The sequence below is a fragment of the Nuphar pumila genome, chromosome 17 (assembly GCF_984573655.1).
Source record: "Nuphar pumila chromosome 17, dmNupPumi1.hap1.1, whole genome shotgun sequence".
NCBI lineage: Eukaryota > Viridiplantae > Streptophyta > Magnoliopsida > Nymphaeales > Nymphaeaceae > Nuphar > Nuphar pumila.
This window is the reverse complement of record NC_143265.1, coordinates 67641155-67785333: the sequence shown is the minus strand read 5'-3', so window position 1 is coordinate 67785333 and position 144179 is coordinate 67641155. Positions and strand designations below refer to the sequence as shown.

Genomic DNA, 144179 nt, shown 5'->3' with positions numbered 1-144179 from the left:
ACATATGAGGGAAAGCTCAGGGTCACCCAAGAGCGGATGTAGGGGTGTTACGTATGAGATATTCAAATGAGCTATCTTAGTGAGCGAATGGTACCTTTGAGTGGATGAGGAGGTACTAGACTCAAGCTTAGTGAGGCATCATAATGGATTACCCCGAGTGGAACCTAGGGCTTAGGAGCCCAATGCTTAGTGTATCGAATTTAGAAATGAGCCCGATGTCATAAACACCAAGTAGCCCATTTAAATCTACTTACCTTGAAGAGAGTAGGGGTACACATGACCTGACATACCACGTTGTGTATTTCGGAGAGCAAAACTTTCTCTTGGTTCCCAGTCATCGATTTTATGGAACCAGAATACCAAAAAAGCGTGGGTAAGTAGTCAATCACTCTGCAGAGTAAGAATAAGGATTCCACATGGACCATTGTGAGGTTCTCATAGCCTTAGGCCGCTCCAGTGAGTAGTTTAGTTTAGACTCTTTATATCCTCAGAAAAAATAAGACACACAAATAAATATACCTCCCTTACAATAGATGATTTGAAGTAAAGTCTTGAGAGTGTACCCCTAAGTAAAGAAAGAAGAACAGTGTAATAATGTGTTCGGATGATTCACAACATTATATTTTATTTGGTCTTAATATGGATTCCATGCATATTCGTCGAGTCTTCATGCATTAATTATTTCATCTGGCATAATTGATTTATGTGATCTTGATTATTAATTTCTACAATCATTCTTACATGTGAGTAAGAGAGATTTGTAGATGCTTGTATGCTTATTATGATTCTAGATATTATAATCTTAATTTGTATGTTCTTATGCTATGCAATAATCTGTGTTACGAGTGCTTTGGTTTTTTAAAAAATGCAAGGATTATGTGGTTGATTTCTTGATATATTTATGAGTTGGGATTACCTTACTGCCATTCAACGGCTTGACGCATATTACGCTGAGATAACTAGTGAGACTGGCTTGTGAGGATGAGAGGCTTAAGGTTGCTCTAGATCATCTGATCGATTTTTGAGACTAGTTAAGGATTTGACATTTCTTTAATTAAATGCATAGTTTGATTAAATTGATTCTAGTCTCTCATGTGTGTGTTTGATATTGTAACCCGCCCAATACTTAAATGGGTTTTCAAAAGTGTGTTACAAAAAAAATTCTTACATTTTTTCGGTATAAAAATTGCGGCATTATATACCAAGTGAGAAAGGTTAGAGGCTGTAAATAAAAGATTTGTTTGTGATGATTGGTTGAGTAACAACATACACCCTTTGACTCGGGTTCACCCGTTTCTATACTCACAACTTACAATATGGGTCTACCAAACCCCAGCTTGCCTATAAAAAAAGGTTTAAAAGCTTAAAAGCAACACTATATGGGAAGAGAATGGTGTTGATATAGAGAAGATAACAAATTAGCCTATTGTCCAAAATTTAGAGAAATAGGATATGCATATAACAGTCTTTTCTTTTTCACATCGTTTGATATCTCTACAATGAGCTAGGCCTTCTCTCTGTTTTTTTTTTTTTGAAAGGAAATGAACTAGGCCTTCTCAATCTGTTTAATTTGATATATTTGTCAAACAAGGATTCCGGTGAAACTAAGATGGTCTCCACTTTAATAGTCCTGGTTGGAACCATAGTGACAAAAGTTAAAAAAGATAAAAATCTGAAAAAAACTTGGGAGGTTTTGAAAATTTTCATAAATCTTGCATTTTTTTTCGGCAAAATCTTAGGAATAAATAAATAAATTTATAAGAAAATATAAATAAAACACATTTAAAAATAAAAAACTTGGGGGTTTTCATGATAAATATCTTTTAAAAATATAAATATCATGATATTTGTCACATTTTAAAATCTCACGAGAAATTACCGTTTTAAATTTTCAGGCAATTTCTCGCTGTATATCAGCGAAATTTTTATAAAATCTCACGATATTTGTCAGAGAGGTTGGAACCCCTCTTTCTGTCTAGGCCAGGTTCTTGGTGCACTTGATTATGATATCTTATCATGCTTCCACCATGATCTTAGTATGTATGGATAAGGCAGACACCTTGAGTTGATTTCCTTTATTCTGTAACTCATTCCCAGGTACAAGACACCATGATCTTAGTATTTTTATAAAAATCTGCCTCTTTGCATGTATGAAAACTTCAAATTTTTTTAATTTCGAGAGAAGTCTCTCATAAAATTTAATATATCTTTCCTCTCAAGAAAAAAATCCTGCTCAATTGTGCTAATAAATATTCATATCTTGGTAATGAATAGAATAATAAGTTATAGCATAGGCAGTTAGTGGCTCTACACGAAACACTGACGTTATTTTAAGTAACGCCAGTGAAAATGTTGGTTATACTGACCCTACATATATTGGGCCAACTTAGGAAAATGTTGTTTTAAAAAATATAATAAACTACTAGGGTATCTAAAAAATAAAAATAATGAAATATCGAAAATAGAGGGGATTTTGGAATCTCATGATATCGTGGGGATTTTCCACATTGGAAATATCATCGGTAAGGCATAATATCACCAGATTTTTCAAAACCTCAGTGATATTTGTGAATATGACCACAATCTAAACTGGCTGACTGGGACCCACATTATCTATGTCAGCCTCTGGGCAGACCATGCTTTGAACTTGTGGCTGTAATGGACCAACCATTTGCAACTTTCAAATATAAAAAATCATGATCATGATGGCCGGGATCAAACAGGAGACACTGCAGGGGGTCCGGGCAACTAAGGCCGATGAACGAGCCGAATGAGCTGAGTTTGGGCTCTTCGACGTTCGGCTAGTTAAATCTACATCTCTGCTCAGGCTTAGCTCGTGAGCTAGTCACGAGACGAGCCAAGCCCAAGCTTGTTACTAGCTGGCTCATTTTTTAAACAAATTGTTTTTTAAAGCTTGATAATATATAAAATATATGAATAATATGTATCTACATATATAATATAATCTATAAAATATATAATATAAAAATATATAATATGTAAAACGAGCCTATACGAGCTGAGCTGAGCCGAGCCTGCCATGTTTGTACTCGGCTCATTTACCTAAACAAGATGGCTTGTAACTGAGCTCGCCGGCTCATTTACCTAAACGAGATGGCTTGTAACTGAGGTCGGCGCCGAGCCGAACTGCGAGCTACTCGTCCAGTTTCTCAGCCCTGCTTGTATTGTGACCAAGTCCCAAGTATATCATCGATATTTTGAAATGGAAATATAATAAAAAATATTGCCTGTTTTCATATTCATTATATTTTTGTTTACACTTTTACAAATCTTCTATGTATTTTTTGTATATGCAAATAATTACCTAAGCTACCAACGGGTGCTCCGCGTGATTGGTAGGAGTTGTCAGTGCACGTCTTCTTGTGGTGGGACGTTGCAGGTTCAAAACCTAATAATTGTATGTTGAATAGCTGGTAGGGGTCTGCCTAACCCCAGCTTGTCTTAAAAAAAAATAATTACCCAAAGTTTTATTTAAAAAAAAGAAGAAGCAAAATTCTCAAAACATAGCAAGATTTTCCCCAAATTGAGACTTGTGACGTTTTTCTTTTAACAGCATCACTAGACAAGAAGCAAAGGAAAAAAGATAGAAAATAAAAAGATAGAAACACTCATTGCCTCCTATTCTTAACGGTTAGTTACAGGCACTTCCCCTTTATCATACACAACAACAAAGGGTGACTAAAATAACAAAAACACACTTCAAATCCCATTTACAGACTCGGACCTCGTCAGCATCCTCATCCTCACAAAGCACCTCACCTTCCTCTGCCATCTCCCTCTGATCTTGGCCTTCTTGTCGTCGACACCTCCCTTTTCATCTTCAGGCGTCTCCAAGAGGAAGCTGCTGATCTTCTTCTCCATCCTCGCCACCAATTCATCTTCATCACCAACATCATTCTCACGGCGGCCGCGCAGGACGCTCACCTGCATCGCGATGATAACGGCTCTAACGGCGGCGTCTGCGTCGTCCTTATGCTTGATCAGAATCTCCCCGACCTCCGCCGGCGTCAGCCCGCCGCCGGACTGGATGCATCGGTCGACGACGGGGAAGAGATCGTGGTCAGCCAGCCCAAGGTAGTTGAGCGCCAGCGACCTGAACGCGTGCGGCCCGCACGCGGACAGCAACACGTGCACGTCCATCCGGCCGCACCGCACGAGCGCGGCGTCGACGTTGTCCTTGTGGTTCGTCGTGAACACCACGATCCGCTCCTCCCCGCAGCACGACCACAGCCCGTCGGTGAAGTTCAGCAGTCCCGACAGCGTCACCCGACTCTCTGAGTCCTCCGACTCCGAGCTCGACCTCCTCCCACATCTTCTGCTCTCCATCCGCGGCTTCTTCGCCAGCCGCTCCGTGAGATCGAGGGAGCAGTCTATGTCTTCGATCACAATGAGCGATTTGTTGGTCGTCTGAATGAGCAGCGCTCTCAGCTCGGAGTTGTCCACGACTTTGGTGAGCTCGAGATCGTACACATCGTAGTGCAAGAAGTTCGCCATCGCCGCGATCAAGCTCGATTTTCCGGTCCCCGGTGGGCCGTGAAGCAGGTAACCCCGTTTCCATGGCCGGCCGATTCGCTTATAGAAATCTCTGCTGTTGGTAAACGCTGTGAGATCGGCGATCAACGACTGCTTGAGCTCCGGTTCTAACGCAAGCGTGTCGAACGTAGCGGGGTGGCGGAAGGGAACGGAGGCCCAGCCGAGCTCGCAGGCGGCGTGGCCGTTGTTGGTGTAGAGGCGCCGCTCGCGGGAGACGCGCTCGAACTCCTCGGCTCGAGCGGAGATCTCGGCGAGGTAGTCGGGAAGGACGGACTTGCGGTGGGACTTGGAGAGCTTGAGGCAGAAGCTGCGCTTCTCCTCGAGGGAGTCCTGGACGGTGTCGACGTGGTGGGTCCACCAGAGGCGGTGGCCGCGGAAGGAGTCCTCCAGGGTGTGGTTGGGGGAGACCATGAAGGAGATGGTGCGGGAGGTCTTGGCGCGGGTCAGGGTGACCCTGCGGGAGGAGGAGGCGTTTAGGGTGTTGAGGTACAGGTGGACCTGCCGGTACAGGTCGTTGACGTCCACCCCGTAGTAGCCGTTGAACTCGGGGATCTCGAAGTAGGAGTAGGGGTTGAGGACGTCCTGGAGGGACTCCCACCAGGACTGCAGGAGGGAGAGGAGCTGGGATGGGAGGACGTTCTGGACGACGGTGAGCAGTCCCAGGAACGACCACAGCTGGGCTAACACCTCCATCATTCACCCGATTCTTTCTTTGTCTCTATCTATGCTTTTCTTGCTCTCTTTGTATTCTGTCTCACCCTTCTTAACGCTTCTCCAGTCTGTCGTTTCCCTTTTATTTATTTTGGCATAGCTTACCATACCACCCTTGAGATAGTCGTATATTTCAAAACTGTCACTTTAGTGAACTTTCCTACGATGGTTCCTAACTACTATTTGATTTTGCGGATAAAATTACCAAATTACCTTTCAACAGTTCGACACCCTCGGCTCGGATCAGATTAAGAGGTCCCAATATCAAGTCTAGATCCACTCTGACCAGATTTTTCATAAGAAAAACTATACGAATCCAATTAGAATTACATAAACCAGACCGGAGTTTTTTTTTAAGTAATATTTTTTAAGTTTTCTACCTTGAAAAATTGCAATCTTAATTGGAACCAAATTCGACCCGAGTTTGTTACAACATTTTATAAACCAGACCGGAGTTTTTTTTTTAAGTAATATTTTTTAAGTTTTCTACCTTGAAAAATTGCAATCTTAATTGGAACCAAATTCGACCCGAGTTTGTTACAACATTTTATAAACCATACATGACTCATATAATAACCAGACATCATGGGTCTGACCCGGATAGTCAATTGGGACCCTTTCTTTGTTGCCAAACTCTGACCCTAACGGATTTGGTATGGGTCAGGATCAGGTCATACCCGACCCGTAGTACCCTTATCCATCGGTTGACGGTAAGGTCCTACTGTTTGCACAATAGATTGCGTAATACATATATCTAATGGAAGGTTACGATATCAAAACACCAAGGATTGATGACTTGACGTATCACCTGATCCGTTCTTGCTTAAAGGTGCGTTTGATACACCAGACAAGTAATCCATAACAACTCGTCCTGAACTAGTCTTGGAGTGTTTTGTGCTGACAAATTGAGTTGAGATCACACAAGTCATCCAATTTGTTCGGGAAGGTTGCATTCCGCGTTTGCTTTCACCATGAGGCACACATGGGAAAATGATGCACAGGTGGAACTGTTGTGTCCCTTAAGTCTGTGTTTGACTCACTGGACAGAACCTGTGAGTCGCACCCGACTCACAAGTTCCATCAGAACCTGTGTGCATTTAGATGGGCAAGGATACCTCTGGCATAGACTCCGGTTCCACTCATCCCCCATATTCAAAAGATTAAGTACTTACAAAAGTATGCAAAAATGTTTATTTTTCACCTTGAATGCCTCAATCTGATGGAGGTCAATCTTGTAAATTACTATTTACCTCTTTAATTAGGAGGGGGGAGGGGTGGGAAACTTTTTTCTTGGAATTTGAGGGGAGTGGGGTAGGCTGCTTTTTATGCAAGTAAAGTTTATGTTTGAGGAAGTGGTGGGTGGTTATCAGGGTAAAGTAAAAGGTAAAGCACGAACACACGGCCTTCTTTCTCCCTAGGGTTAGGTCTAATATTGAGCTTTAGGAGGAGGGAGTAACGAGCGTCTCACCCGCACGCTCGCGGCCTAGGCTTTCGCAAGAGCTTTTTCTTCTCTCCCCTCTGGTTTCCTACTTTTCTTTTGTAAATAGACCTTTTCTGAATGGATAACATAGATGTAGCAATCTTTCCTCATTTATTTTTTTGAAAGGTAAGCTGTGTGGTTAGGCAGATCCCCTAACAGTTATTTATACAAGATACCATTGGGATTCGAACTTGCAACGTCCCCACCACAAGGTGATGTACACTAACTAATCCTACCAGACAAGCGGAGACCCCGTTGGCATCTTTACTCTTTTTTGACAATCAACACCACGTTTAGAAGACCCTACCTTTTTTTTATAATGAAACTTTGAATATTAAAAAAGAGAACTCTACTGTTTTTTTTAAAGTAAAACCTTTTTAATCATATATTCAATATTTAACTTTTTTTTTCACTTTTTATGTATTGTTAACTATGGGGTCATGTGTCAAGCTGAAGGCCCAGGTTTGAATCCCTCTGCCACATGAGGCTTAAGAGATATCTGGTAGGAAGAGTTGAAGCAGGTATGCTCTGTGGTTGAGAGGGGTACCTCAAGGGTTTTACCAACCAGAAGCCAAATAATATAAGCTTAGATTATAGGAAGAGACCGAATTAGTCACGAAGATATGCACTCATCTTTATTTTCATACCCAAATGTCAGTTTTTTCTTACATTGCAGGTTGTTTTAATAATAGGGTGCTCCCGGAGTACCTACTCCCACTTAATAGAAGCTTTAGCTTTTTTTGTTGATCAGACCCTATAGATATGATCTATAAACATTATTTAGTAAAAAAATAAGTTTTGGATCATGTGATTAAAACCTACATGTATGTTTTTTAAGACCTTTAAAAAATCAACGTCTCACAATGTATCAAAATTTTATGACTTGAAAAATCCTATTTTTTATGTCAAAAAAAACATGATCCAAAGCACGAGTCCTATCAAATAAACTATGTTGAGTATCCAGAAGGTTTAATTGAGAAGATAAAACCAACAATGATGATTTCTAGTATGTGGGAGTAGAGCACCCTACCATTACTCTTTAATGAATATGAGTATTTTAGTTGTTGGAATCTGATTTATCAGAATTTTTTGGCGATTAAAAAATGGAACACTGTAAGAATATAATGCCTGTCAAATTAGAGTGCACATAAGTACCATATTTTCATGTGTTGTCGTCTGATGTTGATTGGAATCACTAAGGCTTTTCGTTGATTTGCTATATATATATATATAACTTCACCGTAATGTTATACATCTCATTCTTGGGAATATGATGGTGAGCAAGAATCTCTTCGTATTTTTTAAAAAATCTGATTTTTATTGCGAAACTACAAAAGTGTAACATATATAAATATAAACAATATAAAGATACTGGAAAAATGCTTTATCACGCTAATATCACGATAAAAACATAATATTTGTTAAATAAGTCAAATTGTTTTAGGTACTTTGTCAACCTTTAAAAATATTGCGATAAAATCATGTATTTAATATCGGTGATATTGGTGACATGACTTTACCATCATCAATATTGTTCAGGATTTCACATGGCATGGGTCTGAGTCCTCTTTAGGTTATTATTTTACGAATACATTTTTCACCGTACAAGTGAAAAATCGAACGTTCTCTCTCGCTCACAATTTCTTCTCAAAAGGCTCAAAATTATGGACCCATTGCTTCACTTTTGGCAAAGCAGTCTGCAGGAGTCACATCAAGAGCAAAAGCTAAAGGGTCTCGTAGTGTTTTACAACCACCTTCTGTTTGTTTTTTTGTTGAATTTTTTGCGACTTTTTTAAACGGACCAAATGTGGAGTGTGACTTGAGGGTTGGAGGTCAGCCTTATGAAAGGCTACATGTCACACTGATACGACCAAAGAGACACGGGATATTTCATCCTTGTATATTTTTTCATTAGGGATAATACTAAGAGGATACGACACGAATAAGTTGAAGTATCATCCATTCCAACTAAAGTCTGTCCACACGTTGGAGGAATGTCAAATCTAAGCATGGGAAGCAAGAGGAATAGATTCTTCTTACATAATTTCTTTGTAACTTCAGTGTTTAGAGCTTAAAAGTATCCTTCTCCTCCCTCTTTTTGGAAGGAACACAATATTAGGCTTGTTTTAATGTGTGGATAAATAGTCAATGATTATTTATAACAATTATTTATCCAAACAAATCTAAGATAAATAGAAAAGGGGATCCCATGAGTGCCTAAGTGTGAGCTGCTGTGGGCCTTGTGCATGTGCTGCCATGCTATTGACTAGCGTCACATTGCCGATCATCTAACCACTCATATCCCTAGTTTCTTATTTCCTATTTTGGGATAAGCAATGCAAAAATGAAAGAGAGAATTACAATCACTTCTTTGTAAGTATAAACCTATTTTAAGTTGCGAGTCAAAGTCAAGTATTGAATTTATCATGTAATTAAGAGTTGTAAGTAGTTTTGTCAATGTGTGGTGAGTAAAGATTTTATGAGCAAAATTGGCATTTGCATAATGTAATATAGGCATCTTATGCATAAAGAAAGTTTTAATGTAAAGTTATTGTTTAGGTTATCTATGGGCATAATAGGTAAAACTCAAGTCGGATGAGATATGCCAAGTGTAGAGCTATTGAGACAACATGTGAAGAGTCTAGCTGAAAATTATATGACATGCATGCGGTGGTCATAGTGGTGCATGTCATCATTAGTCATTAAGATAAAAATTCTTAGTTAGAAATATGTCTCATGAAAGAGAGGCCAAAAGGTGTGAGATGTATAGAAAGGGCTTCAACTCTATATGTATCTATACTCTATATATTTGGAAGACTAGTGAAAAGTATTATCCAATAAATTCATGTTTTGAAGTGTTTATCAGTCATGAGCCTTTTTGTGTGAGAATAAAAGCCAAACAATTATTTTTTCTTTCATTTGAGTCGCTTGTGTGGCCGTGCATGCCGAAAGCAGAAGAAACAATTCCTAAAAATTATTTCTTCCACCATCCAAACGCCCTTTAACAAAATCTACCATTTGACAAGAGCATATTACATTGTATATCAATTTCCACCACACATCTCACTTGGGAGTGGGTCCCACATTTCTTCATCAAGTTATATGTACAGTGATTGATTAAATATAACAAAAAAAATCTGTTATATACAATATGACCTGATTTGCTCTCTCACTTCATTGGCAGTGAAATGCTGGACTTTTAAGGCAAGCAGGGGCAGGTCACAAGAGTGAAAATTTGGTGTTTTACACCAATCATCAGTTCTAACTTGCAAAGACTGAAAATAAGGGGCAAGCTAACAAACATTGGATTTGTCATAAAAAAAATAAGAAGTTCTGTTAGAAAAGTTTTAAAATATAAAAAAAAATTTAGTTTTGTTTCCCACCAAAAGTGCTTTGAAAATGTTTAGTCTCATATCTAAGAGAGAAAAGTTTTTCAAGTGGTTTAAATAGAGGGTTTGTTATTTATTCTTTACTTTGGTAAGCCTTGAGTCTTTAGGTGGCTTGCGGACGTTGCTGCACATCGTGTAGCAATGGATGCGCCGTTCGTGTGCGCGTGTGTGCATTTGGGGTGCTTAAGGCGCAATGTGGCATTTTGATGGCGCACTTTGCAATTTGCACGCTCGCAACAGTGCGAGGTGCATATAAGGCGCAAATGTCCATTTTGTTTTTTCGATTTTGAGATGCCTGATAGTTTGAAAGGTTTTAATTACATTTATATTAAGTTTATGGTGCATTGTGGCTGTTTAACGGTTTTGAAGGCCTTTAATCTACAATTAAAGGTGGGTGATCGTTCAAGGTTCTTTTTAAATTGTCAAATTTATGGCATTTAATCTCATTTATCGCAAAACGTTTTGGCCTTACTAGAAGTCTATAAATTTATTCATTTTCTCTTTTTTTGAGATACGAATTTCTGACTCTCCAGTTTTCACCTTTCTTTATTCCTAATTTGGCTTGCAGATTTCAAGTGTGGGGAGAGGTCATCTGTTCTTGCAAAGCAGTAACTATCTGAGGTTCAAGTTTAGTTGCATCCTACCAACTCAATCGCAACAAACCTTTTTTTTTCGCATCTTCAAAATTCTCGGAGTGAGGCGATTGAAATTCTAAAGATAGCGATCTTAAGATAGTGTCTCTATAATTGAGCTCTACATTTCCTTGAATCCTTTTTATCACCTGTTTGCACTGACAAGTTCATGACTCCAATCTTTCAACGAGAAATAAACGGACAATTTTTTTTTTTGTTATTGGAACATATGAAATAATGAAATTGTTCCATATGCCACGTGATGCCAAACGTACCTTTACCTTCCTTTTCCCTTTCCCCAGGCCTTGCTATTTTTAATCAAACCGATTCAATTGTACTTAAATATCAGCATCTTTCCTGTTAAAAAACTATAGAAATATTATAGTTTATGTGGTGCTTGAAAGAATCCAAGAATAAAGTGCCAAGCCCAACCTAGAGACGTATGCATGAAGATAATGAAGATTATATTCGGTTCGGCAACACAAATACAATGTCCATTCTACGGGCAAGGCCAATGTTGTCAGTATCGGTATCCGCTCAGAATCGTTGGGCCACCGATTCAGGTGTATCGGCCTACTAAGCTGAATCGTTCTGTATCGGGCCCAAAAATAAACATGTGTTAAAACTATTAAAATAATTTTAAAAAATAGTTTTTGGTAATTTTTTTTATATTTATTAAAAAACAGCCAATTCAGGCCTGCAGCGTATCGAAATCCTGCCGATTCAGGCCAGATCTTTGGTGATTTGCCATATCACCCAACGGGATCGGTGTGATTTGACATATCTAGAGTACTTTTAGCTATTTTTGGCATGTGTGTAGCAGCTTGACAAACATCGCAATATTTATGAAAATATCATGAAAATACCGTGATAAATTATTTAAAAGTTAAAAAAAACATAAAATATTGTGTTCTAAATGCAACATTTATGTTTTAACTGTTATTTTTTGCAAAAAAAATCATTATTTTTAAATATTTTTTATTTGCATTTATTAATAAATTTTATTTTTAAAATTTTAAATTGTTTATTATTACCAATATTTTTGCCAAAAACATGCTTTTTTTATTTAAAGGACATAACACGATACAAGGCACATTAGTACAATAATAAATATATTTAAATTAACGGAATGTCACAAAATTATTTTTAATAAAAAATCATTGACCTCATATTATATTATTCTAAAATTTGCAAAGTCGTGCACCTCAAATAGGAATATAAACGGTTTGGATTCCAATAAGCTAAATACATGGGAGACTCCCATCTGGATCGGGTTGGAGCAGCCAAAAAACACCCCTAATATTGGATCTGACCCATTTGCATCTCTAGCCTCAAACTCAATATTGAATCACTATTGGGGCCCAAGTTTTTGGAACTTTTGAAGTAGTTAAGTGCCCGTCCAAAGCTAGCACTTAGAAGTAGAACTGATGCTAGTGAGTCAACAGGTTGGACTCTCGCTAAAATGGATGAATCCAAACTCAGATCCGACTAGGTGATGCAGGTATCGGATCTAGATTTGTGTCTGATGGGTTTTTTCATAAGAAAAACCATACCCAGATCTGACAAGAATTACTTATAGCAGACCCGGTACATACCTGATAAAACAATATTTTTTAAAGTTTTTTACATTGAAAATTTGTTGATCTCAATCGGAACTCAGGCCAGACCCAGATTAGGTATAAATTTTAATAAACCATACCCAACCCATTTAATAATCAGACTTTATGAGTTCAACACTAATAGTTAGACCCCCTTTGAAACCAAACCTTGATCCTATAGGATTCAGTACGGGTCAGATAATGAGGTCATACCGGTTCCATTGACACCCCTATTGATTACTAAGGGCATGTTTGAGCAAACGAGTCCTTGGGTCCTATAGTTCATAAACTACGTCACTTTTCGCGTAATGTCCAAACACAATGTTAGTTCCAAACCATTGCTTTTGAGAAACCGAAATTTCAAAACTCACACTTTTCCAACTTAGGATGCTCTCATACCCTAACATTATTTAATTTTCCTAAAGTAAAAAAGAAGAAGAAGGAAAGTGATCAATTCGATGATATATATATATATATATATATATATATATATATATATATATATATATATATATATATATGAGAAGGACTTTACCTATACTTTGTGCTGACAAATGGAGGGCTTGTTTTAACTTTTACGAAATTACAAAGATTATCCTTTTTAGGACCATCCTCTACTTAAAGACATTGCACTACTTTTATGAAAAAGACAAAGAGATGAGATTGGGTGATCATAGCCCTCATCTTCTCTTGGAATGAGCCAAGAATCACTTGGGTTCCACTCATCGCCTAAGCCAGACCCATCTTCATAACCCTCTTAAATCTTATGATGCAAGCTGTTTTAATCAAACACGACCTTATAGATGGATTCAGCATGGTTGATTTAATAAGAACCCACTTTTAGATTATATTTTTTGATGAAAAAATGTGTTTTTAAATCATAATTTTTTAATGTTTTGTCAATCATTGATTTTTTGATCACTAAAAATCCTGCACGCAAATTGGATTTTGGTGATTTAAATATTGATCTTCGCTAAATGAATGATTTAGATCCCATCTATGGAACCCAAGATCAAAACAACTTGCATCAATGAAATATCAAGGAGCTGTATGAAGATAGGGATGGCTTTGAGGAAGAAAACCGACTTGGCAAAAGAATTGAAGCCAGTTTGCAGCACTATGCACCTGAGCTAGAACCCAACTCCGAATTTGAATTTGATTGGTATACACTCTATGCATCCGAGCCAGAATCCAACTCTGAATCCGATTATCTTACATCTTATCGACCTGAGTCCGACCCATTTACATCACTAGTGGGTAGAGCCATCAATGGGTTGGTTCAAGGCCAGGTCAAGGTTGACCTGAACATGTTCATATAACTAATAACCGGGTCCAGATTCAGGTTAGAGTTTTGTCGGATCACGAAAATAGAATTCCAAACCCAGACCCACATAATTTTAAAAATATATTTTTTATTAAAAAGATATATAAAATACTCAGATGGGTTAGGTACCACGCAAATACTCGGCTCAGGTACCTGTTGAAAATCATGACCCAAACCTGACCCGCATGTTGCACAGGTCGGGTTCGAGTCGACCCAAATATTATTGGGGTTGGCACTTTCATGTCCATACCTGGGAATTTGGGTTGGAGTTGGGTCAGGTACCCGAATCAAACTGAACCCGTTGACAGGAGGGGAAATAGTGGTACTTGGTTGCCATTTATTCCCTTTGTCACGTAAATCTCCTTTACCAGTGACTAAAAGTGCAATTTCTGGCGCTCCTGTGTCACGTTATCTATTCTCACGCTTTATTAAGACAGTAAAAAAGAGGGAAAGATTCTTTTATTCTTTTCCTTTATAATGGAATATTTTTCTCTTTGCTTTCCGAAAATTAAAACTTTAAATTCAAAGGCTTTTAATAAAATCTTGGTTTTTCAGTAAAGAAATTTCCTGCCGTTTGCGTTCTAAGATTCTCATTTCCCCGTCTATGGAAATAAGAGTCACCAAATCTCAGGGTGGGCTTAGGTAGGCAGCTCATGGGTACCCGGCCTGGTTTGGGGTATGGAGAGTGGATCAGGTCAGGGTGCCCCCCAAATTAGTTTCACTCATCCCCAAATTAAGTCATTCCGGTCTTCATACCCCTCGTTTGGATTTCATTGAAACAAGTTGTTTTGATCAGATCAAACACCGAAGATGTGATCTAGACCATTCATTTAGTGAAGATCGACATTTAAATCACTAAAATCTTACGTGTGTGCAAGATTTTTTGGCGATTCAAAAATCAATGGTTGAGAAAACACAAAATTTTGTGAATTATAAATCACATTTTTTGATGAAAAATAAAATCCAAGGGTTAATTCTTATTAAATCAACCAGGTTGAATCCACATGTACGATTAGATTTGACCAAAACAACTTGCATAATAAGATTTAAGAGAGTTATGAAGATGGGGGATGACATAGGGGATGGTGTTCATCCATGTCATGAGTGGAATCAATCTTTGATGAGACTCACAATTATTATTATTATTATTATTATTATTATTATTATTATTATTATTATTATTATTGTAGTTGTTGATGGGTTAAATGAACTGTATTTAAATCATCCTAAATGAATGTGAGACCGAGGACAAAGCAAGTCATGGATCCATGGTCGTCTCAATAGTAGGTTATAAGAGGTAGGTATGTCTAGAAGGTGGAACAAGGTTTGATGAGATATCAGACAAATCTTCATATATATTATTATTGTCCTCAAAGTTATAGTGACATTTTCATCATAACTACTGATTTGAATACAATGATCTTTGAGTTCTAATGTAATTATTAGATTTTGAGTAATTAAGTAGGAACAAATGTTCAACCCTCCACCACCATCCACAAAGCAATTGAGGACAGAGAAGCCTTTTATTTGGACAATGACGTGCCATGCCTTGGTGTGAGGGTAGAAAGGGTTTGGCGAGTCATCTTCTTAGAAAGTGATGGGCACGACTTGGGACACCACCCTGATCACTTCTAATATGGTGAAAGGCATTCTTTTTGTTGGATAGTACTTTGTTTGGTTGATTCAAAGATTTTTTCTGTAAACTTATTCAAGTACAACACATTCACTTCCTTTGAATTTTCTGCTTTTTCTTGTGTGGCTTGTCCCACCTTGACAACTAGATTGGTGGTTCATTTAGGAACTGGTTGGTACTGATTTTTGGCTTCCTTATTAACAAAAACTTGGGAGATCACCATAATGTGTGACCGCTTGTGGCGCAAGGACTGTTGTAACTGTTAAGTTTTTAAAAATCAAGTTGCCTAGGTCTTCTTGAGCGCTGTATGGATCTATGATGTTACTCCAAATGAGATTTAATAGGTAAAGACTTTCTTCTTACCATACCTTTCACAATATACCTGAGTTATGACTCCTGGTACGTGCGAGCAAGATTATAGTTTCCTTGGTCTACCACTAATATAATCGAGTTGATGACTTCTGGTACTAGTGGGCCATCCGAAGATCCAAAATATGGGACAAGATGAGAGGTTTTGAAAAACTAGGTAGAAAACAATGACTCTACAATCAAAGTCGGAAGAAAAGCAAAGCAAACTTGTATTTTTCTAATGTTAAAATAAGTAAATAAACAGTAAGTCTACCTAAGGTATCTACCTATAAAGCAAAAAAATTTAAATACTTAAATATACTAAGTTTTTAAAGAAACATTTTTTCACGAGAAACTAAACTTCTAAATGGGAATATTGGATCCAAAGAGAAACCTTTAGTTAAAAGGCTTATTCAGATCCAAATGCAGACCACAAGCATATAAATACATGAAATAGGTAGTCGGTAATGGAATCGTGGGATTTTGGGACCCGAAAATGCATATTCAATCCAAAAGAGGGGTTTTTACCAGATTTTTCAAAAATTTAACATCTATTACAAAATTTGCCATTGATTTTGGACTCTGAAAAGAAAGATTCTAGAAAAACAAAGAAAAAATGGAGAAACTATACAAAAATTGCTTTCTAACAACACCTGATTCACTGAAAAATAGTAAATAGGCATTGAGATACAACCTCAACAATATTCCTAAAACAGAAGAAAAATAGACTATTTTTTAGACATATTATGCTATAAAACTAGAGGAAAAAAGCAAAAAAAGAAAGAAAGATCGAGAAGTTAACTTTGTAACGGTGTCAAGTTCACATTGATCGGATGAGCGGTTAGGGAGAAACGACCCTTGAAAGACAGATTGTTCGACTATTACAATATGTCAGACAAATTTTTGTTCTGATTTTGGAACTCTGAAACAAGGACCCTAGAATGGTTTTCAGTTCTCACAAAAAATAAGTAACTTCTGTATTTGTGTCTCAACTTTTTAACGAATTCAAACCAAAGGTTTTTGATATTGCATTGCTAGGATACAAATCTAGGGGTAAAGATTATTCTACAAAAAATAGATAGAAAATAACTATTTTTTTTATGTTTCTATGCATTTTTGGAGACCTTAGAGTCAAAATTTGAACTCGCACCAAAGATGAGAATGATAGAGCCAATTTTCTATTTTTCAATGAGCCCTAAAATGTTAAAAAATGACCGATAGACTCTATCAACAAGATAGGGTCAAATAGGACAAAACATATAAAATAGGATTTTAGATCCGAGGTGGATCCAATATCCAAAAAATAAAAATAAAAGCAAAGTACTAACCTCGTAGCTTCGATTTTCCCAAAATGACAAATTCGTAGTCTAGATGAACTGTCCCACCGTGATCATCATTCTGTGGATCTCCAAATTTTTTAAAATAAAAAGGGTGTTTCATGAGAAATTTTTAAAAAATTGTCTAAAAACTAGATCTAAATTTAAGAGTTACGAGGTCTGTTATGCAAGGTTGTGTGACTTTTTTCCTCCATTGAGCAGAGATCGACCACAGAAAGAGCTTGAAATCCTTATACACAGATCCTAAAAAAAGCAAGCTAAGTGGCGTGAGCCACCAAGACTCGGGGAAAAGACAAAATAAACAAAATTTACCAACATTAGGGAATTCAATACTTATAAAAATATAATAAAATATATAAAAAATAAATCAAATTTTACCTTAGGCTTAGGTAGCTCTTTCTACATTGTAGATGAGCACGAACAACACTTTGGCTAGGTCCGAGCTCCAAAATAGGTGAGATAAGAGATCTGGGTTCTAAGCTATGCTAGGTAGGTTAGGTTGTGCTGAAATTTTGCAGAGTAAGGGTGCAGCTTATACTCGAATACCAAATACGAGAATAGGGGTGGCCTCCTATTTGTAGTTTTTTGAGAAGATTCAGATACATTTCCCACATATCCAGAATTTGTCTTTCTAGATTCGACCCATATTGGGATGAACGCTTGCTATTGAGCGATTTTTGAATGACAGTTTGCGATTCGTCCAAAGTGAGTTTCCTTAGATATAAGGGTGGATTTTTGTAAAGAGATTTTGAACTTGAAATATTCTATTTCGAGTTTGAAAGGAGGGTAGGAAGGATCATGTCGATGAAGCATTTTTTTTTAAATGGACCAGAAATGCTGACGACAATCCTTTGACGACACTTGGCTGACGACAAACAACAAGTGTTGTTAGCAAAAAAAACTAATGACATTTCATGGGGTTGGCTAGCTCTTGATGATAAACACAAAAAGGTTAACTATTGAAGACAGTCAGGACCCTGAAAAAGAAAGATTCTAGAAAAACAATGAAAAACCAAAGAAACTATATAAAAATAACTTTCTAACGACACTTAATTCACTGAAAAATGATAAATGGGTACTGAGATATAACCCCGACAACATTCCAGTTTGATAGATATGAGTTGATACTATTTTGGTTCCCTCAACACTAATTGCCATCCTATATGGTATAACAACCTCTTCATGCACCTAGCATTGTATCAACATCTTTCATATCATATATTCAACTATGGTTGTGCAAGAGGCAAGAAATTTTAGTGCAAGTGGTTCACCTTTCCAACTGGTTATAAACAAGAAACACATGTTCTATGTGTGCTCACTTTAGCTTGTATAAGTGAGTGTATCTATATGATCCTTTCCAAGATGGAAAACATAACCTCATAGGTGCAAATCAACCTTATCCCTTCCTGGCAGTGGGCATGCTTAAGTCCTAAATTATGCCCTTTAATAGAATCCAAAGGGTTGATTTCCCTTTTTTTTTGTGATAATGGGGTTATGTTGGCCTTGTGATATAAAGTTTTGGTATGTTCTCATCATAATACTTGTTGCAAAATTGAAACTTCTTTGCAGTAGTCGGTGGGATCAAAGCTTGGAGGCATGCAACAATGATGCTTTCTTAAAAGCAAAAATTTCTCTATCGAGCTTGAATCCAAGTGCAGAAGGGTTCACTACAAGAAAAACACTAATTAGCGACGAAAATTTGGGATGAAAAAAATCCATCAAAAATTTGCGATGGATTAGCGATAGAAGTATATTCGTCACTAAAATATCACTTATTTGTGAAATTAGCGACGAAAAACATTCTGTCGGTAATCCATTGCTAATTAGCAACAGATTAGCGATGGAATTTATTCCATCTCGATATTCGTCACAACTTAGCGATGGATCAGCGACAGAACTATTTTGTCGCTACCTCGTTGCCAAATAGCGATGTCCTAGAGACGGAATTTGTCCGTCGCTAATTTCCCCATAAATTCCTAATTTAAACCCCTTTCTTTTCCTTTTTTGTTTCGTCTCCGCCGCCTGTCACCCACCGCATTTTTTCTCTATCGCCCCCCGGTCTGCCCCCCGGTCTGCCGCCTGTCGCCCCCCGGCCCGCTGCCTGCCGCCTCTCGGTTGTCGCTTGCTGCCTGCCGTCGCTCATCGCCCGACGTCTGTCGATTAATGCCCGACGGCAGTCGCCTAACCCCCTTCGGTTCAGGTAACCCCCCGACTCCCCTGTCCATTTCCTTTTTTTGCCGACAATTTCATTTTTCGACAGGGAGAGGCCGAACCTCTCTGTCTCCTTGTCTTACGGGATGTGAGGAAGGGGCTCGGCCCCCTCCCTATGCTTTTTTTGCGAGGGAGAGGCCGAGCCCCCTCCCTGTCTTAGGGGATGCACGGGAGGGGCTCGACCCCCTCCCTTTTTTTTTCCAAGGGAGGGGTCGGGCCCCCTCCCTGTTTTGTTTTTTGCCAAGGAGGAGCTCAGCCCCCTCCCTGTCTTACGGAATGGTCGGGAGAGGCTCGGCCCCCTTCCTCTTTTTTTTCTGCCAGGGAGGGGCCGAGCCCTCTCCCTCTTTTTTTTTATTCGCCAGGGAGGGGTTGAGCCCCCTCCCTGTCATACGGGATGCGAGGGTGGGGCTCGACCCCCTCCCCTATTTTTTTTTTCGCCATGGAGGGGCCGATCCCTCTCCCTTTTTTTTTTCCGGCCCCTGGCTTACGGGATGAGAGGGAGGGGCCGAGCCCCCTTCCTTTTATTTTTGCTAGGTAGGGGGCGAGCCCCCTGCCTGTCTCTCTGTCTTACAGGATGAGAGGGAGGGGCCGAGCCCCCTTCCTTTTTTTTCACCAGGGAGGGGCTGCACCCCCTCCCTTTCTTACATGATGCGAGGGAGGGACTCTGACCCCTCCCTGTTTCCTTTTTCGCCAGATACGGGTCGAGTGTCTTCCTTGTATTGTTTTGTATATTTGTGCTTCGCAGGTACGTTGCTGAGCTAATTGTGTGATGCTTAGTACTAAGCATCACATGTGGCTAAAAATGCAATGCAAAGAGAAATAAGAAAAAATGCAAAGGCAAAAGGAATTCAAATCGGGTAAATACCCGTGGTGAGTAAGTGATGCAAACACATCATATGTTATTTAATTTATTGGATGAAACACTTTTCTGTTTACACACTCACTTAGTTGTGGATATCTAGGACTGCTTTGATCGAGTTTGGAGATCATGCTGAGCATGATTTTAATGTATGAGAATAAAAGTGTTCTTTTTTTTTAGTACAGATTCCATGCTCGGCATGGTAGTAGTTAGCGGGATATTGGAGTGTGTTTGTTGCAGGTACATGTTTGACATATATTTTGATATGAATGTATTGTAATGTTTGATGTGTCTATATCCATGCTTGCATGAAGTTATTTTCCATTTGATTATGCCTTTCATGTGAAATTGTGTCATGAAAACATGTTTCAAATGAATGTATCATTTTATGAAATATGATTTCATATTTCTAAATATCCTCGTGATGTGTATAAATATGATGTGATGGTGTTACACACGAAAATTTATGCATTAATTGAAACAAAAAATTGCTCACAAACAATCACCAAACAAGAATTAATAGATAAATTAGATATTTTTTTCATCATAACATTATTAAGATTCTCTTTTAACTGGTGATGATTATATTTGTAACATTATAGGACAAAATGACTGCAAACTTTGAATGGATGTACCATATGATAGTTGATAATGAGGTGTCGCATGAATATATGGATGGTGTTGACAAATTTATTGAATTCGCAATGGCAAGTGTCAGTATAGTGGATCCCATCGGTCAGATCAGATGCCCATACACGATGTGTAAGAACAATTGATTTGTAGAACCTCATGGCATTAGACATCACCTATACAGGAAGGGTTTTGTTAGTGGTTATAAGAATTGGATGCTTGATAGTGAAGAATTTTAGAATAATTTTGACACACGGGTGGATATGGTGTACGATAAACTATATATGGATTTGATATTTGATGCCGCAAGACCAGAAATAGGTTCTGCTATGGGACATAGTGATGCACCAACTGGGGTAGAGGAAGAAGCAAGAAACGATGCAGCTAGTAGATTTTATGACTTACTTAGAGATGCTGATGAGCCATTGTGGAATGGTTGCGAGAGTCACACTATCTTGTTTGCAGTTCTTCAACTACTGAATTTGAAGTTAGAGTATAATTTGAGTCAATCATGTTTTGACCGTTTGTACTCTATTGTGAAGAGTATGTTGCCCAAAGATGAGAAATTGCCACAAAATCTTTACCATGCAAAGGTTATGGTCAATACACTAGGTATGTGGTATCAAAAGATAGATGCTTATCCAAATCACTGCATGTTATATTTCAAAGATCAAGAAAATAGCAGATCATGTCCATCATGTGAACATCCTCGATTCAAGCCAAAGACAAGAGAAAATGGTAACACAAGGTCAAAAAAAGTGTCATATAAGTCACTCCGCTACTTCCTTCTCACCCCTAGATTGCAATGACTGTATATGTCTTCGAGGACAGCTAAACAAATGATATGGCATGTAAATAAAGTTTGATATGATGAAGACAAGATCACACATCCTGTTGGCGCAGAAGCTTGGAGGCACTTTGATCGTACTCATCAAAACTTCACAATGAAAGTGAGAAATGTTAGGCTAGGTTTATGTACAGATGAATTTAATCCATTTGGGGGTAGATCAACCCCATACTCGTGTTGGCCGGTATTTGTCACCTCATACAACCTTCCTCCAAGCTTGTGTATGAAGTGTCAAAATCTTTTCTTGTCTCTATTGATCCCTGGTCCGACTTCTCTGGGCCAAAATCTTGATGTATATTTAAGGCCATTAATTGATTAACTGAAAATATTGTGAGATGACAATGTTCTCACTTATGATGCCCACAAAAAACAAAACTTCAATTTGAAGGTTGTTGTTCTATGGACAATTAGTGACTTCCCTGCATATGGTATGCCATCTGGTTGGAGCATATATGGGAGGTTGGCATGTTCGTACTGCATGGAGGATACAAAATCTTTTAGATTGACGCATGGAACAAAGTCGTGATGGTTTGATTGCCACCGTCGATTTCTACCCAACGATCATCCGTTCTGACGACAAAAAAATGTGTTTTAAGCAGACACAACTGAAATGGAAGGTCCACCCACAAGGTTGTCGGGCATAGGGATTTTAAAAAGATTATGATACTTTCCATGTGGACTGACAGATGCTCGTAGGCCAACACCCTTCTTTGGATTTGGGAAAGATCACAATTGGACAAAGAAATCTATATTTTGGGAACTACCATATTGGTCGACCTTATTGATACGACATAATTTGGATGTCATGCATGTGGAGAAAAATGTGTTTGATAATGTATTCAATACAGTAATGAATGTGAAAGGAAAAATGAAGGATAATTTGAAGGCTCGTATGGATTTAAAAGTAATATGTAAAAGACCAAAATTGGAACTCAAAGAGTACAATGGCAAAGTACTGAAACCAAAAGCAAGGTACGTGCTTGGACCATATCAAGTAAAGCTGGTATCTCAATGGTTGAGACAATTGAGATTTCAAGATGGATACGTTTCTAACATTGCTCGGGCTGTGAAGGTAAATGAGAGATAGTTATATGGGTTGAAGAAGCATGATTGTCATGTCATTATGCAACGGTTGATACCCCTAGCATTCCATGATATGTTAGACAAACCTATATGAGGGGTATTGTCCGAGTTGAGTAGATTTTTTAGAACATTGTGTACATCAGAAGTCGTAGTATTTGAGGTAAAGAATCTCGATGATTCAGTCGTCACTACTATTTGTTAGCTAGAGAAGCTTTTCCAGCAGCATTTTTTGATGTTATGGAACATGTGATCATACATTTTCCATATGAACTTAGAGTTGGTGGACCTGTGCAATATCGGTGGATGTACCCATTTGAAATGTATATATTTTTTTTATATTTTTCTTTTCAATGCTATTGAGAAATTTATTATAATCCGAGATGTATATTGTTGACAGATGTATGTTTGACCTCAAAAAAAAAAGGTTCGAAATAAAGCAAGAGTAGAGGGATCTAATTGTGATGCATACACTTTAGAAGAAATTTCAAATTTCTTATCTATGTACTTTGAACCCCACATTGTAACACGTTACACGTGCCCACCTCGTAATGATGATGAAGAGCAATTTACTGTAACTGAAAAATTGTCTATATTTCAACCATTGGGCATGCATTTGGTAGTTGTCGGTCAAGACTCTTGGAAGATCGAGAGCAAAACGCAACACAAATCTATATTCTTTTTAATTGCTCAGCAATTGACCCATACATCGAGTAAGTATACTTAATATGTAACACTAAGTTCTATACGTGCGTACATGGTTCGGTAATATAAGTATTTGTTAAGTGCAAACGATTTAATCTAGAGTTGCGAAGAAAACTTCCATATCTCACTAATGCAGAAGTACAGAAAGAATGTGAAAATAAGTTTGTGGCATGGTTAAAAGAGTTGGTAAGGATGATGGTATACATTTTTTCCATGTAAACAACAATAAGATACTTAATTGGTCACAATCATTGTTTATGCTTGTAGGTTCGTCATGGTGATGTTAAAGATCAATGAATATGCGATTTACAAAATGGTCCGGCCAAAGTTGTGCAATGTTAGAATGGGTCGTAAATGGTTATCAATTCCATACAAAAGACTACGGTGTCAACAAGTCAACAATGAATAGTGGCGTGTGCGTCAAGGGTAGCAACTACGGTGAAAATGAACATGACTACTATAATGTTATAGAAGAAATAATGGAGTTGACTTGCTTAGGTACAAATAATAGTGTAACTTTATTCAAGTGTCATTGGTTTGATCCCACAACAACAAGAGTCGACAAAACCTCAGGCATTGTGGAGGTGAATCATAAATCAAGGTTTGAAACATATGAACCATTCATATTAGCCTTGCAAGCTCAACAAGTTTACTATACTTCATATCCGAGTACAAGAAAGTCAGATAGAAATGAATGGTGGGCAGTTTTAAGGTGAAGTCTAAACTATACCCCGAGTATGATCAGTTACAGAAAGACAAGATTGTTGAAGATGGTGATTACTATCAATCAGATGATATGTATGACTTCTCTTATGGCCACGATATCACACATGGTATGCATGTCATATTTCTATTGTCTGATGGCACATGCATGAAAGAATGTGATCCAAATGATATACCAAGTGGATGAGTGCTTGATGAAGAAGAAGAAAAAGATGACGAAGAGGAGGAGGAGGAAAAAGAAGGATATGAAAGTCAAACAAGTGATGAGAAAACATTCTCGAACTAAAGAAATACATCTTGTAATACGTACCTGTATTTGATCTGAATGATTAGAATGATTTGAATGTATTGAAATGTATTTCAATGATTTGAAGGTATTGTAATGTTTAAATGTATTGCATGAACTTATTTTCGATTTGATTATGTATCTTTGATAGGTATAGAGTTATGATTTGAATGTATTGTAACATGTTAGAATTATTTGAATATATTGCAATATTTGAATGTCTTGCATGAAGTTTTTTTCGATTTGTGTATCCATGAAGATATAGAGTTGTGTAATTGATCCAATTATATTGCAAGTTAAGGATAAGTTATCCATGATTAGCAAGTGATTTCATATCTTATTTTTTAATGTATTGCAATATTTGATATGAATGATTTGGATAATTTGAATATATTGAAATGATTTGAATGTATTGCATGACATTTTTTATTTGTTAGAATATGGTTCGTGGAGGTCACAGTCATCGAACACCCAGTGGTAGCCAATCTCAGCATTAATCTTCACGGGATGCTTCGATAGGTATATTATTTAAATAATTGTATACTTGATTAGTTTAAATGTGCAATGTGTAAATTTTTAACTCATTGTTCTGTAGGTGATGTTTCTCCTACACATGACCCACCTACACCAGCTACGCATACACATCACGTGACAATGCAGATGCAGGGTCTTCTCAGTGTGACACACGACGACTAATTCAAATAGTGTATATCGATAGTCGACTATAAGTATTTCATTGTTACTTGTCCAATACTTATCTTATAAATAGTGTATATCGACAGTCAATTATTAATGTGTATCAATTCATGTGCAGTGCAAGGTTTGAGCAGCAAGAAGTAATACAAGAAATTAGGAAGTCACTACTGCAACATCTTTCAGGACTGGTAGCACAATGGAAAGAGTACCCGACGGAGGTGTTGGACAGATTAATGTCCTCATTCATGGTATGCAACCGTTTATCATAACTAATGTGTTTCATATTTATGTGTGTTAACTTTTTAAAAGTATTTATAGGCTTTTCATCGCTTCGCGATTGCGAACAAGGAGAAAGATGCGAAGGTAGTGTGGCAGAAGGTGACTGCCAATCGATTTGTCGACATGCTGCACAATATGAAGATTGTAGCAAAAAAAGTAGCCGGTGGGATAGATGATCCACTGCAGTGGAAGGGCCATGAGCCTTCTACTATCAGGAGAGATTATTGGGAGGGCGTGTGCGACAAGTGGGTGAGTAATGAATTTCGAAACCGCTCAGCAAAGGCTGCACAAAACTGAGCAAAGATGCCTGATGCCCATCTACATACAGGTGGATCTAGGACTTTTGGGAGCCACTAGAAGAAAATGGTAACTCATCAATATATATATATATATAGTCAAATTTATAAGTATTTATGTATACTTATTAATCAATTTTTTTATCATTTAACATTGCAAGAAGCAGAAAAAAGAGACATTGTGCCTTACAAGGATGTGTTTGTTGAAACACATAAACGTAAGAGCACGAGAGATTTTGTATCAGAGAAGGCGAGAGTGACATCGGTATGTATTTATTGTATTAATAAACATTGTAATATACAAGTTACTATGAATTATGTTATCATAAATATTATAATTTTTAATTATTAATTTATATTCTAATCATTACTTTGTAGGAGTCATACGAGCAACAAATGGTACAACGATATGGCAATGACTCCACTCAGCATCCGCCTTTTAATCCTTCAGCATGGGTGACTGCAACTAGTGAACCCAAAAAGGATCGTGTGTTCGGGTTTGGGAGTAACATGAACACCACACCAGTCGTTGCCTCCTACAGCCACGACTCTCAGAGTTCTCCCGCCAGCATCAACTCCCAACGTCCGATTGACCCTGCTATGTCTTGGGATGATGTCTATTAGCGTCTTGAGAATAAAATACAATACTTTTTAAATGAAGTCATTCCCAACATTGTCCGTAATGAGTTGTGAAACCTTTTTCAGAACAGGAGAACTTCGTCTGCATTTAACATGAGCTTCAGTGCCCGTCAAGTATAAAGATTCATGTCATTTGTTTCATGTCGTTAGATTTCAAGCTAGTATATGCATGATTGAATATATATGCATGATTGCCTCACTATGAATTTTTTTGACACCTTATAACACATATATGCATGATTGATTCACTATACAATTTTTATGACACCCTTATAACACATATATGCATGATTAAATCACTATGAAAGTTTTTTTACAACCTTACAACACATATATGCATGAATTCATCACTATAAAATTTTCTTAATGCCTTATAACACATATATGCATGATTTAATCACTATAAAAGTTTTTTGACAATCTTAGAATATATACAAGTATGTTTTCATCACTATGACAACCTTAGAACACATATGAGCTCGATATTAGCATATATGATAGTTTTTTAATGCCTTATAACACATGTATGCATGATTGAATCACTATAAATTTTTTTGACTGCTTTAGAACATGATACACATGATTGAATCACATATAAAGTTTTTTGACTGCCTTAGAACACATATGAGCATGATTGAATCACTATAAGGTTTTTTGGCTGTTTTAGAACATGATATGCATGATTGAATCACATATAAAGTTTTTTGACTGCCTTAGAACAATTATGAGCATGATTGAATCACTATGAAAGTTTTTTGACTGCCTTCTAACACATATGAGCATGATATTAGCATATATGAAAGTTTTTTGACAACCTTAGAACACATATATGCATGATTGAATTGATATGAAAGTTTTTTAACAACCTTAGAACACATATATGCATGATTGAATCACTATGAAAGTTTTCTGACATCCTTAGAACACATACAAGCATGCTTTCATCACTATGAAATTGTTTTACTGCCATAGAACACACATATGCATGATTGAATTACTATAAAATTTTTCTTAGAACACATTTATCCATGATTAAATCGAAATAAAAGTTTTTTGACTGCTGTAGAACACATATGAGCATGATTGAATCACTATGAACGTTTGTTGGCAACATTAGAACACATATAAGCATGATTTCATCACTATGAAAGTTTTTTGACTGTCTTGTAACATATATATGCATGATTGTGATACACAACACATTTATTTGACAACCTTATAAACTATATATGCATGCGTGAATCACTGTGAAATTCTTTGACAAACTTAGAACACATATCTGTATGATTGAGTCACTATACATTTTTTTTCCAGTCTTAGAACACATCTTTGAATTTTGTTAATGTCCTTCAGTTTATTGCTATTCTCTGTGTCATTCAGCCATTTACTTTATTACATTAGATTAGGTGCATTACATACAATTTATTTTATTATATTTTGTTTATAAATACTAACATTTTTGTTCTCTTGTAGGATGCTGGAGATGATCAACGTAGAGAAGCTGATGGAAGGATGGAGGGAGGGGCAGATCGACAAAATGAAGAGGATGATGCCCAAAATCTTGGCGAGGATTAGATTCATTTGTTTAATTTGTTTGACGTACTTGTAACTAATTATAGCTTGGCAAGGACTGTATTTGGTCGTTAAAGTTTGCTTAACTTAGAACTTGTGTTAAATTTGTTTCACCTGTATATGTATTTTTTATGTGTATTTTATTTTTTATAAGCGGGTTATATGAATTGTATAACGAGAAATTTTTCTCGAGTTTCAGAAAATTTCAATTTTTTTTTTTTAAATTAGCGACGAATATTATCCATCGCTACTCCGTCGCCAATTTGAAGCAGTCATCGATTTGCGATAGATATGTATCCCTCTTTAAATAGTAGTGACGGATTAAATTCCGTCGCAAAACCAAATCAGTCTCTATTTAGCGATAAATTAACGACGGGCATGATATGCGGGTTAATCCGTCACTACTTAGCGACAGATAAATTCTGCCGCAGTTTAGCGACTAGGGTTATGTGACGGACGCTATCCATCGCTAATCCGTCGTTAACGTCTTTAGCAACGGATTTGCGATGGCTTAGCGACGGCTGACGCCCATCGCTAATATGCAATTTTCTTGTAGTGGTTAAAGATAACCTCGCTTCTGTGATATAACCAAGCCTGCACCTCACGTGCAATACTAGCCTTCTTGTGGCACTAAGTAGGCTAATCACCACAACACAACTATTCTGAACAGCTTCTCAAGAAATAACACATAGAGAGAGAGAGAGCACATAAAAAAGAAACTCACAGATGGATGACCTATGTTAGTTCGGTTTATATAGACCTCAATATGCATGGGTGTATAAAATGCCATTATGGATCAAACGAATAGCATGCATCCATTAAGGCTTAAACGACCACCCATAATGGGCCTGCCTGTGCCCACTAACGTCCTTGGACACGTTGAGGTTAGCGGTTAAGGCTAGGTGTCGTCCCCTCAGTTAGGTCACAAATAACCTATGACTACCTTGGTCAACCACCAAAACGATTAAGAAAAAATAAAGGCTTATTAAATGATTTTATGAGGTACAAATTTGTCCAAAATAAGTGATAAAAAATTAGGTCAAAGTCAAACTAAGAATTCAAGTCTAATGTCCAATGTTTAAATTTTAAAGTTTGATTGACAAACCTCTTGATGACCTTGCCTTCTAAGCCAACTCTTCACATTTTAAAGTCAAAGTGTTTTTCAAAGATATTCATTGTGAAACTAAATACTTTAATAAAATAAGTTTTTTCCTCCAAATGCATTCTAAAAAACCAAGCAAAGAAAAGGTTATTTTGCCAAAGACCTTAATTAAAAAATGGCATAATTTTGAGCCAAATAATAACACTACTTGATGAAACTATTGAGCTAATTCTATATTAAAAAAAAGAATAGTTTTCTTGTGAAGGAAATTTGCAAGTCCCTCTGATATATTAATATCCTCTGATATACGATGTATTTAAATGTAATGCTTCAGTCATAGAATGTGTAGAAATACAGTATTAACAATATTTTGAAACAACAAATTTCCAGTTCACTATGCGGCAACTTTATGCAAATTGCTGAGCAAGCAATCTGATTAGGCCAGGAGCATTTCTAGCATTTTTTGCCCTACATAATACCCATCAATACAAAAAATTGATTCATGCTTTAAAGCAAATCTTAGAAGGTGCTAGTTCGAAGCCTACCTGGTGGGACTTCTTCAAGTAAAGGCTACCTTGCCAAGGATTCAAACCTGATGATGATCGTGGCAGTAAAAACAATAGTCCTGAAAGTCGAGGAAACATGAAAAAGTATAAATAAACACAAAAGGCAACCGAGTTAAGAAAATTGTAAGAGAAAAACAATCCTTAGCTCGAGCGATCCTTCCTTAATTAAGTCCTTACTACCATTCAAAGATTTGCTTTCCCTACCTGCTAGCGAGATTCTTATATTGCATTCTTCAACATCACAAATAAAGGAAGAAATTAGTATGTACTCTTTTTTTTTTTTGGAAGCAAATTAGCAAATTTTTTGCCATGATCATAGAGCAAAAGGATGCCAAATACCTGATTATCCATCAACCACATCATAAAAATCAATCATAAAATTTACCCATCAACCAAAACATAAACCAGATTCGAAACATACATAGCAAAAGAATACCAAATACATGACAAAAAAATCAACCATCAAGCAATGCATAAATATCCATAATCCAAAAATTAACCATCAAATAATAAACCCGATTCCATCAATGATCAAACATACAGAGTTACATAACAAAACTTACCTGGTAAAAAATTACCCATCAACCAAGAATGAAAATCAATGATTAAAAATTATCCATCAATGTCAAACAAGCACAGTTTACACACACAGCAAAGGAATGTCCCACACTTGATTCCATGCATCAAAAGTAACTGGAGCCCAAACAACTTTGAACGCCAGAGAGAAGGTAGAAGAGCATCAAACAGAAGAGAGAGAGCGAGGGTGCGTCCACTTCGTCGTTGGCTGGCTTCCTAAACTCACCTACAGCACTGCTCTTTCATACCCTTTTTTTTTAACTTGTGTTATGTGAGTGGTCGAGTCATATTGGATGTGGGAGTCAACTTTGGTTCACATGAGTTTTACATAAAGAAATTAACCACCCCGAGGATCAGAGACCTAGCTGCGCTGGCTCTGCCTGACATACTTACGAGCACTGTCCTGGCAGCGTAAAACTTCGTTGGCTTACCCGTTACCTTCAGGGACTCACCACACTTCAGCTTGCGCAATGAGTGACACCCATGGGATTTGAATCTAGACCGCCAGCCTAGCGTCCCAGGCCCCATCCCACTACGCCAAACCCCTTTGGGGCGGTTCACATATGAGTTAAATGACCTTTTCATCGATTCATGATGGTTCGTGACGGGGTAATTAATTACCTCTTAAAATAAAAAATTTAAAACAAATTCATAAAAGACATGCAGGCCACACTGCATGGCTTTGTCAATTTAAAAATATTAAAACGTAGAAATAATTTTCTCCCCTGATGCAGTCCTTCCTTTATAAGAAGTATAGATAACCTAGTTGGAGTTTGTCATGTGCTTTCAGTTACCTCACTCAGTTATTTGAAAATTAGAATTCCATTATTCGTGCCTTTCTCTGGTCTGATTCCAATTCCCAACATCACATTTATCTAGATAATGGATTGGGATCAAGTTTGTAAATCGGTTACTGAGGGTGGCTTTGGTCTTAGAAAGTTTCAAGAGCTCAATTTGGCCCTCCTGTGGCATCCAAAATTAGGGGTGGCAATAGGGTCGGGTTGGCATGTCAGCATACCTCAACCCGAACCCGACCCGTTTATTAAACGGGTCGGCTGTGGCAAACACGAACCCGACCCGTTTAATAAACGGGTAACCCGACACGACCCGCCAACCCATTTAATAAATGGGTTGGGTCGGGTAAACGGGTTTTCAGGTTCGCGGGTAAGGTTGGCGGGTCGGGTTGACGGGTCAGGTTGGCGGGTAAGGTTGGCGGGTAAGGTTGGCGGGTCGGGTTGACGGGTCAGGTTGGCGGGTTGGCAGACGAGTTGGCGGGTCGGCAGGTCGGGTTGGCGGGTTGGCATACCCCTAACACGAACCCAACCCGTTTAATAAACGGGTTAGGCAGGTCGACCCATTTATTAAACGGGTTCATTTTTTCCAAACCCGAACCCGCCTAAGAGGCGGGTTGGAGGGTCGTGTCAGGTTTTGCCACCCCTATCCAAAATTAGTAAAATCCTTAGACCCATTTTATTTGTTCCAATTATTTTTAATTTTATATGGTTCAAGTAGAAATCAATACATGGGGTCTTGGGATTTGCTAAGCATGCTAGCAGCCTTCTCTATAGTTGATGAAGGAGCCTTGTGACAATTAGGTAATGGCAGCTGCATAGAATTTTGGTTCGACCCTTAGATTGGACATCATTCACTAATCAATTTCCTAAAAGGGTCTTTAACTAAGGAAATTTATAAAGCCTTTAGGCATCTTACAATTTATGATATTTTTTTTTTCATACTCATCAAAACATAGGATTGTTGGTTGCTTCATATGTCACGTGGGTTCATTAGTGTGGGTGAAACACCATATTCTGTGAGCAGCAATCACATTAAGTCTAGCTCTTCACAATAAGTTGCTTACCCAACAACACCCACATTGATTTGACATACAATTGGCAAGTTAGTATGCAGAGTTACAAAAGAAACTATCACCCAGATTGTCATTCACTGTAACGGATCTAGAATAGAGTTGGCTTGCTTTTAGGTATCAGAATGATACCACATTCTAACTTGGTAAATGGTCTTCATTGTTGGGGCACTGTCCCTTTCTCAAACAAGTATGTTAAAATTAGTTGGCTTCTCTATTATAAGAAGGTAGTTCGATATGTTTGAAAAACAGGTAATTCTATCATTTTTAGAGGAAGCCCTCTCTCTCTTAACCACTTGATTACTGATATTTCGAATAAATAAAAACGATCATATTACCTATTTTAAATAAATCCAATAATGTTTTCAAGTTGGCGTGGTTATATGCTGTCAGGTGGACTCCCCCTCCTTTGCAATGGATCAAACTTTCTGTCTCCAGTCGATGCAATCAGTAGTGGGCAGCTGGCTATTAGAGATCATTCAAGCAAGTTTTTGAAGCTTGGCTAGCTTGTTCAATGTACTGTGGTGGAAGGAAATTCTCTCTGAATGTTATAGTTGAATAATCTAAGGAAGGTATTGCGGAAGCCGTTTCCCTGGCATTAGAGGGAGTGATCCTAATGAGCTAGTTCATCCTAATGTTTTGAATTTCTTCTTGCAGTTTTGTAGATTTTGGCGTCCTTGGGTTCCTAAGGAACATAGCAGTGGACCAGGGGCAGGCGCGGGGGACAAGGTCTCCACCCCTGCCCCGTCTCAAACTCCTGCCATCCATCCAGGGGCGTAGCTAGGATTCATCTGAGGGGGGGGGCAAACACGGGTGTAGCCAAAGAATATATATTTGTGTGATAGTCGGGGGTTCGGGGGCAGCGCCCCCGAAAAATTTTTTTTGAGATAAAATAAAAATGGCTACAATTATTAATAAAAATCTATTTCATATGGACAAATCAAACTATTTGCTGTAGTCAAAGCTGGGCTAAAAAATGGATAAAAATCTATTTCATATGGAATCAGGGCAGGGCTAGGACCGGGCTTTTAAAAAAAAAAAAATTAACTGTTTGGGGAGGCAGGACTGGGATACAGCCCAGTCCTGCCCCCCCTAGCTACGCCCCTGCATCCATCCCCATACGGGTTTTGATTTTAACCTCCATCCCCGCCTCCATTCCAGTTTCATGTCCTCCATTCTCGGTCCAAACAAGGTGAGGCGGGGCGGGGCTTTGTTTTCCCTCGGTCCACTGCCATCGCTAAAAAAAGATTGGAGATGGGGCAAGGCAGGGATCAGGAGCAGACGGGGCGAGGCAGGGAAAGTGTAAGTTCATCCCCGCCTCCATCCCTATACGGGTTTTGATATTAACCTCCATCGCTGCCTCCATCCTTATTTCATGTCCTCTATCCCCGGTCCAAACGGGGTGAGGCGGGGCAGGGCCCCGTTTCCCAAGGTCCACTGTCATCTCTATTCTGTATTTTATTTAGGGAAACTTGGAGTTGATTATTTTAGGATAGATAAACCACCAGACTGGTTTCCTTAGCTTTTTAATATGTAAGTTGCATAGCCTTGTATTTTGGCAGGGGTCTGCCTAGCCCCAGCTTCTAATAAAAAAGGAAAAATAAAATAAAATAAAATAAAAAGACACTTGTGCACCATTTTATGATGGCAATTCAACTTACAGCAACACAAGTGTTATTGCTAAAAATTTCATATAATTCTTAAGATGCAAATAATGGGTTTTTAAATTTATCTTGTTATTTTTCTGTTGAGACAAGTCGATATCAAGAAATCTGAATCATTTATTTTGATTAATCATGCAAACCTGGAGCATGTTATAAATAAGTAGCATGCACAATCACAATTTCAAAATTTCCTTTTGCTGGTTTCAACGATGGAATATAAATACTTCTTAAATCTCCATGTTCAAACCAATAAGAGAAATGAAAATCAAAATAAATAAATGTTCTTGTAGAGGTCAAGATTCGTTAAAGACATTTTGTTTATTTACATTGAATTATAGTTTGGATTTTCATTAAACATGAAAAAAGGAAACGAACTCCAAGATTTGAGCACAAAGAAAAACACAAAAAATGGATGAAGTATACCATAAAAAAACACATGAAATATGTTAAGCAACTTGCAAATTTAGACAACATGAAGGTATCTCATTCCTAGATGACCAACTTTTTGATAAACCAACTCTAATGCGGTGATTGCAGTGCTGCAAGCAAGGTGGTTCACCCAATGCTCATTCAAGCTATCACCCTTCTACTGGTTTGATCTATCTTCACTTCTTGATCAATGAGGTTGTTCTGTTCTACACAATCAAAACCTAATTTCTTTTCACGACCTGCCCGTGGACGTGAAAAGAACAGGTGCAATATGATTGCACAAATATTTGTGCATTAATCACATGATCACCCTTCATCTTAGGGACAGGGCCTGTCTGTTGCGGGGTCCAAGGCCATGGAGGGCAATCAGGTGCTTAATGCACAGATTTTGTACCATGTGATTGCACCCGATCCGGACGCCTTCTCGGAATCGGGTCAACCAGTACGGGCAGCTCCTGCCCGCCTCCCTATAAATTCGGAGCCAAATTCCACCGATCACCCCCACCTCTCTCTCTCTCTCTCTCATGGCGGAGAAGCATTTCAAGTACGTAATCCTTGGGGGAGGAGTCGCCGCGGTATCACGCTCTCCTTCATTTTTTTTTATGTTGTAACGTAATTTTTATGAGAATTAGTGGTTGATTTTAGTTTTTTTTTATCATTTATGGAGTTGCTTTTGATGTTGGACGATAATCGAATGGAATTAGGGCAGAACTATGACTCAGTGATTGCTTGATCTTATAACTGTTGTTATCTTTTCAGATCTTGATTTTGTTTTAGTAATGGTGGTCCATTTTCTAGTTCCTCTGATCATTAATGGACTAATTGTGGTTTGTAATGTTTTTGCTTTTGATGTTGGACGATAATCGAATGGAATTAGGGCAGAACTATGACTCAGTGATTGCTTGATCTTATAACTGTTGTTATCTTTTCAGATCTTGATTTTGTTTTAGTAATGGTGGTCCATTTTCTAGTTCCTCTGATCATTAATGGACTAATTGTGGTTTGTACTGTTTTCTGCGGATTGAAATTAGCTCCAACCTAAGCGTTTCTAGTTTGCTTAGCCGAGTGATCTGAAAGATTTTTTGTCTTTTTCTTTGTTAATTGTTTTTGAAAGGTGCGATGGTGATACTGAATTTTGCTCTGGAGTGAATCGTGATCATCACAGTGGTGTTGTTGCTGACACAAAACTTGCAAGTCCTTAAAGTTTGTAGAGAACTTTTGAAAATTCATACTACATCAACAACGACGATATTGTTATTGTTGGTGTGATTGTTAAAGGTTTGATGTGCATTAACGCATTATAATCAAACGATATGATTGCATCTTTAAAACTCAGGTCTAGCTGTCTTTTATCTGAAGCATATTAAAGATAATGGTCAAAGACCTGCTGCCACGGTTATGTGGGAAAGTTTATTTGAACGCAATTTCTTTCAATGATAACTAGAAATAAGCTTTAGCAGTCCCAGTCATAAGGCAACATTTTAGATAACCTATTGTTTGCCCCCATATTGGATATCAGTTAATATTGGTTCTGTATCATATTATGATGGCAGTTTGAAGGATATAACTGTTTAAGGGCAATCCAGAAACGTGAATTTTCAAATGCACAATTAAAACTAGCCTATATACTCTAAACATCCATATTGTTTTTGTGACTTTATTTTGCTGGAGACCTTTATTTTTTGTTTCCCGTGTAGCCCACAAGATATGAATAAATGGGTCTCAATTGTATTAACTCCCAAATATCAGGAGACTAGTAATTTGGTGGTTTCAGATATTACATTTGCCTCTTTGTGACTCTAATCCGGTGTTATTGTATTCTGATCTTTTAGACTTGAACGCCTAGAACATTTTTCTTTTTTGGATGAAAAGGAACATGTTCATAGAGAATTATTAAAGCTGGGTATATTTTTCATGTTGATTAAAGTTGTTTTTTCCATGCTTTCAGGGATATGCTGCCAGGGAATTTGCAAAATTTGGTCTTCAGGCTGGTGAACTAGCAATCATATCCAAAGAGGCAGTATGTGTTACTCTCTTTTCTTTTTTCATTTCATAAAGATGCCCTATCTGCTAAAAGTTTATTGTATATTCTTCAGATGGAATGATGTATTGCTTGAGATGATACTTTCTTTGAAAAGAATAGTGTGATATTATCCTGTTTAGTTTTTTCATGGAAGTTGACTCTCTCTCTCTTGTGGTTCATTAAAAATTATTTAAAGTTTAAACCGAAGGGAATGGAGACAAAAGAACAAATAAACTTAAGGATTGAGACATCTTTCATGTGTTCCACAGAATGAGTCTGGATTTCCAAGACAATTTTCTTGTGGTGTCTGGCATTGGTTAAGCTGTCATCAGTTGTGTCTCTAGTAAATGTAACTGGTACTGCATTAAAAACTGATTTATAAAATTGTGGTGAATGTCTCATATATTGAAGGCTTTATAGGTAATATAGCTTCTTTGTTTGGCAAATGGATCACGTGAAGGAGTTATCCTTAATCAAAACACATTATAGAAAGCAAACGGCATCACTGAAATCCGTAACTTTCTTTTTTCCCTCTTATATATGATCTATGCCATTATAACGTGAAAATTTGTGTTTCTAAAACCTTCTGCTGGGTGGTATCAATGGCAGTTCTTTTTTCGTAATAAAATCTTCATATACATGTACTCTTTTGCAGCAAGGGTGGAATCTTGGAAAAAATGATTTTAGTTGTTACAAACTTGTGCTTTTCTGTCCCTCATATTGGTTGCTGATTGAATCTTATGGAAGTACAATTGGAGAATACTAATTTTAGAACTTGCAATTGACTATTAATAAAAGAGTCGTTCCTGGTAGGAATTTAAGTGAGTTCTGTTGCTATTCTGCAAAGGTATGCCTGTTTTCCTGTGATTTGGTGTGTAGACTGCAGATTAGTTTTTATCTTTTCATTCCAGCTTGCTCGATCTGTTGAGGAACCCTTGAGGCATAATATACTTGATTCAAGTCGTGTATTTCTTCCAGTGTAAAAATTTATTTTTGGAGTGAAGTTAGTATCTAATTTTCCTTGCAGGTGGCTCCTTATGAGCGCCCAGCTCTTAGCAAAGGATATCTCTTTCCTGAAGGTATCCGCCTTTTGGAATCGTTTTGCTTTTCTGTGCTGTAGATTTTAAAGCTTGATGGCTATTACACTGATCGATTGATTCCTCTTTAGTATTTCAATTGTTGGAGGGATGACAGTCGCTTTATTTTTCCTTTTTAAGAATGTGCACATCTTGAGCCTATATCATGTAGACATGAACTGGAGTATCTTTCGAATATTCAGTAGCAGCTTCCCTGGTAACCTTTGTAAATACATACGCACATGCATAAGGCATGTAAGGTTTATGTAATGCTGTACTTATTAGTTTTCAAGACACAGGCAAAATGAATCTAATATCAAAGTCAAACACAATGACTGTTAATAAATATAGGTTTTGACTGCAAATGCATGTGAATGCTGCATATGTAGGTCCCTTTTTTTAAAATTACCCATGTCTTATTGTGCATATGTAATTTTAGTCCATGTGATATTTTTCAGAATGTACTGTAATTCATCATGTGGTAGGCATGTAGTACTCCTTGCCATGATAATATATGGGGAACTTGAACACATGATGCATTAAGGCCACTTTTTTGCTTGGTTGTGAAGCATGGGATCTTTGTATAACGTCAGACCTAATATCTTTATGGATGGATTTATTTGAAATTGTGATTTGTTCTTAGTAAAGTTGCACACACTATTAATGATACTTCTTTTTTCCTAGTCTGTTCCAATTCTTGCCATGTTATAAATGATATGATCATGTCAAAGAACATGGAGAGTGTAACTGATGTTTTCAGGATCAGCTGGGCTTCTGGTTAAGCAGGTTACTCCTGTTCATATTGTACAGTTTGGTGTGTTCACATTCACATACACACCCTTCATAGACTTGAAAGCTTCTTTTTATAAAAGCTATTTCATTGAAATAATACTTTTCATTTTGTTTTCTGGATGTCAATTTTCTGTCTAAGGATTTCCTAGCCACCATTAGTGTCTGTCTTTGAAGTCCGAGATTGTCAAGATGCATGTTGACCCATAATATTCCAAGTAGAGCCAATATGTTCTATGGTTTTTTGTAGTGTTGCATGAAGGCATTACAGAAGATATGCTGCAGTAACTGATCATATTTTCTAGAGCATGATCGTGTTAAAGTCTTTTCTCTTGCCAACATCTCTTGAATGTGGTGGTATCCCTACCTTCACTTTTAAATCAACTCTGTTATAACCTGCCTTCATGAGGTTTTGTGTCCCATGATGGGGCTTACTGATTGAGGCTTTATCATCTCTGTTGAGTTATGGAAATTGGCCAGTTTCAAGATATTTAGCTTAGGATGGGTTTCTTCATAATTCAAAGAGTTGATTTTTGGTGAAACTTTTCATGGTTTTCAAGTTTTTCTTTGGATCTCTTGAGTGAATAGCAGAGAATGTCTAACGAAGTCAAAATTCTCATATGTTTGATGTAGTAATTATCTAGTTGCATTGATGACATGCCTTTATGCATCAATTGTCCTGGGGATTTGAGGTCAACCATTTTAAAATCTTAGGTTACCAATATCTTTTCTCTATTTCACATGTTTGATTGGTCAAACTTCTCATCTTTTTCCTTTTTTCTCTCTTGGCATTTAAAAAAAGAATTTGATTGCATCTATTGTTTCTTGAAATGCCAGTTGTGATAAACTGGGATTCTTAACCAGAATATCTGCAGAGAAGAAGAGAGAAGACGATATGTGTGTGGGGATGCAATCTCACATGATTCCCAGTATGGGGATCATGCCTTTCTTCTTTTCAATTTATATTAAACATAAATTGATGTTACTGTTAAAATACATGTAATCTATATATATATATAGTTTAATATACCCAATAGGGGTATTTTAGTCATTTCACAAGTACCCGATAGGGGTACTTGTTATTTTCCCCTTTTTTTTGTATTTATTTTGCACTTTCTTTTTTTTCTTTTAGTTTTTTACCCACATAAGGGGCCCCACCATTGAGTCGATGGGGCCCCCAACGGTCACATTTGTGACCGTTGGGGGCTCCCAACGACTCCATGGGGAGCCCCCTTTGTGGCACTTTTTTTAGGCCATAAGGCCACCCCTCACTCCCTTTCTTTTTGTATATATAGGGGTGCCCCTGTTACAATGTAAAACTGTACATATATATATAATAATAATATTATTATTATTATTATATTATTATATATATAAATATATTTTTAATTTTTTTTTTTTGTATTTTTTCCTTTATTTTTATTTTTTGTCTTTATGTCATCTAGTTCAGTTTGAACTAGAATGACTGTTGCTAGTCAAGTCCTGTCCAGACTTGACTAGCAATAGAGCTGTTGGACTGTGTCCAACAGCTCTATTGAGTCCTCTTTCAGCTGCGTATATAAAGGGGTGCAGCCCCTCTTGTATTTTATTCCAATGCTTCTTAAGCAATTGTTTTTTCATATCAATAACGAATACATTTTTATTTTTATTTTGTTTCCAGTTATAACCTTTTTAAGGGTTATGCTTTAGTGTCATTCTTGACACTTGCCCTTGTGAATCTAAGCTCGTGTTTCGAAGATCCCCATTTCATTTCATGGTATCAGAGCCACGGAAGTACTAAATCTTGAGGAAAAGTTGCATCAGTTTCCATGCCCATTTGCAAAAGTGTTCGCCACTTGAAGAGAAGTGCTTTATCACTTCATTGGAGAAGATTTCACATCTTGTTGTATTGTTTTTTTTTTCTTTTTCATTTTCCTTCTTGTTTCTCTTCTATCCCTATTCTTTCTCTCCTTGTAATCGATGGATGACAATGATAAAGTTGTTAAAATATAGTTTGCGTATGGATCTGGATCCAGATCCATACGCATGACATGTTAAATGAAACACATGCTCAATATAGCTTCATTAATGGCATCCTTGTAATATCTCTGATATTACAAGGCTCATTGTATACCTGTTTTATTTTATAAAGCCTAGGGTTTGGAGGTCGAGCCTAAGTGTGCCGCCCCAGCCAATTGTGCATCTCCTCTCTCTTTCTCTCTCTCTCTCTCTCTCTCTCTACTTTCATGTGCAAGCTGAACCATACATATGAAATTTAATATGGTATCAGAGCCAGGTTGCGGAATCCTATTAGAGGCCGTGTTCAGCGAGATCTGAAGAAACAAGTTTTGACTCGTCTTCCTTTTTTTTATTCTCCTATCCCAATCTTTCTATGCAACTCGTTTCTTATTCTCCTCTCTGAGTAGCAGCCGATTTTTTTTTTATTCTCCTCTCTGATTGCAGCCTGTTTGATTCATTTTTCTTTTGGTTGTAGTCACCATTTTTTATTCTGCTAGTTCTTGATTCTTAACGTGATATCCATCCCATCGTCAGCTACTCATAAACAGGTTCGTCTGCTATTTTTTTTATTCTCGTTCGACGACTGTCAGTCATCAACGACTGCAGCCATCGACGACTGTCAGTCATCGCTCTTTGATTTCCACTCTTAACGTCTGTCAGTTTTTATTTATTCTTTGATTCCAGAAATTTTTCCACAATCTCTTTGATTTCCACTTCTAACGTCTGTCAGTTTTTATTCATTCTTTGATTCTAGAAAATTTTCCTTTCCTTTATTGCTATTTTAGTGTCCCCTGTGCAACGCCTATAGGCAGATTGTAACAGTTACAATATCGATTCTGAATCTGCAAAAAAAAAAAGGTTATTTCCAGATATCGGTAGCACATGTACATGTCTTGTTGAAGTTCTCCTGATTAATTAAGTGATCTCAAGCCTGTTTGTTTCTTTCCATTCGTTTTGTTTGCTTATTCATTGTCCCATTGATATGGATTACTCATCGTCATCCGGTCCCTCTGCAAATTTCTTGAGTCAGCTCGTTACAGAAAAACTTACTCATTCTAATTTTTTGACTTGGAAGAGGCAAATCCTTCCTTTTATACGGAGTCAGGATCTCGATGAACATCTGGATGTTTTAGTTCCTATACCACCACGACTTATTTTGCAGGAAACCAAGGATGAGAAGGGTGACACAATTACCATTTCTATTAAGAATCCAGAGTATACAGCTTGGAGGAAGCGGGATCAGTCTTTGGTTGCTTATATTACGTCAACACTCTCTCAAGAAGTGTTGGTTACTCTTTCAGATGATTGCACTGCGGCGAAACTGTGGAGTAAGCTGTCTCAGACATATTCTCAGATATCAGAAGCCCGAGTTATGTAATTAAAAAATGAATTTCAAAGTTTGAAGAAAGGCTCCATGACAGTCATGGAATACATAGGCCGCTTGAAGAGTATTACTGATCAATTGGCGGTTATTGGAAGTGCTATTGCAGATAAAGATAAAGTTCAACAACTTCTCAATGGATTGGGTCTTGATTTTGACATGTTTACCACAACTTTATCATGCCTTCCGCAGTTGCCCACTTTTGATGACCTTCAAGCGAAACTTCTCCAGCACGAGATAAGTATGAAACAAAGGACAGAAGGAAATAAATCAGCTCGTCCTCATTCAGTTTTGGCCATGGACACTTCTGTAGGTTTTGGACGAGGGAATGGAGGGCATCAAGGAGGCAGAGGCCGCGGATGTTTTGGGCAGGGAGGACGTGGTATCTTGCCTAAACCTAATATTTCAGGGGCTTTTAATACAAGGAATCAGAGGAGAGTGCCCACTTGTTTCTTATATAACAAAAGAGGACATGTGAAAGCTGATTGTTGGTTTAATCTACAGAATAGAGGAAAAATAAATAAAATTGAAAATAAATTAGCTACTACTGTGGACACAAAAGTGCCATCCACAGATGTGCAACAACTTTTGTTATCAGCATTGTCACAGATGACGATCAAGCAAAATGAACAAGGCGAATGGTATGTTGATTCAGGTGCCGCCACACATGTTACGGGTAATGCGGGTAAGTTATCTCACTTATTGCCTTATTTTGAAAAAGGTAGTATAGTTACGGGAGATGAAACTTATCACTCTATTAGTCATACTGGCAGTGCACATATCCCTATGTCAAAGTCCTCACTTCACTTGTCCAATGTCTTTCTTGCTCCTAATATTAAAAAGAACATTGTTTATGTAGCTAAACTTGTTGACGATATAAATTCTTCTGTTGAATTTACTCCTTCTATTTATGTTAAGGATCTACGAACGAAGGAGACGTTCGCTAAGGGGGAGCGACAAGGAAACATGTACGTCTTCAAGGAGATTCCTCCAGTGTCTTCGTCTTCAGTCCTAGTTCTCCAGATGAAGTCGTCCAAGCATTCTTCAGTGTCTTCGCCTTCAGAGTCTTTGTTTTCCCCTTCATTGGAAGTTTTTAATTCATCTCATTGTAATAAGCCAGATATTTGGCATAGTCGTTTGGGACATTGTAGTCGGGGTTTCGTTGAAAATCTTGTATCTGATGGTCTCCTTCCAGAGTCTAGTCTATGTTCATTTTTTGATAATAATAATAAATGTTCTTCATGTGAACTCTGCAAAAGTCATGTTCTTCCTTTTCATATTATAAATAAAATAGCTTCAAAGCCATTTGAGATTATTTGTTCCGATGTTTGAGGACCCACACCTATTCCTTCTCTTTCTGGCAGTCGTTACTATGTTATCTTTATTGATTCTTATTCCCGTTATACTTGGATATATTTCTTAAAACATAAGCATGAAGTTTTTCAAATATTTCGGGAATTCCATTCGATGGTCAAAACAAAGTTTGCTTGTGATATTGTGCATTTACAATGTGATGGTGGAGGAGAGTATTCATCGAACAAGTTTATTGCCTTTCTTCGGGATAAAGGAATAAGTCGTCAGGTTTCTTGCCCTCATACTCCTCATCAAAATGGGGTTGCGGAGAAGAAATACAGGCATATTGTCGAGAGTACGATGAGCATGTTACATGATAGCAATGTGCCCGTTAGTCTCTGGACAGAAGTTTTTCACACATCTGTTCATATCACAAATCGTCTTCCTATGCCACTTTTGGATCGAAAATCTCCCTATTATACTTTATTTGGGCAACATCCCTCTTACGATGAGCTGCGTGTTTTTGGTTGTGTATGTTATGTACATATTGATTTATCTCTGCGAAATAAGTTTCAGGACAAGGCTGTCAAGTGCAGATTTGTTGGGTATGCAGATGAATACAAAGGTTATCGATGCTATGACCCTACTACAAAACGTATTAGGACCTCCAGAAATGTTGTCTTTGACGAACGAAATTTTCAGGTCAATGACTCTGCAGCGTTGCCATCTCGAGAATTAGAAGTATATGATCCATGGATGAGCGCAAATCTTTTTGCTAATACAGGAGAAACATGTCAGACAAATTGTCCTTCCTTCGGCTTGAGTAGAGAGTTGAATGACCCACAGATGCATGTTGAATTATCTCCAGTTGAGTCTCCAGTTGAGCCACCCCCAGTAGAACGCTTCTCTGGACAAATATACACTAGACAGGACAAAAATACAGAGCCGAGGAATGTGGAAAGCATCGCCAATGATCCGGCTCAAAGGCCGTCACACATTAAGCATCCTATTCAACGATGGGTGAGTTATGAGACATTCTCCCTTGATTTCCAGTTGTTTATGTCTCAGCTCACAAAACAGGATGAACCCACTTGTTTTAATCATGCTCTTCAATCCCGTCATTGGACTGAAGCTATGAATGAAGAAATTGAAGCTCTTCATGAATGCCAGACTTGGGAAATAGTCCCTCGGCCAGAAGGAAAGAATCTAGTTGGCTCAAAATGGGTTTATAAAACAAAGTATAAGCCTGAAGGAAGTATTGACAGATATAAGGCACAACTTGTTGTTCGAGGATTCACACAACAATATGGTGAAGACTACGATGAAACTTTTAGTCCGGTAGTCAAAATGGGTACTATTCGTGTCATCATATCCCTAGCAGTCGATCGAGGTTGGAGCCTTAGCCAGATGGATGTTAAAAATGCATTTTTGCATGGAACTTTAAAGGAAGAAGTGTATATGGAGCAACCTCCTGGTTATGCCGAGAAGGATCCTACTGCCTGGGTGTGCAAACTAAGGAAATCTCTGTATGGGTTGAAACAGGTGTCCCGTTCCTGGTTTGAAAGTTTCTCTATGCAAATTCAGAGTTATGGTTTTAGAAGATGCTCTCTGGATCACTCACTCTTTATTTACCAAAAGGCAGACATTGTTATACTTGAGGGAGGGTGTTAAAATATAGTTTGCGTATGGGTCTGGATCCAGATCCATACGCATGGCATGTTAAATGAAACACATGCTCAATATAGTTTCATTAATGGCATCCTTGTAATATCTTTGATATTACAAGGCTCATTGTATACCTGTTTTATTTTATAAAGCCTAGGGTTTGGAGGTCGAGCCTAAGTGTGCCGCCCCAGCCGATTGTACATCTCCTCTCTCTCTCTACTTTCCTGTGCAAGCTGAACCATATATACGAAATTTAATAAAAGTCACCATCATGCCTATGAAACTAAGCGATACAAACTATGTAACATGGACTTCAATCATGAGGCACCATATATGGGGAAAAGGCCTATGGGGGATTGTAGATGGTTCCGATTCGGAATCTAAGCTATCTCTTACTAAAAAGGAGGGAGATAAAGAGGTCCCTCTATCGGAAGAATAGAAAATCAAGGCTATTGCCTCATACGAGAAGAAATTGAAAGAATGGAGAATATCTCATGCGAAGATAATGTCATGGCTTATCAATAGCGTTGACATTAAAAAATGCTAAAGTCTTGCCAAATTTGATCATGCCGATAAGGCATGAGAATACCTTAAGAATATGTATTCCCTTAAGGATATTGCACACGTGTGCAACCTCTAAGAAAAAGTTTGAATGATAACACAAGGAGACAAAACTATTCGTGAATATTACAATGGGTTGTCCGAACTTTGGGAAGAACTTTCCCTTTTAGAACCAAAGTGGCATTGTGCCGAAGACATCGAGCTTCGTCAGAAACAACTCGATGCTGAACTTTTTTACCAGTTTATCACTATATTGAGGCCGGAATTGGAAACCACTAAATCAGCCCTACTTCACCGGGGAAAAATTCCTTCTATTGTTGAAACTATTGAAGAGTTAACAATGGAAGAAAATCGTCTCCAGAAAGGTTCTTTAAAAATTGAAGATGATTTCGTTTTAGCCGTGTCTAGACCAGGGAATCATGTTCGATCATATAGGCCTCCTCACTTTAACCGACAAACTGGTGACTATGATAAGAAGAAAGTTATTTGTAATCACTGTCATGAACCGGGACACTACAGGCCACAATGTCCCAAACTTAAGGAGCTGAGAGAAAAAAGAGTTGCAATTGTTGGATCGGAGCCTAAAGATCAGGATGCACTAGTTTCCCTGGCCCAACTAATGGAGATTCTTCAGCTTCTCATCAAAGGTGCCTCTTCCTCATCTGAAGCTTCAACCGACGCAACAACTTCATCTTTTTCTGATCTAGGTAAAATTTCTTGGCTCCTTGACTCTGGTGCATCTTTTCATATGACCCCAAATAATCAAAGTCTATCCAAATGTGTTAAAAATAAAACAAGTGTGTCAAAGGTCTTTACTGTTGATGGGACTTCTCTTGAAATAGAAGGAATAAGAAATTTTGAAAAAATTTATAAAACAAAGAAATTTTCTATTCCAGAAATTAGACATGTTCCCAAATTAAATTTAAATCTTTTATCTGTATCTCAAATTTCTGATTATGGGTGTAATATTTCATTTTCTTTTCATGGTTGTTGGGTACAGGATCGCCGGTCAGGCAAGCTGATTGGGGAAGACCATAGAGAAGGAGGACTCTATTACATAAATTTTTTGGAAATGCCAAAGAAAGCTTTTTGTTATAATATTCAAAAAATAGAGTTGGAACTGTGGCATAAGAGACTTGGTCACCCACATATAGCCAAAATCCAACATTTTCCAAATCTAGGGAAATTTTGTAACTCTGAATCATTTGATTGTAAAGATTGTATTCTTGGCAAAATGAAAAGATTACCATTTCAGAACAGAACCTTTTTCTCTTCAAGACCACTTGAATTAATACACTCGGATGTTTGGGGTCCTGCACCAGTAATTTCTAAAGGAAGATTTGTTTACTATGTTATTTTTGTCGATGATTTCTCCCGACATACGTGGATGTACTTTCTCAAACATAAGTCTGAAGTATTTTCATACTTTCAAACTTTTCACAATATGGTTAAAAACAAGTTTCAAAATGATATTACTATTTTTCGCACAGATTCAGGGGAAGAGTTTTTATCCACATATTTTCAAAATTATCTTAAATTCCATGGCATCACACATCAAAGATCTTGTCCTTATACACCTCAACAAAATGGACTGGCAGAACGAAAACATCGCCGTATTATAGAATTCACTAGGACTTTATTTATAGCAAATCAAGTCCCGAAAGACTTTTGGGCAGAAGCTGCCTTAACTGCCACCTATCTCATTAATAGGATGCCATCTTCTTCGTTACAAAATATCACTCCCATTGAAAAACTTATGAACATTTCTCCAGACTACTCTAGACTAAGAATATTTGGGTGCAAATGTTTCTTATTTACTGACAAAAATTCTAAACTTTCCCCTCGTGCGATTCTCTGTGCCTTTTTAGGATATGCTGAAAAACAGAAAGGTTATAGATGTTTTGACTTCAAAAACAATAGACTATATATGTCTAGAAATGTTTCCTTTCTTGAAAAAGAGGGCTTTGATTTTAGAAAATTAAAAGACGTCACTGAGTACTCCTTTTTGCTAGATCTAATATCAACATCTGATGAATATGACCTTGACTGTAACTTTGATGATGATCAAAGAATTATTGATCTTAATGTTGAAAATGAAGAAGTTCATAGAGATACTAGTATTCAATATTCCAGGCGACAAGAGTCTAATCCTCCATGTGCACTTGAAAAATATTCTAACATTCCAACTAGACAATCAACCCGAGTCTCGAGGCCTCCAGGAAAGTTTGTATCATACGAGTCTTTCTCACCCACATATAGGGCAGTTATTGCATTAATTCACTCATATGAAGAACCATCCACATATTTTCAAGCAAAAAATGATATCAAATGGATAGAAGCCATGAAAGCTGAATTAGATGCACTTGAAAAGGCTTCTACATGGAATATTCAAGATCTTCCTCCAGGGAAGAAAACTATAGGATGTCGATGGGTTTATAAAATTAAAACAAAGAGTGGTGGTACTCTTGAAAGATATAAAACCCGTTTAGTAGCCAAAGGTTATGCCCAAGAATATGAGATTGATTATGAAGAAACCTTTGCTCCAGTGGCTCGTATGACAACTGTCCGAACCTTAATTGCCTTAGCTTCTATAAAAAAATGGTCTATTTTTCAAATGGATGTCAAAAATGCTTTTTTAAATGGAAAGCTAGTTGAAGAAGTATACATGGAACCCCCTTCTGATTTAAGTATTCCTAAGGGTAAAGTCCTTCGCTTAGAAAAAGCTCTTTATGGACTTAAACAAGCACCAAAAGCTTGGTATGATAGGTTTAGTCGTGTTATGATTGATATTGGTTTTCAATTCTGTTTAACTCACACTGCTTTGTTTATTAAGAATTCTGATGCATGGATCATTGTGCTTCTTCTCTACGTGGATGATATGATCATCACCGGAAGTGATAAACAGGGAGTTGAAACAATCAAAACACTTCTTAAATCTCATTTTGAAATGACTGATTTGGGCTTGTTGAGATATTTTTTAGGCATTGAAGTTGCTTATTCTCCTAGAGGATATTTATTATCTCAGACTAAATTTGCTTTTGATATTGTTTTCAGGTCTGATATTACTGATGATAAGAAAGTTGACACTCCAGAAGTTAATGTTAAAATGAAGATTGATGATGAAGAACTTCTTGCAGACCCTACTCCTTACAGACAACTTGTCGGGGTACTTTCTTATCTATCCATGACCAGACTAGATATAACACATGCTGGTCACACAACAAGTCAATTTCAACATGCTCCTACTTCTGTTCATATGGGAGCAGTCATGCGTATTATCAGATACATCAAGTCCTCTCTTTCACGAGGACTTTTCTTATCTTCCTCCCATTCTTTTGATTTAATTGCATATATTGATGTTGATTGGGGAGGTGATCCCAATAACAGACACTCAACCACTGACTTTTGTGTCTTTTTAGGGGAATCATTGATCTCGTGGAGGTGTAAAAAGCAGCAGAAGTATCTCTCTCATCCACCGAAACTGAATACAGTGCCATGACAACCACGACCATGGAAGTAGTTTGGCTCCGACGACTGCTTGCTGACATGGGAGCTGAAACAACAAAGGCTTCACAAATGTGTTGTGACAACAAAAGTGCAATCTACATTGCCAGTAACAGAACATTCCACGAACGCACTAAATACATCGAAATGGATTGTCACTACGTCAGAGAGGAATATCTACACGGGATAATTGATCTGCCATATGTCACTTCAGAATATCAGTTAGCAGACTTCTTTACAAAGTCTCTCACTGCTCCCCGATTTCACTTTCTCTTAGACAAACTTTCACTTATTGTACCGTAAGTTTGAGGGAGAGTGTTAAAATATAAAACTGTATATATATATATATAATATTATTATATATATATAAATATATTTTTTATTTTTTTCTTTTCTGTATTTTTTTTCCTTTATTTTTATTTTTTGTCTTTATGTCATCTAGTTCAGTTTGAACTAGAATGACTGTTGCTAGTCAAGTCCTGTCCAGACTTGACTAGCAATAGAGCTGTTGGACTGACATAACTGTGTCTAAATAGAGCTGTTGGACTGTGTCCAACAACTCTATTGAGTCCTCTTTCAGCTGTGTATATAAAGGGGTGCAACCCCTCTTGTATTTTATTCCAATGCTTCTTAAGCAATTGGTTTTTCATATCAATAAAGAATACATTTTTATTTTTATTTTGTTTCCAGTTGTACCCTTTTTAAGGGTTATGCTTTAGTGTCATTCTTGACACTTGCCCTTGTGAATCTAAGCTCGTGTTTCGAAGATCCCCATTTCATTTCACCCCCCTCTTGTTTACTTCACTCTTGAGAGCTCTCTCTCTTTTCAATAAGAGACATTTATATTTTTATGTTGTGTTGTCCCTTTGTGGATTTGGGTGTCATCTCTTTTGTTTGTCCATTGGTGGATATTGTAAGTGCTTATAGCACTCTTTGTTTTTCCGCATATCTCATTACATGGTATCAGAGCCTTGTGTATGCTCTTAATTCTTAATATAGCTAGTTGAGTAGTTATATATTGTTTATTTTGTATCTCTTTGTTTGTCTTCTTGTGAGAGATTAAATGAAAGGGGAACAAAAGATTGATATCTCCTTCAAGCTTAATGGCTCCAACTATATGATGTGGGCCGCCGCCATGGAGAACAACCTCAAGGGTAAAAAGCTTTGGGGATACATTATGGGCACCATTCCGGAACCACAAATCCAACTCACCAAGATGGATGTTGATCAAGAAAAAACTCTTGAAGGAAATGCCCGCATGAAGGCCATTGAAGATCACCAATCTAAAGTGGAAGATTGGGAAAGTAAGCATGCCAAGATTCTTGCTTGGTTCATGAACAATGTGGAGCTCAAAATTTGCGCCAACATTGCTAAATTTCGGATGGCTAATGAAGCATGGTTCTTTATGAAAGGTATGTTTACTCAAAAAGACCTTGCTCGTCAATTCTTCTTCCAAGAAAAAATCCGGACTATCAAGCAAGGAGAAATGAGTGTGAGAGATTACTTTAGCACTCTTGGACCCTTATGGGATGAACTATCTTTCCTAGAACCAAAGTGGGTTTCTAGTGTAGATGTGAAACTAAGAAAAGAACAAATGAAAAAAGAACACTTTTTTCAATTTCTACATGGCTTAGGTCCGAATATGAACAAGTTAGATCTTCCCTTCTTCATAGATCTAAGCCTCTTCCCTTGGAAGATGCCATAGCCGAAATATGCCAAGAAGAAACTCGTCTTGGCATGATTAAAGGAGGAGATGACGTTTTGACTGTATCTAAACCCGACAACCATGTGAAAGCCTATAAGCCTCCACACTTTGGGAGGCAAAATAACTATAATGACAACTATAGAAAAGCCATTTGCCATCATTGCCAAGAACCGGGTCATATAAGACCTAATTGCCCCAAGTTGAATGAAACACCTAAAAATAAGGTTGCCTCCATTGAAGAAGCTACTCAAAAGGAGGAAACTATCAAAGGGAATGAGTCTTTTTCTCTTGCTCAACTATCGGAAGCACTACAAATTCTACTCAAATCACCATCAACCTCGGGTGCCACCATAGCTTCTTCCTCTTCTCCAGGTATGTCTTCTTGGATCCTTGATTCTGGGGCTTCCTTTCATATGACCCCTCTTGAAAATGGGCTTTCCGATTTGTGTAATAACTCTAAAAACTCCTATGTTTCAAATGCGGATGGTACATCTTTACAAGTAAAAAGTTTTGAAACTTTAAATTTTTTCAAAGATTTCTTTGTGCCAAACGTAAGAGTAGTACCTCAACTTAATTTAAATCTCCTCTTTATTGCTCAAATATGTGATCATGGATGTGAAATTTCCTTCTCAACTAAGGATTGCTCTATACAGGATCTCCGGTACAGGAAGCAGATTGGGCAAGGCCATAGGAGGGGAGATCTCTATTACATGAGCAACTTGAAACTTCCCACTAACTCTTTTTGTAACCATGTCCAAGATAAAAATATTGAAACTTGGCATCAAAGACTTGGACATCCAAGTGTACTCCTTTCCTTTTAGAAAAAAATTTTGTAACGAGAAACATTTTGTTTGCAAGAATTGTATTTTTGGCAAAATGAAATCCACTCCTTTTCCAAATCAAATTTTGTGTTCAAAAGACCTTTTGAGTTAGTCCATTCGGACGTTTGGGGCCCTTCTCCGGTCATGTCTAAAAGAGGATACTCCTATTATGTTACTTTCATTGATGACTACACTAGATATGTGTGGATCTACTTTCTCAATTTAAAATCCGAAGTCTTTGACTTTTTCAAGAAATTTCATATGATAGTCAAAAATCAATTTTCAAGTAATATCTTTACTCTTAGATCCGATTCGGGTGGAGAGTATCTATCACATGAATTTCAAAATTATTTAGAAATAAATGGAATTTGTCATAAAAAATCGTGTCCTAGGACTCCTCAAAAAAATGGTTTAGCCGAAAGAAAGTATAGACACATCTTGGAAACCACTGGGACACTTCTTATCTCCAAAGAAATTCCAAAAAGTTTTTGGGCGGAAGCCGCCTTAACCTTAACTTGATAAATAGAATGATATCTTCATCCTTACAAAATACATCTCCATATGAAAAACTATTTGAAAGAACACCCGATTTCAATAGATTAAGAATTTTTAGGTGTAAATGTTTTGTCCTTACACGTAAAAGAGACAAATTATCTCCTAAAGCTATTGAATGTATTTTCTTAGGATATGGAGAAAATCAAAAGGGTTTTAGATGTTTTGACCTTAAAAATAACAAACTCTATGTATCCAAAGATGTAACCTTCTTGGAAAATGAAAATGGTTTTGAGAAAATTAAAGATATTGACGAAAGCGAATATGCTTTCTTATTTGACCTTCTCTCTCACGAAGATGAGACTCCTCAAGAAGAGGAAATCTCTAATGAGTTGTTGAATGATCTTGAGGATATTCCTCTTAACAATGTTGAACATGAAAGTGACAGACCAATCAAAACCTATGTTAGGCGTGGTCAACAAGCTCAAATGAGTGCCTTACAAAAATACTCTCAAGGTTCCAACACAGAAGAAACCTCTTTAAGGAGATCCGACCGAATCTCCAATCCTTCTAATAGGTTTGTTTCCTATGAGTCTCTAACTGCAAGGTACATGAACCTTCACACTATAATGAAGCCAAAAACATTCCTCTGAAGCCATGAACTTAGAACTTAATGCCCTTGAAAAGGAAAAAACTTGGAAAATAACTTCATTACCCACTGGAAAGAGATCGATTGGATGTAGATGGGTCTTCAAAATTAAAACTAAAAGTGATGATTTATTAGAACGCTATAAAACCCAATTAGTAGCAAAATGATACGCTCAAGAATACAACATAGACTATGAAGAAACTTTCGCACCTGTAGCTAGGATGACTAGTGTTAGGACTCTTATCGCCGTTGCGTCAGGTAAAAAATGGCCTATCTATCAATTAGATGTTAAGAATGCATTTCTAAATGGTGAATTAAATGAAGATGTTTACATGGATCCTCCACCAGGAGTATGTATTGGGAAAAATAAAATTCTCAAACTTAAAAAGGCATTATATGGTTTAAAGCAAGCCCCAAAGGCTTGGCATGATAGATTTAGCAATGTAATGACAAGTTTGAATTTTCGTTCATGCTATATTGACACTGCTTTGTTTGTGAAAAGTGCAAGGTCTTTAGTAGTTATTCTACTACTTTATATTGATGATATGATCATCACTGGAAGTGATGAGCAATGAATTAATGATATTAAAAAAGTTTTAAAAGAAAATTTTGACATGTCTGACCTTGGCTTCTTAAGATATTTTTTAGGAATTGAAGTAGCGTACTCTCCTCGATGGTACATTCTCTCTCAGATGAAACTTGCTGCTGCCATTTGTTCCAAGTCTGGTGTTTCCAATGATAAGAAGACAGAAACCCCTGAAGTCATCAATGCAAAGTTAAGGTTGGAAGATGGAACACTCCTCGAGGATCCTACTCCCTACCGTCAACTTGTTGGGTCTCTAACCTACTTATCCATCACTCGGCCAGACATAGCTCATGTTGTCCACTCAGTCAGTCAGTTTCAACATGCATCTACAACCGTGCACATAAGTGCGGTCTTAAGGATCGTCAGATACATCAAAAACACCATAACTAAGGGAGTTTTTCTTTCCTCCTCTTCATCACTTAATTTAATTGTTTATACAGATGTTGATTGGGGAGGAAATCCCAATGACAGAGTCTCAACTACGGGTTTTTGTGTTTTCTTAGCTGACTCTATGATTTCTTGGAGATGCAAGAAGCAGCACAAAGTATCATTGTCCTCAACAGAAGCGGAATATCGTGCTATGGCTACTACAACTATGGAGCTTGTATGGCTAAGAAGTCTCCTCAGTGATATGGGCATTGTCATCTCTACCGCTTCGAAGATGTGTTGTGACGACAAAAGCGCAATCTATATCGCAAGCAATCACACCTTCCATGAGCGTACTAAGCACATCGAGATGGACTGCCATTACGTGCATGATGAATACCTAAGAGGAATCATATCACTACCTTACATCACATCCGAGTATCAGTTGACAAACTTCTTCACTAAAGCCCTTGTCGCTCCTCGTTTTATGTTTCTCCTTAACAAGCTTTCGGTTATATCCCCGTAAAGCTTGAGGGAGGGTGTTAAAATACATGTAATTTATATATATATTTTTATATATATAGTTTAATATACCCAATAGGGGTATTTTAGTCATTTCACAAGTACCCGATAGGGGTACTTGTTATTTCCCCCTTTTTTTGTATTTATTTTGCACTTTCTTTTTTTTCTTTTTTTCTTTTAGTTTTTTACCCACATAAGGGGCCCCACCATTGAGTCGATGGGGCCCCCAACAGTCACATTTGTGATCGTTGGGGGCTCCCAACGACTCCATGGGGAGCCCTCTTTGTGGCACTTTTTTTTAGGCCATAAGGCCACCCCTCACTCCCTTTCTTTTTGTATATATAGGGGTGTCCCCCTCTTGTTTACTTCACTCTTGAGAGCTCTCTCTCTTTTCAATAAGAGACATTTATATTTTTATGTTGTGTTGTCTCTTTATGGATTTGGGTGTCATCTCTTTTGTTTGTCCATTGGTGGACATTGTAAGTGCTTATAGCACTTTTTATTTTTCCGCATATCTCATTACAATTACATGACATAAATAACCCTATTAGTAACAAACAAAATATACAACAATAAGGGGCAATATAGGTAACAGGAACATAACAAAATACAATGGACCCAACACATGGAGATCCGATATCCATGGCCATATATCTGACTCAGATATGGACACGTCTCAATACCCTCCCTCAATTTGTATATGGTCTTTCACCATGGACAACTTAGACTTCAAAAACCAAAATCTTTGTTTGATTTTCCATTCCAACAATTTTGGCCTCCAACTCTTCATCTTTAATTTTTCTTCTAATAAAATGTCGATCAATCTCTATATGTTTTGTTTTTTCATGATGAATTGGATTAAGAGATATCTTGATCGCCCCTTAATTGTCACAAAGAAATACAAACTTGGGGATAACCTCTCCTAAATCATTCAGAAGATGTCTAATCCACGTTATTTCAGTTGTTACAACAACCATATAATGATATTCAACTTCAATACTTGATTTGGCCAGTGCCTTTTGTTTCCTACTACTATAGGAAATTAAATTCTCCCCAACAAAAATACAATATCCTTATACTGACCTTCTTTCATATGGATCTTCTGCCCAGTCTGCATCTGAATAAGCCAAAATTGTCAAAACATCTTTTCCACTTGACCTCCTTTTGTATAGTAAACCATCCCCTATAGTCCATTTCAGATATCTCAGAATACTTTTTATAGCTTTCATGTGTGTGGTTCTGGACTCATGCATGAACTGTGTCACTTGATTAACAATGAAAACAATATCAGGTTGAGTGAAAGTAAGATACTGTAACATACCCACTATACTTCTGAACTGAGTTGGATCCTCATATATATCTTCATAGCTTGTACTAAGTCTTTGATGAATGGGACTAGGAGTTAACACTGGCTTACAATATTTCATTCTCATTTTGGTGAGCAGATCAATTGTGTACTTATGCTGAGTCAACACACAAGGTTGTCATGTTTTTTGTCTAATTCCACACCAAGAAAATACCTCAGTTCCTCGAGATCATTCATTTAAATTTTTCTACCCAACGATTCTTTCACATCAACAATATGCTGATCAAATTTTTTGATAATAATTATATCATCCATATAAACAAGAATTAAGTTAATGAAGTCATCTCCTTTGTAAATAAACAATTAATAATCCAATAGAGAGTGATAAAAGCGATACCTCTGAATTTCTAAGGAAAAACTTTCAATCCAAGACCGTGAAGCTTGTTTCATGTCATATATTGCTCTCTTCAATCTGCACACATGAGTTTTCAGATCATTCTCATTATAACCTGGCAGCTGCTCCATGTATAACTCTTGCTTCAAATCCCCACGCATGAATGCATTCTTGACATGTAACTGACTTAACCTCCAACCATGATCTACTGTCAATGACAAGATAATACGTATTGTTCTCATCTTTACAATAGGGCTGAACGTCTCTTCATAATCTTGGCCATATTCTTGTGTAAACCCCTTCACAACTAGACTTGTTTTATATCTCTTAATGTTACCATCATGTTTATATTTTATCTTATAAACCCATTTTGATCCAACTATATTCTTGTTAGGTCTCTTGACCAAGGTTGTATATATCGTATCGTAATTCGTATCATTCAGGGCCAAAATAAGCTACTTATCATAAAAAATCATAAAATTTGAAAAAAAAAGCTTAGAAATCCTAAAAAATCATAAAAAATAACAAAAATTCCAAAAAGTCATAACACACAAACAATGATAAATGCACAAAATGCAACCTTAAAATCACATGTGAAGCATTTATGTCTCAATGATCTACATAACACATTGTCAATCATCAAATCTCACAAGAACAATGCAAAACAATAATATATTTAAGAACAAGATTCATGAAAAAGCAAAAAAAAAAAACCAAGTTTACGAATACTTAACAATTATAAATTACAATACATAACCAAGTTTTAAGAAGTATACCATCAATAATCGTTATCATCATTATCTTCTTCTTTTTCTTCATCTTCATCTTCTTCTTCTCCTCTATCCATTGTCCTGGAGATTTGAGGCCAACCATTTTAAAATCTTAGGTTGTCAATAGATGGATTGAGGCTATGAATGAAAAATGAAGGCCTTACATGAATGCCATATGATACGATATGGGCATGTATCGTACGATACAAATGATATGGATACGATACATACTCATATTGCGATAGTAACGATATATATTGCTCTTGACTACTTTCCAAGTATGACATTCATGTAAGGCCTCTATTTCTTCATTCATAGCCTCAATCCATCTATTGGCAACCTAAGATTTTAAAATGGTTGGTTTCAAATCCCCAAGATAATTGATGCATAAAGACATGTCATCAATGCAACTAGATAATTACTACATCCAACCAGATAAAACATTTTCAAAACAAATTAAATACTTCATACTTATGCTTCATAAAAAAGATCCAAGTATAATGAGAATGATCATCCACAAAGATAACATAATATTGACTACCAGAATAAGAAACACTTGAAGCAGGACACTATACATCAGAATGAACAATCTCAAAAGGTTTCAAAGCTCTTTTATTATATAAACTGAAAGGAAGAATATGACTCTTATAAACTTGACAACTTGGACAAATATGATCATTAGTTTTCTAACTCAAAATAGACTTAGGTAACAAATCAATAGAGATCAGTCTCTCAACAAAAACATGACTACAATGACGTAATCGACTATGCAAACATCTAGCTTATCAGACTTGGATAAGCTAAAAACACATGTAGGAGATGACATTATGAGCTTTGAACTTGACTCTGATCAAGAACGAACAACTAATGGATCTTCCTTGAAGATATACATATTCCCACATCACTCCCCTTCAGCGAACATCTTCTTCGTTCGAATGTCCTTGATATACACAGAAGAGAAAGTAAATTCAATGTAAGAATTAATATCAACAAGTTTAGATACAAACACTATATTTTTTTTGATATTAAGAGCACAAAGAACATTAGACAGATGAATGGAATGACATTTAGACAAAGGGATGGACACACTTTCAGAGTGAGTTATGGGGTGATATATACCATCTCCAGTAATGATATTGCTTCTACCGAAATATAGAACCAATTTAGAAATCTTACTCACATCATGACTTACTGCACCCAAATCGATGTACCATACTCCTTGGTCCCTGCTAACGCCACCAACAAAAGTTCTTTATTTGGCCCATTTTATGAAGTGCTACCTTGCCTTTTGTTTTGACCTTGATTACTATGCTGCCATTTGTTCCGCACCTGTGCATTATATCTGAGATCATCTTTGTACCAGCAGTTGGCCTTCACATGTCCTGAATTCTTGCATATATAACAGCTGGGAATATTTCCTCTAGTATTATTGTTCGCAAGAGGAGCTATGTTTGTAACGCCCCGAAATTTAAACGCAGATTTTTGAGGATTTTTTTTTTGAAGCGGAAACAACAAATGATTCCAGGGTTAAGCATTTCAGAACGATACAGGAAGGTAAAAGCAAACCACACCATTTATTTTTATTTCAATAATAATAGAATCCAACATCAGAGTTTTCACATTATGAATCTCAAACTAAAATTTCCAATATGAAAGAAAGTAGGATCGTCAGGGAACAAATAGATCAAGTCTTGGTCAGTGCCTCATCCCGTTTCGCTCATAGAGCTACTCTGTGCCTGAAAATGATAAAAGTTATAGGAATTAGACTACTACGTCTAAGTAGGAAAACTGTAATTATTCTTGCAAGTAGATCACGTGTCAGGTGTGTGATGTGGGTGTCGTGTTTGATTTCCATTCTATACATAAACACATAAAGAAGTCGATGCAACAACATTAACAAACATATATCTAAGTAGAGGAATAGATTATGCAACAGTTATAGTTAAGCACGTAAAGCATTTTATGCAGCTACAACAATTAAGTAAGGTATTAAGCAATTAAAGCATATTTTGTAACAGAACTAACAGTAACATGCATAACATCTATATAACATCCACAATACGAATTCAATTATCTCATATCTGCACAGTTTAGGATGTCGTTTCATCATAAGCACCGAGCACGCTGAAAGAATATGCAAATGTCTCTTTAATGACTCCAACACAGTGATACCTAACTGTTCTAGTTGATGTTTATCTTTTCTTATCCTGCGGGTACACACGGGCCAAGGCAACAATCACAGAAGAGAACGTTCGGGGGTATATTATTCAAAGTTGTTTTATTAACCCGAGCATTCTAACTGTTACTGAAATCCTAAGGGAGCGGCCAGTGACCGAGAGAAACTCCCAAAGGCAAAAACCAAAACAGGATGCATCCCTAACTTCTGCAGAAGAACAAAGAACTACCACTTAGGACCTATTGGTAGTCCGGGTCCCCCAACTCCGAGGATTGGGACCAACGAGTCGCTTTACGCTCGAACAATAAACACATGTCCCCGAAGTTTTGTACCACCTACCCTCTCCAAGGTAAGCCCGAAACTGAGTGAGTTAATCTTTTCATTTAATTTATTTCCTGAAGTACAGGGCATTTCCCAAACTTCCTCGTACTACCATAGCAGTAGAATTCCCAACCTTAGTCAATTTACCCAAGGTATAGAACTGTCCCAATCCTTTGTCATATTGATTGCATAACCCACCCAAAGTGCTCCAGTGCCTTTAAACCAGTCAAGCACGAATGTTAGTATTTATGTGGGTATTAACCTTTTCAACTTGAGTGCCAAGGTGAAACCTTCAAGTACCGGGCTTGGTGATTCACGTGCCAGCCTAAAACCATAACAATTAGACATAAGGGAAAATTACTCTTATTCATCTATCACTACCATGGTTTTCTTAAACAAAAAAAGTGGTTACAACTTTCTTTGACATGAATCATCATTAACTTAGCTCGGCCCTTTATAAGGATCAATGGTGATAAAATTTACTAAAATGATAATTGGCACATTCACAAACCCACTATTGATAGTTCATTAATAGTAACTTAAGATTTTTATGCACACTGTTTACAAAATGTTAAAGGGGAAGTAGGCATCTCCTAAAGATCTTGAAATATTTACAATTGTCGAAACTAGCATACGTAGTGTTTATATCCAACATACCAAAGACATAACCTTTTTATGTGTATCACAATACAGGCCGAAAATAATAAAACTGTAAGCCCATTCTACCTATTTCAGTTATACATCCCAGGAAATTCAATGTACCAGAGAAGTGACGACTAGGTATCACTAGATCACTCAGTCATTAAAATGTATTTTTACCGAATAATTAAGTATAGCATAGCATGCTGAGTTACGCAAGAAAACAATAAAACCAACTAGACTTTGTTCAGCCATATGAACCAAGTATTATTTAACATTTCAGTTCAACTAAAATACAGCCTGTACAATAACTATCTGTTCAGTCATTTACTGTACCTTATAGACTAAATAAGTATCCAATAACATGTCGTGTTACGTAGGAAAACAAAGAAGGAACCTATTCCATACAACCACATGCACCAAAACTGTTAATAATTTAGCTACCCTACAGCCTATACAACAAGCAATTCGATTTAGCTTTGAGAAGAACTTCACACAAGAACTGTACAATAGTACGATATGCCATAAACCCTGAATTTACCCTGTCTTTATAAGAATAAGTGCCTGATTTAGTGAAACGTCTGCTGCCCGAGGTACACCACAACATAATATCAGGAAAATGACAAAAAGAATCTTGCAATATTGTGTTTCATACAACTAATTGAGTGCAATATTATATGCAGGGATTTGGAATTTATGAAATACATTCAGGATGCTAATATATTTACTAAGACAAGAAAAATGTTCACACCACACTCCGAAAACCACAGGTAAACAACAACCTACCCCGAATCTTGATGGACGATGCCGAAACATTTAAAACACAGAATCATACTTTAGTTTAAGATATCACATAAACTACTTTTGGTACAACCCCCACACGCACCACGCTCGATCCCCCCCCCCCAAAAAATCTAAAACCCCCAAATTGTAAATTTGGGGTTTTCGGTTTGGGGTTGACAGACAACCTCAACATTGGAGATTTTCCCCCTTGCAAATCGACCGATTTGGGTTTTGGACAACCCACACCCCACCAAGCCCATGATCGACCTGAAAAAAGTTTACAGAAACCCTACCATTATCCGGTGAGGGTGTTGCGGCATCCACGAGGGGAGATCGGTCGGCGTCGGTGCACTGTTGCCACTCACGCAAATCCGAGTATGAAGACCGAAAGAGGGTGAGACGAGATGCAGAAGAGAGAGAGAGAAAGAAAGAGAGAATGGGATAGAGAGAGAGAGAGGTTCGGGGGTGCCCTTTTGTAGGAGGGTGGCCACCCGAAAAGGAAGGAAGCTCCTCCTCCCGGCGGCTGCGATCTCCCCCAACTCCCATACTCCTTGCGTGTTAGGGTTCCATTGAACCCTAACAGGTGATTTATCGGGGGAGGGGTTTCCCCCCCCCCCCCCCCCCCATTGTATTTCTTTTTATCGGGCAACCCATATCGGGTTGCCCCTCCTTTTTAACCCTTTTCCTGTTTCCCTTTTTACAGGGTGTGGGTCGGGTCCGGGTCCGACCCGCGACCCGCACTCGGGATCCAACCACGTGTTGGATCCGGGTCTTATTTAAAAAAAATATGGATTCATAATTGGATCCAAAACCCCACTTATATATTTATTTTATTTTTTTTTCTTATTTACGTATTTTAATATTTAAATATGTTTATCTTGTATAATAGGTGTCACATAGATATGGGTTCTGGATCCGAAACTTGGATCCGTGCCCAGATCCGCCCATTTTACTCCTAAAATACCAAAATTTTTAAATGTAAATATTGCGGTTTTTACAATGTTAGTTGTGGGCAGCAATCCGCGTCCACCCTGGTTAACTCAACAACCACGTTCCCCTCGGCCTTGTCCACAACCTGCATAAGTACTAGTAACCAATATTTCATGAGCATCTGAATTTCCTCTTTCAGCTTTATTAGATGATCCTTTGAGGGACATCTCATACTGCAATAACTTGGCCTTCAAATCATTGAATGTTGATAGAGTGGACGAATACTGTAGTGTGGCAGAAAGAACATGATACTTTGGGCCTAAACCACATAATGCCTGCTGAATTTTGTCTCTATCCAAAACTTCATGCCCAACCAAGGCCAACTGGTCAGTGATTGTCTTAATCTTGTTAAAGTAGTCTAGGATTGATAAAGAAGGCTCTTTCTTAAGCATCTGGAATTCCCTCTTCAAATATATTATCCTGGCTTCTGAGATTTAATAAGAGGTCTGAACCACCCTATTCCATAATTCTATAGCAGTGCAATCATCCAAAACACCAATCAGAACCTCCTCTGATAACATTGTTGTAATATAGGCCACCAAAGCTTGATCGTGCTTCATCCAAGCAACAAATTCAGGATTTCTGATGTTCCTCGTTGTTGTGACAACCGCTTTGTCATCCTTGTCCTCCTGCATGATAAATTATGGCAGGATGGAAATTGATCCATCCAAGTGACCAGCAAGATCATGACTCCTAATAAAATGAAGGATCTGCACTTCGAACCAACGAACCAAGCCAATCTTCAAGAGAGCAATACACGATCACACAAATACTTGAATGTGAATCACCAATGAGCAAGCAAGCTTGAATTGCAGCCACCAACAAGAGTGTGAGAAGAACACGATCTCAGAAACCAACAAACAATACCGTCTTCAAGTTCCAAGAATACGTAGCTTTGATACTATGTGAAGAACCAAGGAGCCTTCGATCATAAGCAAAAATCTACCCAAAACCAAAAGTGGACAAGCACAAAAGTGGTCTTTGTGAACACACTCACAAATCCCACAAAAGAGATACACACAAAGAAGGCTCAAATATTAAAAAATAATGTTTTAGTGATCACGTAAAATGCAAGAAGCATTACTAAGAATGAGGGGGTTCACCCCCTTTTATATACACAATTGAGAGCCCAAAAGAGTCGTTGGAGCTAGTCCAATGACTCTATTTGTAGCCGTTGGACTAGCTCCAATGGCTAGTCAAAGATTAGTCAACTCTATGTTGACTTGTCAAAAGAGCAAAAAATAAATACAAAATCAAAAGAAAAAGTTACAAAAATATATATACATATATAATACATACACATATGTATATACTTATACAATACATATACATACATAGGTTTGTATACATATAGATGCATATATACATCGTATGTATATACAATTTAACAGCAGTTACAAAGAGAAAATCAGTGGATGATCTATGTTTTTTTTATTGCAGATCACCAAGAACAACAATATAATATGTTATGTAAACAACTATGAATCGACCCAAACTATTTTCAACAGAGATTCGATAACATGCCCATGAATATCAAGGGTACCAAGAACAAAGCACGTGTGGTATAAATCAGAAAAATATAGGAACGAAGAAGACAATAGAATCAACAATATTTAAGGCAAAGACAATATAGTAGGGAGAGATAATATAGAACCAGAACTAGCAATATAACCAGGTATTAAAAGAGACGATATAGGAAAGCAAGACATCGATAGAATAAACAGCACGATCGGAACCTTTCAAATAACCAAACGACAAGTTTTTCATATATAAAAAATAAAGAAGTGTAAAAGTATCTCCAACAAGATACTACGAACAATATTAAAATATTCTTGAAAATAAATGCGTATACAAACGCCCAACAAGAACACTTGAAACACTTGTGCACACAATGCACAACACAAACTCACAAATGCACAAATACGAACCCAAAAGTCATAAGTTCCACTAACACAAGCTTGGGCTATAATCCCAAAGCCTTGAAAAATACAATGGAGGAGAGCCCTTTATATAGGCTTGGAGAGACCCTTGGAGGGGCTCCCACATAGTCGTTGGAGCCCCTTCAACGGTTACAAATGTGACTGTTGGAGGGGCTCAATGACTAGTGGTGGGCCCCCCAAGGTACAAAGTACAAAGGGTGTAAAAAAGAAAAAAGAGAAAAATAAAAAAGGGAAAAAAATATAATACATATTCAAGAAATGAATATGCGCAAAAATGAGAAAAAGACTAAACTACCCCTATGACTAAATAATAGAAATATATATTATATATATATATAATAAGTAGATACATATATATTAATATATGTATATGTATTACCTTATATATATATAACATTACATGATTTGATCACATAATTTAACACCTCCCCTCAAACTTAGGGCAGGATGACCGAAAGTTTGCTAAGAAGGAAGTTGAAGCGCGCAGCACACAAAGCTTTAGTGAAGAAATCCACCAACTGATATTCTGATGTGACATATGGAAGGTCAATGACTCCTTTGAAATACACCTCACGAACATAATGACAATCCATTTCTATGTGTTTGGTCCGCTCATGGAAAGTGTGATTCTTAGCAATATAAATCGCACTTTTGTTGTCAGAGCATAGCTTGGTGGCCCTTCTATTGTGATCCCCATATCTTCCAGCAACTGATGGATCCGTACAATTTCCATAGCAGTAGTCGCCATGGCATGATATTCGGCTTCAGTTGATGATAGAAACACCTTTTACTTCTTCTTACATCTCTATGAAATCAACGAATCTCCTAAGAACACACAAAAACCAGTGGTAGAGTGACGGTTATTTGGGTCACCTCCCCAATCAGAGTCAGTATATGCAATTAATTTTAAATCATAGGAAGAGGACAAGAAAACTCCCTTATTTAGAGTGCCCTTTATGTATCTTACGACTCGTAAGATAGCATTCATGTGAACGGAGGTTGGTGCATGCTGAAACTGGCTTGCCGTATGAATTGCATGTGAGATATCTGGTCTTGTAATACTCAAATACATCAATGATCCTACAAGCTGCCTGTAGGGAGTAGGATCGGAGAGGAGAACACCATCATCAATCTTCATTTTAGCTCCTACTATAGCAGGAGTTCCACAAACCTTATTATCAGTAATACCTGACCTGTCAATAATCTCGGATGCAAGCTTAGTTTGAGACAAAAAATACCCTCTATAAGAGTAAGCTACTTCTATACCCAAAAAATAAGTTAGAAAATCCAAGTCAGACAACTTAAATTTATCTTTTAAAATTTATTTTATGCTTTTAACCCCTTTAGAATCACTTCTGGTTATAAGTATATCATCCATATATAGAAGTAAACTAACAATCCCTGTATTAGATTTCTTAACAAATAACGCAGTATCAGTAAAGCTAGATGAAAAACCATTTTCTATCATTACAGAGTTAAACCTATCGTACCAAGCCTTAGGGGCTTGTTTTAAGTCATAAAGGGCTTTCCTAAGGCGAAACACCTTCCCTTTGGGAGTCTTCATTACAGGTGGAGCATCCATGTAAACCTCTTCATTCAAATCATCATTCAGAAATGCATTCTTAACATCCATTTGATAGATGTTTCATTTGTTGATAGAAGCAACAAAGATGAGACATCAGACAGTTACCATTCGAGCAACGGGCGCAAAAGTTTCTTCATAGTCAATCCCATACTCTTGACTATACCTTTTAGCAACTAATCGAGCTTTGTATCTCTCCAGAGCTCTATCGCTCTTAGTCTTAACCTTAAATACCCAACGACAGCCTATGGTTTTCTTTCCAATAGGTAGAGTCTGAAATTCCCATGTCTCTGCTTTCCTAAGAGCAGTGAGTTCATTTTGCATAGCTTCTTTCCATTCTATACATTTTTTAGCTTCCTCAAAATTCCTTGGTTCAAAGTAGGAGTGAATAGCGCTAAGACAAGCCCTATATCTGGGTGAAAAAGAATCAAATGAGACAAACCTAGAGGGTACTCTTCTACTTCTCTCAGTTCTTCGTAGATCATCATTTGTTGAACTAAAACTACTAGGTTTACTGTATTTTTCAATAGCACTCCTGAAATGACTTCTATCCCTATGGATATATGTTATAGGTTCTCTTAAATCTTCTTTATTACTATGTTGAGGTACCAAGGGAAGAGGAGGGGAACTATCTTCATTTTCATTGATGTCATTAGGAGTAAAACCAGCATCACTATCCTCATTATCATCATCTTGAGCTAACATTTCAAATAAGAAAGAATAATCCATGTTATCTTCATAGGATTCACCTTTTTCAAAACCATTAACATTTTCCAGAAAACTCACATTTCTGGAGACATACAACTTATCATTCTTGATATCATAACAATGAAACCCCTTATGGGTTTCGGAATATCCAAGAAAAGCATAAAGAATCGCTTTAGGTGAGAGCTTATCGTTCTTATCAGTAAGAACAAAACATTTACAACCAAATAATCTTAATCGACTATAGTCAGGTTCTTTAGTATAGAGTTTTTCAAAAGACGAGATATTGTTCAAGTTTTTAGAGGGTAGCCGATTTATCAAATAAACAGATGCAAGAGCAGCTTCAGCCCAAAAAACTTTTGAGATGTTTTGAGAGACCAACAAAGTTCGGGTTGTCTCTATTATATGTCTATGCTTCCTTTCGGCTAACCCGTTTTGTTGAGGGGTTTTTGGACAAGATCTTTGGTGGAGAATCCCATAATTTTCAAGGTAGTTTTTGAAATCCTTTGAAAGGTATTCTCCACCTGAGTCAATTCTAAAAATTTTGAGATTCCCATTAAACTGATTCTTAATCATCATATGATAGGTTTTAAAAGTTGAAAAAACTTCATATTTGTGTTTAAGAAAATAAATCCAACAATATCTCATATAATCGTCAACAAAAATAACATAATAAGCAAATCCACCTTTTGATAAAACTGCTGCCGGACCCCATACATCAGAATGGACAATTTCAAACGGTCTAGTTGTAAACATAGATCTTTGAAAGAAAGGTAATTTTTTCATTTTCCCAAGTATATAATCATTACAAGTGAAATCACTTTTGCATAAACTTTTGACAAAAGGCAAATGGAAAATTTTTACAATATTTGGATGTCCAAGTCTTTTGTGCCATACATTAATATCTTTTTGGACAACATTACAAAAATGATTCTTTGGAACTTGCAGAGAATCGACATAGTAAAGATCACCCTTCCTAGAGCCTTCCACGATCAATCTCTCGGACTGGCGATCCTGTATCCAACATTTGTTAGATGAGAATTTTATATCGCACCCATGATTCGAGAGTTGAGAAACAAAAAGTAAATTTAAGTTTAATTTGGGTATAAATCTAATTTTTGGAATAAAGAATCATTGTTTTTCAAAGTTACCCATTCCTTTTACTTCAAGAGACGTTCCATCCGCGGTTAAAACAAATGATGGAAGGAGATTTTTTGTATACTCGAAAAAAGAATTAAAACTTGGAGTCATATGAAAGGAAGCACCTGAATCCAAAAGCCAAGAAGTCTTATTGGGGGGAGAGGAGGTTGACATGGCCCCACCAGAAGTGGCTCCTTTTAGAAGGGGTTAAAGAGCATCTACGATTTGTTGAAGAGAGAGAGCTTCATTTGAAGATGATGGGCCTTCTTGAGATGAAGTGGCCATGGCAAGAAGCTTTTTTAACTTTGGACACATGGGTTTGATGTGCTTCGGTTCCTTACAAAAGTAGCAAGTAAGCTTGCTATAGTCCCTCCTTCCTCCTTATCCACTTGGATTTTGGTTTTTGAAATGAGGAGGCTTGTATGTCTTTAAGTTGTTTCCCGGTAGTGAAACGGCATTTACACCTTCATTATCTTTATTATTTGAAGGTGTGGCTAATACACTTGGGGTATTCTTGCTTGTACTCATCCGAGTTTCTTCCCCACTTAACTTAGTTAATACATCTTCAAGAGGGGGAGAAGAAAAAGTGAATAAAAGAGAAGATCAAATTTGTTCGAATTCGGGCCTAAGCCCATTCAAAAAATTAAAAAATCTATCTTCTTCCAATTGTTTGTGACGAAACTCTATGGCTTCACCACTCCATTTGGGTTCGAGCATAGCAAGCTCATCCCAAATACAAGAGAGCTCGTCAAAGTACTCTCTAATAGATATTTCTCCTTGTTGAAGCGTTAGCGCCCTCTTTTGGAGATAGTATTTATGGGATAAATCCCTAGAGGAATACATCTTCTCAAGATATTCCCATGCTTGAGAAGCCTTCTTGAGCTTTATGATATTTGCATTGATTCTCGTTTCTACGGATGAAAATATCCAAGAGAGGATTTTAAAATTCTTCATTTCCCATTCTTCATGCTTTTTCGTATAGTCTTCAAGGGCCTTGGTTCTTTCATCTCATTCAAGAATCTTTATCTCTCCTCCTTCTATTAAAGTTATCTTGGGTTCCGGTTCGGGAATCGAGCCTTGGACTTAGCCCCAAAGCCCTTTTCCTTTGATGTGAGCTTCCATGTTACCGGCCTAAACATGATAGTTGGACCCATTGAGTTTGAACCCAAGAGAGAAATGGGAGTCTTTTTCACCCATTAGAGAGGAGAGATTATGAAAAACAATACGTACCTCAAAGGCTTTTCAACTCTTTCTTGACACAAGGGGCTTCTAAAATATTGCCCGAAGGAGATGATCCACTCCAAACTCCAATAGCTTGAAGGCACGTTTTTTGAGGCACTTCAAAAGAGAAGAAACACACGATCCTCCTTCTTCAAACAAGGCTCTGATACCATGTAAAAGTATCTCCAACAAGATACTACGAACAATATTACAATATTCTTGAAAATAAATGCGTATACAAATGCCCAACATGAACACTTGAAACACTTGTGCACACAATGCACAAATACGAACCCAAAAGTCGTAAGTTCCACTAATACAAGCTTGGGCTATAATCCCAAAGCCTTGAAAAATACAATGGAGGAGAGCCCTTTATATAGGGCTTGGAGAGACCCTTGGAGGGGCTCCCACATAGTCGTTGGAGCCCCTCCAACGGTCACAAATGTGACCGTTGGAGGGGCCCAACGACTAGTGGTGGCCCCCCAAGGTACAAAGTACAAAGGGTACAAAAAAGAAAAAAGAGAAAAATAAAAAAGCGAAAAAAATACAGTACATATTCAAGAAATGAATATGCGCAAAAATGAGAAAAAGACTAAACTACTCCTATGGCTAAATAATAGAAATATATATTTATATATATATAATAAGTAGATACATATACATATATATTAATATATGTATATGTATTACCTTACATATATATTAATATATGTATATGTATTACCTTATATATATATATATATATATATATATATATATATATATATATATATATATATATATATATATATATAACGTTACATGATTTGATTACATAATTTAACAGTAAGATGTCAAAATAGGGGCCAGAATAAATGGAAATAGAAGGAAGAGAACCAGCAACAAGTTTCTTGGGAAGAAAGATTAGAAGAAAAGAGGAAGAAGAATACCTTGAAGAGGAGAATATGGATCTCAATGGTCACGCAGATTTAGCAGTACTGATCCCTCATCATGGCCTTTTTTGATACCATGATAAACAGGGATTCTTAACCAGAATATCTGCTGAGAAGAAGAGAGAAGACGATATGTGTGGGGTTGCAATCTCCCAAGATTCCCAGTATGGGGTTCGTTCCCTTCTTTTCAATTTATATTAAACATAAACTGACGTTACATGACAAAAATACCCCTGTTAGTAACAAACAAAATACACAACAATAAAGGGCAGTATAGGTAACAGGAACATAACAAAAATATAATGGACTCAACACATGGTCTATGACTCAGATCTGAACATGTCTCAATAAGTTGTTAATGTGATTTCCTTTTTATTTTTCACTGTGTATGATTGCCTTTTTATTTATCACTGTGTATCAAAGCTAAGCTATCTTTTATGTTGATAGGTTGAAAATTAATAAAAAGGTTTCTAGCTTTCCTTTATTCCCTGAGACTGATACATGATATACTATTACAATATGCATCTATTGCCAGTTTACCCATTTAGCATTTTAGCAAGTTATTGCAGTACATTGTATGGTTCTGTCATGCGCTTCTTGACATTTCATGTTCTGCATAGAGACATGAATTTCAGGTAATGGTATAAATGCATGTACTAATTGTTTCTTCTCATTGTCAGGGGCTGCTAGACTCCCAGGGTTTCATGTATGTGTTGGGAGTGGAGGTGAAAGATTACTGCCAGAATGGTACACAGAGAAAGGTTGTGAACGCCATCTGCATGTTTATAATTGAATTAATTCCTTTGTCATGTACAGATGACAAATTATGCATAATGTCTAGTGAGACCAAAATCTTTTGTTGGAATCATAAAAAAGAGCTTCACAATTCTCTAGAATTAGGGATGTCAATGAATCATATTTTGTCCGATATCCAACCAAATTTGTTTCTGTTTAGATGCATTTGATAAGCCAAAACCATATCAGATTATAATTGGATGCATATATGATTTTGATTTTTTACTATCAAAACCAACAGATATCCAAATTTGATGGATATCTGAATCCATTTACATGTAAAAAAGTGGATCTGATATGCACTTTTCACCATCCGAATCCAGATTCGAATTTGAATCCATTTAGCCAACATTTGATTAGTCAAATATGGTATTGGCCTTATCTGATCCAAATCCGAAACATTTACATCCCTATCTAGAATTGACTGAACAAAATTTCCTTTTTGTTATGTTGCAACCAAGCTACTTATTTATGGTATATTGTTTTGTTGTTTACTTGTGTCAAATTTGAACCATGTAATATCTTCGAGTATTAGTTTGGTCTAGAAACATCTGAATTTTTCTAATGGTTTTTTTATATGGATACAGGTATTGAGCTCATTCTTAGCACTGAAATTGTGAAAGTGGACCTTGCTTCCAAGATCCTGATAAGTGCAGCGGGAATAACTTTCAAGTATGACATATTGCTCATTGCAACTGGTTCCACGGTATGCATGCGCAAAAGGGATTTTCTAGGGAGAAATATCTTTACTTTTGTGTTGGAACATACTCTCATTTTTCCTGTATAATATTGCCCGATTTCATTGGTCCATTAGCTTTATGGTGTTTGTGGCCTATGTTATTATGGTCTTTGAATTGCAGAAAGTATTGAAGAAATTAAAATTAAGCAAGATGTATAGAAGCAATGCCTGGGGAGATGGTGCTGACCCCTTCGTCCCAGGTTCGACTCCCACTGGTTGTGCGGGTACTTTTAACTGGTGGGATCTGTAAGGGTTTTGGTGTCAGTGACCCCACCCAGAGTTTACCTCATAGCGGGGTGGGCCCATTAAGTGACCCGGTTCTCGGTGAGGATTCCTCGTCAAGAAAAAGAAAATGTATAGAAGCAAACACATTGTTCCTTTTTGCTAGGAGGCTTATGTTTCATTACTCTTTTGACACTAAGTGGTTTTCTTATGTTAAGGTTACAACAAGTTCGTCTTCCAAAATATCTTTTAACCACTTATAACCGCCTATTATTCTCACCATCGAGTCACCGACTCACTTCTCCTTCACTTTTAAGATAAAGGAATTAAGATCACGACCAGAGTGAAGGAAGTGTTATATATATATATTTGTAATTTCGATGTATTGCCTGATAGGGGTATTTTGGTCTTTTCACTTATACAATAAGTTATTTATTAAAAACAACTTATTTTTCTTTTCATTTTTATTTTTCTTTTTTATCTTTTTATTTCTCCTTTTTGAGGTACCTTGGGGACCCCACCATTGGAGTCGTTGAGGCCCCCAATGGTCATAAATATGACCATTGGGAGCACCCCAACGACTCCAAGTGTGGGGAGCTCCCAAGGGCATTATCCCTTTGTGGATTTGTGTCCATTGTTGGACTTGTAAGTGTTCTACACTCGATATTTGTATTTCTACTTACTTCATTACATGGTATCAAAGCCATTTGGGTTCTCTTGATTTTGGAAGCCTCTCTTGTGATATTTAAATATCATGACAAAGGTACTATCATCCTCCTTGTCTCAATCTATCTCTTATCATCATGTAGCATGAATCAAGGGTGAAGCTCTTCTTAAGCTTAATGGATCAAACTACTTGATGTGGGCATTGACTATGGAGAATCACCTTAGGGGAAATAAGCTTTGGGGCTTTGTGATGGAAACTTCTCTTGAACCATCATTGAAGCTCACCAAAATCGAAGGTGTTGAAAAAGCTCTCATTGGAGAGGATCGCCTTAAAGCCATTCATGATCATCAAGTAAATGTAGAAGATTGGGAAAGTAACCACGCTAAGATTTTGGCGTGGTTTATGAACAATGTTGACATAAGAATTTGTGCCAACATTGCTAAGTTTAGAAGAGCCAATGAAGCTTGGTTCTTCCTTAAGGGTATGTATACCCAAAAGGATCTTGCTAGACAATATTTTTGTCAAGATAAAATTAGATCCACTAAGCAAGGGGACATGTGTGTCCATGATTATTTTAGTACTTTGTTCCTTCTTTGGGATGAATTAGCTCTTTTTGAGCCTAAATGAGTGGCTCTCGAAGACATTGAAACGAGAAAAAAGCAAATTGAAAAAGAGCACTTTTTTTAATTCCTTCTTGGTCTAAGACCGAAATTTGAACAAGTGAGGACATCTCTTCTTCATAGAAGCAAAGCTATGCCTATTGAAGATGCTCTTACCGAAGTATGCCAAGAAGAAACCCGTCTTGGCATGACTCAAAAGAGTGATGATATTTTGGTCGTTATTAGGCCGGGTTCCAATGTAAAAACTTATAAGTCACCTCACTTTGCCAAAACTAATAACTATAAAAATGGACCCAACTATAATAGTGGTTATAGGAACAGTGTTACTTGCCATTATTGTAATGAACCGGGACATATTAGACCGGTATGTCCTAAGCTTAAGGGTAAAGTTGCTTCCATTGGTGAAATCACACTTAAGAAAGAAGAAACAAGAAAAAATGGAGATATTAAAGATACACTTAATCAAATATCAGAGGTACCTCAACAACTTCTCAAATCATCTTCAACTTTGGGTGTTGCCATTGCATCGTCCTCATCTCCTCCGAGTATGTGGATTCTTGACTCGGGTGCCTCTTTTCATATGACACCTCATAAGAATGTTATTTCTAAAGTTTATTCTAATTCTTTCTCATCTTATGTTTGCTGATTGAACTTCTTTGAAAATAGAATTGAAACACTTGTTTCCAAACATTCTCAAAATTTTTTAGTTCCAAAAATAAATTTAAATCTCTTTTCCGTCTGTCAATTTTTTGATCATGGTTGCAAAATCTCTTTTTCACCTAAAAATTGCACTGTGTAGGATCTCTAGTCAGGAAAGCTGATTGGGCAAGGCCATCGGAGAGACGATCTTTATTTTATGGATTTTGTCTTTTTCATCCAAGTCATTTTGTAATTTTGTAAATGTCAAAAGTATTGATGTTTGTCATAAGAGACTTGTCCACCCTAGCTTTTCAAAGATGTCTCTTTTCTCCTTTTTGGGAAATATATGTAATGAAAAAGACATAGCTTGTAAAGATTGCATTTTTGGAAAAATGAAAGCAATTCCCTTTTCCTAAAGAACTTTTGTGTCTACACGGCCTTTTGAATTAGTACATTCGGATGTATGAGGTCCTTCACCTGTCATATCAAAATGAGGTTACTCATATTATGCAATTTTCGTTGATGATTTCACTAGGTATACATGGATTTATTTTCTAAATCATAAATCCGATGTGTTCTTTTTCTTTAAAGAATTCCATATAATGATTCAAAATCAATTCTTAAGCAATCTTTCTATTCTAAGAACGGATTTGGGAGGAGAATATATGTCTAATGATTTTCAAAACTACTTAAAACAAAATGAAATTTGTCATCAAAGGTCTTATCCTAGAACTCTACAAAAAAATGGTTTAGCGGAGAGAAAACATAGACATATAATAGAAACTAGTAGGACTCTATTAATTTCCAAGAATATTTCAAAAACTTGTTGAGCCGAAGCCGTTCTAACTTCAACTTAATTAATATAACTCCTTCAATCTAATTAAACAATGTTTCTCCATTTGAAAAACTTTTTAAAATGACTATGGATTTTAAAAGGCTAAGAATCTTTGGTTATAGGTGTTATGTTCTTACTCATAAAAATGATAAACTTTCTTCAAAAGCCATTGAGTGTGTTTTCTTGGGCTATGGAGAAAATAAAAAAAGATACCGATGCTTTGATCCAATAAATAACAAACTTTATATTTCAAAGGATGTTTCTTTTATTGAAAATGAAAATAGGTTTGAGAGTAAAGAATCAAGAGAAAACATTGATTATTCATTTCTATTTGATTTATTACTAAGAAATGATATGTTTAACTCTATTGAGGTTTTTGAATCCTTTGACAATGGTTCTAATAATGAACATTCTCTTGATAATAATGATAGTAATCAACATGAGAATTTGAATGAACATATATCAAGTAATACACATGTGTATACTAGACGGGGAGAAGGTAATCAACCGTGTGCTCTTGACAAATTCTCTCAAAACATACCTTTATAAGAATCCCAACCTAGAAAATCAAATCATATTTCTAATGCACCAAGTAGATTTGTATCCTATGAATCTTTCTGTCCAAATTTTAGAGCATGTTTAATAACCCTTCACTCGTACTATGAACCATCTCATTATAATGATGCCAAACAATATTCTCATTGTAATGAAGCTATAAAATTTAAACTTAATGCTCTTGAGAAAGCCAACACATGGGAAATTGTTAATCCTCCTCTAGGTAAGAAACCTATAGGATGTAGATGGGTGTTTAAAGTAAAAACCAAAAGTGATGGGTCGTTAGAAAGATATAAAGCAAGGTTAGTTGTCAAAGGGTATGCTCAAGAATATGAAATAGATTATGATGAAACCTTTGCCCCGGTTGCTCGAATGACAAGTGTTCAAGCTCTTATTGCCATTGCGTCTATTAAACAATGACTTATTTATCAATTAGATGTTAAAAATGCTTTTTTGAATGACGATCTTGGTAAGAAAGTTTACATAGAACCCCCTATTAGGGTGAATTTAAATGAAAAAGTTTCAAAATTAAAAAAGACATTGTATGATCTTAAACAATCTCTTAAGGCTTGGTATGACAAATTCAGTAATGTGTTAATTAATTTGGGATTTATCTTTTGCTATACTGACACTGCTCTCTTTGTTAATAAAACATGTGACACTATTGTGAATATCTTTCTATATGTTGATGATACGATCATCATAGGAAACAACAAAGGAGTAATTGAAATTAAAACAATTTTAAAGAAAACTTTTGATATGTCTGACTTGGGTTTCTTGAGATATTTTTTAGGCATTGAAGTGACCTACTCACATAGAGGATACATTCTCTATCAAATGAAATTAGTTGTTGATATTTGTGCTAAGTCGGAGATCTCAGATGAAAAGAAGGTGGAGACTCCAGAAGTTATAAATGCAAAATTAAGACTTGAAAATGGTGTTCTACTTGAAGATCCTACTCCATATCGTCAATTAATTGGATATCTTACTTATCTCTTCATCACCCGACCGGATATTGCTCATGCTGTTCATGCGACAAGCCAGTTTTAGCATGCTCCTACCACTGTTTACATGACAGTAGTAATGAGAATTGTGCGATATATTAAAAACACTATTTCAAAAGGGCTTTTCTTATCCTCTTCATCATCTTTTGATTTAACTGCTTATACTGGTGCTGATTGGGGAGGTAATCCCAATGATAGAATCTTAACTACTAGTTTTTGTATTTTTTTAGGAGATTAGCTAATTTCTTGAAGGTGCAAGAAACAACAAAAGGTATCTTTATCATCAACTGGAGTCGAATATCGTGTCATGGCTACTACAACAATGGAGATTGTGTGGCTTAAAAGTCTTCTCAGTGATATGTGTATCATTATCTTAACTCCATCGAAGATGTGTTGTGACAATAAAAGTGCAATCTACAATACAAGCAATCAATGTAATGAAGTATGCAAAAATCTAATACAAGAATGTTAATGCATTCACAATGTCCAATAATGGACAAACACAGGCACAAGAGAGATAGTAAAGAAGTCCACTAAGAGACAATACAAAAAGCCTTTAAAAGGCTACACACATAAGAGCTTTATTGAATGAGAGCTCATCAACTTAAGAATACAAGGGGAAAACACCCCTATTTGTACATAAAGAGAGTGCGGAAAAAGAGAGCCATTGGGGGCTCCCACATGTTATTGTTGGGAGTCTTGGGACCCACCAACGGTCATATTTATGATCGTTGGGGGGATCCCAACAACTGTAACGTGGGACCCCCAATGCATATTAAAAAATAAAAATAAAAGAAAAGAAAAAATAAACTACCTATTAAAATAGTTATTTCTAGAAACAACTATATAAAATAACCAAAATACCCCTATCGGGTATTTTATATATATATATATATATATATATATATATATATTTTAACACCCCCCTGAACTTTACTGGAGATAACCGAAAGTTTGCTAAGAAGAAAAATAAAAAGGGGAGCAGGAAGAGCTTTAGTAAAGAAGTTCGCCAACTGATACTCTGATATGACATATGACAGGGTAACCGTTCCTCTTAGATATTCATCACGTACATAGTGACAGTCCATCTCTATATGTTTGGTGCGCTTATGGGAGGTGTGATTGTTGGCAATATAAATTGTACTTTTGTTATCGCAGCAAAGCTTCGAAGGACCGGAGATGTCTACTCCCATATCTTTGAGAAGACTTTGTAACCAAATGAATTCTATAGTGGTAGTTGTCATAGCCCGATATTCAGCTTCAGTAGAGGATAGAGAGACTTTTTGCTGCTTCTTGCATTTTTCGGCAATCAGAGAATCTTCTAAAAAGACAAAAAAAACCAGTAATTGAGATTCTATCATTAAGGTTTCCTCCGCAATCGGCATTAGTATAAGCAAGTAAATTTAGTAAAGAGGATGAGAATATAAATAGCCCTTTAGTGATGATATTCTTGAGGTATCTGACGATTCTTAGCACAACACTCATGTGGACAGTTGTAGGAGCATGCAGAAACTGGCTAGCAGAGTGAACAACATGAGCAATATCTGGTCTGGTAATGGTTTGATAGGTGAGAGATCCAATGAGTTGTCTGTAGGGTGTGGAATCTTCTAGAAGAGTCCCATCCTCCAGTTTTAATTTAACATTGATCACTTCAGGAGTTTTCACTTTCTTATCATCTGAAATTCCAGATTTAGTATATATATTTACAACAAGTTTCATTTGAGAAAGTATATATTCACGGGGAGAGTATGCAACTTCAATTCCTAAAAAATATCTTAAGAATCCTAAGTTAGACATATCAAAATTATCTTTTAACATATTTTTAACATTACGAACACCAATTTGATCATTTCCTGTTATAATCATGTCATCTACATAGAGCAGAAGAATAACAATACTAGTTCCTGCATTTTTCACAAAGAGAGCAGTGTCAGTATAACATGAACGAAAGCCCAAACTAGTCATGACCAGAGTTACCAGTCGAGGAAGCGGAAGCGGGAAGCGGGAAGCGATACGGGAAGCGGGAGCGGGAAACAAGGCACTTTCAAAAATTTAGGAAGCGGGGAAGCGTGGGACTACTTAGACGAAAATTACGAATCGTCTCGGAAGCGAGGGGGAAGCGAAAAAATGAAAAAAATGGCGAAGCGAGGGAGAAGCGCGTTTCTCATAAAAGGGAAACACACTTCCCATAAAAGGGAAGCACACTTTCCAAAAAAGGGGGACGCTTCCCCCATGCATTTCGAAAGCGCGACGTTTCGCGCTTCTGAAGCGCGTATCGAGGAAGCGCGCTTCCCCATACGCCTAGGCGCTTCTGGTAACTCTGGTCATGACATCACTCAATCTATCATACCAAGCCTTGGGAGCCTGCTTAAGACCATATAATGCTTTTAGAAGTTTAAGAGTTTTTCCTTGCTCAATGTTAAATCCTAACGTAGGATCCATATAGACTTTTTCATTTCGGTTTTCATTAGGAAAAGCATTTTTAACATCCAATTGATATATAGGCCATTTTTTAGTTGATGTTACAACTATTAAGGTCTTAACTTTTAAAATGTGTATATATAATATATATATATATATATATATATATATATCTAATTTTCATTTTTTATGTTTATCTAAATACCCGATAGGGGTATTTTGGCAAATTACTCTGTACTTTTTGTTTTTAGGATTTTATTTTTTCTTTCTTTTTTATCTTTTTCTTTTTTTCTTTTTTGTATTATTGTAATTGGACCACAAAGGGGCCCCACCCATCTAGTCGTTAGGGCCCCAACGGTCACATTTATGACCGTTGGGGCTCCCAACGACTAGAAGGGAGCCCCTTGTGGTTCCTTTTGTAATTACATGGGTTTTTCAACCCACTTATCTCTCTTCTTGAATAATATTTTTGCCTTTTAGGCACTTTACCGCTTAGTGGGTTATTTATGCACTTTATGTGCTTGTGTTTTTGACTCGTTGCTTGACTCTTTTAAAGAGTTCTTTGTATTCTTGGTGCTTTCGCTATTTTCATTACATGGTATCAGATCCATTGGATTTTCAATATTCTTGAAAGATCTTTATAGCTCTTCATATTCTATCTTTTCCGTCATCAATGGAGCATGAATCAAGAGTTGAGCTCTCCTTTAAACTCAATGGTGCAAACTATCTTATGTGGGCATCGACTATGAAAATCATCTAAGAGGTAAGAAGTTGTGGGGCTTTGTGATGAACTGTAACGTCCCGAAATTTTTAACCCAAATTTATGTGATTTTTTTTTTCAGTGGAAAGAAGAACCAATATAGGGTTAAACATTTGTTAAAATATATGTAATATATATTTATATTTATATATATCTATCTATATATAAATATATTTAACAGTCACTACCCGATAAGGGGTAGTTTTGTAATCTCGCCCAATAGGGGCATTTTAGACTTTTCCTTTTCTTCATTTTCCCTTTTTCCTTTTTCTATTTTTTCCTTATTTCTTTTTTTCTTTTTTGTTTCTTTTTGTGCATTTAATGCACAGCCATTGGGGGCCCCAACAAAGAGTCGTTGGGCCCCCAACGGTCACAATTGTGACCGTTGGGAGCCCAACGACTCCTTGTTGGGACTCCCAATGGTCCCTCTCTCTTGCTTTTCTCTAACTCTCCCTCACTCCTCTCTTGCCTATAAATAAGTGGGGTCTCCCCCTTTGTAATGCGTGGCTTCTTCAAGCCCTTTAGTGCATTTATAAGATTTTATGCTTTCTAGCCATTATTGGCTTTTGTGTATGTCCTCTTTTGGACTTGTTCTTTGATTTCTATGTGTGAATGTCCATTGTAGGACATACATTTCTTTTCCGCATATTTCATTACATGGTATCAGAGCCTTGGTTGTGCTCTTGATTCATATAGCTAGTTGTCTTGTTTTCTCTCTCTCTTTGTTTGTCCTCCATTCTTGATTATATAATGGAAGGAGAACAAAAGATTGATCTCTCATTCAAGCTTAATGGTACTAACTACATGATGTGGGCCGCCGCCATGGAGAACAACCTCAAAGGTAAAAAGCTTTGGGGATATGTTATGGGCACCATTAGGGAACCTCAACTTCAACTTACAAAAATTGATGGTGATCAAGAAAAAGCTCTAGAAGGAAATGCTCACATGAAGGCTATTGAAGATCACCAATCCAAGGTAGAAGATTGGGAAAGTAAGCATGCAAAAATTCTTGCATGGTTCATGAACAACGTGGAGCTAAAGATTTGCGCCAACATTGCTAAATTCCGCCTAGCAAATGAAGCATGGTTCTTTATGAAAGGTATGTATACCCAAAAAGACCTTGCTCGTCATTTTTTTATCCAAGAAAAAATCCGTACCATTAAGCAAGGTGAAGTGAGTGTAAGAGATTTACTATAGCACTCTTGGACCTTTATGGGATGAGCTATCCCTTCTTGAACCCAAATGGCTATCAAGTGAAGATGTGAAAATGAGAAGAGAACAAATGGAGAAAGAACACTTTTTCCAATTTTTACATGGGCTTAGGCCCGAATATGAACAAATTAGGTCCTCCCTTCTTCATAGATCAAAACCGCTTCCATTGGAAGATGCCATAGCCGAAATATGCCAAGAAGAAATGCGTCTTGGCATGATTAAAGGAGGAGATGAAGTTCTTGCCGTGTCTAAACCCGGCAATCATATGAAAGCTTATAAGCCTCCACACTTTGGGAGGCAAAATAACTATAATGGCAATTATAGGAAAGCCATTTGCCATCATTGTCAAGAACCAGGTCATATAAGACCTAATTGTCCAAAGATAAATGAACCTCCAAAAGGTAAAGTTGCTATTATTGAAGAAATCCCACAAAAGGAGGAGCCAATGAAAGGGAAATAGTCATTTTCCCTTGCTCAACTATCCGAAGCACTTCAAATTCTACTCAAATCGCCATCAACTTCGGGAGCCGCCATTGCCTCTTCTTCTCCTCCAGGTACGCCTTCTTGGATTCTTGATTCTGGAGCATCTTTTCATATGACCCCTATTGAAAATGGACTATCCAATGTATGTAGCAACTCCAAAAATTCTTTTGTTTCCACCGCCGATGGTACCGCTTTACAAGTTAAAAGTTTTTGAACCTTAGACTTTTCAAAAGATTTTTTTGTACCAAATGTAAGAGTAGTACCTCAACTTAATTTAAATCTTTTATCTGTCTCTCAAATATGTGATCATGGATGTGAAATCTCCTTCTCAACCAAGGATTGCTCTATACAGGATCTCCAGTCCGGGAAGCGGATTGGGCAAGGCCATAGGAGGGGAGATCTCTACTACATGAACAATTTGAAACTTCCCACTAAATCATTTTGTAATCATATCCAAGATAAAATTAGGTTAGCCACTTGGAACATAGGGTCTTTAACTGGTAAGTTGGTAGAGTTAGTAGATGTTATGTGTAGGAGAAAGATTGATATTTTATGTCTTCAAGAGACCAAATGGGTAGGTGAGAAAGCTAAAGTGATAGAACCTTGGGGATATAAGATTTGGTATACAGGAATAAATAGGAATAGGAATGGAGTAGGGATTGCTATGAGTCGTCAGTTTATAGATAATGTAGTTGAGGTCCGTAGGAAGGGTGATAGAATTTTACTTATTAAATTAGTATTAGGTACGGATATTATTAATATTATTAGTGTTTATGCACCTCAAGTAGGTTTAGATGATTCCATTAAGCATCAATTTTGGGAAGATTTAGATGGAGTAGTACAAGAGACATCTTATGGAGAAAAGCTTTTCATCGGCGGTGACCTTAATGGACATGTAGGCATTAGTAGGGATGGATTTGAGAATATCCATGGAGGCTATGGTATAGGAGAAAGAAATGAAAGTGGAGAAAGGATTTTAGATTTTTGTTTGTCCTATGATATGATCTTAGCAAACACTTGGTTTAGGAAGAGGGAGTCTCACCTAGTAACATTTAAAAGTGGGGTTAATACGAGTCAGATAGATTTTTTCCTACTTAGAAAGAGAGATAGGGGTTGTTGCATCGATTGTAAGGTTATACCAGGAGAAAGTGTAGCTACACAACATAGAGTCTTAATTTTAGATCTTAGAATTAGACAATGCCGCAAAAGGGATAGACATAGGATAGATCCTAGAATTAAGTGGTGGGCACTGAAAGGAGCTAAACAAGGAATGTTTGTAGAGCAGGTAGTTAAGGAAGTTGATTGGTGTCTCGAGGAGGATTCAGAATCAATGTGGAATAAGATAGCGGGTGGTATGAGAAAAGTAGCTAAGGAGGTATTGGGTGAGTCTAAAGGCGGTGCACTACTAGGTAAGGATACATCATGGTGGAACGAGGATGTCAAATTAGCTATTAAGGTTAAAAGAGAGTGTTATAGAAATCTAAGTAAGAGTCGTGATAATGAGAATTTGGAGAAGTATATGATAGCAAAGAAGGAAGCTAAAAAAGTTGTTCGAAACGCGAGGGCTAAGGTATATAAGGAGGTTTATGACAAGTTGGATACCAAAGAAGGCGAGAAGGATATTTATAGGCTTGCAAAGATGAGAGATAGGAAATCGAAGGATTTGGGTATGGTTAGATGTATCAAAGATGAAACACAAAGGGTTTTAGTCAAAGATGAGGAGATTAAGGAGAGATGGAAAGATTATTTTGATAAGCTATTTAATGATAGTCATGCTCAAGATCTTGGAGACTTCTCCATTCCTTTTCATGAGATAAATCGTGACTTCATGCGCAAGATTCAAAAGAAAGAAATTGCAGAGGCTTTGAAGAAAATGAAATCAAGAAGGGCAGTTGGCTCAGATGGTATACCTATCGAGGCTTGGAAATGCTTGGGAGAGAAAGGTTTAGAATGGTTGACAAATCTTTTTAACTTGATTTGGCGAACAAATAAGATGCCTAATGAGTGGAGGAAGAGTACTTTGGTGCCTTTATATAAGAATAAGGGTGATATACAAGATTGCACAAACTATCGTGGTATAAAACTCATGAGTCATACTATGAAACTTTGGGAGAGGGTGATTGAGTCTAGGTTGAGGAAGGTTGTCATGATATCGGAGAATCAATTTGGTTTTATGCCTGGAAGATCAACTATGGAAGCTATACATCTTCTTAGACAACTTATTGAAAGATATAGAGAGAGGAACAAAGATTTGCATATGGTTTTTATTGATTTATCGAAGGCATACGATAGAGTACCTAGGGACGTTCTCTGGTGGACAATGATGAAGAAAGGTGTTTCTCTCAAGTACATTAGTATAATTAAAGATATGTATGAAGGAGTAGTAACCAATGTCCGCACTTGTGGAGGGGTGACAACCAATTTTCCGATAACGGTTGGGTTACATCAAGGATCTGGTTTAAGCCCTTTCCTATTTGCGATAGTGATGGATGAGCTTACGAGATCAATTCAAGAAAATGTACCGTGGTGTATGTTGTTTGCTGATGATATTGTTTTGATTGATGAGTCTAGAGCTGGGGTTAATGCTAAGTTAGAATTATGGAGACAGACATTGGAAGCTAGAGGTTTTAAGTTGAGTAAGAGTAAGACTGAATATATGGAATGTCGGTTTAGTAAGCAACGAAGTAGTGATGGGAGTGTAGTGAAGCTTGGTGAGCAAGATATACCGGTGAATGATTATTTCAAATATTTGGGATCCATCATTCAAAAGTATGGAGAAATTGATGGAGATGTAAATCATAGGATAAAGGTTGGGTGGATGAAATGGAAAAGTGCTACTGGAGTGTTGTGCGATCGTAGAATGCCATTGCGGTTGAAGGGAAAGTTTTATAGGACGACTATTAGACCCGCTTTACTATATGGTACAGAATGTTGGGCTGCCAAGAGACATCATATTCAAAAAATGAGTGTAGCTGAGATGCGGATGCTTAGATGGATGTGTGGAAATACAATAAAAGATAAGATTCGGAACGAAGAGATACGTAAGAAGGTAGGTGTTGCACCCATTGAAAATAAGATGCGAGAGAATCGTTTACGGTGGTTTGGACATATTCGGCGAAGGCCTAATGATGCTCCAGTTAGAAGGTTGGAGAAATGGGAAAATATATTAGTTAAAAGAGGTCGGGGTAGGCCTAGGAAGACTTGGATGGAGATGATAGGAAAGGATATGAATGCTTTGAACCTCACCGAGGACATGGCGTTGGATAGAAATGATTGGAGGAAAAGGATTCATGTGGAAGACCCAAAATGAATTTCTTTTTTGGTTCATATCGCTGCCCCAATTGTTTTGAGATGAAGGCGTAGTTGTTGTTGTTGTTGTTGTATCCAAGATAAAAATATAGAAACTTGGCATCAAAGACTTGGACATCCCAGCTTCTCAAAAATGTACTCCTTTCCTTTTGGAAAGAAATTTTGTAATGAGAAACATTTTGTTTGCAAGAGTTGTATTTTTGGAAAAATGAAATCTACCCCCTTTCCAAAGAGAACATTTGTGTCCAAAAGACCCTTTGAATTAGTTCATTCGGATGTTTGGGGTCCTTCTCCGGTCATATCAAAAGGAGGATACTCATATTATGTTACTTTCATTGATGATTTCACTCGATATGTGTGGATCTATTTTCTCAATCTAAAATCCGAAGTTTTTAATTTCTTTAAAAAATTTCATATGATTGTCAAGAATCAATTTTCAACTAATATCTCTATTCTTCGATTCGATTCCGGTGGAGAATATATGTCAAATGAATTTCAAGAATATTTGGAAACCAATGAAATTTGTCATCAAAGGTCATGTCCTAGGACTCCCCAACAAAACGGTCTAGCCGAGAGAAAGCATAAACACATCTTGGAAACCACTAGGACTCTTCTCATCTCCAAAGAAATTCCAAAATGTTATTGGGCCGAAGCCGCCTTAACCTCCACTTATTTGATAAATAGAATGATATCCTCATCCCTACAAAGTATATCTCCATATGAAAAACTTTTTGAAAGAACACCCGACTTTAATAGATTAAGAATTTTTGGGTGTAAGTGTTTTGTCCTTACACATAAAAGAGATAAGTTATCTCCCAAAGCTATCGAATGTGTGTTCTTAGGATACAGAGAGAATTAAAAAGGTTTTAGGTGCTTCGATCCCAAAAGTAACAAACTATATGTATCCAAAGATGTTACCTTTTTAGAAAATGAGAACGGCTTTGAGAAAAATAAAGATATTGATGAAAGCGAATATGCTTTCTTATTTGATTTTCTTTCTCAAGAAGATGTGACTCCTCACGTAGAGGATGTTCCTAATGATTTAGAGGATACTCCTCTTAGTAATGTTGAAAATGGAATTAATGATTTTGAAAATAGGTCAATTCAAACCTATACAAGGTGTGGTCAAGAAACTCCCATAAGCGCTTTAGAAAAATATTCTCAAAGTTCCAACATAGAAGAAACCTCTTTAAGGAGATTTAGCCGAATCTCCAATCCTCCTAATAGGTTTGTTTCCTATGAGTCCCTAACACCTAAATATAGGGCATGCCTAATTGCATTACACTCTTATCATGAACCATCACACTATAATGAAGCCAAAAACATTCCTCAATGGGTTGAAGCCATGAAACTAGAACTTAGTGCTCTTGAAAAGGCTAAAACTTGGGAAATAACTTCATTACCCACGGGAAAGAAGTCTATTGGATGTAGATGGGTCTTTAAAATTAAAACTAAAAGTGATGGGTCATTAGAACGTTATAAAGCTAGGTTGGTAGCCAAAGGATATGCTCAAGAGTACGGAGTATACTATGAAGAAACCTTCGCTCCCGTAGCTAGAATGACTAGTGTTAGGACTCTTATTGCGGTTGCATCTGTTAAAAAATGGCCTATCTATTAATTGGATGTTAAGAACGCATTTCTTAATGGTGAACTAAGTGAAGAGGTCTACATGGATCCTCCACCAGGAGTATCTATTGGTGAAAACAAAATTCTTAAACTAAAAAAGGCACTTTATGGGTTAAAACAAGTTTCAAAGGCTTGGCATGATAGATTTAACAATGTAATTACTAGCCTAAATTTTCGTTCATGTTATACTGACACTGCGTTATTTGTGAAAAGTGCAGGGTCCTTTGTAGTTATTCTACTACTATATGTTGATGATATGATCATCACTGAAAGTGATGAGCAAGGAATCCATGATATTAAGAAAATTTTAAAAGAACATTTTGACATGTCTGACCTTGGTTTCTTAAGATATTTTTTAGGTATTGAAGTTGCATATTCACCCCGAGGGTATATTCTATCACAAATGAAACTTGCTGCTGACATTTGTTCTAAGTTTGGAATTTCGGATGATAAGAAGACAGAAACCTCTAAGGTTATCAATGAAAGCTAAGGCTGGAAGATGGGACACTTCTTGAGAATCCTACTCCCTATCGTCAACTCGTTGGGTCTTTGACATACTTATCCATCACTCGGCCAGACATAGCTCATGCAGTTCACTCCGTCAGTCAGTTTCAACATGCACCTACAACTGTGCACATGAGTGCAGTCTTAAGGATTGTCAGATACATTAAAAACACCATAACTAAGGGAGTTTTTCTTTCCTCCTCATCATCCCTTGATTTAATTGCTTATACAAATGCTGATTCGGGAGGAAATCCCAATGATAGAGTCTCAACCACTGGTTTTTGTATTTTCTTAGGTGACTATGATTTCTTGGAGATGCAAGAAGCAGCATAAAGTATCATTGTCCTCAACTGAAGCGAAATATCGAGCAATGGCCACTACAACCATGGAGCTTGTGTGGCTTAGAAGTCTCCTCTGTGATATGGGCATCATCATCTCAATTCCTTCGAAGATGTGTTGCGATAACAAGAGTGCTATCTATATTGCAAGCAACCACACCTTCCATGAGCGTACTAAACACATTGAGATGGATTGGCGGACTTCTTCACCAAAGCTCTTGCTGCTCCTCGTTTCATGTTTCTTCTCAACCAGCTTTCCGTTGTATCCCCGTAAAGCTTGAGGGAGGGTGTTAAAATATATGTAATATATATATATATATATATTTATATATATATATATATCTATATATATAAATATATTTAACAGTCACTACCCGATAAGGGGTAGTTTTGTAATCTCACCCAATAGGGGCATTTTAGACTTTTCCTTTTCTTCATTTCCCCTTTTTCCTTTTTCTATTTTTTCCTTATTTCTTTTTTTATTTTTTGTTTCTTTTTGTGCATTTAATGCACAACCATTGGGGGCCCCAACAAAGAGTCGTTGGGCCCCCAACGGTCACAATTGTGACCATTGGGAGCCCAACGACTCCTTGTTGGGACTCCCAATGGTCCCTCTCTCTTGCTTTCCTCTAACTCTCCCTCACTCCTCTCTTGCCTATAAATAAGTGGGGTCTCCCCCTTTGTAATGAGTGGCTTCTTCAAGCCCTTTAGTGCATTTATAAGATTTTATGCTTTCTAGCCATTATTGGCTTTTGTGTATGTCCTCTTTTGGACTTGTTCTTTGATTTCTATGTGTGAATGTCCATTGTAGGACATACATTTCTTTTCCGCATATTTCATTACAACATTTTGGAACATTACATTTGAGAGAAAACTCAACACAGGTATTTCATTTCATTATTATATGAACATTTAAATTACCATAAACCCAACGAATCACTGAAACAGTAAATCAACAATCTCGATCCAATGCCTCATTCCGCAACCGCTCATAAGTCTACTCGTTTACCTGAAAATGGTAAAAATTATAGGAATTAGACTACCACGTCTAAGTAGGAAAAGTGTAACTTTTAATGCAGGTATGTCATGAATCTAGCAGGTGATGTGGGTGTCAAAGGTGATTCTCAACATATGTCTAAACAAGTAAGCAGTTTATGCAACAGAAGCCAACATTCGTATTCATGAGTATGTGAACAATTATACAACAACCATAACTGAGCAGGTAAAGCATATTGTGCAGCATTAATAAGCAAGAGAGGTAAGATATGCAACATAACATTAATAAGTGAGATGTGTATTGCAACAATCATAACATTAACATGTACAACTCTCAGATAATTGTTCAACTACCTCGTATCTACACATTTCATAATTTTATATCATCACAAGCTCAGAATATAAAACATGTTAAAGAACATAAACACATATCTCCAGTATTTCCACTCATTGTGTTACCTAACTGCTCTAAAATTGTGTTTAAATTATCTTACCCCGTGGGTACACACAGGCACAGGTGACCATCTTAGAAGAGAACGTTCGGGGGTATATTTTTCCAGGTATTTTATTAACCCGAACATTCTAACGGAGACTGAATCCCCAAGGGAGCGACCAATAGCCGAGAGAATCTCCAAGGGCTCAACTCAAAACAAGATGCATCCCTAACTTCTGCAGAAGACATAAAACTACCACCTAGGACACATAGGTAGTCCTGGTGCCTAACTCCGAGGACGGGGACCAACGAGCCGCTTCACGCTCGCAACATAACACAAGTCCTCAAAGTTTTATACCACGTACCCTTTCCAAGGTAAGCCTAAAAAACTGATTACATTAGTTAATCATTTTCCCGAAGTTCAGGACATTTCCCAACTTCCTTCTACTGCCATAGCACACAAACTCATAGCCAAATACCCACATCGGGTAACTCATTCATATTGCCCTCTTAGGCAAAACACATATCCATATATCACTAAATACACCATCATATGTGTGAAACCAATATAACAATCCCATTCCTCAACACAAGTACCAAGTTGCATATAAGCAATTCAAATTATATATTTTCCATTCATAATGAACCAAAGAAAAGCAATTCCCATAATCTAAATATATGCAACAAATAGTTTCAATACACAACATCTCTTTGATATGTCACACTCTTTTTCTATGAAAAGAGAGAGAATTTATCATAAGAATTGGAAACTATCATTGAATATTAGAACATTTGCAGCTTAATAGGCAGAAGCGAATATGCAACTAAATAGGCATTTGAGCATTAAAACTTTGAAACTAATCTTCCGAATGTACGACTTATCATGCATTTGAAACAGTAAGGCATATACATCATAACAGGCAACTAACTTGACATTTGAAAATATGAAATGCATGCAGCTTCATAAGAAATCAAGGATCATTAAAATAAGTATATAGATCATGGGTATCTACATATCACGAATATTTCTATAGCATAAGCTAGCGGCATTTCATACGTATGAACCCAACACAGAGTACCATACATGGTATTACATCAAACCCCATCACAGCATTTCCAGCTAGCCGCTTTCAGGAACAATTTAGAAGATTAAGAAATAACATCAAACTTATTATGTTTACTAAATAACAATAGAAATATTCGGTTAATCAATCAATAAAGCACACAATGCTAAGACATGGTTTACTTATATATTTTTCCACATGAAATCAGGGGCCCAAAACAGAACCAAGACACACAGCTTTGTAGATGATATAGAATCCAATGCAGGAATCAAGAAAAACCAATCGGCTCAAGAAGATAAATATGATCCAGGAAACAAATCTGATCAAGAAAACCCATAGGATCACGAAACAAATCTGATCAAGACAATAAATATGATCAAGGAAACAAATTGGATCAAGAAAACCCATATGATCCCATTATCTGAAGTAATCCATTCAGACAGACAAGAAAACAATAAATAATTTTTATGTTCCAAGCACACTATTCACTGTGGGTGGAGTAGCTTGGTGTAACACCTGTACATAGAAAGTTCCAAGAGCCAAAAACCTCATTGAGCCTGCCACTATGAGCACGACTTCACCAAATCTTGTTATTCAGAAGGATTTGCCACCACCGCCGAAGGGTTGTGCTTTTTTGGTGGAGGGGGCAAATGTTAGATGGTCAGGAGGAAGGAAAGTTAGGAGAGAGGGAAGGGAGAAAAAAACACAAGTCAAGAGGGAGGAAAGAAGGTCGAGAGAGGAGAAGATCAAGTAGCGGAGAGAGGCAGGGTGGAATGGACGTGATTGTAGATTATTTTTTGTTTTGAACATAAAAATGACATCTAGCCAGATTTGCATGTGTGAGTGAGTGATGTCTCACCGATGGTCATGATTCGTTGAATCCAACAGCTGTAAACTTCATATAATTGTAGCCCTCATATATTGAATGAGGGGATTCATTCCCTCGTAAAGACCCCTAAAACAACATTTAAAGAGGGTAGTAAGGCAACCAAAGTTATTAGGGGTCACAACTATTTTTCTATTTAATAGGCCCGTAGTTAACATGCATGTAAGTAGTGTTATGCAACAAGCCTCAGCTCAGGCCTGTTTATTTAGTAATTGACCTTGGCCCAATGTTATTTGTAAGCTGGAGCACAAACGAGAGAGAGAGAGAGAGAGAGAGAGAGAGAGAGAGAGAGAGAGAGAGAGAGAGAGAGAGAGAGAGAGAGAGAGAGAGATGTCTGCACTGTAAGAATGGCTTTTTTTTGCATAAATCATAGGCCCTGATTTATTGAGCGCTTCAATCACCTACTTATGTGTCGTAATTGAATGATCCAAAAATCAATTCCTACTAAGCAAACCATACGCGTCACATTTCTGATGTCAAACTAAAAAAAACATGATCACAAAATGTTTTCATTATGGTCTCTTTTCTTCTGACAAAAAATTGTTATTTTCCTTTTTTTTATTCTTATTCTCTCTTTGCTTTACTCATATACCATGAAATGGATTTTTCTGCATCTTCCTCTCTTTCTACCAACTTCTTGAATCAACTTGCCTCTGAAAAACTTACCAACACCAATTTTCTTACCTCGTAGAGATAAATCATTCCCTTTATTTGCAGCAAAGATCTTTCGGGTTACCTGGATGAATCGGTCTCGATTCCACCAGAATTTATAGTGCAGGAAAAGAATGATGATAAAGGGGATGTTATGACTACTCATGTTCGAAATCCAGATTTCATCTCTTGGATGAAGCGGGACCAGACACTCATGGCATATGTCACATCTACTCTATCTCAGGAAGTTTTGATTAGCATTCCCGATGACTGCATGGCTATGGAGCTTTCGGGTAAGTTGGTTCAAACATATTCTCAGATTTCAGAAGCAAGAGTTATATTTTTAAAAAAGGAATTCTAGAATCTCAAAAAGGGTTCCATGACCATAATGGAATATTTGAACAAAATGAAGCAAATCACTAACCAACTTGCTATTGTTGGCTATGAAGTCCCAGAAAAGGATAAAGTGCAACAAGTACTTAATGGATTAGGATCGGAGTATAATGTTGTCTACACTACATTGTCATGTTTTCCTGAGTTGCCCAACTTTGAAGCGCTTGGAGCGTCGAGAGGGAATTTACCTACTGTGGACAACCATAATGTTTTCCTATGCGAGGAGTAAAAGGTTGTGGATGTGTAGGGAACCAGGGAGACTGAGGTATTCTTTCACTCCCAAATACTCCACCATTGGTAAATCAGAATAGAAGAATTCCAACAGGCTATGCATGCAAAAATCCAGGTCATGTGAAAAAGGATTGCTGGCTTAAGGATGATCCTAGATATAATCTAGAAGCCAAAGTTCAAGGGAAGTCATCAGACAGATTAGGTGGATCAGGACCAGGTTAAGAGGCTCAGGCACCTATGGACAAACAACTCTTGTTGGCAACCCTTGTAGGATTCAATTTGAAGCAGAATGATCAAGGAATTTGGTATGTGCACTCAGGGGTAGCCAATCATATCACCAAGGATGAAGGTAAATTCCCAAACTTGATCCCTTATTTTGGAAAAGATAGTCATCACCTAAGATGGTACTCGACACCCCATCCCTGGCACTGAAAAAGTCTCTATTCCCATGTTTAATTTTAATCTTTAGTTGTCAAATGTATTCTTTGTTTCCAACATTAAAAAAAATCTTGTTTCTGTTTCTAAATTAGTTGATGATACCAATTCGTGTGTTATTTTTACTTCTGTTTATGTGAAGGATCTTCATATGAAGAGGACGTGCGCTGAAGGTCAAAGACAAGGAAATATGTACCTCTTCAAATAAGACCCATCCATTGAAATCAAGAATAAATCTATCAAGAAGTCCAAGAGTCATTCTTCATCTCTATATCTTGTCAATGAGTCAGAGTCGAATAAGTCAAGTATTTGGCATAGTCGTTTTGTGCATTGTAATGAAGCTTTCATTGGGAAGCTCAATCCTAGTAACTTAATTTTAGTTTCCAATACAAACTAAGAGTTGGAGAGTCATGTTTGTCCCAGTTGTCAAGTGTCTAAGAGTCATGTATTGACTTTTATACCTAGTAATAAAAGAACTTCTAAACTATTTGAAATCGTTCATTCTGATGTGTGGGGGACCTGCTCCCAATTCCTCTTCTTTTGGGAGTCGATTTTATGTGATCTTTGTTGATAATTATTCCCAGTACACTTGAATATTTTATGAAACATAAGCATGGAGTTTTTAATATTGTTAAAATTTTTCATGCTAAGATTCACAATCAATTTTCCATGTTTATCATAAATTTTCAGTGTGATGGTGGGGGTGAATACTCTTCGAATGACTTTATTAAATATTTCAAGATAAATGTGATCAATCGAAGAGTGTCTTGTTCCCGAACACCTCAGCAAATTGGACTTGCTAAGAGAAAACATAGACACATAGTTGATAGCGCTTTAGCTATGATGCATGAGGGATGCATTCCCACACATTTATGGGCAGAAGCTTTCCACATTGTTGTTTATGTCATTAATATGCTTCCCATGAAAGTGATTCAAGATAAATCACCATATTATGAACTTTTTGAAAAACATCCTGATTCTAATTTTCTGAAGGCTTAAGAATGTGTTTTCTATGTTCATATTGATGCATCATTAACAAATAAGTTTGATAAGAAAGCATATCTTTGTAAATTTGTTGGTTATGCTAATGATTACAAAGGGTACCGATGTTATGACATTAAGAACTGATGCATTCGAATATCAAGAAATGTAGTCTTTGATGAAAAGAAATTTTAGCACAAAGACATCACACATGGAGAAACACAAACACCCGAGTCTTATCAGCCCTGAATGAGTGAAGATTTATTTCCAACAGAAGATGATTTAGTTCAAGAACATGTGAATGAGAATGGATGTGAAGATAAAGTCTATGAGCAGCAACAATGTGACAGCTTAAATGATTGGTAGCATACAACACCAACTGCAGATTTGGTACCACAATCTGGCAGATTTAAAGGTGTGATATACAGCCACATAAATAAAGATATATCTAATGTGAATTCATTGCAGCAAAGTGCAGTCAACCAAACTGATCAAGTGCAGCAAGATACAATTATCCATATTGATCAAGTGCAGCAAGATATAGCTAGCCATATTGATCATGTGTCTCTAAATATAAGATCTGGACAAGTCAGACACCCAGTGGAGAGATGAATAAGCTATGAAAATTTCAGCACAGATCATCAATTATTTCTAACTGCTGTCTCAAAACAAGAACTCAAAACATACAATCATGCATCGAAGTCAAATCGATGAATTGAAGCTATGAATGAAGAGACGAAGGCACTATATGAGTGTCAAATATGGGAGATTGTTCGGAGACCTTTTGATAAAAATGTTGTGGGGTCAAAGTGGGTATATAAAATTAAATATAAACCAAATGACAGTGTAGAGAACCAGTCATGTAGAGGCATATATTAGGATACATGTCCAAAGAACCAGTCATCTCTTTTCTTATAACAAAGACTATCTCCAAGTGTACCTTTGAGATAGTCTTTGTTATAAGAAAAGATGAGAATGAAGATGTGCTTACTGTGATGGCCTTCTTTGATGCGGATTGGGCAGATGATCCTGATGAACGAAGGTCAATTTCAAGATATAGTGTTTTCATTGGAAGAAACTTAGTCTCATGGAGCAGTAAGAAACAAAAGGCGGTCACTCGCTCTAGTATAAAGGCCGAATATAGAGCCATGACTGCAGCATTTTCAGAAGTGACATGGATTAGATATTTGTTGAGCGAAGTGGATTAGAAAATATCATGTTCGGTGTTGTTCTATGACAATCAAAGTGCAATTAAAATTTCTCTCAATCCAATTCAGCATGGAAGAACAAAGCATATTGAAATGGATCAACACTTTATCCGGAAGAAGATAGAGAATGGTGAAATTGAAGCTAGATTTATTGGAACAGAACAAGAGGCTGAGCAAACATCATTTTTTGTTTTTAAAAGGCAAGTTGTCCATGATTTTGACCATGTACAACTTGAGGGAGGCTATTGGGACGTGATATGTGTTATGGATTCAGATCTGGATCCATATTAGATCTAGATTCATTGTAAAAGACGTTATGAGTTATTGTATCTTATCCGTCCATTTTACCCCCATTATATGTTTTGTTGTATATTAAAGATTGGGGGCAGTATTGTACATTTGCATTTGTAATCAGTTATAGATTCTTAATAATAAAAGAAATAAACCCCACATGTCCTAGCATTGACGTTTTGGGGGTATTAGCAGCAGCCTCTCTTCTCTCTATTCTTCTCTTCCTCTCGGTTTCTCGGTGGATGATCTCTGATTTACATGAGCAACTGAAAACATAAGATTCTTTTTCTCTTTTATCATCCAGGTTTGGTTGGTGCAAACAACCTTGTTTTCATGCTATGGAATGGTGATCAGGACATCATGTCCATCTTGTACTTCCCAATTGTCACTTTTTGTATCTTGCTTTCAGGGAATAATCAAAGTACGTAGACTATCCATCTATAGTTCAGGACTTCAGGATACATTTTAAACCATGTACGTATTTGATTTGTCGATTTTTTGCTGTTTTCATTTAAACTTATAGGAAACATAATATAGAAGTCTGTCCAAGTCTGGGAAATTGACTAGAATACTAGTGGATATTCTTTTTGTGCTTCACAACATCATAGGTTCAGTGATAATAGTAAGAGATGGTCACATCTAGGTAACTGACACTTCTGTCATGGTTTTGGATGAAAATGCTCTCAGACATGCTTTCAATTACTGCCACTACCCAGATGCTCGAGTTGCATCTTGTATCTAGACATTATAATGAGAGGAGTTCTTTCAGAAAAGTTATTTAACCTCTATTAGTGATTATACCTGCACAACACAAAATTGAGAACAGCGCTACTCTTTGCATGCCAAAATTGGACAAGGGAAAGATGGTTTTCTCCTTGAGGCTTCAGATCCACTTCTTGATGTGCCAAAGAATGTTCCAGATGTGCATTGGGCATAAAAGTGTATGGAGACCTGCAATTAATACACCAAATTTGAAGGCCAAGTCAGTAAGATCAACCAACTTTTCAGTTGAACGGGAATGCTTTCTTGACATTGTTGAGAGATTACGAGTTTTCATGTCAGAATATTGCTAACTTCTATATGTTTTATCTGCACATACTGTTTTTCAGAGATTGTGAGTTTTCATGTTGGAATTACCAAACTTTATTTGTTTTATTTGCACATTGTTACCAAGTATTGCTCTATGCGATAGTTGCATAAATTTGTAAGAGTTTTTATAGTTCATTTTCTGTTCTTGACTCTGCTACATTTGTTTAAATATTTTCATCAACTGATGTCGATTTTTGTTGACCATTTCACAGGTTATTAGGTTATCTGATTTTGGTGTTCAAGGTGCGGATGCTAAACATATCTTCTATTTGCGAGAAATTAATGATGCTGATAAGCTTGTGGAAGCAATTCAAGCAAAGAAAGGTGGAAAGGCTGTGATTGTTGGTGGTGGATACATTGGTCTCGAGTTGGGTGCAGCGATGGAAATTAATAATTATGATGTAACAATGGTCTATCCTGAGCCATGGTGTAGTAAGTATTGGTCTTCTGAAATAACAGTGTGGTTTTTATGCTTGACTGATTAGTATGCTATCCAATTGTTGTAAAACAACATATTTTACAAAGAAGTGTACACACATTGTGAAATAAAAATAGTTATTGCAAAAAAGATGGTTACAACTGCTGTTACAATTCGCTGAGAACATTTTTTCAGTTAAAGTAGTTAAAGGTTCATTCATTACATTTCAAAATGAATCAGAAAAATTATTTCTGCTGATACTAGCTATATATAGATGCACTTTATAAACTGCTGATTTACTAGCAGCCATCATTTTCCTTTACTAGCAATGTAGTAGTAGTATAGAAGAACACCAAATGCCTTATGTTCCTTGTTGAGTAGTCAACCTTGCTTATCCCTTTCTCTTAATGTTTTAAGACTGATAAAGCAGACTCTCTTGTTCTGCAGTGCCTCGCCTTTTTACTGCAGGAATAGCAGCTTTCTATGAGGGTTACTATACAAAGAAAGGAATTAAGATAGTTAAAGGGACAGTAGCAGTTGGATTTGACGCAGACGCAAATGGAGAGGTAAGTTCTTTTCTCATATCCTTTTTAACGGACTAAACCTTGAATCCTTAACGCCTAGCATTTTTTATGCTTAAGTGTTGAGTTTTCCTTTTCCAGGTAAAGTCTGTAAATCTTAAGGACGGAAGGGTGTTGGATGCAGATATTGTTATTGTTGGTGTTGGAGGCAGGCCGCTTACAGCATTATTTAAGGGTCAAGTAGAAGAGGAGAAAGGTGGAATCAAGGTAATTTTGGGTTCCTAATGTTCAACCTGATTTTCTGTGTTCTTTGTCACATCCCCATTACAAGTTGAGTGTTCTTTGTGTAAGAAAATAGAATCCTCAAACAAACTTCAAATGCTTCTTCACGAATAAGCTCTCTCAAGAACCATAAAGGTTCATACACAAAGTAAACACTTAAGAACCACTAGGGTTCACACACAAAATACTCAAAAGAGAGATTCACAATGAAAAAGTGAAGAATATATTTCATTCAAGTGGGACAAAACCCACACAAAAAGCATATAATACAATGGGGTAACACCCCATATTTATACATGAAATGAGATGGCAAGGGAGAGTTGTTGGACACTCCAACCTCTCTAAATAGAGCCGTTGGAGTGTCCAACGACTCTATGTAGCTTTTGCTTTTTGACTTAGTGTAACGCCCCAAAATTTCGACTTGTGATTTCAAAAACCTTATCGAAAAACCTTTCAAAGATTTAAAGTTTTAACTAAGACAATAGATTAAAAATCTGCAGTTTATTACAAAATGAGCATTTTGTTCCAAAGTTTAAATAAATCTAAAGAAAACTCCAAAAGACCCAGAGCCAAGCCGCCAGCAGAAAGAAGATAAATCTTGATCCATGTTGCACCACACCATCGGCCGCCAGTGAAGTCCTACTCCTCACCTGCCCATGAAATGGGTCAGTTTCATAACAAACCAGTAGGTGCACGAACAGATAAGTAGAATGAAAATAAAACAGGACATTCATGAGAGAAACAATTTATTATATTAAAACAACAAATACAATTGTAATGTATTCTAACAAGTGTAACACATGCAAAGAGCTATTGTTTGAAGTAATACACAGAGTGTTACTCAATCATCTACAACTATTTAAAAGATATTCTTTAAGTTCTGATATTAACTGGCTTGTGGGTACGCATAGACGCGAAACGTAGAAACAACCGAGACCGATTCGGGGGTTTATTATGTCAGGTGTTTTCATTAACCCGGATGGCTGACTGAGTCCGCTCCTAAGGGGACGGTCAGTGACCAAGAGAGTAAATCCCCAAAGGCATTCGTGGCCCATGGATGCATCCAACTTCTGCTGAAGTACCTAGGAGTTACCACCTAGGATAATTTATGGTAATCCCAATTCCCCTAACTCCGATGACTGGGGAAACCGAGTCTTTTGCCCGTGGGGTGGTGGTTAACAACCTGTCCATCGGAGTTTTTGTACCATCCATCCTCTCCCTTGATGAACCGTGAAGGTCGAATGAGTACGACGGGAGTTTCTTAGCCGCCGCCTCATCCTACATGCTGTGGTCTATTAGACCCACTCGAGCATCTTGCCTGTGAAGGCGAATGGTCACCATTTATGTGATCTCAGCATTGTGCTAAATGCACGCATCGAGGTTGCTACAACCTCATCATCACACCATCGTAACCCACATGGGACGTACTTGTCCAAAAGTACGATCGTACCTTCCTAGAGGTACAACTACGATGAGAGGGCAACATAATGTTTTATGATTCTTTTGGTTCATACATGACATGTATTGCTCTTTGAGCAAATGGGCCTGTGGAGGCCGGTATTATCTCATGGATATCAATAAGGAGTTGCTTAATCACTTTGAGGTACTCAATGACCTCCCGTACTATTTGTATCATACTTGTCTTCAGGTCTAATTACGAAAGTAAATTTGTGGGTTCTCGATAAATAACCCATCACAAGGTTTTATAAATGTCTGTATTATACTTGGCATGCTCGAATACTAAGAATCAAGAAGTCGCATACAAGATTCATCAGGAAATAACCAATAAGGCATCTATAGTAACTTATAACAGTGAGCAAGGCGAAAATACAGTAATAAGGTCTTTTTAGCAATGAGTCTACTCGTAGAGCTCACAATAAGCATGTAATTTCAAAAGAATACGGATGCAGAAACACAACACAGACCATCACTAGTTAGGAAATTCTACGAGTGAGAATGCATGCCAAATAAACTATTCTATCACAGAATCCTCATAATTTTATTTCATTCTTACAAACCCTTCGTGCGACTTTCCCCTACCTCGGGATGTCGTGCAGTTGCGTGCGTCTACGCGTGTAGATGATACGAGGCTCAGTCCGCGGAGCCAGAGCGGGGTTCGATACGATGTCTGCAAAAAATGTGAGTATTCAATTATGATAATTTAATTTAATGGTGCGACGAGAGCAAGGGTAGGATTAGGTGACCGGGGATTTCGGCCCCTTCCGGACTGAACACAAATGGCAGGGCCCTCGGCCCCTGCCTGACGAAATAGTGAATGGCAGGGGCCTCGACCTCTGCTTGACAAACTAGTGAATGGCAGGGGCCTCGGCCCCTGTCAGACAAAAGTAGCGAATGGTAGGGGCCTCGGTCCCTGCCTGACAAAATAGCTAATGGCAGGGGCCTCGGCCCCTGCCTGACAAAATAGCTAATGGCAGGGGCCTCGGCCCCTGCCTGACAAAGAAGCGAAGGGCAGGGGCCTCTGCCCCTGCCACAAAAAGGTCACGCATGGCAGGGGCCTCGGCCCCTACCTGATGAACAGGGAATGGCAGGGCCTCGGCCTCTGCCTGGCACCAAAAAGAATGGCAAGGGCCTTGGCCCTTGCCTGACGAAAATGGGGAAATGGCAGGGGCCCCAACCCCTGCCTGACGAAAAGGGGGAATGGCAGGGGCCCCAGCCCCTGCATGACAAATTAAGGGACGGCAGGGGCCTCAGCCCCTGCCAGAAGCACCTACAAATGGCAGGGGCCTCGACCCCTGCCTGGCAAAATCACGGAGCCGCAGAGGGGGTGTCCGGCCCCCTGCGTGCCGAGGATCAAGAGCAGCAGGGAGGATATTCTCTGCCCTCCCAGAAGCCAAGAGGTGGCAGGGGCGAGCCCCTGCCTGCCGGGAAATAGGAAACGGCAGGGGCATTGCCCCTGCCTTCCGGAGATCGAGAGGCGGCAGGGGGCTAACCCCTGCCAGCGAGAGAGAGATCGGGACAGGGGTGACAGGGGGCAACCGACCTCCTGTCGGATTCCCTATCACCCACAGAGGTGAGGGAGTGTCGCAGGGGCCATTGGTCCCCTGCCTGCACTCCGGCGCACCCCCAGAGGGAAGAGGGGACGACAGGAGCCTTGCAGGCCACCTGTCAGCCCTCCGATAAGTACAGGAGAGACGGGAGGGCGCGGCAGGGGCCGTGCGCCGCCTGTCGGCCTCCCGACGAGGTGACAGAGAGGGGGGTGAGGAAGAGAAGAGGGAGGAGAAAAGGGTGGAAAATGGCGTACCTGGGAGGCGGTGGCCGGCATCGGCGGCGTGCGCAACAGGGGAGGAGACCGGCGCGATGGGGGGGGGGGGGGCGAGGGCTGCGAGAGGGAGGCGTGACTCCCCTCGCCCTCCAACGTTCCTCTTAAAGGCACAGGGGGGGCAACGAATGGGTAAACCCTTGGTGGGTTTCCCTAATCCGCCTGCAAGCGAAGGGGAGGAGGTGCGGCGCTCAGGAATGCTCGGGTTACTTAAAACCCTAATGAAGAAGGGGCCCGGGTCCAAAACAATTTTTTTTTTTGAAATGTGGGTTTTACACTTAGTCAAAAAGCAAAAGGTCTATGCTATGTCCAAAACTGAATAATAAACTAAAAGTAAAAAATCTAACTAACCTATGCTATTGTAACTAAATTGAAAAAAAAAGATTACATATTATGGGATATTTACATATGAGATTACAATTTTTAACACTCCCTCTCAAACTTACGGTTGAACAACCGAAAGTTTGTCCAAGAGAAAGTAAAATCGAGAAGTAGCGAGTGGTTTGGTAAAGAAATCTGCCAGTTGAAATTCTGAGGAGACATACGAAAGATCACTGGTGCCTTGTAGGAATTCCTCACGTACATAGTGGCAGTCCATTTCGATATGCTTGGTTCGTTCGTGGAATGTCTGATTGCTGGCAATGTAAATGAAACTTTTGTTGTCACAACATAGTCGTGATGCACTTGTACTTGTAACACCCATATCATGAAGTAGTCGTCTCAACCAGACCACTTCCATGGTGGTGGTAGCCATGGCTCTGTACTCGACTTCAGTAGACGAAAGAGAGACCTTCTGTTGCTTCTTACACCTCCATGAAATCAATGACTCTTCAAGGAACACACACAGTCCAGTAGTTGAGTGTCGATCATTTGGGTCTCCTCTCCAATCTGCATCAGTATAAGCAGTTAATTCGAGTGTGGAAGAAGCAGACAAAAACAATCCTCTAAAAATAAAAGTTTTAATATATCTAATAATGCGTAACACAACTCCCATATGAACAGAAGTGGGAGCATGCTGGAATTGACTTGCTATGTGAACCATGGTTTTAAAACCCGTGACTCGACTCGTTCTTTAGTGACTCGTGACTCAGCGGGTCAACTCGGTGACTCAGACCGGGTTTTGTTAACTTTTGATTTTAAAAGAAAAATAATATATAAATGATCATTTAAACATATAAAGGTTTGTAGAATGACTTAATTACTAGTTTAATTGATTAATAAGTCAAATAACATCAAGTAAAACTATATCTAACTTATAATTACTCATCTAATAGCAAGAAATCGAACAACCAAACAAAAAAATAATTTAATATTTCAATAGAAACAAGCCCTAAAGTAAAGTTAAGTTAAAAACTTACAAGAATACCAGTAAAAACTAAAGTAAAGATAACCATACTTGAGCAATCTGCAAGAGGTAACCCAAAATCCCACGTAGGGTCCTTTCCTTTAGTGAATGTTGTTGGAGTCCTTGAAGATTCTTCTTGTGACATTTCTTTGATGATTTGATAAATCTAGAACTGTTAAATTTGAAAAGTTAAAAACATAGATACAGTTAGTAGAAAGTAATTAGTGAAAGAACTAAAAAAATGCCATGATTATGGATCAGTCCAGACTCCAAACCTATCAAAGAAAATTAGTGAAATGTACCCTGAAATCGATTGAGGTTCGGTCCACATGAATCCTCAAATCGATTGAGGTTCAGTCCACCTGAACCTTGCAAGCAGATTTACAAGTGGGTCAAAACTGCACCTGATCCCAAAAATCGATGCACACATAAAACTATACATGGTACATAATGATAATGCACACAAACTGAACATTGTATATGCTCATCAGCATAAGCAAGTTATCATTTTTGTTTTACTATTAACACTAGCATGATCAACAAAAAAAAAAAACCCATTAGTGCATGCTTCGTTGCAAAAAAAAAAAATTATACAAGCAGAACCCAAAATCGAAACCAAATCAGAATCCTAAAAACCTGTACCTGTTACCCAAAATCGAAAATCGTGATACATTAAAAAATACAGCCAAAATAATTCTGAATCGAATTGCACAGGATTGGTTTAAATCGTCTATTTGAAAAAAATGCTTTTTGAAGAAATTCAGAAAACATACAAATTTAAAAAAATTATATGTACAGGCCGATTCAGCTACATTCCCAAATTTCATAGGAGCCCAAATCAACCCTTGCACCAAATAAAAAGGGGTTGATTCAAAAGTAACAAGGTCAACATCTCTTTCTGTCAAAGATTTATTTGGATTCTAGTGTTCCAAAATTTCTATTGATTGCTATTTGTGCCAACAGAAATATCGTTTACATACAAAGCGTGTTCCAAGTACATCTATTCCGATGAGCAATGCTCAATTAACACAATTTGTTGTGGTGGGTGGTATCTGGGTTCCTCCAGAGTACACTGCAGTAGCAACTTCTAGCCAAGCCGCACCGGCAGCTATCTACACACCCTCATCAACAACTGCTTCACCATCAATAACAACAACAACATCGATTCCGACATTAACGTCTAAGCCAAAGAAACAAACACAACAACCATCTCCAGATGGGCCCTTGCCATCAGATAGAAGGGGTGGTGATAAAAGTGGAAGCAAGGAAGAACACAACATTTGTGAGGAAGCAAGTTCCTCAGCCACTTCTTCCTCCCGCACTACCACCTCCCCTGCTCTGTAAACTACTTATGTACATATTTACCCTATTTGATACACCCAGATAGGTAAATATGGGGTTACAGTGGCCTTTATGTTTCTTTAACCAATATACAACATACATACCTTCACAAATCTCGCCGGAAATTCTCGCAGTGGCGGAAAGAAACACAAAAGGGGAAAAAATTGAAAAAACATACGTGGTGGCGTCGGAAAATCTCGCTGATGCACTGTTTTTGCTGGAGAAGATGCGTCGGAGCTGCTGTTCACCGCCGATGTGCCTTCGTCGGAGTGACCGTTCGCGCTGGAAATACAAAACGCAAAAAAAAAACACGATGGTTGTTTACACTGGAGTTACTGTTCACGCCGAAAACTCCTTTCCGACATCGCTATTCACGTCGGATGGCTGGAGCTGCAGCCACACCGCACCTTCTCGGCTTCTCCTCTCTTCCGTCGAGGGTTGAACATTGAAGACCTTAGGGTTTTCGTTAAAAACTTAAAAGGTAAAGAACCATCGTGTTTTTTTTTTGCAAAAGTTCCATTACAACGAACCGTCACGATTCTTTTTGAATCGTGACTCGCCCCGAGTCACACGAGTCCAAGCGATCCCTCCAGCGAGTTTTGTCAACCGAAAGTGAGCAGCACTCGCCTGAGTCCAACAAGACTCGTGACTCGGCCGAGTCAAGCTCGAGTCATAGCCGAGTCTTGGCAAACCGAGTTTGCCTTGCCGAGTTGACTCGCTGGAGGGCCGAGCCGAGTCGAGTCATCGAGTTGACTCGGCGAGTTTTAAAACCTTGGTGTGAACAACATATGCAATGTCGGGTCTTGTGATGGAGAGGTAAGACAACACCCCCAATAAGTTGTCTATAAGGTGTTGGGTTCTCAAGAGTTTTCCCATCGTCAATTTTCATTTTGATGTTCACAACTTCAGGAGTATCAACATGTTTGTCATCTGTGATTCTTGATCTGTCAATAATATCAAGAGCAAATTTAGATTGAGTTAGTAAATAACCTCTAAGAGAATAAGTTACTTCAATACCAAGAAATTTTTAAAAAAAACCTAAATCACTCATTTCAAAGTTGTTTTTGAGAATTTTTTTGATATTGTCAACTCCCTGTTTATCACTTCCTGTGATGATCATGTCGTCCACATAGAGAAGAAGAATGATGATCCCTGCGTTAGATTTCTTAATAAACAAAGCTACGTTAGTAAAACAAAATTGAAAGCCAAAATCAAGCATAACCTTACTGAATTTATCATACCAGGCCTTTGGGGCTTGCTTAAGACCATATAATGCTTTATGTAATCGAAGAGCTTTTCCTTGAGGAACTTAAATGCCAGGAGGTGGTTCCATATAAACCTCTTCGGCTAGACTTCTATTGAGAAATGCATTCTTGACATCCATTTGAAAGATATGTCATTTATTTATGGAGGCAAGGGCTATTAGAGTTCTTACGATGGTCATTCTAGCAACTGGTGCAAAGGTTTCTTCGTAGTCTATTCCATATTCTTGTGAATAGCCTTTGGTGACTAGTCGGGCTTTAAAACGTTCAAGAGTGCCATCACTCTTAGTTTTAACTTTGTAGACCCATCGACATCCTATGGGCTTTTTCCCAGCTGGAATATCTTGAATAGTCTATGTGTTTGCCTTTTTCAAGGCATTTAACTCGGTTGTCATAACTTCGACCCATTTTGAATGTTCTTTTGTTGTATTATAGTTTGAAGGTTCTATATAGGAGTGCAATAGGGCAATATATGCTTGATGTTTTGGTGAAAAAGATTCATAGGATACAAATTTTTTGGGCACTCTTGATACCCTAGATGATTTTCTGGTTTTTATTTGATTCTGTGCTTTAATATATTTTTCTAGAGCATAAGGTTGCTCTAGATTTTCTCTCCTGAAGTATTGAATGCAATCTGGATGGGATGTTTCAACATTGATTATACTATTTTGACCTTCTTGATCAACTTCTTCTTCATTAATTTTCGAAACTAAGTCCAACAAGGAGTATTCATCAACCTCTCTAGGTTTTTTAGTTTCAAAGAAACTTTCGTTTTCTAAGAAAGATACATTTTGTGACACATATAACTTCCTAGTTCTGAGATCAAGGCATCTATAGCCTTTCTGATTGCTTGCATAACCAAGGAATGCACAAGGAATGGCTCGAGGGGAAAGCTTGTCATTTTTGTTGGAGAAAATAAAACATTTGCAACTAAATACTCTTAATCGCGAATAATCTAGAGTTTGTTTAAAAAGTTTTTCAACAGGTGATACATTTTTTAACAAAGATGATGGCATTCTATTAATGAGATATACTGCGGTTAGTGTAGCTTCGGCCCAAAATTTTTTAGGAACTTGATGAGTAATGAGCAGAGTTCTTGTTGTTTCTATAATGTGTCTATGTTTTCGTTCTGCTAAACCATTTTGCTGTGGAGTATATGGGCATGACTTTTGATGTAAAATTTCATGTAGATTTAAATAATCGCTAAATTCTTTTGATAGATACTCTCCCCCTGAATCAGTGCGAAATATAGAGATATCATTCTTAAATTGGTTTTTAACTAGTTTATGAAATATTTAAAAATGTAAAAATACTTCGGATTTATGTTTAAGAAAATAAATCCAGGTATGTCTTGTAAAATCATCTACAAAAATGACATAGTATGAAAACCCTCATTCTGATATGACAAGTGCAGGACCCCATACATCCGAATGTACTAACTCAAGAGGTCGAGAAGAGATAAAATTTCTTTTTTGAAAGGGTAATCTCTTCATTTTTTCAAGAATACATTTTTCATATTTAGATGTCTCAGAATTACAAAAGTTTTCCATATTTGGAAAAACCTGAATTTTGGATATGTTAGGATGACCAAGTCTCTTGTGCCATAAATCCAAGTCCATTTTTTGAACATTACAACAAAACATATTCTTGGGAATTTCTAAAAAATCCATGTAGTATAGGCCTCCTTCTTTATAGCCTTCCCCAATCAGCTTCCCTGACTGGTGATCCTGCACTTGGCAATCACGAGAAGAGAAGGAAACGTTATATCCATGGTCAGATAATTGAGAAACGGATAAGAGATTGAGGTTCAATTTTGGAATATATCTAATTTGAGGAATATGAAACCCTTTTAAGTTTTGAGAAGTTTTTTCAAAATTTCCTATTGCTTTAATTTCTAGTGATGTTCTATCAACAGTAAAAACATTGGACCCATTTGAATTACAACATTCGGATAACATTTCGATATTTGAAGTCATATGAAAAGAAGCACCTGAGTAAAGAAGCCATAGAGTTTTACCTGGATCGGAAGTGCTAACTGAAGAGACTGCAACTCCCGTAGATAAAGATGCTCTCTTAAGTAGAGGTCCAAGAGCTTCCACCAATTGTGTCAGAGACATGCTTCCATTGAAAGATTCGCTTGATTCTTGTGGTGGTCCGACGGTGGCGACCTTTTTCTTATAGGGATTTCTTAATTTTGGGCAATGGGTTTTTATATGTCCGGCAATAGTAGCAAATGATTTTTCTTCTTTCAAAATCATTTCCTTGTTTTTCATCATTTCCTTGTAAGTCCTAACATGGTTTTCTGGTTTCGAGACGGCTAGAACTGAGTCGTCATCATTCTTGGAGATCCTACTTTTGAGTCTATTTTCTTCCATACTTAAACTCCTCTATTGTGTATTCTATTAAAGGCACTTTTCCACGATGAAGCATAATAGACTTAGTGGATTCAAATTCCGATCTTAATCCACTAATGAAATGAAAAAAGTACTCTGCATTGATTTGATTTTGGCGGAGTTCAATATCTTGTGGACAATGCCACTTTGGTTCAAGAAAAGCTAATTCTTCTCACAATTCCGACAAGCCATTGTAATACTCCCTAATGCTCTTGTCTCTTTGAACCATATTTCTTACTTTGGTTTGAAGATTGCACACATGTGCAATATCTTTAAGAGAATACATTTTCTTAAGATAGTCCCAAGCTTCATTTGCATGCTCAAAGTTTGCTAAATTTGAGCATTTGTTTATATCAACACTCAAAATAAGCCAAAACATGATCTTGGCATGTCCCATACGCCATTCTTTCCACTTTTTCTCGTACGTAGATATGACCTTAATTCTTTCTACCTCCGTGAGAGGTATTTTCTTTTCTTCTTCATCTTTTGTAAGAATTGGAGTAGGTTCCTCATTGGTTCCATCTACTAATCCCCATAAATCCTTGCCACATATAAAATGCTTCATAATCGAAGCCTATGTGACAGTTGAAATCATTTAGTTTGATGGGCTTAATAGTGACATTATCATTGTCATTCATTTTACAATATTTGGGAAAAGAGATAAGAGAAAAGGAAAGCTAAATAGAAGAATACTCTACCACAAATGCTGAATACGAATATCCTTCAAGCTTTTTACGCCTCCACACGATCACCACTTGTAAGAACCTCGTGTGGCATGTTTTCCAATGCACGAAAAGACTTATCTTGATTGCTTGAACTTTGCTCTGATACCATGTAAGAAAATAGAATCCTCAAAAAAACTTCAAATGCTTCTTCACGAATAAGCTCTCTCAAGAACCATAAAGGTTCATACACAAAGTAAACACTTAAGAACCACTAGGGTTCACACACAAAATACTCAAAAGAGATATTCACAATGAAAAAGTGAAGAATATATTTCATTCAAGTGGGACAAAACCCACACAAAAAGCATATAATACAATGGGGTAACACCCCATCTTTATACATGAAATGAGATGGCAAGGGAGAGTTGTTGGACACTCCAACCTCTCTAAATAGAGCCGTTCTCCAACGACTCTATGTAGCTTTTGCTTTTTGACTTAGTCAAAAAGCAAAAGGGCTATGCTATGTCCAAAACTGAAAAAATAATAGCTTTTGCTTTTTGACTTAGTCAAAAAGCAAAAGGTCTATGCTATGTCCAAAACTGAAAAATAAACTAAAAGTAAAAAATCTAACTAACCTATGCTATTGTAACTAAACTGAAAAAAAAAGATTACATATTATGGGATATTTACATATGAGATTCTCTATGAGATTACAATTTTTAACACTTTGCACAGGTGCTGCATATCTAACATCCGTTACCATCAGCATATGATCATCATCCCTGCCATTCATATCTTTATACAATTGGAAACCATCATACTTTTTTTTTAATCATCATATGGTTATCAGTCATTATTATGCCCTCTCATCACGATGTTAGTTACCCATCTCACTGCCATGATTATCATTATCAGACCACCTTCAGATGCTATTTTCTGACATTGTCATCACAATCATGGATTTATTATTGATCAAAATGTGTTCATTATCATCTTCAGCATCATATATTGTAGGGAGGTATGTTCAGTTTTTTATGAAGCTTTTATTTTCATACGATTAGATAAAGCCTTTGTGTTTGCATGTCTGCACATAAAAGCTCTCACATATACTTGCTTAGAAGTTGTCCAAATGAGTGTACTGTTGACAGGTTCAGCATGGTTATGGGTATACAAGGACAAATGGCAGTACTACCAACACATTGAGGCCATGTTGTTGGTAGCACAAATATTGATATCGGCTATATCTCGGCGATGCTATTTCTCGTGATATTATAGGTTTGGTGATAAATCTCGGAAAAATCTCGGGGCTTAAATATATATATATATATATAATAACAAAAATAAGTAAGAAAATATCATGTTTAGATATTAAAATACACATATAATAAAAGAATTAAAAAATACAAAATAAAGAAGAAAAAGACATTTAAGATGGAGAAAATAAATTTAAACAGTAACAATATTTGATAATATCGCGATATTATCATGAGAATATCTCCATATTCTCATAATAATATTGCGATATTATCAAATTGGCAATACTTTTAAAATATCATGATATTTTTCCTATAATATTGTTTGCTGAAAATACAACGATAATATCACAATATTTTGAAAATATCACTGATATCCGTGACTATGTCTTAACTTTTCTGGTATAATTTGATCAACAGACGGATGCTTTCTTTCGGACTAGTGTACCTGGTGTTTATGCCATAGGAGATGTAGCGACTTTTCCATTGAAGTTGTTTAAGGAAATGAGAAGAGTGGAGCATGTCGATCATGCTAGGAAATCTGCAGAGCAGGCTGTGAAGGTAAATTTTTTTCCTATTATTGCTTCTATATATACATGGGCTCTTTTATGGTGATACTGTACCACCATGGATTATGATGGTACATAGGACTGCGTAATGAGCTGAGCTAGCTTGAGCTCGGCTTGAACTCGTCCAAAAAACTAAATGAGTCAAGCTTGAACACTGGCACAGGCTTGATATAGATAAAAGAGCCAAGCTTGAACAGGTAAGCGGGCTTGATTAAGCTCGATTAACCCAATTAGGCTCGGTTCATAAAGTATATGATACCTCAGATTTGATATATGTAGCATTTTTGTTGGAAAACTATCAAAGAAAGGAATCTTATTGAAACGGGTAAAACATTGGGCATTTATAGAGCAGTGCTGAGATCGAATCCCAGCATTGTTCTGTTGTTTTCAGAACTTTTTGAAAAAGTGAAAGCGTTCAGCTCAAGCCAAGCCATGCTTGAGCTTGGCCTGAGCCAAGCACGAACAAAGATTTTTCAAACTCAGCTCGAGCTCGAGCCGAGCTTAAACAGTTATTTTTTTATGATCCGAGTTCGAAGCAGCCCAAGCTCGAACCCGGCTTGTGTGCAGACCTAATGGTACACACTTAATTTATATAGATCTAAGCTCCAAAAGCAAAATAACCATTGGATCATGTTTAGCATGTTCTACTTGGTATTTTCATGTGTTAAAGTTGAATCACTATGATGTTTTATACAATTTTTAAACCACTCTTGTCATTAATTGTGAGTTGTTGATTTTCACCATCTTAAAAATGGAATCTTATTATGTTATACATGATAAAACCTTCTAATATAGTAAATAAACCATGCTAGATACATCTATATGGTTAGATGTACCATTTGGTGGATAGATCTATGCAAACAAGAGAGTGTACCACCCTATGGTATCGTGGTACAAAACCACCATATATATCTATGGGAGTAATAGTGGATGCACAAGGCATTGAACGAATCACATGCCGTGCATAAAAAAAAGAGAGGATTTAGCTGCAGTCACTGACTGTTGCGTCCGACGAGATGGGTGTCCACTGTTACGCTCGTCTCTCTCTCTCTCTCATGTGTATATATATATATATACATGAGAGAGAGAGAGAGAGAGAGAGAGAGAGAGAGAGAGAGAGAGAGAGAGAGAGGGTTGTATCTTTGTACCACAAATTTTAAAAATTTATGAAAATACAAAAGTGCCTCATTTCCATTAAAGTATATTCATAATATTTTCTTAAAATACTTTGGAAATGTTAGGACTCCTTATGAATGCTGGAAAAAAATGACAAAAATAAAAGGAAGCTTTGCTTGCCTGACTTAAATCTCATGTAATCTAGAATTGCATGCAGAACAGAGACTCACATGTTCTCTACAAGTCATGAATATTTTAAAGTTACATTGGTGGTTTTCATATCTTTGTAATTCTATATGTTGCAGCATGTTAAGGCAAGGGAAGAGGGAAAGTCAGTTGAAGAATATGATTATCTTCCATACTTCTATTCCCGTGCCTTTGATCTTTCATGGCAGTTTTATGGAGACAATGTTGGTGATACTATCCTGTTTGGTGATAACGATCCTGCATCTCCAAAGCCAAGATTTGGTACATACTGGATCAAGGATGGAAAGGTCATAGGCGTTTTCCTTGAAGGTGGCACTCCAGATGAGAACAAGGCCATAGCTAAGGTGGCTAGAATCCAGCCTCCAGTTCAAAGCACAGATGAACTAATCAAGGAGGGTCTTGGCTTTGCTTGTAAAATTTAATTGGATGAGCCTTCATATTCCATTTAGATGGAAAACAGGATCATAGATGAACTGATGTTTGGTGTTTGCTTGTGTTTGTTTTGGTAATGTATTTGTGTAGAGGAGCATTGCTTTGTTAGCGTCCTGTTAGTAATCAAACCGTTCACAATGGCTTGAAGAAACTGTTTGCATTATCTAAGGGGGTTTCTCATTGCAAACATGTGTTGTAGTCTTTTGCACTAGAAAGTTCCCTCTATTGCACACCATTTGATATTTCTGAGCTTTTGGTTACATTAAGAATGTTTGGGAGCCGGTGTTGGAGCGGAAATGAGATGGGTGATGGATTTATTGCATTAATATCAGGTTAAAAACATGTCATTTTGAGAACATGTGATATTTTGAAAATAATAGATAGTATCTATAATGCTAATGACAGCCTAGATATCATAGTAGATGAAGATAAGCTAATCTGTGTTCAACTTGATAATAACATCATATTGAATCTTGATTAATTTAACAATGAAATAATTACAAATTTTTAGCGAATTTTAGTCAGGGCAAGAAAATGGATTGTTCTATGGTCCACAAAAGAACATGAAGAGGAAAATAGATTGTTCAGTCAGGTTTGAGCGATCCATTGCCACGTCTTAATTTAACTTATCTACTCATCCATGTGATCTTATATTTATAAATGAATCAAGTTAATTAGATCAGGAATGTGCTTTTGGATTTTACATCATACCATGTCAGTCATCATTTGAATATATTTGGGCTTGGAGATCTGGTTGCTACAAACTTCCATCCATATCATCATGAGGTTGGCATTCTGGTGTTTTTTTTGCAAATTTGACCTTGCAAATGTATCCGTTTGCTGGGAATCAACACTAGGATCATGGCTTTCTGATGAATAAATACAAAATTTTGAAGCTTGACTATTTATTCAAGTTCTCGACTATTGATTTTTAAGGCATAAAAACCCTGTTCATGTATCATAATCCGATGATCCAGGGCCGTATTCTTACAAAATCAAGCATGTATAACACATTCATATGGTCAAAATTTTCTGAGATTGAAAAAAGTACCAAAATGCCAGTTTGGATGGTGGTTTGTACCGACCAGTTACTCATTTGGGCTTACGAAACATAACTAAACAGACATGTATAAGTTGGACAAGCAAGCCAAGCACTCAGGTGGTCGAAGAGGCTGGTTATTTAACTAATCTTAATTTGATTTAATCACTGTATCGTCATATTTCTTTAACAGAGACCCATGATGGGGCCCAAAAGTTAATTTCTGACATGTCAAACTACCAATTGGCATGAGATTTATTAGACTATATTTAAAAGGTGAAAAAGATTATAGAGAGAACTTTGATAATTTTACACGTGCCAGCACAAGCTAGATGAATTTATTTTCATACTCATACCTATGATAAAATCAGTCTAACAAAATCTCGTTATTGAGTTTTTTTTCTCTCAAATTTTAAATATTCTTGGAAAATATTATGAATATATAGAAGGGTTAAAAGATAAAAATATATAAAATCATAATAACATTGTGATCATATCATGATATATTGCCTATTTTTAAAATCTCAATATCATGTGTCCATCATGAAACTAGAGACCTATATGTTAAAGGAACCCTTTAACAATGTTGTTTCTTCAACTGCTTATAATCTAAGAGTTTGAAAGGTTGCAATATTTTAACTAAGACTAATACAACTCATTCTAATCTAAATATGCTTTGCTAGTACGCTGCCCTTGAGGCCGTAAAAGTCAAGCAAATAAAAAACCGACTTACAACATCTCTATATGATATCATGAGAAGCTTGCATTTTTTATTGAATTGATGAATGGGAGAGTCAGTCAATCAGTCAGAGAGTGTTAAGGAAAGCACGATGATGATGGATCATGGATCTAGTGGACCCAGCTCAAGTCAAGGAAAGAAAAGCTATATAAAGGAAAGAACTGTTGCAGCTGAAGGAAAGAGTTCGTGCTAAGGAGGATTACCATCTAATGAAGATCAAGATAAGGATTAGAATGAAATCTAATAATTATAAACCTCCTATTATAGCTCCTGTAATCAGGAGTCCTAAGAGGGAAAGAAAGGAACATGTAAACCGTGTGGACTCTTCTCTATTTAAGTAGTGAACACCTCACAGAGAGGAAGTGTGTGAGGTTTCTATCCGTGGACGTAAGTTCTACTCTAGAACCGAACCACGTTAAATGTGTTGTCTTCCTTATTCTTCCACCGGTTTACGGTATCGGAGCTTCAGCGATCTGAGGACCATGTCTGGCTCAGTTCCTTCATCCACTAAGCAAACCAAAGAGATCAACAACTCGGGCAACGGCAACGATTCAGGTGATGAATCCTTTCTTTCCCTTCTTCAATGTCACTGGAGGTTCAACAAGTGGCATGGTGTCACCCCTGCCGGCACCAAATAATCTGAATTATTTTCTGACCACCAAGTTATCTGATAATTTCTTACTGTGGGAATCACAGTTTATCCCCTTGCTCAAGAGTTACAATCTCATAGGATTTATTGATGGCTCGTTACCATGCCCGGAAAAATTTGTGGTGTCGGAATCAAATCAAGAGCCCAAGATCAATCCTGCTTACATTCAGCGACAGTGTATGGACCAGTTACTGTTGAGTTGGCTGTTATCGTCACACAAAGAAACCGTCCAGAGCCTGCTGGTCAGTCTGTCCTCATCCTATGGAGTTTGGTCGTCTCTCAAGAGGGTGCATGTTGCTCGATTGAGAGCACGCTTCAGCAGTTGAAGGGTCAACTGCAGGAGCTAAAGAAAGGTGGTGATAGTATTTCCACTTATTTTTCATAAGGCCATAGTTTTGGACCTTGGTGCATCAACTTGCCCTTGCATCAAGACCTGTTTCAGACGAAGATCTGATTATGAGCATCTTAGCCGGTTTACCTGCTTCTGAGTATGGTTCTTTGGCTGTGTCGTTAGATGAGTTGTTTGGTCTCCTCCTTACACATGAAGTTGAAATCAATGCTTGACAACAGCAAGAAGTTGTCACTCCTTCGGTGCAGTTTTTTCAACGTCAGAATAATAGAGGTCAAGGCTATCAAAACTCGGGAAGGTTTAACAATAATCAGAACAGAGGTCGGTTTTATAGAGGCCGTGGTCCTATTATTTTCAAAATGCAACCTAGATCTTGGCTCGTTTTGTAAAAGGATTAAGAAAATGGAACCGAGTTCCTCTGGATACATGGATGCATCCCGTTTCTTAATTACTGGTGAATATAATATTGGAGCCCAAAACCGAAGAGAAATTAGATCAACAAGAAAATAAATTAAAATTAGCTCTGCTTTTAGGTTGAAATTAGTTATACATCAAAGGAGCAACCAAGACCTTAACATTCTTTGGTTTCAAAATGGTGAAAAGCGTTGGGTTACTTCCATCGTTTTTTGGTGGCCTCACTTTTTGAGCCCTCTTGCTTAGAGACAATTATTAATTCTAGTTAAGGAGGTCCATTTATATCCATATTTTAAATGGTGATTAATAAAGCCTACTACTTTTTGTAAGAGATGCTATGGCAACTCCATGGGTGGCCACCACGCATTGCATGCAACCATTTGGGAGGCCTCTATAAGAAAGTTAAAGTCTCCAATGAAAAAGAAACTGGCACATGAATTTTACGAGGTTCGACAACTAAAGGTGCCTACGTCCTCTGCAGAGCTTGCTTACTCTTTCTCTATTTTCTTTCTCAAATCTTTACAAGAGCCATGGAGGTCGTATTTATCAATTTTCCCACGACCCTGATTACAATTCCATAAATTTTGCCTTTCTATTTTGATATATCTAAAATCTTGGTTCACGCTAGAATCATGGTCGTCTTCAACAATTTTCTTATTTTTCTCAACCACTGATTTGGATAGTCTTGCATTCGTAGCAGCTCATTGCCTTATCATTTGATCGTGATTTGAGCTTTCACACGCTGGACTAGCTGGACTCTTTCCTTCAACATCCCCTCTCAAGTGCATGGGGTAAACAACCACATGCAACTTGGATTTGAGATAGAAAAACCTGTCTTTGGCTAATGGCTTGGTGAAGATATCAGCAACCTGATCCTTTAAAGATATATGTTGTATTTGAAATTGCTTCAAGGCAAATTTTTCTTGAACAAACAAGTCAATCTCCATATGTTTAGTTCAGGTATGAAATGCCGGATGAGAGGCTAAGCAAGTGACACTGATATTGTTGGAATATGTGAAGTAGTCACATTGAGTTCTTGCATCAAATATTTCATCCATAATACTTCAATTGTAGCATTTGCCAAGGCTCTATACTCAACTTCAGTGCTAGATCTGGACACCACATTCTGTTTTCTGGAGCTCCATGACACTAGAGTTTTTCCAAGAAAAACTGCATACCCTCCTGTGGAATCCCTGTCTACTGGGCAACCGGCCCAATATGCATCTGTAAACACAGAGAGAGATAGATCACATGTGGTATGTATAAGTAATCCTTCATGGATAGTGACTTTTAGGTATCTCAATATGTGCTTAACGACAATCCAATGATTTTCTGTTGGAACATGCATAAACTGACACACCCTATTTATGACAAAACTAATATCTAGACGAGTTAGGGTGACGTATTGAAGTAACTCCACAATAATTTAATATAGAGTAGCATCATTTGATTTTACTTCCTATTGTCTTCATTCTAGTTGTGGCCATGGGTGTGGAAACTGGGCGTATTCCTTCCATCTTAACCTTGAGAAGGATATCCATTACATATTTTTGTTGAGTTAAGAAGATCCCATTTGATGTTTCTTTAGCTTCAATTCCCAGGAAAGTGTAATTTTCCTAGATCTTTGACTGCAAATTCCTGACTGAGACCAGATACAAGTTTTATAATTTCTGCATCACTGTTCCCTGTCACAATAATATCATCGACATACACTAGAACAAACAATTCCATTCGATCAGTAATGAGAATAAATAGAGATGTATCAGTTTTGGCTATTTTGAAGCCATTTTTCTGCAGATATGAACTTAGTTTGGAGTACCATGCCCTAGGAGCTTGTTTAAGTTCGTAAAGAGCTTTATACAGTTTGCATATATACCCAGGTTTGGATGAATCTTTGAACTTAGGTGGTTGATGCATATACACTTCTTCTTCTAACTCCCCATGAAGAAATGCATTTTGGACATCTAGTTGCCGTATATGCCATTTTCTACTAACAACAATGGTGAGGACAGTTCGTATTGTTGTAGGTTTTACCACCGAACTAAAGGTTTCAAAATAATCTAGTCCTTCCAGTTGGTTGTAACCCTTAGCCACTAAGCGAGCCTTGTATATCTCTATAGATCCATTTGCCTTTTTTTTTTATTTTAAAAATTCATTTGCAACCTATTATGCTCTTAGCATGATGGGCAGAAACTAATGTCCATGTTTTGTTCCTTTTGAGAGCATCAAGTTCAATTTGCGTAGCTGTTCTCCATCTATCATCTTGAACGGCTTCCTTAACATTCCTGGGTTCATTTTCAGATTGAACTTGAGAAAGTAAAGCAAAAGGTGGAGGATATTTACTTGATGTGAACGCCTTGGGCTTGAGGTTGCCAGTTTGAGACCTGGTTACCATATGGTATGTTCGATTAATAGATGTCTGTTGGACCAGTCCCATATTGATCTAAGGTTGTACCCCTTGGTCTGACTGAGCTTGCTCATTGAGTTGATTTTCATTGTTACTTTCGGCACCCAAGGGACCAATCTGCTCAATGATGGTCAAGGGAGCATCATCACTTGTGTGAGGCGTGTTCACTTCATCCTGCATCTCTCTAGGTTTTTCCATAAGAAAATTTGGAACACTAATAACCTGCACTTTATCATTACTTTTACCTTTGCGTGAAAAAATTGTTGACTTTTCTTGAAGCTGAAGAAAAGGAAACCTGCTTTCATCAAATTTTACATGTCTAGATATAAAAACTTTGTGATCTTTCATTCTTAAGCATAAATACCCTTGACGATTTTGAGCATAGCCGATGAATGTGCATAGATCACTTTTAAAATCTAGTTTACTTTTCCTATAGGGCTCTAGACATAGAAAACAAGCACTTCCATACACCTTGAGAAATTTATAATCGGGTTTTCTATTGAATAGCACTTCCATTGGAGTTTTGTATTTCAAAATCTTGGTTGGAAGACGGTTAATGAGATAGACTGCTGAATGAAAAACTTGAGCCCAAAATTTTTTTGGTATACCAGCATGAGCCATCATACTCAATCTGGTTTCAACTATGTGTCTATGATGTCGTTCAGATAACCCATTTTGTTGAGGGGTATGAGGACATGATATTCTCTGTCTGATAGCATATTTTTTTAACATTTATGACAATGCTTGAAATTCTCCACCCCAATCAAAATGAAATTACTTTATTTTTTGGCCAACAACATTTTCTACACGAGGCTTGAATGAAGTAAAAATATTTAACACATCAGACTTATACTTTATGCAATATAACCAGATGTACTTAGAAAAACCATCAATAAAAATGACATAGTATCTGAAACCACTACTAGGTACCGAGGCAGGTCCCCAAACATAAAAAAAAATCACCTCTAAGGGTTCAGTATAAGAAACAATTTTATTCTGGAAAGGGAGTTTATGTGACTTGCCGTTTTGACATGCTTCACACACAAACTGATCATAAGAGTTATCATACGACATATTGATAGAATTTAAAACTGACTCCATGACCTTAAAAGCTGGATGTCCAAGCCTCTGATGCCACTTGAGGGTCGACCCACAAATGGCACTGTTAGCTTCTTTATTTTGTTGGGGCAGATTGATTTGATAAAGGCCTCCTTTACTTTCACCGTGCTGAATGATCCTCCCTGTGCTCTGTTCCTTAATGTAACAAGCAGTTAGAGCGAACTCAAAAATCACATTGTTGTCTCTTATAAATTTATGAACAGAAAGTAAATTTCTTGCTATGCTAGGAACATGCAGAATATTATTGAGTTTAAAATTATTGAGCAAACAAGAAGAACCAACATGCTTAATGGGCAAACCTGAGCCGTCGCCAATCTTAACTTCATCTTTTCCATGATAAGAAGAATAGAGAGACAAGTTATTTATATCATTCGGGATATGATGGCTCGCTCCAAAATCAGGGTACCACGTTTCCTCATCCTCTCTAACAAAATTACAAGACTGAGCAACCATATAGGCGTGAGGACCTGCATTTTTATTCTCTTTGGGCAATAAGTTGGTGTATCAGTAACACGTTTTTGCTGAATGTCCAACTTTTTCACAAATCTTTCATATCAGTTTGGCTCCACTATTTTGAGTTGTGCCCTTCTTCTAATTTTTCTTATTTTTGGACTTGTAGTTTTGATTTGATCGATCATTGTTTTGATGATATTGTCCATAATTTCTTGAGCTATTAGATTTGGTGACAACATTAGCATTGACTATTATAGAGTCACCTTGATCACCACTTTCACTAAAGTGGGCTTCTTGAATCAATAGCATACTGTGAAGTTCAATGAGAGAACACAGATCTGAATGGGTTTCAATGGAGGTTCTAAAAGCCATATACTCAGATGGAAGGCCCTTTAGGATTTTCATAATGATGTCATCATCATTCACCAATTTTGAGGCAATAGCTAACTGGCGAGCCAAAGTTTTGGCATGTTGGATGTACTCATCAATAGACCTATTTCCTTTTTGCAAGTCCTGAAATTGGGACCTGAGTTGCATAACTCGGGAACGGGAGTGGGATGCATATGACTATTTTAGAGACTGTCGTATTTCATATGACATTTTTAGGCCAACGATTTGGCTATGCACATTCTCAGTAAGATAAGACAAACTCCAACTAACTAAAAGTTGATTACGTCGGAGCTACTCTCTGTATTCAGGATTAATCTCAGTCGAATCTGGTTTAAACTTAGTAGGGGCTGGGTTGCTCCCGTCTACCATCTCCATTAAATCATAGGTGATGAGGATGGGAGTGAACTGACTCCCATAGCAGATAGTTTTCCCCATTCAGTTTAATTGACAAGAAATGCTGAAGGCTGTTTGGTGACTGCAACAGGGTTTGATAAAGATGCATACCAGATTGAGAAGATTGGGACAAGGTAGATCATGATGTGCCTTGCGATGCCATTGTAGCTGAGCTCTGATACCATGTAAGAAAGTTAAAGTATCCAATGAAAAAGAAACTGACACACAAATTTTACGAGGTTCGGCAACTAAATGTGCCTACATCCTCGGAAGAACTTGCTCACTCTTTCTCTATTTTCTTTCTAAAATCTTTACAAGAGCCATGGAGGTCGTATTTATCAATTTTCCCATGACCTTGATTATAATTCCATAAATTTTGCCTTTCTATTTTGATATATCTAAAATTTTGGTTCATGCTAGAATCATGGTCTTCTTCAATAGTTTTCTTATTTTTCTCAACCATTGATTTGGATAGTCTTGCATTCGTAACAACTCCTTGCCTTATCATTTGACCGTGATTTGAGCTTTCACACGCTAGACTAGCTGGACTCTTTCCTTCAACAGCCTCTACCAGTAAAACTAGTACTATCGGTAGTGGCTTTGAGTTCCAATGTGAGAGCCTCTCAGTCTTTGACTCTTGAAGGGACCACAAATAGGCACAAATTTTTTTATCACAGTATATTTGGGCGAGTCTTGTCTTGAAGAAGCGCTTGAATGAGGTGAGTTACAGGTGATGGAACTGTAAGCATCCTTCAATAAAGTAGAAAGTTTGGGATCCCTAGTTGATCGTCAGAGGACAAGTTGGTCTTCATATTGAGGATTTATTTTTTCCATTTGTTGTGTTTGGACTTGTAGGCTTAGGATTTGGCTCAATGACTGCAGAGGTATCATTTTCTAGTGATGATAATGAGGTTGGTTCTGCTAAAAGTTGATTGGTGGTGCATACTGGCAAAATAGGAACATGTCCTGGCTTTTTCATGTCATGAAATGAAAAAACAAATTCATGAAAAACTACATCGCAAGTAGAAAATAATACATGGGAATCAAGATCATAAACTTCATACACTTTCTAAGCAAACAGATAACCAAGAAACACACTAGGCTTAGCGCGAGACTCAAATTTGGATTTTGAATGATCAAGATTTGTAGCTAACACAAACAACTAAAGACTCTTAGAGCTTTTTATTGAATAATCATTCAAAAGGAGATTGACCATTCAAGCGAGAAATAGGTGTTTGATTTATCAAGTACGCAACAATCAAAACACATTCTCCCCAAAATTTAAAAGATAAATTAGCAAGAAATCATAGAGCTTGAGCAACTTCTAAAAGATAACGTTGCTTTCACTCTACGACTCTATTTTATCGAGTCATGACACAATTATGATGATGTTGTTGGACATTGGACATGATCCAACCAGTTGTGAACCATATTAACATGTTATGAGAATGTAAAGAGATCTAATAACTATCCATGCATGGTAATCTCCCACTAACTGAATACTCCCACTATAAATAAATCACCACGATAGTGTGATAGGTGCTACACGTGATTGCGGTTTCCCTCATTCTCTGGGGTTCAAGGGTCTTGCTCACCTTTCGACTTGACATCCTGGGCTCATTGAAGACGTCGATTGACTGAGGAGAATGTCGACAACCTATCTCTACCAAAACGTCGTTTATATCGACAATGGCCGCTTCTGGTATATGTCATTCCCATGATCTTTTATTCTAACATTGGGTTATGGGCACACATTACATTATTTCAGCTGTGCTTGCTATATGTGTGGGTGCACCAACGTCCATGTCGTGCTTGCCAAAATCTCTCTCTCTTGTTTCTCTCCTTTCCCACCCAGTCAGATTTGGAAGTCGGTGGCAAAGGGAGGAGGTGTCGATCGATGACCCACTGCTTGCAGGTCGGTAGTTGACGCAGTCCAGGCCCCGTTGAGGTTGGCGGTGGTCACCACCGTCGAGCAAAGTTATCGAAACCATCTTCTTTTATCTTTTATTTTTGGTTTTTGGCTTCGCCGCTATAGTCGCCAACAGTTGGCCGACAACAGCCATGGCCGTCGAGCAAAGTTGCAGGGAGCTGATCCCTCCTTTTATCCTTCTCTTTTTTTGTTTTTTGCCTTCGCTGCTGCAGTTGTCGGTGGATGACTGAGACCGACGACGGTTGGCCGTCACCAACCAAAACATAATCTCGGTAGAGGGCAAGGGGGGAGGGTGGTCGGGATTTACTGTAGCACCGTAGCTACAATAAATCACCGACCAGATGTGACCTGGACCAAGTACTTGGGTTCTGGGTGGACCTGGTCCAAGACTCAGACCCTGTATAGGAGTTTCGGGTGGACCAGGTCTGTGCCTAACCTGGTGGCACCCAATCCAAGACTCAGACCCAATACTTGGGTTCTAAGTGGATCAGATCTGAGCTCTGACCTGGTGGACTCAGTCCAAGACCCAGACTCGTTCAGGGGTTCTGAGTAGATTGCATGAACCATAAGAAATGACTCGAGAATAAAGGTAACAAGTCATTCATTTCTTATGAGTACAATTTAATCCATATTTCATTGAATAGCTGGTGAATTGATTCTGGTGACACTGTACACATTGTCAACTCTTTGCAAACATTTTTGAACAAAAGAGAACCAACAGAGAATGAAAGAAACATCTTCAAAGAAAATAAGACACGTTTACATGTAAAGAACATTAGGACTTGTAGAGTTATTTTGGAGTCTAGATTCAGTTTGGATTTGGTCGATATACTTTATGTTCTATCTTACAGTTGGAACCTTATTTTAATTTCAAGACTTGATACGTTTGAATTTGCTTTTAATTTTGAAAACTCCAAACTTATTATTATTAAAAATTCAATTCCTATTGGTTATGCATATATGTGTGATGATTTGTATCATTTGAAAACCAAACTCTATATCCAAAAATATTACTCCATTGATAATACATTAATTGGCAATAAACATGGTTTAACTTATGTTCAATCTTATTTACTTTGGCATTGAAGGTTAGGACATATCTCAAAAGAGTGAGTTCAAGGACTTATGAAAGAAGGGATTCTAAAATTCCTTGCCAAATGCAACAATGGTAAATTAAAGATTGTGCACACAAATATTTGTGGGTCGTTTATCTCATGTTACATGGGTAAAAAGCATTTTATCACATTTATAGATGACTACGCTCGGTACATATATCTTTACTTACTATTTGAGAAATTTGAAGTCTTTTGAGATTTTAAGGACTTCAAGAGAGAAGTAAAAAAATATACTAGTGAAGTTATACAAGCTGCCAGGTCTGATAGAGGTGGAGAATACTATGATTGTTTTACTGAGATGAGACAAAAGAAATGGCCATTAGTGCATTTTCTAAAGGAGAAAGACATTGTGCCTTAATACACCATGCTTGATAGTGCCTATTAGAATGAATCCGTACGCTTAAGGAGATGGTTTGAGCAATATTAAATCACTCAACCTTTTTCTTAACCTTGTGGGGTGAAGCGCTTAGGACAATAGTGCACATATTGAACAAGGTTCCTATGAAGGTTGTTCAAAAGACTCATTATGAGTTATGAACAAGTAGAAAACCTTCCTTGTCATATATGCGCACACAGAGTTATCTGACTGAAGTTAAATTGTATAACCCACATATAAAAGCCTTTGATTGTAGGATGATGAATGATTTTTTCATTGGTTATCCAGAAAGATCAAAGTGCTTTGGGTTTTATTGTCTATCTCATATATCACAAATAGTGAAAATAGATAAAATGAGATTTCTTTAACAAAGTTCTATTGGGATAAATGCATCTCAAAGTCTTATATTTGAGGAATTATAAAATTTGTTTCTTTACCTACAAAGGAAAAATGGCCAATTTTTCCAATCATTATCACTTTGGTTGATGTTAGAAAAAAACTGGTAAATGACAATCAATCCCAAGTAGAACCAATTATTGATGAAGATATACAACAATAATATTATACAAAGATTCAAATTGAACCACCAGAGCACCTGTATAGAGGTCCACGACAACCAAAAAATCTACTATCCACCCTGATTATATAGTGTATTTGCAAGAGCTCAACAATTTTATAGATATTAATGATGATCCCTTAACCTTTGTAGAAGCCATTGAAAGTGATAAATCAATACATTGGATAAATGTCATGAAAGAAAAGCATGACTCTATGATAAAAAACTAAGTGTGAGATCTTATACATCGACATGATGGAGTCAAACCTATTGGTTGTAATTAGGTTTTTAAGACCAAAATATACTCTAAAGGGTGGGTGGAGAGGTATAAAGCTAGGTTTGTTGCAAATGAATTCATTCAAATAGAGGGAATTGATTATAATGAAACCTTTTCTCCTATCTCAACTAAGAAATCATTGAGAATAATCATAGCCATTGTAGCTCATTTTGATTTAGAGCAACATCAAATGGATGTGAAAATGACTTTCCTGAATGAGGATTTAAAAGATGAAGTATATATACAATAACCTTCTGGTTTCAGTGTAAATAACTCAAACAATTTAGTTTGCAAATTAAATAAATCAATGTATGAACATAAATAAACCTCCCACTAGTGGTATAAAACGATCAATCAAGTGACTTTGACTTTTGGATTCATTGAAAACATTGTTGATGAGTGCATATACCTTAAGGCTAGTGAGAGTAAGTTCATAATTTTGATTTTGTATATTGATATTTTTCTTACAATTAATTATTTGAGTCTATTACATGAGACAAAAGAATTTCTTTTCTCTCATTTTGATATGAAAGACATGGGTGAGGTCGCTTATTTTCTTGGAATTGAGATTCATTGTGATATAACTAAGGGTGTTCTTGGACTCTTTTAGAGATCCTATATTCTTAAAATTCTTAAAAGATATGAGAATTTCTCTTTAGGTTTGACACCCATAGTAAAAAGGGGTAAATTGAGCTTAAAGAACTGTCTTTAAGATGATAAAAAAGTTCAGATGACAAGCATCCCATATGATTCGACGGTTGGGAGTTTACAATATGTGCAGACTTGCACGTGACCTGACATCGCATTTGCTATTGAGATGCTGGGTAGATATTAGTCTAATCCAGACATTATACACTGAAAGGCTACGAAGGTCATGCACTATTTGTAAGAAATGAAAGACTATGTTGTCCTACAGAAAGGTAGACCACCTAGAGGTCGTTGGTTACTCGAATACGAATTTAAGATGATATTTCGATAGTAAAAAGTCTACTACAAGATACATCTTCTTATTATCTGGTGGTGTCGTCTTATGAAGAAGCGGAAAATAGTCTATAATTGTATCTCACACTATGAAGTCTTAATTTATTGCTATATACGAGATTTTTTCTCAAGTCATATGGATTAGAAACATCATTTTGGGTCTTGGTATTATGGACTGTATTGAGAGACCACTGAAGATCCTTTGTAAAAATGAAGCTGTTGTGTGTAGACACATAAAGTTAAAATACTTTGTTGTTAAAGAAAGAACTGAGAATCATTTAGTGTGTGTTAATACAGAGTATCTTTATGAACATATAGGTCTTTGACCCATTCTTTTTTGGGTCATTTTAATATTATTATTTTGTTATTCTTTCTTAAAAAATGAGTGATAGTTTATACATAATTCAACAATGCACAAAACATAGAGAAACAATTTAGTTTCAGAAATGTGATTACAAACCTACACTGTCATACAACAAAAGGAATCAAATAAAGCCATTCTCATTACATATTGGGAATACAATCCCGGTGCTAGCCCTTTAGTAAGAGGATATGCAATCATTTCCTTTGTGCATGTTAAACACTTAAAATGAATGATACTGTAGTACATGAAAATATTACATCTCATATAGAGATGTTTATCTCCAAGTCTCGTATGATTCATTCTTGTGACTCAGTATGGCATGTGAACCCACATAGAACTTGAATCAAGATAACCGTAAAGAACCTCAATAATGAGTTTTTTCGTGTCAATGGGTCAAGTGGGAGAATGTTGGACTTTGGACAGGATCCAACTGAATATGAGGACATCAAAAGGTTTTCAGTTTTGGAGGTTACAAGACAATTATGAGAATGTGAAGAGATCTCATAACTATCCATGTATGGTAACCTCCCACTAACTGAATACTCCCACTATAAATAAATCACCATGGTAGTGTGATGGGTGCTACACGTGATTGTGGTTTCTCTCATTCTCTGGGGTTCAAGGGTCCTGCTCACCTCTCGACTTGATGGCCTAGGCTCATTGACGATGTCGATTGGACGCGGAGAATGCCGACAACCCATTTTCATCGAAGCATCATTCAAATAAAAAATGGCTGCTTGAGGTAAGTGGCGTTCCACCAGTCTTTTATTCTAACAGATGTATGATACCATTATCAGATAGGAAAGTTTGCATATCAAGAGAGAAAAATTTGGTCATGCCATTAGATCGAACATTTTTTAGTTTGAACCTGATGTTGGGTACACATCATATTAAGGAAAGATTGCAAAAAAAAAAAAGTTTCATGGTTGTTTCTCATAAGGTACATCCAATTACACTGAGTATCATCATCAACCTGAACTATGCGCTTGAAAGAGATAGCTGAGAATAATCATCTGAAATATCACAGTGAATGAGTTCAAAAGGACAAGTAGTCGAATACTTGAAATGCTACTAGAAGGAAGTTGAGCTTGCTTAGCTAAGAGACAAATGTCGCAACGACAAGAATTGGGCAATGAAATATTGGGATCATAATTAACTAATAATTTCATACGAGAAAGAGAGGGATGCCCAAGCCACCAGTGTCACACATCAAACTGAGGTCTTTGAGAAATGAGAGTTGATGGGGTTGTTGCTACTAGTTGAAAGGAGTACAGTCTACCTGTTTTCTCACCCGCTCTAATCGTCACCTTTGAGACAAGGTTTTGAATGACAAGATTAGGGATTAAAGGTGATAGAATAATTTAAAGCTTTGGTTAACCGGCTTACATACACTCAATTTAATTTAAAAAAGGGAATGCATAAAGTTTATGTATGGTGATTTGGGGAGAAATATTAACAGATCCTTGGTAAGACACATGAACATTACTCCCATATCCAATAGGTCTAATAATGAAACCATATGTTCGCTTTCTCCTATATATGTCAATAATCCAAGTTATGGATGGTGATTTATGAGAAAAGAGTGACAAACTTGTAAGTTTAGCCATGGATGTAGAGGACTTGTCTTTGATGAGGGAGAAAAGTTGACAATACTCATCCATTGTTAGCATAGGAGAAACAACAACAGAGTTGTTGGATGAGCTTTCACTGACCTTCATGGCAGGAATTTGAGGGGTGGAAACATTGTTGGCTGCCACAAAGGTTTGATTTAGATTGTAAAGACAACACCCTAGAGGATACCCATGAACCTGATAGCATTTTTCATGTGACCAACCCCATGACTGTGTGAGCAGGTAGAACAAGGATCCCTACCAGTTTTGGTCTTTGTGGACCTAGCATCAGAACTATGAGGACAACACATTCAGACAAAGCAGGAACAATCCTAGCTTCTCTTTGTTTTTCCTCTTGTAACACTAAGGAATAAGCCTTGGCAATGGACAATAAGGGGTCTATTAGTAAGATTTGTCCTCTAACAAAATTGAATGTCATTGAGTCCAATCAGGAACTGAATGACCTCACTTTGTTGCTATTTTGCTATAACTTTCATGGCCCCAGACTAACATGAGGGTAGGGATGAATATGACACAAGTTCATCCAAGTATCCCTCAATTAAGTTTTGTGAAGTATGCAACCACAATCATAGATTCTTGTTGGAGACAACAGATGGCACATTAGATATGAAAGATTCGAGGTGCATAACTCTGTGTGAATCATATTATCAGATCCAACGGCTCCACTGATCCAATGGGTTCAGCTGATCATGTGAATACAGGAAAGCCCTTGAACATTCTCGAACCAAATGAGATATCTCCATCTCATCACAAGCAGATCGATCCTTCTAATGTGGGACCCATACCACCTCAGCATATGAAGATAGACCTTCATCCAAGGTCTATCCATCCTTGAACATTCTAGAGATATCGCTATCTCCTCACAAGAAAGTCGATCCTCCTAATGTGGGATCCTTGCCACCTTAGCATATGAAGATAAACCTTCATCCAAGGATGGTCGATCCACCCATGTATCTCAAGGAGATTGACTCACACTAGAGACCTAATGTGGGCTACAAACAACTAGACGCCCCACTTAATGGAACAAACTCCTCTCAAGAAGGAAATGTGGGACGTCCAGCCTATTAAGAGGATAGATCTTGAAGCATCCTCATCAAGGTATAATTTCCTGAGAAAAATGTATAAATTGAATTGTAACAGGCCCTGACCAATGTGTGAGAAATAATATTTTTATTGCTCTTGGCCCGTGGATGTAGGTTCTTTAAGCCGAACCATGTACATCTTTCTCTCTTTTATCTCTCCCTTCTCCCTATATCGTTTCCTCTTCTTCCTAGTTTATAGTATCAGAGCAGGAGACATGATTTCTGTCTACACATCTACAATGTCCTCTTCTGCAACCTCTTTTTCCTCTGAATAAAGGTTTCTAAATCCAACAACTCTCAATATTGCTAATTTTATCTAGTTGAAGTTGACACATTCCAACTACTTATTATAGAGGATGCAGCTGCTGGGCCTGATCTAAAGCCAAGACCTTTAGAGTTTCATTGATATCAATGTTATACCTCCTAATGAGTACGTTGTTGGTAGCGATGGCGATCACACCCAAAACATTGATTATACCACCTGGAGGAAGTCAGATCTACTTTTAAGAGGATGGATCACATGTACCTGAGGAAGTACTTGAATTTGTTGTGAGATTAGACACTGCCATTCAAGTCTGGTCTGTTCTAGAAGAAGCTTTCACATTAGATTCGCAAAAGCACAAATGCTATAGTTTTAAAAAACTCTAGATGCATCTTAAGGGGAGTATCTCTCTTTCTAAGTATATTGATGGATTAAAAAATACTTGTGATGAGTAGGCTGCCATTTGCAAGCCCGTAGATGATTGCTCTAAGGTCTTTTCACTCTTAAATGGTTTAAGCCAAGGATATGAGGCATTTGTTACTTTAATGATGGAGCCTTCTATCCCCACCTAGAAGCAACTTGTATCATTGTTGCAAGGACACGAGACCTTTAGGAGCCTTCAATTCTAAGAGATCTTTAACCATCCAAACCCAAACATGGCCGTCCTTAACCAGCGTAAGACAAAATTTCTAATCCTAAAAATGGTTATCAAAACCATTTTTCTTCAAAAGGTCGTGGATTCTCACAAATGGGGAATCAATCTTCTTGTCAAATGAATCAAAATTCAAATCCCAACTCAACCCAACAAGCATCCCAAACTAATCAAATCCAGTAGAACAAGTCTGCCTCAAATAACCAATCAAAGGATAAGACTGTTGTATGTCAAGTATGCTTTAAACCTAATCATTTAGCCTTGAAGTGTTATCACAAATTTAATTAGATGTACTAGGCTGGTGACATCCCTCAAGCATTGGCTACTATGTCGGTTTCAAATGGTCAAGATAATGCATGGTTCCCAGGTACAGGTGCAAACTCTCACGTTACATCGGATTCAAGTAACTTACTTAAACTTAATAAGTATTTTGGATCATAAAAAGATTATAGTTGGAAACGGGGACAACCTAAAAATTACCCATATTGGTTCTACCAATCTGGACGTTGATACAAGAAAACTTAAACTCAAAACCATTTTAGTTGTTCATGAAATGAAGAAAAAAATATTATCTGTCAGCCAGTTAACATCTTATCAATCTTTATTCTTTGAATTTTCTGATGATAAATTTTTTATTAAGGATAAGGAGACCAGGAAGGTGATAGCCTTGAGGCATAAGAGTGGAGATCTCTATACTTTGGAACCAAGAAATAAGGAGATACTTTTCTCCAACAAACAACGTATAGTCAGCAGAACAGAAGCACAATCGTTTGGAACACCCAAACATGGACATTGTTGCTTTCCTTCAAAATAAGAACTTTATTTCCTTTTCTAGCGGTAAGAATAAAGGTGTTTGTCATAGTTGTAGTATGGCTAAATCAAGTTGGCCCCCTTTTGCTCATTCTGACTAATCTTGTGATGCTAGTTTTGATAAGATTCTCTGTGACATTTGGGGTTCATCACCCGAAGCATCACATCAAGGATATAGATATTATGCTATTATGGTTGATGATCATTCTCGTTATGTTTGGTTTTATCCTTTAAAGCTTAAATATGAGTTCATACATAGATTTTATGAATTTTATAAGATGGTTGTGAATATGTTTCAAAGAAATATTAAAATATTCTAATATGATGGTGGATGTGAGTTTATGAGCACAAAGTTTGATGATTACTTGAAAAAACATGGGATACACCATAGTATTTCATGTTGTCATACACCCGAACAAAATGGATGAGTTGAGAGGAAACATTGTAGTATTGTTGATCTTGGTTTTGCTACAATGTTTCATGTCAATTTACCAAGAAAATTTTGGATGGAAGCCTTTCTTACTATTGTCTGATTGCATAATTAATTGCTTTCAGTTTTGGGTATAATATCAGCTTTTGAAAGGCTTTTTACAAAACAACCAAAATATGAATATCTTCGGGTTTTTGGAGTCAGATACTTTCTTCATCTGCGTGAATATGCAAAAAATAAGTTTTCTCCAAGTTCTTTGCCATGTGTTTTCCTGGGGTACAGTGATATTTACAAAGGGTATTGTTCCTTGCACATTGAAATTGGTCAGGTATACATTAGTAGAAATGTCATCTTTGATGAGACATATTTTCTCTTTCAAAATATTTCTGGTGATAAGGGTTTTACCCTCATTGACTCCTCTCTGTGGCTTTCAGTTAGAGACAAAGTCAATTCAAATACTATTGAACTCAATCACCATAATCTTAGCATCCCTACCAATTTGACCCTATCGGTTGAGTCCCCTGCTATTAGGGTTTTGGACAATACTGAGTCACATAATGCACTCTTCTACCCAAAACACGCCCCATAGTCCCACCCCCACAGGATCTCTTCCTCTCATATCACAACATGATGACAAGTGACAAATACGGGACGATAGTTAAATTTAATCCCAAAATTCTTTTAACAAAACTTACAATTTCACATGAGCCCAAGTGTTAGATCTGCCCTTAGTCATCTTGGATGGACCCAAGCCATGAAAGATGAAATGGGTATCCTCACCCAAACTAATACTTAGGATCTCACCCAAAATAATACTTGGGATCTTGTTCCCCAACTCCCTAACATGAATGTCGTTGGATGCAAATGAGTTTTCAAAATCAAACATAAGTTTGATGGGACACTTTAGTGTCTTAAGACCAGACTTGTTGCTAAAGGGTTTACCCAACTTTCAGGTGTAGACTTTTTAGAAACTTTTTTCCCCGTTATTAAACCAACCACAATCCGGTTTGTTTTATCTATTGCTTTGGCTTTTGGATGGACCATTCATCAGCTTGATATAAAAATGCCTTTCGGTATGGATTCCTGGAGGAACCGGTTTTTATGGACCAACCACTTAGTTTTCAAGATCTTGCCATGCCAAACCACGTTTGCAAACATAATAGGGCTCTTTATGTCTTAAAACAATCTTCTCGTACATGGTTTGATCAGTTCAACACAATCATAGAGGATGCATCTTTCTGCTCCTATATGTGGATGACAATATCATAATTGGCAGCAACTCTCAATTTTTATTTGATGTAATGGCTCAACTCATTAAAGAATTTGCCATGAAAGATCTTGATGATCTTTATTATTTTTTAGGAGTCCAAGTCACAGGGTTTAATGAGGGTCTCTTTCTAGATCAAGGCCATTATGCTCATGCAACTTTGGAAAAGGCACAGATGCAGGGCTGTAAACCCATTTCCACTCCCATGGTGGCCCGACCAGCTCCTCCTCCAGACGATCAATCATCTGCTGACATCAGATATTATCAGAGTTTAGTTGACAACCTTCAATATCTCACCTTCACCTAGCCTGATATTTCCTACAATGTTAATTATATATGTCAGTATATGCATGCTCCGACTATTTATCATCTTTAGTTAGTTAAATGTGTAACACCCTAATTTTTATAACCCAAAAAATGATGGATTTTTTTTTAAATATTTTTAAAAATCTTTAACAAATAGCAGTGAAAAAACTCATAGGGTCTAAAAGTTGGCGTGCTACTTTTTGAATTCATGCATAACCATACAATTATGGGAACTTAAAATAAATAAATTTTATCGTGCATAAAATAAATCAATGTCCACAATCATGCAAAATATTAATTAAATTATCCATTGCCATAAAAATCAAATAATAAATCCAAGTCTGAAAATCTTGTAAATGCGAAGGAAATATAGACTCAGTTCCCGTCACAACCTCCCGCCATCGTATGTAAGCTATTCTTTATTACCTAAAAAATATTAAATCATATAGGGTCAGACAAAACATGTCTCAGTATAGTAAAATATGCTAAGCTTGTAAGACAACATTTTAAAGCAGAAATTTCAATAAAAATTTCATAGTTTAGCATTTGAAATTAACTAAAACAATTATACAACTAATCCTGCATGTTCAAAATTTATAAATTTAACAAGAGAGCATCAATTCATATATTCAAGAAATAAAATGCATGAGCAGTTAATATGCATGACTTACCATATGCAGAAGTCCTTCAATGTGTGCACATATTCTTATTTTTAATTATATTTTTTTTTCTTAAATGATGCATGCAATGCCTAACTAATGCACACATCTTAAGTTATCACTTCTTAGCCCTGCTGATATGACATAGGCTTATATTCTCAGATTAGAACCATGGCTCAGGACATGTTTTACATACATGGGTGGCTTTAGCCTGGCTAGGTCTATTCACCAGGACGGGGTGAGGAACGTTAATACGAGAGAGATTCCTAACACCTTTCAACCCGATGCACCAATTTTTCTCATAAGTACCTTTCTCTCTGCGCTACAGTCTAATGCAAAAGTTTTCTCATAAAATCATGGGAGGGGAGGAGCAACCTTCCATGCTCGAATCATACTTGCCCCATGAAGTTTTGTACCACCTGCCACTCTCCTAGCAAGTATATTGAGTTTTAATGTCACACGATTACTTGATTACATACTTATTTTTTTTTATGCAACATCAAAACTTGAGCCACTTTATAGGCCATGGATGCATTCTTATAAAGCATTGAGAAATTCACTTAATCATACTTGTAACATAAACTTGAACATATGCGTAAATAAAAATCTTATTCATTTTCATACTTCAGCTGACACGTATGCATGTACATGGCCAATGCAATAAAGAATATGAATATGAGCATCCATCTCAGCGAAACATTCATATCATCATCATAACATGAGCATACTTGCAGCCAACACATATTCAGAATTTAAAATATAAACTTGCATTCATTGAACCCTTTGATCCTTGATCCTAATGTATAGGATTTATTAACTATTCAGGTCATAGGCATATTCATATAAGCTTTTGCATAGGATCATACCTGCATACTTATTCACATATTGCATGCTATTCAAAACAAAAAAATTTATACAAAAATATGTGAACTATGCATAGGTCGACCTTTGGTCCAAAGACCGGTCTTGATTAGCAAAATCTTTTACTTTGTCTGAATGTTATAGAGTTCATAGAAAATTTTATGTTCAATGAATAGAGCTGATATTTTTAAAATATAAATAAAATTTTGTTAGCTTTCCGTAGTCATAAACTGTTCATAAAAATTCCTCCGTATGATGGAGTTATAAACATTTTACTATAGACATGCCATATTTCATTTCGACTGTCACATGACCGTGCTTAGTCTATGAATAGAACCCAAATTTTTATAGGAAATGCAAAATTTTGTTAGCTTTCCAACATAATAAATCGTTCATCAAAACTCTTCTGGACGAGGGAGATACGAACATTTTACTGGTCGAAGGTCAGGCTGAAAAACTAAAATTATGGATCTAAGCATTTGGGTTGGACCAAACTGAGTTACCCGAATCCGTACACCCATGATTTTTCTTGCATATTTTAAATAAAAACTAGAATAAACTATATAGTTAAATCTGATATATTTTATCTGAGATAGATCATATTTTTCCTCAGCCTTTTGGCCAAAAAATATGCCCGATACACATATGCTTTATTTTCTTAAGAATTAATTCAAAAGAATACTCAATAAATTAACTAAAATATGCAATATTCATGAAATAAATTTCATAAAAATCCATAAAATTCACAGAATATCTAAAAAATTATAATCTATTAGAAACCATCAAATCTTTCATGAATCCAATGATGAAATCTACTTTTTTTCTAAATTTACCGATTTCCTTTCTAAGAAACCCAATATCGCTAAAATCATAATATCTCAAGATTTCGACCATAAAAATTCTTAAAATTTTACAGCAGGTCTAAGATAACATATTGTACCAATAAAAATTAATACTTACAAGAAAATCATGACATAAATCAAATATTTATAAATTTTATAGATTTATTTTTTGAGAAACCAGTTTTGGTAAAAAAACTCGATTTCAAAAGGGGTTTTCCTTTAGGGAAAATGTTCTTTCTCCATAGATCTTTAGATCTGAGTTAAACCCATGGTTAGGAGGGTCTGATCATGGTCTAAACTTATGAAAAAGCACTGAAATCCAGGCCAATAACTTTGTTCTTGCAAGAAAAGCATAAATCACCTACCTCTTGTTGCAAAAACATTTTTTATAGAATCCGATTTTTTTTTTGCATGATCTGACCAATTTGCACCTTCTACCTGCTAGAAAAGGATCTAATACATCTTCTGAAATCACGTGGAGGTCTTTTTTGAATCCAAGAAAGAGAAGGGAAGGCTCTAAAAGATGTGAAGAAGAGAAAAAAGAAAACTAACCTTATTAATCATTCTTATGAGGGCCGCTTTTTATAGATGGGCTTAGACAAAAGTCTCATCTCTAATATAAGAAGTTAATATTTATTAATAAAATAAAATAATAAATTATAAGACCTAATTAAATAAATTTTGAAATTACTTAAGCTATAAAAGAAAAGTAGAAACTTTTTACCTTGTCTTGGGCTCTAGTGATAAGGTAACCTTTCGGGAGGCCTACAGACCTAAAGACTCATCAGAATTGGATGTTTAAATAGTCGATTTGATAGCCCTCAAAACGTAGATCATCTTGGTGATCTTAGATTTAATCATACATTCATGGATTGGTAAAAAATTTAGTCAATATTAAAAAATATTAATTTTTAACCTATAATTAGGCATAAACTTCAGTCAATGATAAAATGTTCAAATCAACACCAATTTGGGCATGTAAATAGTCGATTTCGATGTCCTAGAAATGAGGAACGTCAAGGTCAACTATAATTTAATAGATGAGTCACTGATTGGCCAAAAATTCTGTCAAAACAATAATAATATTTTTTTAACCTTAATTTAACACTCAATTAAGTCTTAATTTAGATTTGAATCAAACTAAAATCTAATTATAACATTTTAGACATATTTATTAAATTTAAATTTAAATTCTAAAATCCATAATCTAAAAATATATAAATTATTTACTTTTTTGTTTAGTCCACATTTTTTAGCTCTTTCAATTATTCTTAAAATAATCTTCATAACTTGAGACAAAGGTTCATAATTAATCAAAATCAAGAAAATCAAGAAAATAAAAAAAAATCAAGAAAATAAAAAAATTAAGAGAATCAAGAATTCACGATTATAGTCATGAATACACCAATAATTCATCATTTATTCATTTTAATTATCAAGAAAAAATCTCAAGTTTTATAAAATGCATACTTTGATATGTGAAAGGCACTCTCCATTTTGGCATTTGACTTCTTTCCCATAACTCTATTGTTCTTTATGGGTTCACTGATGCTGATTGGGCCGGCTGCCCTATTACTCCTTAGTATACTAGCGGGTACTACATCTATATTGGCGGCAATTGTGTTTCTTGGAGTGCAAAAAGCAGCCAATGGCAGCCAAAGCGGAATAAAGATCCTTGGTTTTCATCATTGTTGAACTCACTTGGATTATATTCATTCTCAAAGATCTTGGTATCTATATTTCATAAACTCTCACCATCTATTGTGACAATCTCTCTGCCCTCCACATGACTATTAACCTTGTTTTCTACAATCACTCAAAACATATTGAGTTAGATTATCATTTTGTCCACGAAAAGGTGGCACAATGGCAGCTGATCACTTCCTTTATTCTCTCTCACCTGCAAGTTACAGATATATTCACTAAACCATTGACAAAGCTTGCCTTCCATATGCTTCACCCTAAACTTGGCCTATGGTCATCACCCACACCCAATTTAACAGGTGGTATTATTAGATCTAACGGCTCCAGTGATCCATTGGGTTCAATTGATCATGTCAATACAGAAAAGCCCTTGAGCATTCTAGAACCAAATGAGATATATCTCATCACAAGAAGATCAATCCTCCTAATGTGGTATTCATGCCACCTGATGATGCATTAATTACTCATAAATATAATATATTTTTATTGCATAAATGCATCATTTATAGGTTTAAAACCCACACTTAGATGCATATAGATGTCATTGAGCAACGGTTCTAATTTCGTTTGAATCAGATTTAAAACGAGAGAGATATCACATTTTTAGTGAAATGGGTCAGACCTCGGGGCAAAATGAGTCATTTCGGATCCAAACGCCCATTTTAGGCCTTGGATCTGGGTTAAAATGCCCCAATCCGACCCACACTCCACCCCAAACTCGTGTTTTCAAAAGAATTGCTAAAAACCCCTCTAAAAAGGGTGCCCAGCCATTGTTTTCATTTTAATCCTCTTTCTGGAATTTCCAGAAAGAGGGGCTCTATGTATTAAAGGGAAAAGACGCCCAAAGAGAGGGCGCCTTTGCCTGGGATTTTGTGCCCTAGGAGCTATGAACACCCCAAAATTTTCAAAATGTTGTAAATATCCCCTTTTGCCTCTGACCCTCATTTTCCGACAAAATCGAGTCACTTTTTAACAAAAAACTCTGGTTTATTCTCGAATTTTTCTGGAATCAAACCAATCTTCTTATATCTAACTTGATTTTGGTCCATATCCAGTTAAAATCAAAATCTGAGCCTCGCTATCCAAATTTTGATCAAAATTCATAAAATTCCAAAAATAAATTTTTGAAAGGATCAGACGGTCCATCCGGCATTTGTTTGGGTCCATTATCCTATAATCCTCGATTTGAGAACCAAAGCTCGAATACTTTCTCGAAACCTTGGATCCGAACCCATTGTCTAAGAAAATTTCAAAAGTTTTCTCAGAAGACTCATCTTTTGTACATATTTTTTTTTTTAAAAAAATAATACAAAAATAGTTTTTTTTTCTTATTTTTCTTAGATTTTAGAATATTATTCCAAAATCACAAAAAAAAGTATATATAGAAAATAACCAAAAGATACAATATATATATATGAAGAAAAGAACAAAAAAATCAAAATATCAAAAAAAAAATAATATATAGAAAAGAAAAGAAAAAAAAATAATAATAAATATTTTTTTTTTGAAAAACCTCTTTCTGAAGAAACCCCTTTTTTAGAAAATCGGGTAAGGATCCCCCCACGCTTTATTAAAAATCTGGAAACTAAGGGCCCCTTTGGCGAATTTTTTTTCCTTTTAGGTTTCTTCAAGGAAACCCTTGGCGAGAAGAAAAGAGGGAGGCGGCACCTCTCGCCTCTCTCATAAAAACCCTCAAGAACCTCCCCTTTCGCTACCTTCCATGGACCCTCTGATCGCCCGAGCTCCTCCTCCTTCGTTCATCACCAACAAACCTCGCTCGATCATCCATGACCATCTTCTTCAACCCTTGGATCATCCTCCCCACGGATGGTCCGTCGATCCCTAACCTCCCCTCTCTCTCGATGCTTCTTCCCTCCCTATATAAACAGAGCCAGGGGAGCGGAGAAGAAGGGGACAATTAGCAAAAAGGATATCCAGCTTCGACCCCATTGCCAGGCAACATCCGCCATTAACATCTCCATTTCCTCACACTCGGAAGCCGTGGTCTGTCGATCTTTTCCAACCAACTGAAGAAGCATCGTCTTTCTCTCTCATCCGTATTTTCGCAGAGATACGGTTGAGTTCTTCTTCTTTCCTCAGTGATTTTCTTTTAGATTTTCATTGGATTTTATCGTTTTTGCCCCCATTAATGCACATCCCGTAAATCCGATTTGCATTTAGCAACACCGGTTTACGCAGTGCTACATCAACGGAACCATCGTGTTTCCAACATTTTGGTCTAGTGATTATGTTGCTACTCTTTTTTTTTTCTTTCTTTCTTTCTTTCCCACGTTATCACTCTGATTTCCCGTTCGTATTAGATTTTCTGCGCTATCTTGAGGGTTTGGTCTCCATTTTTCTTTTGCCCTTGCCCGTATATCCATTACAGGTGACTTCTCATGTGCATCCATGATGCCAATGCTTATTTTCCCATTCACACTTGATTCCCCGTATGTTGCACCATATATGTTTAAGATTGGTTTTTATCTGATTTTCATTTTGGGCATCGTATCAATTTGAGCATCCAGTGATATTCATTTAATTCAATTACACTGATTCGGTCCAGCAATGCTGGTTTGATGTGGTAATACTTTGCTTGTGGAGGGACGATTGAAGCTATGCATCCCCTGTATTGGCTTTTGGGTTGATTAATGGTCATTCGGGAGATCTGTTGATCTGTTTGTTGTTTTGCATATTAAGCTTGTTAATGATTAATCCACTGTTTGGCTTTGGTATGTATTTGGACAATTGGTGGACCCATTGATTCGCTGGTTGATATATATTGACTGTCATTGAAATCCGATGATCTACCTGCTGGATTTAGATGTTGGGTTTTTGTAGCAATTGTCTTTCAAACATCTGCTAGAGGCCCAGAATACATCCCATCACTTGAGAAACCAAAGTTGGCTAAAGTTGTTGAGTTTCCTTTCAACAGGGTTACTTCAGATGAGCGTGAATATTGATCGGCGAAGAACTTAAAAATCAAAAGCATTTCTGTACAATTCTAGTGAGACAAGTGATTACTAATTCTTTTAGACTCTTTGGTGGCCATGGTATATATATAGCCATGACCAGGATGACATTGACTAATGCTGAATATTGACACTGAATGTTCTTGGTTTATGGCCACTTCTTCTAAGTTCTCTTAAGGGCATCCAGTGAGATATCAATACAGGGTTCAAAAGGCAGTAGGGAAGCTGAGCCGAATTGATGGGATGATTAGAAGCCTCTGCAGACATATTGCTTGATTGATGCTTTAAGCCCCATTCCCAATTTTCCTGATTAAGATCCAGCTTGCTGAAGGCCTAACATCTTTCGCACCCCCTTGAGTGACTTGAAGTATCTAGCAAGGTTACCCGTTCTCAGAGATGTAATGGAAGTATTCATGATTTCTAAATAATTTTGCCTTGAATCATGTTGGAAATGCTTCTGTAAGTAATTCTCAGATCAGTGGATGGATCCAACTATGGTCTTGGTCTCTAAAATGTTTTCTGTTCCTTTATGTGTCTGACAGAACATAAATGCTTGTGAGTTTCATAACATGTACGTTCTGCATGCCTGTATATCTCCTCCCTGTATATGTATGGCACTATGGTATTTGCATTCCACCACACATATCCATACCACTAAGCCTCATCACTTTATAGCAGCACATCATCCTCACATCCGTTATAGCATCATGCATAGTTTCATTACTTTTTGTACTTTGTTGTAAGAGTATATGTTTAGGCCATTTCATTATTCATATGTTGAAGTTTTTTTTATCATACTCTGTCTCTTCATATCCCCTGCACACCTGGGTTCTCACACCAGCCATCTCTAGCTCTTTCCATTTCACCAGTCAACTTGTGCAGCAGTCATGTCACCGTATATACACTTCCATAAACTGTTGCTACAATTGCCAGCGTCATAAACTGACTGTTAATATTGATTACAGGTACGGCTCTGTCATTTTCTAACAACCCAATCGTGGTGTTGATTTTTTTTTGGTTAAAGAAGCAAAAAGGTAGGCCTTGAGCTCAAAAAAAAAAAATTTTTTTTTGCTGGACTGAATTTCATTGCAAAAACTCCTTTTATTTGAATTTCACTTGGCTTCCCTTAGATGTTCTAAACGTTGATTTCTATTAAGAGCTTCGATGGAATAAGGGTTTTAGTGTTAATTTATTAATCCATTGGTTGTTTAAGTTAAAACAGATTTATTAAGCAGGTCAGTTAGGCAAAGTGGTTAGTTCATCAATTATTAGGTGTTCATGTATCATCGGTTGTCTGTTAAATAAATTGTTGATAGATTAGTAAAGTAATTAGTATCATTAGTTGCTTGATAATTAGTTAAGTAGCAATTAGTTTTTAGCATTGTTACTATTTAAAGATTGTCATTTAGATTTCTCCCATTTTAGTATACTGTGCCTATCTGCACTTCCAACATCCATATGCTATCATTGCATTACCACAACATATGCCTCCCGCATTGTCAGCCTCTGCATAGCATCATTCGTTATAATTCACACAAGTGTACCCTGCGGTGTGTTCAACTCCCTCATGTTAATATGATCAATATATGTAAGAGAGTAAGGAAATAACAGTAGGCCAGGATGCCCCTATGCACAGAATCAAAAAAAAAAATTTTTTTTAGATAGCTCACTAAGATTAATCTGACAGATTCACTGGTAATTGATGATTAGGATTGATTCGTTCATTCACATGTCAAAATAGGATGTCTTTCTTGCCTCTCTTGATCATATTCGTTGTATATTCCTGAATCTTCTGGTTGAACAAAGACCTTCATTAGAACTTAGCCTCATTTGGCACTCATATGTTTACCTGTGACATTTATAGTCCCATTGGTGCAATACATCTGTGTACATTTTTCTAGCTGCATCAACTTCAATATAACTACCTGCACTTTACCAAGTGGCACTTGTAATCTAGCATTGCTCACGACAATCAGGTTTGGTTGGGCACAACATCCAAGTTCAGGCCTTAAATTCAGCATTTTTCATTATTGAGATAGTAACCAGGCACCCTGATGTTAAATCATTTTTTTTTCTTCCTCTAGATTTCTGCTATGAATATGGTATTATCTCATAGCTTGTTGTTGATAGTATAGTCATGTGTTTCCATCATTCCTGAGATCTGTTAGTGGCTTTTACATGCAAAAGTCGTTTAGATAGCTGGACTTTTACAGCTTGTCAAACATAGAGGTGTCCCTTGCCATCTGTGCTTATGCACTGTTTTGCATCACATTCAAGTTTCTATCTTGTTTACAATTAGAATCCTTGATTTATCGCATGACAGTAGGTATCATCATTCCACAGCAGTACCATCGTACCCATCCATCCCACACACGGCATCTCCTTTCATTTGCCTTCCCCTCACGGTCGTACACCACCATCTTCCCTCCAAATCTGTTGCACAGTAGTCTTACACTCTGCTGGACCTTCATGTTCCAGCTCTATTATCACTCATAGCATCACCAAGTATGTCATTACACTATCTTCCACCTCTTTTCTGCTGCTACATATGCATTACAGGCACACAACCCCATTACAACACCTCCAGCACCTATGTAACTACATGACATTTAGCTCATATCATGCATCTCAAACAGTTTAGGACATCTTGTATGGATTTCAATGTCTATTTTAGTTACCTTAAGGCATTATGCCGGTTCTCATATGTAAATTAACTTGAATATGTCATTCTAATATAGATTGCATCATTTATCTTGCATTTTCTATAATATGAGATATATACCTAATTGCTTCAGGAATAACCTCTTAGGTTCAATATGTTGTCATGTAAATTGTTCTTTATAAACTTTTGGACTAATTAAGTGTTTTTGCAGGGAATATATAGAAATTGGTATTTCCTTGTGAACTTAAATTAATTTCAAGTTTGTAATAGCTAGATATCAATGAGAAATTTACGTTTCCAGCTCTTAGATAGAATGAATGAGCATTGTAAATATCATGAATTGCTTGTTTTTCATGCATTTTGCCTTTATTTTTTAAATTCTCACAAATGGCTACATGAATGGCACGTGCACCATTTCGTAAGAGGTAAATTAATCCTAAGTTGATGATTTACATCAACCGCCATAGTCAGGATGTAAACAAGACTTAGGATTTTTATCTTTTACGAAATAACACTGGATCCACACTGGATCCGTTTTCAAAATTCATCATATTTTCCTTAAATATTTTCTCCTTTTATCAGAATTTAACTTAAAATTAACTCAATATATATATCAATGGCCATAGTCAGGGTATATTGAGGGTTCATTTCATTTTAAATTCTATAAAAGCACCAAATGTATTTCATTCTTCTCTTGAATTTAAATATAAATTATTATATAATACATTCAATGACCATAGTCAAGGATGTATTATATCTTTAATCTTATTTTAATTCATTTAAAGAATGGAATAGCTTTTCAAAATCCAATTTCAAAAATTTAAAATTCATTTAGGATAGAATTGCATCATATTTCTGAAATTTCCTTTTCAAAAACTCCAAGTAATGTAAATATCTTCCTCAATCTATCTTCAATCCTTATCAAATCCAATTCATCCTTTAAATTTTCAAATTCTATTTCATTTTCAAATCTCAAAGTTCAATTTAACTTTGAGATTTCAAATTCATTTTATATTCAAATTCAAATCAGATTTCAAAAATCAAATTTAACTTTGAAATTCCAAATTCATTCAAAACTCCAATCCAACTCAAAGTTCAATTTAACTTTGAGATTCTTGATTCATCTTCTAAATTCTAAATTCAAACTCCAAATTCAAGTCCAATTTGACTTTGAAATTCATTTGTATATTCAAGATTCAGATTCAAACTTGGAAGTTCTTAATTCATCTTCTAAATTTAACAAACTCCGAATACATTTTAGGATCCAGAATCCAATTTTACTTTGGTTCTCAGACTTCAGATCCAATTCCACTTTAGGATCCAGAATCCAATTTTACTTTGGATCTCAGACTTCAGATCCACAATCCACTTAGGATCCAGAACCCAATTCTACTTTGGATCTCAGACTTCAGATCCAATTCCATCTTAAGGTCCAGAGTCCAACTCTACATTGGATCTTAGATTTCAGATTCAAAATCCATCTTAGGATCCAGAATCCAACTTCGCTCTGGATCTCAGGCTTCAGATCCAATCCATCTTAGGATCCAGAGTCCAACTCTATCTTGGATCTCAGATTTCAGATCCTAAATCCATTTTTAAGATCCAAAACCCATTTTAGGATTCAGAATCTAAATCCCATCTTGGATTTCAGATATTGGATCCAATTCTATTTAGAATTCAGAATCCAATTTCATTCCCAAATTCCAACTTTCAAAACCCAATTCCATTTCTTTCCCAGATTTCAAATCTAATTCTATTTACAGATTACATTTAGATCTCTTAAATTCATTTCTATTTTTTAAATACCATTGGATTCCTCAGATCCATCCTGATTCCAAACTTCGAAATTTTGGAATTCAATTCCATTTCAAGTATTCATTTCCTTTCCTAAATCCAAGTTTGAAACTCAAATTCACCTTCAAAGTCCATTTCTGACTTTGAAGCCTCATTTCTTTATCTCTCATCTTCAAATCTTTCCTTTCAAAATCAAGATTTATTCCTCCAACTTTGATTATTTCAAAGACTTAGAACTTCTCTGATCTATCTCAAGTTCTAAGTTAGATTCAACCATTTCTTCACTCCATTTACCAAGTTCATCTCAGAATACTTGGAAATTTTTCAAAGCATCCTTCAAAAGAGCATACATCCTTGCATTGCACAAGCATGATTCTTTGTGCATCTTTTAGACTTAGAATAAATTTTTAGATAATATTTAGGCAAAGCAAAAGGCATAGATTCAATCCTTGGTTCGATTACCCCTGGTAAAGGCGCCAGGAACGGTTGAACCTCGTACCGAAGAGCGAATCCCGTCTCTCCATTTTCCCGCAAATATTTTCAAAATGGAGGCGAGTTATTTGCTAAATATTTTCAAATTAAGGTCAAGTGAAACCCCGCAAAAGCATTCCTCTCTTTTCTCCTCTTTCTTTTTCTCTTCTCTCTTTCTTTTCTGTCTTTTATTTTTCTCCCTTCAAAAAGGAGGAAAATAGAGGTTAGAAAAGGAAAAGAGAAGGAAGAGAGAGAAACCATAAAGAGAGGAAAAATTTTGCGATGATCACAGGAGCCCGATTCTTGCTCCTTCCTCTCCTCTCTCAGCCGCCCCTTGCATCCATCTTCTTCCTCATCCGTGGGAGTTGCAGAATAATCGCTATTCCCATTGGAGACACCGCCCGTTTTCTTCCATTTCCCTTCGTTCCACACCTTCTCTTCTTCTCCCCTTGCTGCAGCTCAAGGTTCATGGTGTTTTTGCAGGTTGCAGCTGAGTATGGAGTACACCAGTTGTGGAAGGGGTGTTGTCTACCCCTCCACAACCAACCGGCCCTTCCTCTCCGGCTTTCTACACCACCCTCCAGCATGCCACATTTCGGGTACCTCCATCCGGCAACTTCCAGCACTCACAGCAAAGAAGACCAGCCCAGCATCACCGAGGGCTATTGTGGCACCCATCCACGGCAAATTATGCTCCCTCCTACCTCACCACTCGTCGGACTGCCGCATGATCGGTAAGTTCTCTCATCCCTCTCTTTTAGTGTAAAACCCTTTTTGCGTGTGGTTTATCTCTCTATTTTCGTGTATTTATGTTTTTCTGTGTTACAGCCCTAGCATAACTCTGTTCGTGCTTAGAACAGCACCTAGATTGAGTCTAGACTTCAAGTTTTGTTTCTATTTTTATGTTTTTGAGGTGTTTGAAACAATTAGAATCTATTTTCCTATTTTGCGCCTAAATCAGTTGAATTGCCTCCAGCCGGCTGAGGCTATGTAATATAGGGTTTAGCTTGGGTAAATTACAACAATCAACTGTGTTCTTTTTGTGTTTAAATTAGTTGTAATGATGTTTAATTACTATGTGCTGTTGTTGTTTTTGAAAAAATGCAAAACACCCAAAATCGGGTGGACTCCCTCCACTCGATTTAAGCATCATAGTGTAGGTAGGCCTAAGTGTTATTCTGTTTGTGTGAACAACAGTTAGGTAAGTGTTTAATTGTTTAGTTAGTGAGCTTGATTAGGATGCAACAAAATAGTTTGATGTTAAATTAGATTAAATGCATTTTTTTCGTTTGATATAGTTTATAGGTATTTTGATTCATGTGTTGTAGTGTAACCAGTACCTTAGTTATTTATTGTTTGTGTTAGGATTAGAGTTAGATGTTTTAAAGTATTAATTAGTTGATTATTTCAGTAGGACGTGAGTTAGTCTTATGATTGTTGCTTGGAGTTGGATTAAATGCAAATCTAACATTAGTTAGGATTAAGCTAGTACTTAACTTGAATTGATAGTTAGTTCTATAATTAAGCCCTCTTTGCTTAGGTTAATTAATGAGTTTACATTAAGTAATTACATTAGGTTAGTTAAAGTCTGTATTTTAGTACGAAGTAGACTAACAATTGCATGTCTATTAGTCCTTTTAGTTTAATATTAGTTTGTATTTCTCGTAAATAGTGTAGGTAGTTAATTTAGATTTTATTTTCTTACTGCAATCAAGTTTATTTTATGTTAGTTAATTAGTCGTAGGTCTGTATATGACTGCAATTACATATGATTTAAGTAAAGAGTGCATAGTTAGGTTTTGATGAATGAATAGTGTATTGAAGTAAAAACTAGAATTTTGCTCTGATTTACACTCGTTATACTATGTGACAATCTTCTGAGTTTTTTCGATATTATTGTTCTAGTCTATTCATTAGAATGTTTATTGTTTGTAAACCAAAATTCAGCTCGTTTCGAGTTGATTTTGTTTGCCTTTTAAGTGTTTTACTAAATTAGGTTTTTCGCGATTTTAGATTTCGTGTCCAACGGTCCTAGAATATTTATCGAACTTGAAACTCTTGTATCTGGAGTTTTTGGATGAGTTTTTCAATTCCATAAAGTCCTTAAGACTTTTGAGTCTATCAGAAAGAGAACAAAAGAAAAATACTTAGAATTGGACTTCGTCTGCCCCTTCAAACTTCCTGTTTGCGAAAACCTATCAGAATCAAATTTTGCATTGTTCAGGGACAAGGCAGTCATTTAGCTAATTACTTATTTTCCCGTAGTTTTTAGTGTTATCTAGAATGTAGTTAGTGAATTAACAGTAGTTAGAGTGTATTTAATTAGTTAGTCTAGTCAGAAATTATAGTTTTGGTTTTCTTTGTTTTTAATTATAGTTTAATATAGTAATTAGTTCAGAAATAGTTGTAGATGTAACCTAGAATTAATTATTGACTCCATACTGACTCTTTATTTTCATTGTTTTAGGTTGATAAGTTAGAAACAGATCTACAGATGTATTTACAATACGAAGTACAGATGCACGTGTAGTGAAAAGACAGAATTACCCCTGGCGATCTGGAGAAGACTTAGCAAGCTGTTTCAGTTCATTTTCATTTTTTAGATTGTCATTTAATTAGAATTGTAATATTAACGTAGTTGTAAACAATTATGATATTAATAAATTGATGTTTTAGGTTTAATTTGAATGTATCATGCTCCCTGTGGATTCGACCCGTACTCGCCACATTCGTGGAAAGTCGGTTTATTATTACTTGATTGGTGATTTTCTAAAACGTTCTCAACGATAAAATAAGGTTTTAAAATAATGCTTGGAAAATAACCATCACCACCTCAGCATATGAAGATAGACCTTCATCCAAGGAAGGTCGATCTGTCCTTGAACATTCTAGAGATATCTCTATCTCTTCACAATAAAGTTGATCCTCCTAATATGGTATCTTTGCCACCTCAGCATATGAAGATAAACCTTCATTCAAGGAAGGTCGATCTACCCATGTATCTCAAGGAGATTGACTCACACATTAGAGGACCAAATGTGGACCATCCCACCCAATATGGAACAAACTCTTCCCAAGAAAGAAATATGGGACGTCTAGCCTATCAAGAGGATAGATCTTGAAGCATCCTCATCAAGGTATAATTCTATGAGGAAAAATATATAAATTGAATTGTAACAGGCCCTGGCCAGTGTATGAGAAATAATACTTTTACTTTTCTTGGCCCGTGAATGTAGGCTCTTTAAGCCAAACCACATATATATGTCTCTTTCTTTTTTATCTCTCTTTTCTCCCTATATTGTTTCCTCTTCTTCCTGGCATGATCCAAGATTCATAGAGATCCAACCACACTTCTTATTACATAGTAGCATGACATTATCAACTAACTCTTT

General features: G+C 36.9%; 1 protein-coding gene and 1 pseudogene across 1 annotated transcript; one reads left to right on the top strand and one right to left on the bottom strand.

Moving 5' to 3' along the window:
* Nucleotides 1–3612: 3612 nt before the first annotated feature.
* On the bottom strand, nt 3613–5291 carry LOC149812101 (AAA-ATPase At4g30250 pseudogene; annotated as a pseudogene).
* A 29244-nt stretch (nt 5292–34535) lies between these two features.
* On the top strand, nt 34536–109016 carry LOC149812100 (monodehydroascorbate reductase 3, cytosolic-like). Its single transcript, XM_089992679.1, has 10 exons — nt 34536–34605; nt 35979–36050; nt 37081–37132; nt 69041–69121; nt 69743–69861; nt 93960–94179; nt 94613–94731; nt 94828–94953; nt 106928–107068; nt 108498–109016. Exons 1-10 carry the CDS (start codon nt 34555–34557, stop codon nt 108819–108821), a joined length of 1305 nt encoding a protein of 434 aa, XP_089848805.1. The 5' UTR covers nt 34536–34554; the 3' UTR covers nt 108822–109016.
* The last annotated feature ends 35163 nt before the right edge of the window (nt 109017–144179 follow it).

Excerpts from the sequence above, each read along its gene's own strand:
- LOC149812100 (XM_089992679.1), top strand. The coding sequence starts at position 34,555 with ATGGCGGAGAAGCATTTCAAGTACGTAATCCTTGGGGGAGGAGTCGCC. Across the intron at positions 69,122-69,742 it reads AGAATGGTACACAGAGAAAG|GTATTGAGCTCATTCTTAGC; the intron begins GTTGTGAACGCC and ends ATATGGATACAG. Across the intron at positions 94,180-94,612 it reads CTATCCTGAGCCATGGTGTA|TGCCTCGCCTTTTTACTGCA; the intron begins GTAAGTATTGGT and ends CTTGTTCTGCAG.